The sequence below is a fragment of the Nuphar pumila genome, chromosome 7 (genome assembly GCF_984573655.1).
Source record: "Nuphar pumila chromosome 7, dmNupPumi1.hap1.1, whole genome shotgun sequence".
Classification (NCBI taxonomy): Eukaryota; Viridiplantae; Streptophyta; class Magnoliopsida; order Nymphaeales; family Nymphaeaceae; genus Nuphar; species Nuphar pumila.
The window spans coordinates 36,838,247-36,982,425 of NC_143255.1; the positions used below are offsets into that span (position 1 = coordinate 36,838,247).

The following is a 144,179-nucleotide window of genomic DNA, read 5'->3' on the forward strand; positions in this document are numbered from 1 at the left end:
AACACACAAAAAAACTACACAGAAATATATTTTCAACAACACCTGATTTACTAGAAAACAATGAACGAGTGTTGAGATATAACCTCAATATTGTTCTTAAGAAAAGAGATAAACAAGCATAACTTCACCAATCTCGATTATTCTTTGTTATTTTTCAGCCACCTACGCCAGAAATTTAGAGAAACAATAAAAATGACAAAAATAAATTCGGGTGTTAGTTTTCCAACACCACTAAGATCCCCATGATCTGATAAGCAGTTTGGGGGAAATGTAGGTTGAAAGATAAATTGTTCAATTGTTCTAATCTGCAGAGCATATTTCTATTTTAGTTTTGAATCTCAGAAATATGAATTGTAGAGGGGTTTTCGGTTTTTATTCAAAATAGAAAAGTTACAAGCCTGGGTCTTAGATTTTCAATGATTGTAAAAACACAAGTTTAGGAAAAAAGTTGCATATTTAGGAGAAAAATCACATATTTAAGAGAAAATTCACATATTTAGGAAGAAATTCACATATTCGCATATTTTACAATCGTTGAAAAACTTAGACAAAGACTTGTAACATTTTTTTATTAAGAACTGAAAACCCCTTTAAGGATCCCACTTTTTAGTTTCAAAACCAAAACATATCGTTAAGTATGATTCTATTAATGAATGCTTGATTTTAGTTATCACTTTTCAAACCCTTAAATCTTTTATTTTTGTTAGGGTTTAAGTTTTTTATTTTTGATTTTTCAAATGACATGAATATTTAATTAGGTGGTTTTTGTGTTTCTTGCATAATCAACATTAAACATGGTTCCATAATTTCATGCTTAATTTTAGTTAGAATTTTAGGGTTTTATTTTTTAATTAGTATATCTATGAGTGATGTTTGTTAGGATTTATGAATTTGTTTTACTTTTTTAATGACATAAATGTTGAGCATTATTTTAGGTTTTTTCATGAATAATTAATGCTTGATTTTACTTAAAATATTAAGGGGTTTTTATCAATTAGCATAAATGCATAATTTATGATATTTGTAGGGATTAGGGTTTTGATTTTTTTATATTGTCATGAATGTTTAGTTATGATTTTCAAGTTTTATGTTTTTTTCTTTTTTAATTAGCATTAACCATGAATTCATGAACAATGAATATTTGATTTTGGTTAAAATATTAATATTTTTTGTTTGATTAATTAGCATAAATGATCTCTCTCTCTCTCTCTCTCTCTCTCTCTCTCTCTCTCTCTCTCTCTCTCTCTCTCTCTCTCTGTGTGTGTGTGTGTGTGTGTGTTCTGTCGCAACCCATTTGACGGACAATAGATCCTCTATATTGTGTTTGTGCCTACTCTAATTTAGATTCTTGGCTCTGCCCTTGTTTACGACCATCCTACCTTACGTGGCCCACCGCTGAAAGCTACAGACACACATGCTCTAATGAGGTTTGATTTGGTGCCTTCATCTTAGCACCCTTGCAACCACCCTGCTGGGCATAGCTAAACAATGTTGGTAAGCCATTTATGCTTTTTATTAAGAAAGTCTAGAACCACTTGGAACACTATTCAATCTTTGATAATTGCAAACATGTTTATTTGCCTTGTATTTGTTAATGTCAAAATTAAATAATTTTGCAGGTACTCAAAATTTTTAAGACCTTTTTACCATTCTTATGTGTGAACCTCACAAATTTCGTAACCACATGCGAATTTTCTCAAAAATTTACAGAATAGCCTATGTTTTCAGATCTATATCTTAGTTATCCAACATTAGAAACCTACATTTTTATAGCAGTTGGAAAGCCAAGACAAAGATCTTGAACTTTTTTGTTTTGAGTTAGAACTAAAAACCCCTCTAGGGTTCTCATTTCTGAGATCCAAAACTGAAACAGAAAACTACATTTTTATAGCCGTTGAAAAGCTATGACAAAGATCTCAAACTTTCCTGTTTTGAGTTAGAATTAAAAACCCCTCAAGGGTTCTCATTTCTGATATCTAAAACTGAAACAAAAAACTATTCTACAAACTATTATAACTGAAGAGTCTATGTTTCAGAAGATGTTTCTTTTCAACTATTCATCAGATCGATGTGATCTTGGTGGCATTGGAAAGTTAATGTCTATAATCATAGGGATTTGCACAACACCTGTTTATCTCCTAGTTTAGGAATGTTCTCGAGATTGTATCTCAACGCACATTCATCATTTCTAGTGAATAACATATCATTGGAAAGATATTTTCGTCTAAAATCTCTATTCTTTTTTGTATTTTTTTGGATTTCTTCATTTTCTTAGTAAAACATCAGTGACAAGATGAAGTATCGTCAATGAAATATCGTTCATGTGTGTTTCATAAAAAATGAAACATCACATTTAATGCGACAATAATTTTGCACATTGAAAAGAAATTTAGCATCAGTGCATGCAAAACTTCATGAATTCTGCAATATTTCTTGAATTTTATGAAATTTTGCAACCAACAACGTGAAACTCTTGGCGAACTTCACACGTAGTGTTGCGATTTTTGTACTATAAATACAAAAATTGTAAGGAATTTCAAAACTTTTATGATAAATTCAGAATTTTGCATGGAAGTTGAGAAATTCCAAATTGAATTTCTCATAAATTTCTTATTTGCCTCCACCATTCACATAAAATTCATCAAAAAATAGTTTGAGAGGGCCAAAATTTGAGGTTTGCAAAAATAGGGCATATGAATGCAAAAAGATATTTGAGAAACTAAACGTCATTATTTCACAAAATGAAGTCGCTCATACATTATATTCTTTCTATTCTTTCACACAATGAAGTCTCTCATATATTGCATTCGTTAGTGAATCGTTGTTGATAAACCGCTGTCAATAAAGGATTTTAGCAAAGTCTGCATCGAATAATCGTTAAAATATCATCAAAAGATCATCAAATGGATTGGGGACCACTGGTTGGAGACCAAAAGAACCTTAGGGTCACAAAAATAGAGCATTCAGATGCAAATAAAGGGTTAAAAAATTAGACATCATTTATATAGACAAAAATTTTGCAATACCAATGCGGTACTTCTTGAAAATTTTGTAATATAGGACTTTCACAAGTTTTTAGTAATTTCGCAATACTTCATGCCACATTCTTTGAGAATTTCGCAAGATAAAGGATTTTATTAGAATTTTACAATAATTTTTGGAATATCGTAACCTTAAATGCGATTTGGTTGACGAGTGTTGCAAGTCCATCAACTTTTAACGCCATGAGCTGCAAAAATAAAAAATTCGCAGTTGCAAAAGGTAAAAGCATCAAGAAATTTGTTCATTTTAGTAGATTTTGTAAATTGTGAGGCATTTTAAAAAATACATCAAATTCATCATATAATACGGTCATTTTTCGATTAGGCAAAGACTAAAGAGAAACCTCGTTGGAACATGAGACCCATAGTATAGTTTGAATTTGTTCTGCCTAGCTGTTCGATTGACCTGAAAAGACTTGCATCATTAATAACTTGTAACTAAGATACCTTGTGGGGGTATCCTTCCACGTTTTAGATCACTTATCTATGTCTGGATCTCAGATTATGTCTAATCTGAATATATGCTGAATTTGACATATAAAAATCAAACAGGTGCCATATGGATCAGATCTTATCTACTCAAGAGTACTATTAGGAGATGTTGAGATCTTAATAATGACCTCAGCAAATTTAAATGAAATAAAACCCTTGATTTTAGAATAACATATGAATTTGTAAGAATACTTTGAAAATTGACTATAAAAACACGCAAGTGCATCAGCCAAATTAAATGAAGGTTACTCAAATAAATTTTCCAAAACATGTGCTTGTTGCACAGAAATCGGCGTAAGTTGACTAAGAACATGAATTTAGAAAACAAAAACTGATTTTGGTCACGAACCTGTTTTAGCAGGGCCACAAGCATGGGAAAATATACGTTGGTAGGTGGGTCATGCCAATGCAGTCTGTCATGTTTCATGCCATAAAACTGAGCCCTGTATCATGAAAATGATGGACAAATCACATGATGATTATATGATTCTGCTGAAAAGTTGCGGACTCGTTGATTTTAGGGCTCGTTTTCTGCAAGGAAAGAGAATAGGGATGGAAGTGGACCGGGGCCGGGGCAGGGAACAAGGTCTCCACCCCCTTCCCATCTCAAAATCCTGTCCTCCATCTTCGTCTCCATCCTTGCGGGTTTTGATTTTAACCTCCATTCCCACCTCCATCTCCATTTTATGTCTTCCATCCTTGCTCCAAACGGGGCGAGGCAGGGCCCCTTTCCCCTCGGTCCACTTTCATCCCTAAAGAAGGATCAGGGATGGGGAGGAGCAAGGCGAGGATTGAAGACAGGGACGGGGCGGGGAAAAGCGTAAGTTCATCCCAGCCTCCATCTCCGCACGGGTTTTGATTTTAACCTCCATCACCGGTCCAAACAGGGCGAGGCGGGGCAGGGCGGCCCCGTTTTCCTCCAGTCCAATGACATCCCTAGTTTGTGTTTAGTTGACATGGTTGGGCTATGTTTTTGTGTGTTTTCAAAAGAACTACTATAGATAGTAGGAAGGCAGGCTACCTTGGCCAACTATGGAAGATCCAACGGCTTTTGGAGAAACCCCAATGATTCCGTGGCATACAAACGTGGTACAGCCAAAACAAGAGGGTTCCTTTAAATATTTTCCGTAGGTTCTCTCTCTACATGACATTTTCATAAATTTCTCCCAAACACCATTTTCCAAACTGACATTAGCTGCTAGGAAAATCACAACCTATTACCCCAAGATCATGTACAAGCAACATTACAAGTTCATCACGAGCAACAATGGTTATGTTGGCACATAAAGCTACAAACTTAGTGTTCATTAACTTGGTAACAGTAGATGTGAGGCCCTTAGGGGGCAACCGGTAAGCTCATGGAGTTTTAGGCTATGACAGTGACTGTAAGTATGGCAGGCAGAGCCAGCGCTACTAAGTCTACATTGTCGAGGGCGGTTTCGTGTAAATATAAAAAAAATGTGGGGAGTCCCCAATTAGTTCTAGAAGTCACATTTTTTTGGGTTTTTTTTTTTTTGCAAATTGGTCCCTGCTTTATAGTAATTTTACAAAATAGTCTTTACCTTTTGCCATTTTGCAAATCTGTCCTTACCTCTTTCACTGTTATTGTGAATTGGTCCTTCTGTCAATAGCTGTTAGTTTGTTGTGTTTTCCTATTTGTGGTTTTTCTTTTCTGTTTTCTTAAAATCAAATTAGTTATTTTGTTGATAACAATCTGAGAATAAAGAACCCCTAAATTCAAACTAGAAATTACTAGCTATTTTTATTGCCATTTTTATAATGTTGTCACCAAAGGCGTAGCTAGGATTCATGTCTGGGGATCGAATTTTTTTTTTTGAGATAAAATAAAAAATGGCGACAATTATTAATAAAAATCTATTTCATATGGACAAATCAAACTTACTGTTTTAAGCTCTTGTCAGCATGGATTCGGTTTTATGAAGAACGGGTAGTGGACCCACTTCACCCAACCTAGCTAGGCAAGTACTCTCTTTGGACCTATCTGAGTGCGGATCAAAACAGCATGTGTGTCAGAAATAACCTTGACTGGTGGTCTGCCTAACCCAGCTTGCCTATCAAAAAAAGGTTTGCAAGGTAGAAGTTGTAGCTCAAAACAAGGACGGGAAATAAAGCTTGGTGAAGATTATGAATGATGTATGCTTGAAATTTAAAAATACTTTTTGTCATGCTAAACATAAAATCTGTAATAAAATAACTAAATAAAAACTAGTCTACTTGTAAAATTATAAAGATGCACAATAAAACAAATCACCATGACTAAGAGGAGTTTTCTGTTCATGTATAGGAAAAAAAACTCTCAAAATAACTTATATGGAATTGTAACATCATAGACCAGACTATGGTTGAAATCTCTACACGTTTGAAGTGGACTTAGCTAGGGTAACATTTGATACCCTCGTGGGTGAGGAACCTTCTAGAGAAAAAATGTAATATTTTTATTTTTTCATATTTTTTTTGCACTTCCAACACTTTGATCTACATATTAAATTTAGTAGAAACTAACCTTTGGATCATGTTTTTCTAAGTATGAGTCAGATTTTACTAGAATTGAAAAATCATTGGCCTACAATGTATAAAATTTTCAAACTTCAATCAAACATATTTTTACTTAAAAAAAACTATGATGCAAGTGTCAATTTTCTCTATTTTGACCATGTTGAATGCATCCATGAGGTTAGATTTGCTACAAACAACTTTTTCCTATGAGTTTCAACTAAGGGGTTCCTTACCCACAAGGGCAGCAAATGCTATACGGGCTTAGCTGGGTACGTTTAAAACAGGGGACAAGCCCAAGCCTAAGCCTGGGACACCAAGGTCTCCCGTCAAGGGGTTGTCCCATGTTTGCGATGCTGTGGAACCCTTTTGTCCCAAAAATGTCAAAGTCAAATTGGTATGTCCACAGTCGCCACTTAAGGGGGGTGTTTGATTTGGTAGAACACAGTGTCTGCAGTATGCCCACCACATTGGGCTTGCACCCTCTCATGGGCCCACACAAACATGGGATTCAAGGATGGGTGGGACAGCGTATTCCTGCAGGATGCTTTTTCCTGTCCCATACTTTTCCACCCTCCCCCCTTGAACAGCGTGGATACAACAATATAGCCGTTGATTGAAAAAAAAAAGTTTTCTATCAGTGCATCCTCGGCTGTTAGTGGACATGACACAGGGTCCTTATCCTCCCTTTCCGTGTCCGGCCTACCGAATGAGGCCTTAGGGAGTTAGGTAGCTAGACCCCTACCAGTTATACAACCATACCATTTGGTGATCGAACTTGCAACGCCCCCAACACAAGGTGACGTGCACTAACTGTTCCTGCCAAACAAGCGGAGCACCCCCATTGGTTTAGGGAGAGTTTGATTGTGCGGATAGTAGCGTCAACAGGCTGTTACGCTCGATGCAAACAGTGGATGTGTGGGACACCTAGAACAAGCCATCCTGCATGTTCAGCGGTACACCCTTTAAGTGTCTCGCACTGTTCCGCCCCTTCCCCTAGAGCAATACTATCCAGAACACCTGGGACAATAACTAAAAATTAAAAAAGAAAAAGATCGAAACACCTAAGACAAAAATTCAACTTGTTGAGAATACCCCTGAACCCGACCGAAGCAGGTTATATGTTCCTCCCCCCCCCCCGAACAGGGCTGGTACTCCATCTCATGTTCGGGTGTTCCCAAAGAGTGTCACGTATAAGATGCAGACCGACATGTATCCCCATGTGTGTCCGCATCATATTGCATCGTAATTTGGTGTCATCGCAAAGACTTAAGTACCCTTTATCGCCATTCTCTTCCTCTTTCTCGAACGGACATAAATGCCCTCTATCTAGAAAACTGAATCGGCGGTTCGTGAAAAGGACAAAAATGCCCTCCATCGTTATCGCGCCAAAACGTTCCGCAAAGTTTGCGTATGCAGCAAGCTGTATGTTGTAGGATTTAAATAGTTCAAAACAATCCATTCTCGCCCTAAGCAGAAAACTCTACCGGAGCATACTTTGCTTTCATCTGTGTACAACGGAACATCCTTTCCTTTGTTCTAGAGCATCCGTTTCCGTCTTACGCGCAGTCGCAGCATCGTTGCCACCTTCTGTTGCGTATTAGTTGTTATTGTTGCTTACTCTACAATTGGAATATCCAAAATCCTATCATTTCGGTGAGTTTCGTGTAAGGTTTCGTTATTCAATCTGTAGGTTTCTTCTTATACAATGACTTGTAAGTTTGAGAAATCTTACAAAGATGTGTACTTATGAACCCAAATATTGTGACGATTTGTAATCATGATGATCGTTTAATGTGTTGTGCAGGTTAGCAATGTCTGCGCCTCATCAAAGAAGCGATGCCCCGTCGTTCTATGGTTTGTGTATTAGAGAAATGATCCGCCAGTCTCATCTATCTAAGGTTCTTGAGAGGTACCAAAATATACTTAAGATTGAGAACGACGAAGACAGGGAAAAAACCTTGGAATTGTATTATGCGGATGATTATCCCTCAGATATCGAGGCTGCAGACCAAAGGAAAAATGCTGAAGAACGAAAGATGCAGAAGAAGGATGACGAAGAGAAGGCAAAACAAAGAAATACAGAGGAGAATGAAAAGAGAAGGCGGAGGAAGATGACAGAGCAGAGAGAAAGGCAAAAAAAGAATGAGGAGAATTGGCAAAGGTATTTTAACAAGGTAATGATGGAGTCAAGGGCGCAAATGGATAACTGGATCTTGGAGAATAAAGCAATGCGAAACAAGGCAAAGCTACTGAAGGAGGCGGATGAGAGGCAAAGGCAAACGAATAAGGAGGAAGAAGAACAGAATAAGACTCAGAATGAGGAAGAAAAGGAAAGGCGAAGGAGGGAGAAGGAGTTTAAGGAAGGTAAGGAAATGCAAAGGCAGGAGAAGGAGAATGAGGAAAAGAAGGAAAGGCAACGGAAAGAGAAGGAGGAGGAGGAACAAAAGGAAAGAGAAATGAAGAAACAGAAGGCGGAAGTGCAGGAAAGAAGAAAACAAGATTTGGAAGAGGAAGAAAGACGACAAAAGGAGAAGGAGGAGGAGGAAGAAAAGGAAAGAGAAAGGAAGAAGCAGAAGGAAGAAATGCGGCGGAAGGAGAAGGAGGAGGAAGAAGAAAAGGAAAGAGAAAGGAAGAAGCAGGAGGAAGAAAGGCGGCGGAAGGAGAAGGAGGAGGAGGAAGAAAAGGAAAGAGAAAGGAAGAAGCAGGAGGATGAAGTGCAGGAAAAAAGGAAATAAGACTTGGAAGAGAAAGAAAGGCGGCGGAAGGAGAAGGAGGAGGAGGAAGAAAATGAAATAGAAAGGAAGAAGCAGGAGGAAGAAAAGGAAAGAGAAAAGAAGAAGCAGAAGGAGGAAGTGTTGGAAAGAATAAAACAATATTTGGAAGAGAAAGAAAGGCGGCGGAAGGAGGAGGATGAGAAAAATGAGAGAGAAAGGAAGGAGGAGGCGAAAAAAGAGAGAGAAAGGAAGGAGAAGGAGGACGATGAAAGGAAGGAGAAGGAGGAGGCGAAAAAGGCGAGAGAAAGGAAGAAGAAGGAGGAGGAGAAAAATGAGAGAGAAAGGAAGGAGAAGGAGGAGAAGCGAAAGTAGAGAGAAAGGAAGGAGAAGAAGGACGAGGAAAGTAAGGAGAAGGAGCACGAGAAAAGGAAGGAGAGAATAAAGAAGGAGAAGGAGGATGAGGAAAGGAAGGAGAGAGAAAGGAATGAGAGAATAATGAAGGAGAATGAGGACGAGAAAAAGAAGGAGAGAGAAAGGAAGGCGATGGTGGAGCCGGTAGAGAAGAAAAAGGAAAGGCAGTTGGAGGCAGTGGACCCACCAGAAAGGCCTAGGTTGAAGGAAGAACAGGAGAAAAGAGCGACCAAGGTAAATAAATTTTTCCTATCTTTGAAGATTTAATAATATGTTTAGCGATTTTGGTATAGCAATTGCTGTGTTAGGTATTAATATGTATAACGATTACTGTGATAGTCTGTCTGCAACCAATATTATTTATAGCAGTTAGTAGAATAGTATTTATAAGTACAAATAGAAATAAATGACAATTGGTAGAAATAATATGTTATTTTGTGTTACAGGGAGGTCACAGGAGAAGTAGAGCACCAGGTGAAAAGCTCGGAGGCCGGTGTCAATGGCATGTAGTTCTGTCGTGGTATGGTCAGCTGAGTGCATATCAGAAGGATTGATTACAAAATATGCACTTCGGTGCCCTTTTGGATCAACAATATTTCGAAACTTGCTGGAATACCATGACCCACCTGGTAAATAAGTGGAATGATAAGACTAACACATTTCAGTTTGATTCTTTTGAGATCACCATGACTCTAGAAGATGTGGCGAGGATCACTGGCCTTAAGTGTGATGGCAATGCTGTCCTATTATGGCATTCAAACTATAACGCAAGGGAAGAATGCACGGCCCTTTTAGGAATGTCGATGGACGAATGGAGTCAATGTATTTCTGGTGGAATGAAGTCCACATCAATGAAAGTTTCATTTTTCTGTAATAAATGGGAAGGCCGCTCCGCTACTTGTGCATCTGAAACAGCTGACCAAGAGTTGGGCGGCTTCCTTCTTTATTTTTTTGGTCTTACATTATTTTCCGATTGTTCTGGTTCGAGAATAAGTTCCATGTGGCTGCAGTACCTGGCAGACTTAGACGAAGTCGACAACTATGTATGGGGTGTCGCTATGCTCGCACACTTGTACAGTCAACTCTATCGTGCGAGTAATGGTACGAAAACAGTTGGGGGATTTTGGCCATTTGTTCAGGTATTTGTTGATTGCATAGTTAGTAATTATAGACTAATTTCATTGAAGGTTGTAGTGTTACTAATAATATTATTTTTGTTAGGCTTGGGCGTGTGAACATATTATCCCATTGCATCCACGTGCTGCCGAGTTGAGGTTTTCCAAAGATCAATCGCTGGGCTAGAATAAACGTCACAGTGCATAATGCTAAGTCCATTTTAGATGAGCTGCAACTGAATGAGGTAAATGTTCTAAAATTGTTTACAATCGTGTCAGCATTTATCAATGAGTATTATAAATCATTGTAATGTTTAACATTCTTAAGTAATCATCGTTGCAGGATTGTCTTCCGTAGTACATATCGTTGTCGCCATATCATGCTTAAATAAATTGTAATATATTTATCACTCGTTATTAAAAAGAATTACCAATGTACAGGTTTTGTGGAGACCTTATGGAGATGGGGAGGCCGATGACCAAGACGTTGTTGCAGAGGCTGCTAGATTGTCTGACCGCGATTTGTGGCTGTTTTGCAACTATGAAGCCGAGTTGCAGCATGGTAGTCGAGTTCTCCTACAATTTGGCTTGAGGCAGTCTATGCCAAATATGCCTTTGGAAGTGAGAAGAAATATGAATAGTGGTGAGTGTAGAAACATGAATTGACGCGAACGCTACAGGGACGAATTATTCATTTGGAATTCAGGTGGTGTCTCTGCCGTATCGTATGATTCTAACGGACGACAATTTGATCCCTTCTATTTCGAAAGCTATTGGAAACCAATGCGCCGAAATCTGTCGATTGATAAAATTGGGAACCCATGCATTCCAACTGCCCCCTCTCATGTTGCAACCCAGCCTCTACAACCAAAACGTCGTCGCTCTTTTGTTACAACAACGATTCCCTCAGTAACAAAGCGCGATGAAGAGCGAACACTTGCTACAAAAGAGAACATTGTCTCTGCCGCAAGGTTCGATCTTATGAAGAAGGAGAATAAGAAATTAAGGACAGAAATTAGCAATATCGAGATACAATTGAACTCAGTGGTAGAGATGATGAACAACTTTTTTAGTAAGATGGACGCAACCCAGAGGTCACCCAGGATAGAGGGTCCACCAATAAAAACAGAGAGACAAGTGTATGATATTTCATCTGATTCGTCAAGTGCCTAGTAATAAACCCTGGGCATTCTTTTTTATCACGATAGCTATTTGTTGTAATTGTATAATTAATTGTCGTAACTTGACATTCTTTTATTGTTTAATTCTTTATTATTACATATAACGGACACGTTTCTTCTGTGGATCTCGTAAATAAATAAACTTTAATCGAAAATAGATGTTTGTTGCTCAGAATGCATGACATTGAATAAGGTCGCCATCGTTATGATAGAGCATTTCTGCCCAGCAATCGTTGTATTTGTCTCCCCCTCGAAAATACATCGCAAAAAGGATTTGCGATGTAGGCCGTGAACAATAATTTAACGAGTTCTGACATCGTAAATGATATCAGTGAATAGCGATCAGAGAAGTTTGATGCTCAGAAATCGCTATTGATGATCATAAGTAAATTATAAGTAAATTGCAATCGCGCAATAGGATGCCGACCAGCCAAAATCGGTACGATATTGTTCTTTGTCAGAATTCGCTCATTTGTGGGGAAACCTTCAATGCAAACCACGAAATAGGATTCCAATTCATGAGGTCAACAACGCAAACGAAAATGGCTTGTCCCTTTGTAAACATTGTAAGTCAACAAGGATTTGCGGTGTTAAATGATACTAGTATAAAGCGACAATGAACGTTGTTAAAAAACCGACAAGGGCTAAGATATGTGGCATGAATATATCGATATATCCATGTTTGATAATCAATTGAGTAATCATCAAAGATTATTCATACCTGGAAAACGGGTTTGTTCAGGTCGGGTCAATCTCCCACTCAACCATTGTTATAATATGAAGTCGAAACGATGATTTTTTAATTATTTAAAACCCAATCATTTGAGTTGCGGGTTGTCTTCGATAAAGGGCAGTATTCGAAATGACGGTTTTTTAATTATTTAAAACGAAATCATTTAATTAGCGGGTTGTTTTCGAAAAAGGGCGGCATGGGAAAAACGTATTTTGTATTATTTAAAACGCAATCGTTTAATTTGCGGGCGTTTATCTTGCAAGGGCAGCATTTGAAATGATGTATTATTAATTATTTAAAATGCAATCATTTAATTTGTGGGCGATTTTCGAAAAAGGGCGGCATGTTAAAGGACATTTCCTTTATATTTGACTGACGACGTCGATTCCGTATCTGCATTGCAAAGGTGGTATCGATATCTTCATCCAGGCATGGCACCGAAGAAGAAGACTATGGGAGCAATACGACCAGGCATGACGCCAAAGAAGAGGACGATGGGAGCAGTACGACCAGGCATGACGCCAAAGGAGAGGACGATTGGAGCAATACGACCAATCATGGCGCCAAAGGAGAGCACGATGGGAGCAATACGACCAGCCACGGTGCCGACAAAGAAGACAACCACTCCCACAGTACCAGCTTTAGCGCTTAAGACATATATTTTTGCTTTTTCATGTCGTATTTCGTCTTTTGTTGTTTACTGTAGAAAATAATTTCAATGTCGAATTCTGAATACTACGCTCATGGTGCACTCAGTGCAACATCCACAGATAAGGGTGGGCGGCAACGCCCTAACGAGGTCGTAGATGACATCGAGCACATGCAAGATGAATTTACAGACGGGAACACTATCAGTAATTTTGTACGTACGTAACCACTATCATTTTCTAGGTCTTCGGTTTGTATATTTTGAAGTTTGTAAATTTTTGCAACCAGACAATGTGTGATTTTGTCAATTATATTCAAAGCAACGCAACGAGCAATACAATACGCATCATCACCCCTTATTTCATGGTATGTCTTGTCTGCCATTGTTTTATTTGCTTTTATAACTTACTCACTTTTCTTGGTGGTTAAACCTTACTATTTCGTGCAACAGATGTACGTTCGGCGAAAGCCATACACCAGTGGATTCACAGATGCACTACCTTGTTGGAACATCGGTGAAGAGTTCGTAGACTTTGCGAATTTTGATAAGGTAAGTGAACAAACCTCTTCTCCAAGGTTTAGTCGTTACATCCCCATCAGGATCTGTCTATGAAATTATAAATTATTGTATCGATTCGCAGATTTTACTTCGTACGCTGTGGCAAAATCCAGAACATTGGGTCTTATACGAGATGAATTTTGTGGAAAAACAACTATGGTGCTACAACTCATTGGACTGCCACAATGGTGTAGAACGTGACGCTATGCATTTGGTAAGCTTCTACTCATAGGTGAAGCGTAGCTATTTGAGGTGGACCAGACTGTACTATATTTTTCCTTTATCACAGGCGGAATTTCTGAAGGACTATGTGGGTGTCGACATTGCCGAGTAGATGTTGCTTTGTGCTGACGATGCTCTTGTATAAAGTAATGGGGTCGATTGTGGCATATTCGTAATGAAGCACATTGAAGTAATATACAAAGGAGAAGAACCTTTTTTCGACGTTGTATGAGCTTTGTATCCGCTGTTATTGGGGATTCCTGTTATATATTAGTTTCACATTACATATTTTTGTTGCAGGAAGATATACCTGATTTACGTGAGGAAATATGCGGAAATTTGATTGAGTTCAAAAAGAACGGAAGACAAAATATGTAATGTGAAACCTATCGATTGCTCTCTCTGTACAACCTAACGAGCTCCTTCATCACCGTTCTCGCCCAACTACTGCAGTGCAGTCGCAACATGGTGAGGAGCGGTCGACGGAGGTGGAGTTGGCTGACGTGGAACTGCCGGCGGTGCAGTCGTGGGCATTTAATTTGCGATCGTCAGCGGTGGCGAGGGACGCGGTCGCCACGCCGAGGGTGGCCATCAGGAGCTCCACCGTGTCCTCTTCCTCTCCCTCGCGAGGAGGAGGTTTCAGAGGAGCGATCGTTCCGGTGACGGGGGTTCATCTAACCCGGTATCTGAATCGTCTTGTTTCTGGTATCAAAAAAATCAGCGAGACATACACAAAGAGATAGGGACAGACTGGAGATATGTAGGAGAAAGACTTCCGGTAGGCAAATTTTGTAGGACTACAAATATTGTAAATCTGTCTCCGTTGAAATATAATTTGAACATTACAACACACTCTTGTAAATCGTTGTACTGCTTCATCTACGAAAACTAAATCGTATCGAGACATAGTTTTGTGTTGTATGCGCTTAACCAATGCTGGTAATGCTGCTTTTCGGTAATTGAAAATATTGTACAGCGAAAGATATTTTGTTGTTGTTCTGAAATCGTTGTATAGCTCGCATTACGTGAACGAAAAGTGCGGAAATGGATTACTGCGATTCCTAGTAACAAAGGCACATAATGTTCGCTTTGAACAAAGTTGTGGATTTATATAAGACCAACATTTATTTCTACAATCAAACCCACACGCTATGTGCTACCGTGATTTGAACTACCAGGTCACATCGCATTGATTAGTTTTGAGAATAGCTCTCTGACATGCTATTTTTCAATTTCATTAATGCGGAGGGTATTTTATTTGAGATTTTCTCTTTGTTTATTAAAATTGTCGTATTTATTTGAAAACTGACAGAGGGTGATAGGACGTTTCATTAATATTTGAATGACACATCGCACAGGTTAAGGATGTGTTCCACTTTGCTTCGCGAATAAGGAACCGACAAACCGACAATTCCTGCAAAAGCGACTTGTTCTTGAATCGAGTGTATAGGCGCTTCGACGCAGTTGTTGTATCCGTGTAGACTCTTTTCATATGTATGCAATATCATAATTAAAGGAAAAGTCGTTTAAAATTCATAAAATTTATAAATTCTTACACAAGATTTCATGGTAGTAGTAGTGAAGCTGACGTTAGACCACCATTTCTGAATAGCAAACCCGAAACATCGTTGTGTACTATTTGTAATTACGAAAGCGAAATTAATAGCTCTTGTTTACTGCATTCATCTCGAGTCTCTTCTGCGATTTTCATTCTGTGCGTGTCAGCAATAAGGCGATGTTTAAACATCAAACATTTCATAACGATGTTGACTATTATCATTTCAAACATTAAAAGGCTTCGTTCATTTCATACATCGCAATCTAATTCTGTGACTGTCAATCATGCGTGTTGGGCATCGCTGGTCGTTGCCTTTTACATCCTCGTGGCAGCTCGGTTAGTTTCACCTCCGCAATTAGGAAGGACATCAATATTTGGCAGAGTTCTTCGCGGAATCCAGGTATATCAACCTGCAAAAACAAATTATAATGTGAAACCAATAGACATGCATTTAATCACTAATAACAGAGGACAAGAAATGACATACAGTGTCGAAACAGGGTTCTGCACCATTGTATATCACTTCAATGTACTTTATTACAAATACACCGCAATCAACGCCATTATTTTGTAAAGGAGCATGGTATGCAGTGCGATAGATCCACTCGCTAACGTCGACTCCCAAAATGGCTTTGACGAAACCGATCTGAGAATAAAGCGGCCGAAAGTAAATTCATGACCCCAATACACGACACGATACTCATATAGATGGAATCTTACGAGATGGGAAATGTTAAGCCGTAAACCACTGTCGACTTCCAACAAATTGTAACACCATAGTTGTTTTTCGTGTAAATCCATCACGTATAAGACTCAATGCTTTTCAGCATGCCAGAGTGTAGGAATCAATATCTGCAAATGGATCATAAAAAATGATGTTAGCACTGTTATGTTGTGACCTTTCACTCTAGGGGTGTTTACTTACTTTTTCATTAGACAAAAGGTCTCCACAATGATTATTGTTAACCCAATAAGGTAGGCCGTCTTTAAATCCACTGGAGTATGGCAAACAGCGTAAGATAGTCTGCAAACCGAAACCTTATTAACAGCAATGTTAACATACGAATCAACTGGACTAAATCAATAACCAAAAGCAACATAAAATACAACTGATATACCATGAAATACGGGCTGACGATGCTTATAGTCTTGCTTGGCACGTTGCTTTTAATATAACTGACGAAATCGGATATAGTCTGTTTGCAGCAAATATGTTGTTGTTAACGTACGTACACATGACTTACGTATATAGACAACTCCTACTACTTTCATACGAACAAAATTACTGATCATGTTGCACTGTGCGAATTCATTGTGCATTCTTTTGATGTCATGCAGGAGTGATTGACTAAGTTCTCGCCCAACTTCATCGATGGATGTTCTACTGAAATGAGCAAGCACATTGCAATGAACGATATTGAAATTACATTATAGAGTACACAACACAAAGCGCAAATACGGCATGGAGACGGATTTTGATGAAAATGGAGATGATGTGTAGACAATATCATACTGATTCGCCATTGTTGGTCGTGTAGCTGTCTTCCTTTGCCTCACATGTTCGAGGGAGGAACACCAGGTTTATAAAGGTACCGTCAGTTTGACTATTGCTGGTTCACGAAGTAGAAGATAATCACACCGTCCAGTGCTTGTGTGACTATATATGAGCCAAAAGATCTACTGCTCAACCACCATGATAAATGAATAATGTACGCATAATCAAAAAACTTACGAGACATCCTTTGTTGTCTGTACGCAACGCCTAATGGAAAACAATTATGGTGTTACATTCAAAGCTGTTTGTGACTGGTTTCCCTCCTTATTCAATTCCGCAGCAGAATTCCAAGCGCGCCGCCTGATCGTGTTGAGGTTGTCCTTCCTATTCGCTGGACAATGATTTGTAGTAGTGATCATCAGCTGAATGACGATTTGTAGTAGTGGTCTGTCTGTGTCTATGAACTCAACTCCATTTTCATCCTTTGTTGTCCTCTCCTCTTTAACAACCACAACTATCTTTTGATACTTGTGAATAAGCCGCCGGTAGAAGGATGGCACACCCATCGCTGGATAGTTTGTGCTGTGAGCCGGACAACGATTTGTGGCTTCTGCAGAAAGTCGATTCATAGCATCACTGAATGGCGATTTGTGGTTATCGTTGAATAGCGATTTGCGACATCGCAACATAGTGATTTGCGATTGTCCTTCGAATGTCAATCTAAGCGGGCTGAGAAGGGTTGTTCAAGTAAGCTTTTTTGGGGCATTGATCAAGGTTGCGATTCATTTTATGATTTGAGTAAGCTTTCACCTGCGTTTTTCAGGTAGGTGGTTGCACAATGTTGGACTTGAGTAATAATAATAAAAGAAAATCATTTTATGATCTGAGTTTTTTTGGTTGATTTAAACAAGTTCTTTATTTATTGAATTGCGATTTACATCCAATAAATAGAATGTGTCCCAACATAGCTGCCAATCTACTTCCAACAATGAAATAGAAAATATAAGACACATACTACAAGTTTAACAGGAAATGCAAACCTCCTCCCAACATTGATTATATACCAAAAGACTTCTAAAGCGCAATTTACGATAAATAAAATAATAATCAATTTTACAAGATGTTTATACGCACGAGTACAAAGAAAAAGAAGGGCACTCGTAAGCATGTGGACATGACACTATCTTGGAAGTAGATTGGCAGCTATGTTGGGACACATTGTATTTATTGGATGTAAATCACAATTCAATAAATAAAGGACTTGTTTAAATCAACCACAAAACTCAGATCATAAAATGATTTCGTTTTATTATCATTACACAAGTCCAACATTGTGCAACCACTTATCTGGAAAACGCAGGTGAAAGCTTTCTTATATCATAAAATTAAGCACAACCATGATCAATGCCCCAAAAAAGCTTACTGGAACAACCCTTCTCAACCCGCTTGGATTGACACTTCAACAATACCCGCAAATCACTATGCTGCGATGCCACAAATTGCTATTCAACGATAACCACAAATCGCCATTCAGTGATGTCATGAATGGACTTCCTGCAGAAGCCACAAATCGCTATTTATCGGTTTAAGCAAATACAACCACATACCACAACTCCTCACTGACAAATCACTATAAACTATTAACAAATCCGACAATGTGGAAATCGGGTCATGCAAAGAGGCATGACAGCTAAATTAATAGCCCACACGAGATTCCTGTGTCCCATACCTATCTGTCGAATGCATCAGAGTCTGTCATGAAATAGAAAATATAAGACACTGCATTAAGTTTCACAAGAAATGCAAACTTCCTCCCAACATTGATTACATACCAAAAGAATTGTAAAACTGAAGCTATCGTTGCCGGAAATCTGGTCGGGAGGAATGAAGGTTTCAACGTTTGGTGTTACTTCTATAGGGTATTGCTGCATGTTGGACATTACACGAGTTAGATATTGACAAGCTTCAAGTAATGAAAAACAATATAATGTCTTATATACCTGTTCATTCGAAGGGTTTTGTTGTTTTTTATTACAACTTGGTTGTTTCTTAGTCTTTTTCTTGCCAACCAATTCTAGTGCACCCTTTGCCCTCCGACGATTGCGATCAGAGGCCGATTTTCTTTTCATACCCTTCGCTTCATAAATATGTTCATCATAATCAACAACGTTTACTACTGACTTGTTGAAGATAATGTTTACGCTTCGACGCAACTTCTCAGGAGTGTCAAGCGAAACATGATTTTCACCTACGTTGTTCGATCCCATTATCTTCGACTGGTATTCATTGGCTGCAATAGACTTAAGGTGAATTAACTCCAAGTTTTCAAGTAACTGCATTGAAGCTTTTCTCACGCATAAATAGCCTTCTTCACTTCTCGATGCCAAATCAGCAACATGCACAAATGACCTACACAGTTGTTGGTAACGGGAGGCTATGTGGCACTTCTCATCAACATCGGATTTACTCACATTGTCCATAATAATGGTCTCAATCTTTGCACGTCTCTTCCATCTTTGTATTACGTAGGACTCAGGTATTTCTTGTATCTTCTCTTGATTGAGTGCCTTTAATGCATGACAACATAAAATACCTTTGAATTCATACATTTTGCACGAACATTCAACTCTTTCGTTGTCAACATTGTACGTGACATGTGCTTCTCGCCTTTCGTGATGCTTTTCGCCCTGCCATAAAATATGGTATTTGTGCATATTCTCGGTTTGCACGAGTCCTTCTATTTTGCAATTCATGACATATAACACCTCCTTCTTGATCCATTCAAATACAGTTAGTGTATACAGAGCTGCAGGTTGCATCAATATTTTCATGCCAAAAGTTAAAGGTTGTGTGTTGAAGCATTTCACGTCTTGTTCAAGCTCATTCTGTCTTAGACCGTCTACAAATAATTCATATTGTTCCATGAAACGAAACATTGTCAAACATGAATACAGGGTTTTCTTCAGCGTGACATGCATAGATTCAGCTCTTTGTATGCTTATCATACCAGCACAAAAGTATTGTCTTCCATATGCCAATGCCCACTTCTCCTTTTCTGCATATAAATTTTGTAACCATAGATAATCTTGAAGGTCGTATGTCTGAATCATTTCCTTCCAATCAGACATAAAGGTGATCTCGTCTACGCTCTCAAGCACATACCTAGTAAACTTTTTGTCAAACCCTGTCTTCTGATTAAATATGTGTTCTATGTTCTTTGCTGTATTTTGAAAGATATGCCACAAACATAGGCGATGATGTGCATCTGACCACACGTGAAGCACTGCAGCCGCAATTGCGTGATCACCATCTGTAAGTACAGCTTGAGGTTGCTTCCCATTCATTGCCTGTGTAAATACTCTGAACAACCACTAAAAGCTTTCTTTGGTCTGGTCATACAAAAACACCCCGCCTAATATACAACTCTGTGCGTGATGGTTCACTCCGACAAACTGTGCAAATGGTCACTGTTCAGTATTAATCTTTACTGTAGTATCAAATACAAGCACATCATTGAAGCATTCATAATCTATTCTTGACTTTGAATTTGCCCAAAACATATTCACAACATATCCATCTTGGTCCACTTGCATTGCACTAAAGAAACCATGTTCATTGCTTGATTTATTCTGTAAGTAATCAACCAAAGAACATATTTCTCCTTTTTTTATGTTATCTGTCCTCTTCCTTCTCAAGTGGTTTCTTAGATCCAAAGGTGTGAATGACACATTATCGCGACCACCGTCGATGTAGGCAAACAAATTATATGTCTTCCTTAGTGCAATGCCGGCGCTATCGGCTATTTCAGCCATTGCAGCATGCACTACAGTTACTTTACGATGTGACCTTAGCATAGAAGTCATAAATGATGCAGATAAATCATGATTATGATCACTGATTAAAGTACGAATTACAAATTTCCCATTCGGATGTCTTCTCAAAACCATTCTCGCTTGACATCCACATCTTGATTCTGGCATGCTCCTTGTTAGATTTCCCATTGATTTCTTGCAACCTTGCTTGGAACAAACATACGTCTTTCTAACCAAGACACCCAATGCATTTTTTGACCAAGAAAACCTTCTCACACTGAAGCCAACTTTTAAGGCATAATCATTGTAAAATTTATATGCAGCTTCATCGTTATTAAACTGCATTCCTTCTACAAGAACAGAGTCAAGTGTAGTTCCATTTACATTCCCAGTTCCTACACTTTTATTATGTGTACTGACATCAAAATCTACCTCATTATTGAATTGCATTTCCACTACTGGAACATTCAAGTCTAGTGTGCTTCCATTTAAATTCCTGGTGCCTATTCTTTTATTATGTGTACTGTCATGGTAATCTACCTCATTATTGAATTGCATTTCTTCTACTGGAACATTCAAGTCAAGAGTGGGTCTAATGCCTGCACCTTTTTTTCATGTGGATCATTAGCGCAGATGTTTAATGCTTTAGTTGCGTCATTAGTACAGATGTTCAATTTTCCAGATCTTTCAATTGATTGAGCTACATCATCTTTATTACAACCTGATGATAAGCTCAACAAAGTTTTAAGCAATATATCAATTGGTGTTTGCAACAAAATAGCAAACAAATCGATATTAACTAACAAAAATGTATCTCACAAAAAATGGGAGTATGTTACTAATACAGGGGTTTGAGATACAATGCATATAATGAGTGAATGTAGGATACCTAATGGGGTAGAGGCCCTTCCTAGCATTTGTAAACAAGCATTCTTGTCAACAGGTCCCAACGTCTTACAAATATCGATAAGTTTCCAACCATCGTAAGAACAAGATCTACCTGCAATAACCAAACAATGCCTTAATGGCACACAAGACGACATGCCTTCTTCATCGATAGCATGATGAGATGGAAAGCTACTCACGCCGCCTTAATGGCACTGGTTGGAATGTTTGTGCATCATTGCTTTCTTCCATAATGCCTAACAACAACGAAAAAGAAAAGAAGAAAGTGAAATATTTTGTAAGCAATATACCAATTTGCGTTAGCAAGCGCATATCTTTACTGCGATTTAATCAGGATGCATATAACAACGGATACCCATAAGGTTAAGCAAGTCAAAGCAACGACTTAATGAATGACAGTATCCAAGCAAGTGCGATTTGATATTTGCTTATACTAACCATCGAGTTGTCACTTACCATGCCAATAAAAGATACATGTCGTACATGTGTGTTGACGATAACGCTCTCATTATATCCACGATGCTGTAAAGCGAGTTTAATAAAAATCGCTGACAGAGCAGCGGTATGAATGCGAAAATCGCCCCCACAATCGTGTAACGATGTGTTTCTGCACGCACACGTTTTCAAAGTCTGTGTACAAATATCTTAGAAATACATCTTACAAAACATATAATATCTTACAAAGCGATATGAATATGGAATAATATATTGAAAATCGATACGGCAGTTCAGCATAATAACTTACAACTCGACAATACAAAACCATAATATCTAAAAGGTCGATAAATAACAAATCGATACGAAAGAAATCGAGCAAAATAGCAAACAAATCGATATTAACTAACAAAGATATATCTCACAATAACGGGAGTATGTTACTATTACAGCAGTTTGAGATACAATGCATATAATGAGTGAATCTAGGATACCTGATGGGGTAGAGGCCCTTCCTAGCATTTGTAAACAAACATTCTTGTCAACAGGTCCCAGTGTCTTACAAATATCGATAAGTTTCCAACCATCGTAAGAACAAGATCTACCTGCAATAACCAAACAATGCCTTAATGACACACAAGACGACGTGCCTTCTTCATCGATAGCATGATGAGATGGAAATCTACTCACGCCGCCTTAATGGCACTGGTTGGAATGTTTGTGCATCATTGCTTTCTTCCATAATGCCTAACGACAGCACAAAATGAAGAGAAAACACGAGAATGTTTTGTAACACAAGGTAGGCACGAGAAGGCGACAATGTGTTGTAAAACAGGGTAAAAAACAAGGCGGAAACATCGACTGGCGACGAAGGCAAAGTTTGGGTTGATAATGGGAGCTACTGTTACAGCAGATGGCGCAGGAGTTTCATGAATAGGGAACGTCTCCACTTTAAATAATTAACATCAAACTTTCTGAATGAAGGAGTTTTTTGTCCTTTGCTCGAACTGTATTTTCCCAACTTTTGAATGCGGGATATTTTTGTCATTTCCTCGAACCGTCATTTCTGGGCAAGAAAAGCAAGTAAGGGTGATTAAGTCTTTGCAACAACACCAGAGTCCGATGCAAAGTTATGTCATCATACACGGGAATACGAGCCCCATGTGCCTAAATATGTGGCGCTCATTCGACCCCCCGAACACAGACGTAGGATTCAGTGAATCATCGGGGGCCAACATACACCACCCTCCCGCACCCGACTAGCAGTATTTAAACAAAACCATTTTACACAATTCTGCCAGATATTATTGGAATAGGCAAAACTGTGAAAATATCGTTCTTTGAAATTAAATATCTGCCTTAGAAAATATCATAAGATTGCAGGACAATATCATAAGATTTTAAATAAGGCCGATATTTTGACTACCTAGAGCCCAAAGTGACAGTCGAACATACTTTTCAGTACACGGCCTCCTCGAAATACGGGAATGTCAAGCTCATCCAAATTTATCACCGACACCGTTATATTGCGAGCGGCACGTTATGTTGAAAAAAATCGAGTCAACAAACACGTTAAGTTGCCCATTTATTCTAAACTTTGTTTTTTACCATCCAAATAACCTTGAGCCCGAAAAACAAAAGGGCAAAAAATAGGTCCCCCTTCCGTTATATTTCTGCCGTTAATAACGCCCACATCCCCACCCCAACTCGGCGATCTTTACTCCTTTCCAGAAAACTCGCCGAGCGGAAACCCCGAAAAGAAAAAAGATACCGCTGACGTGTCCACTCGCAACTCGCCTCAGCGTCACCTCCTCATTCGCAATTCACATGGCTCACGTCGACCCCTTCAAAGCCGACGTGGCAGTTTCTTCCAACGTGGCACTATCCGTGCCACATCAGCACTACCTTGGATATAAGATCCACCTTATCGATAGCACGGTAAAATATAAAATAAAAACCATCTTTTTCTCTCTCCCTCTTTTCTCCTTTCCCAATATAAAAAAAATAAAAAAAAAAAAATCTAGAGAGAGGAGAGGAGAGGAGAGGAGAGGAGGGAAGAAACACGAAGGCCGAGCGAACCAGAAGCAAACAAGGCAAGCGAGAGAGAGAGAGAGAGATCCGACTCTTCCGCAGTACTTGTTGCCTTGTTGGAAAAAACCTAGAGAGCGAAACATGAAGAATAAAGAAGATAGAAAATAGATAAACAGAGAGGGAGAAGAAGAGGAAGAAACAGAGAATGGAGGGAAGATCTGCAGAATTATTCTAGTAATTTCTAGAGAGAGAGTCTCCTCGGTTGGGTGATGGCGACGCCATTGGCGGGGCTGCAGCACAGCGACAGAGTGCTCTCGCAGCAGATGGTCCGACCCATCGACAACTCGTCGGTGGTCGACTCTCCCTCGCCGTCGTCGTCCTCCTCCTCCTCCTCCTCGCCGTCGTCTCCGGTGAAGGAGAACCTTCTCAAGTCGTCGCACAGGTCGCCGATCCTCATGTTCCTCTTCTTCCAGAAGGCCATCCGGTCGGAGCTCGACCGGCTCCACCGCACCGCCCTCGACTTCGCCACGGACTCCGGCGGCGACATCAACACCCTCCTCGGCCGGTATCACTTCCTCCGGATGATCTACAAGCACCACGTTATCGCGGAGGATGAGGTATTCCATTCGCCCGCCCTTCCTTCTTTAGGCTCTCGTCCGGAATTGTTCAATTATAGGGACTCGGGACGGTATTAGCAGTCCGTATCGTTTCTGATATGCTCGGAGTGAACAAGATTAGGAATTCATTCTCGATTTGCTTTCTTTCAATCAATGATAATCTCAGCTTTGCGGCGTTTCAATTCGTTTTGAGCGCACAAGGTTGGGAATTCCTTCTCAATTTCTTAGTGTTTTTTAGATTTATTCCGAGTGGGTAAGGTTGAGAATTCATTTTGATAGTTTGGTGGAAGACTTCTCGTTTGTTGGTAGTTTTCTGCCATTATTAATGGTATGCTGATGTTGCGAATTCTCTGTGCAATTCACAATTCGCTCGGTTGCTGCCCGGGGAATTTGCAATGTGCAATGAGTCATATGATGTCGAATTTGCATGTGGGAAAATGTAAAGTTTGTGCTTGGTTCTTTTGCTCCCGATAGAAGAGAAACAAAATTCTTGCTTTTCTGGCTATATGATTGGGATTTTCTTTTTTGCGGAAATCTTATTTCTTGGCGATTAACATATGTAATTGATTATTGGTGTAAATATTAGCAGCAATTTGATTCATGACCATGGTGGTTCAAGTCACCCCGTTAGTCCAAGGGTGGCTGCTTTAACTGCCCAAAGACGGTAATCAATCATGCTGTTAAGCCTTTTTCAAAGGGTTAATTATGACTTATTGCTCATGACTCGTACATCATACAATATCTTTCAGTTTGGTGAATTGAATATTGAAAATAGGATCTCAATTCATATTGGGGATTTTAGTGATGTTTGTTGAGAACTCATTTTTGATAGTTTGGTGGAAGACTGCTCCGGCTGTTTGTTGTTTTCTGCCTTATTAATGGTGTGCTGATGTTACTAATTTGATCCAGAACTCTGTGAAACTCTCGATCCACCTGGTTGTTTCTTGAGGATTTTGCATCATGAAATGAATCATATTATATCGAATTTACGTGTGCGGATATGTAAAGTTTATGCTCACTTCTTTTGCTCCCGAGAGAAGAAAAGCAAAATTCTTGCTTTCGGACTATAAGATTGGGATTTTGTTGCTAAAATCTTATTTCTTGGTGATTAACTTGTGTAATTGATTATTGTTGGAAATATTAGCAGGAATTTAATGCATGTCCATGGTGATATAAGTCACCTTGTTAGTCCGAAAGTGTGGTTGTTTTAGCTATCCCAATGAAGAAAATTCATTACGTGGTTAAGCCATTTCGAAGGTCTAATTGTGACTTATAGCTCATAACTCCTGCATCATGAAATATCTTTCAGTTTGGTGAATTGAAGATGGTGGGAAGTCTAGTGATATTCGTCGATTGATCTGCCACATAAGAAGCCATTTGGTTTTGTGTATGTTAGTCTGTTTATGGTAATTTCTTTTATTTTTTCTAGTTTCCATATAATCATGAGTTACACGTTAATTGAAGAAGCTTTGTCCCTGATGGTGTGCATAGATGTTCCTCTGTATTTCTTTATGAAATTACTTCTAATAAACCATGCCTGGTATTTGTTTGAATATGCCTGGTCTTCTGTTTCAGACTTTCAGTCTTTGGGCATTTCAGAAAGTGTTTGTTTCACGTCGTGGTCCTGATGCGGTTACAATTGGTTAGTTGGTTTGTGGTACATTTGCAGGTTTATAAGAAGCTTAGTCATGATTCATGAGCTCATATACTAGTTAATGTCATGAAACCCAAGAGTTTCTTTGTTACTTTCTATAGTTTCTTCTTATTTGTCTTGTTTCCTTTTAAATTGAATTCCCAGGGATTGGTTTAATTTTGCAAGTGGTCTTAGTGATAAGTCACTGTGGTAGACTGGCAACATTTAATGCTAGTCTTCAGTTTATGTTAAATGTTCTGTTGGACACAGGTGATCTTTCCAGCGCTTGACATACGTGTGAAGAATGTAGCACGAACATACTCATTGGAGCATAAGGGGGAAACTGACCTTTTTGATCACTTGATTGAGTTATTAAACTCCAGCTTGCTAGATGATGACAGTTTCAGGAGAGAATTGGCACGATGCACGAGGGTCATTCAAACATCTCTAACTCAGCATATGTCCAAGGAAGAAGAACAGGTATGGTACGATTCTCGGACTTTAAGGGATTTGAAGGTCTCACATAAATTTTTGCTTGCTTTCATTTTGCAAATATTGTAGATTTGAACCCATTTGTTGTCTTCATCTTGATGTAGACTTTCTTTCTTGAATTAAGAAAATTGCGACACAAGATTTTAATATTCAAGAATGATGTGTAGGCATATCCACATGGGAGAAGATGAAAAAATGTAGATAAACATATTTATTGTATATTATGTATTTATGGAAGCCTAGAAGCACTCTGTGATGTTGATACTTGCATGATTGGCTTTTTGAAATTCCCATGTTACCTAGAGTCAAACAGATGTGGATCCTCTTAAGTTTCATTAATACTTGACATTTCTAATGTCCTATATACCTACAAATTAAAGGAAAATAGACCACTCTCTGATGGTCTGATATGTTGTTCCCATTGTCAAATTATTAAAAAATTTTGCTTAGTTTTTAATAACTACTACACATTATCTCCATGAAAGTTAGGCTATTTTTCTAATTCGTGTAAATGACTGAAATAGCTAGAAGTTGAAAAGATAAAAAACTGCCCAAAATGGCAAACTTACCTCCTTGAGGATTCTTCCATCCTATTTTAAACATGTTATTTTTTTCCTTTTCTTTTTCCCACAAAGGTGATAAATTTTAAGGTAGTCAATCATTTCCAAGATCTAACTATGGAACTTTTCTTTTCTTCTTAGTTTTTCTTTCTGTAATTTTTTACTTTCATTTGATGGGTTAAGTTTAACTAGATTGCTAAAGGATGAATAGATCTTCCACATTATTGAGCTTATGTGTTTGGGAAAAGTGTAAGAATTCTTTTCTTGCTTCTTTCTTTTAAAAGAATAAAAAAGTTGTTTTTTAACCTGATGTGCCAAAGAAAGTATGTTAGATGAAGAGATCTCTCTAAGAAAAGTAAAACACAACTAGAGAAGAAGATTACATCAATAGCCTGTTAATAGTGATGATAGAGTACTCTCAAAGACTATCCCTCCATTCAGTCACACTTATCATCACCATGTTATTGTAGTTACATGGATATGGCTGCAAATATTAAGATACAGCCATTTTTATGAAGTTTTTAATATGACTAGCATCTAAGGGGATACAGAACTGGGGCCAAAGTGGAGTATCTGTGTGACATGGATTTTGCCTGGTGATTAAAATTGATTGGCATTTAAGTACTCCCCCTGCAAATATGGTTGCTTGTGAAGGGTCACCACACCTTTTTTCAAAGGTCAAGGTGCATGGGAGGCTAGCTATTCATTAAGTGGAATATAGTTTTTAGATTATAGAATTACAAACCTTTTTTTTTATCCCCCTAGTGACAGGACAAACCAGTGACTCTTAGGATTATTGGGAGGAAATTGCGTTTACTGCCCCCTTTCTGAACCCTTTGCATAAAACCTCTCGGGGTAAACAACCCCCCACCTCCGACTAGATAGGTCTCCTCTTTGCTTCAGCACTAAGGCCATGGTGCCCACCATAGGGTTTGAATGCGAGATGTCCGAGAAACCTCAAACAATCTTGTCCGCCCCCTGGCCAGGTGAGTGAGCCCATGGGGGCTATAGCCATATTTACCATACTTGCTTGTAGATGCTCTTAATAGTAAGAGGGCTGTCTAAGAAATTTCCTTGGCGGAGGGTTGCTATGCCTAGAATTTTCTTTTCATTTCATTCTTTTTTAAGCTCACCATGAACTCTAATTGAGATAGTATGATTTATTTGAGAAAAATCTTTCTATGCCTCTTTCCATAAGAGTCTTTCATAGGATTTATCTGTCTGCTCCCTTGATCATCCTCATCATAACTAACCATCTTTGGTTTGTAAATTTAACATGATAAAATTGCAATATATTCAAAATACTGTAGATATTTGTGACTATGTTTAAAATGTCAAAATTCTCATTAACACAAATCTATGGTTCTATGTAGTTAAAAGTACTAGGTAGTGCCTAGTTAGACCCTTAAAAAGACTAGTCGAGGACTAGGCATGACTAGTCGGTAGCCCAATTAAGAAATAAAAAATATACAAAATCTACATAAAAATATGTTTAATTCTTTTGGTAATAAGATGTTTTCATCAAACTACACAATTATACATGCTTTCACAAAATATATGTAACCAGAATATAAATATAAATATTCAATTATTCATAACATATTCAGCATTATCAACAAAATATGCTTTCAGCCTTTCATAGAAAAATTGATTGTAACACACACATATATATTTGTTTCATATTATAATCAGAATATATATATATATATATATATATATATATATATATATATATATATATATATATATATATATATCATACTTTCTGCCTTTCACAGAAAAAATCATAGAAGCATAGTAACACATATATAAATAACATACTACATAATCAATAATACTAAACATGCTTTCAGGCTTTTATAGAAAAATTTATAAAAACTCACATGTATATACAAAAAAAAATCACACATATATCTCACTTTCAACCTTTAACAAAAAAATTCATCAAAAATAAATTAACACACATATAAAAAACATACAACAACAACAACTACGCCTTCATCCCAAAACAATTGGGGTCGGCGATATGAACCAACAAAGAAAATCATTCTGGGTCTTCCACATGAATCCTTCTCCTCCATTCATTTCTATCCAATGCCATGTCCTCGGTGAGGTTCAAAGCATTCATATCCTTTCCTATCACCTCCATCCATGTCTTCTTAGGCCTACCCCGACCTCTTTTAACTAATATATTTTCCCATTTCTCCATCCTTCTAACTGGAGCATCATTAGGCCTTCGTCGAATATGTCCAAACCACCGTAAACGATTCTCTCTCATCTTATTTTCAATGGGTGCAACGCCTACCTTCTTACGTATCTCCTCGTTCCGAATCTTATCTTTTATTGTATTTCCACACATCCATCTCAGCATACGCATCTCAGCTACACTCATTTTTTGAATATGATGTCTCTTGGCAGCCCAACATTCCGTACCATATAGTAAAGTGGGCCTAATAGTCGTCCTATAAAACTTTCCCTTCAACCGCAATGGCATTCTACGATCGCACAACACTCCAGTTGCACTCTTTCATTTCATCCACCCAACCTTTATCCTATGATTTACATCTCCATCAATTTCTCCATACTTTTGAATGATAGATCCCAAATATTTGAAAGAATCATCCACCGGTATTTCTTGCTCACCAAGCTTCACTACACTCCCATCTCTATTTCGTTGCTTACTAAATCGACATTCCATGTATTTTGTCTTACTCTTACTCAACTTAAAACCTCTTGCTTCCAATGTCTGTCTCCATAATTCTAACTTAGCATTAACCCCAACTCTAGACTCATCAATCAAAACAATATCATCAGCAAACACCATACACCACGGCACATTTTCTTGAATTGATCTCGTAAGCTCATCCATCACTATAGCAAATAGGAAAGGGCTTAAAGCAGATCCTTGATGTAACCCAACCGTTATAGGAAAATTGGTTGTCACCCCTCCACAAGTGCGGACATTGGTTACTACTCCTTCATACATATCTTTAATTATACTAATGTACTTGAGAGAAACACCTTTCTTCATCATTGTCCACCAGAGAACGTCCCTAGGTACTCTATCGTAAGCCTTCTCCAAATCAATAAAAACCATATGCAAATCTTTGTTCCTCTCTCTATTTCTCTCAATAAGTTGTCTAAGAAGATGTATAGCTTCCATAGTAGATCTTCCAGGCATAAAACCAAATTGATTCTCTGATATCATGACAACCTTCCTTAACCTAGACTCAATCACCCTCTCCCAAAGTTTCATAGTATGACTCATGAGTTTTATACCACGATAGTTTGTGCAATCTTGTATATCACCCTTATTCTTATATAGAGGCACCAAAGTACTCTTCCTCCACTCATTAGGCATCTTATTTGTCTGCCAAATCTTGTTAAAAAGATTTGTCAACCATTCTAAACCTTTCTCTCCCAAGCATTTCCAAGCCTCGATAGGTATACCATCTGGGCCAACTGCCCTTCTTGATTTCATTTTCTTCAAAGCCTCTGCAATTTCTTTCTTTTGAATCTTGCGCATGAAGTCACGATTCATCTCATCAAAAGGAATGGAAAAGTCTCCAAGATCCCGAGCATGACTTTCATTAAATAGCTTATCAAAATAATCTTTCCATCTCTCCTTAATCTCCTCATCTTTGACTAAAACCCTTTGCGTTTCATCTTTGATACATCTAACCATACCCAGATCCCTCGATTTCCTATCTCTCATTTTTGCAATCCTATAAATATCCTTCTCACCCTCTTTGGTATCCAACTTGTCATAAACCTCCTTATATATCTTATCCCTCATGTTCCGAACTACTTTTTTAGCTTCTTTCTTTACTATCATATACTTCTCCAAATTCTCATTATCACGACTTTTACTTAGATTTCTATAACACTCTCTTTTAACCTTAATAGCTAATTTGACATCCTCGTTCCACCACGATGTATCCTTACCTAGCGGTGCACCGCCTTTAGACTCACCCAATACCTCCTTAGCCACCTTTCTCATGCCACCCGCTATCTTATTCCACATAGATTCTGAATCCTCCTCGAGACACCAATCAACTTCCTTAACTACCCGCTCTACAAACATTCCTTGTTTAGCTCCTTTCAGTGCCCACCACTTAATTCTAGGATCTATCCTATGTCTATCCCTTTTGCGGCATTGTCTAATTCTAAGATCTAAAATTAAGACTCTATGTTGTGTAGCTACACTTTCTCCCGGTATAACCTTACAATCGATGCAACAACCCCTATCTCTCTTTCTAAGTAGGAAAAAATCTATTTGACTCGTATTAACCCCACTTTTAAATGTTACTAGGTGAGACTCCCTCTTCCTAAACCAAGTGTTTGCTAAGATCATATCATAGGACAAACCAAAATCTAAAATCCTTTCTCCACTATCGTTTCTTTCTTCTATACCATAGCCTCCATGGATACTCTCAAATCCATCCCTACTAATGCCTACATGCCCATTAAGGTCACATATAAAAAACATAATCATTTAAAATTAACCCCTTCCATTTGTACATTATATATATATATATATATAATGATTAAACTGCCTTTCGCCTAGGCGAGGGCAGCTTAGTCGCTGACTAAGTGCCCTAATCAATGCCTAGTCAGCAAAACTGGTGCCTTTTAAGGCACCCACCTAGAAATTACAAAGCCTAGACATTTTACTTACACATAGGCCGATTAGGCGGACTAATTAGTGCCTAGTCGGCGCTTTTGATTACATAGCTATGGTTCCTGATGGACATTCTTTGTGTTGGTATGTTCATTGTTGCATGTGTTGTGCAGTGCATATAATGTTTGACAAATTGTCAAGGTTGAGAAACAATTACCCACATTTAGTATAAGATAGTGTCCAAATGCATATAGTAAAAAGGTTATGCAACTTAACCATCCCCTAGGTCCTCTCTCTCTCTCTCCTTGGTTCTCTGCTTTATAGCTGGGCGTGGACTTAGTTGCGGATCCAGTGACCAACATAGATCTAAATCTGGATCTAAATCTTTCAGTGTGTTGATCTGGTAAGCTGTGAGTAGACCTTTGTTTGATCTGGATGCACCTATTCATAACCTAAGTCCCTTAAATGCTGCAAGTCTGTCAAAGTTGCTACCCATACCTGAGTTGTATATACCAGAGTTACCGGAAGCGCCTAGGCGTATGGGGAAGCCCGCTTCCTCGATACGCGCTTCGGAAGCGCGAAACGTCGCGCTTTCGAAATGCGTGGGGGAAGCGTCCCCTTTTTTTGGGAAGCACGCTTCCCTTTTATGGGAAGCGCGCTTCCCCCTCACTTCCCCATTTTTTTCATTTTTTTCGCTTCCCCCTCGCTTCCGGTTCGCTTCTTAGGTCGCTTCCGAGACGGTTCATAATTTTCTTCTAAGTGGTCCCACGTTTCCCCGCTTCCTAATTTTTTGAAAGTGCCTCGCTTCCCGTATCGCTTCTCGCTCCCGCTTCCTCGACTGGTAACTCTGGTATATACACCAACTAGAAGAGAGTTGGGTGTTGTCATGAATTAGACTTAAAGGAGCATCAATGTCATTGTGTAAGGGTGCAGTGTAGGAGCCATCATCAAGTCTTTTAGGGATTAGGGTGTAAAGGGTGCCGACTTGGGGGATGGTAGAAGAGCAATAAATTAATGCAAATGAAGATTGATAATAAGCAACCCTGAAGGGCTTACTGCTCTCAAGGCAGAGGTGGGATAAAGACAGATGTTGGGTGGAAGACATGGAGATAAATGAACTTGCATATACCATGATCAAGTAGTTAACTAATCTGTAGAAAGAAAGATCAAGAAGGATTTCCTGAGAAGGGCATAGTTAGCTTGGTCAAGGATAAACATGTTCCTGTAAATGTAACAAATCTCGGTAGTAGGATTTTATGGGCAATGGAAAATCTATTGATGAATTATCTTATGGGAAAATACTATCCTATACATGAATTAAACAATTTAGGAAACTACGTAAAACATAAAGAAGATTGTTTTTAACTATAAAAAGAAAAAAATGCAGTAATATCATGTCAAAAGTTGGTTATTTTGAAAAGATCACTGATATTTGTGGCTATGCTTTCAGAGATAATATTAAAAGCAAAATTATTTGTTTGCATAGCAAGGATATTTACAGCTCAGCTGGCCAAACTTGCCATCACCATTGTCTTTCATTTGTGTGTGTGTGCGCAAGGTGGACATCAGGGTACCCAATGGGTTGCCCATCCTTACTTGCGTGGATGTCGGTATGGCCAATGCGGCATCACATTGGCATTTTCCAAAAGATAGATGTGTAATTCTTTTAATTCTCCATTAACGAAAACATTTTTGACATCCATTTGGTAGATAGCCCATTTCCTAACAGCAACCACAAATATAAGCATTCTAACAGTAGTCATTCTAGCGACATGGGCAAAGGTTTCATCGTAATCTATCTCATATTTTTGTAAGTACTTTTTGGCTACTAGTCTGGCTTTATGTCTTTCCAATGTTCCATCACTTTTAGTTTTAACCTTGAAGACGCATCTACATCTTATTGATTTCTTTCCAGGCGGTAAGTTGATCAATTCTCAGGTTTTAGATTTTTCTAATGCTTTTATTTTTTCACATGACATTCTACCATTTTGGATAGTTTTTAGCTTGATTATATGGGTCCTTTACCCCTCAATACTCGGCTTCTGTGGACGACGAAGACACCTTGGTTGTAAGTGTGAATTTTGTCTTGTAATTCCCATCTATATGCGACATCATTTTGAGTATAGGTTTGCTTGATGGAGAGCCAAACTTCATCGGCTCTTTCAAATTCCAATATGTTGTCACATGTGTCTTCACTCATACTTCCCATAAACAAGAAAAGTACCTTGGCATGTCCAATTTTTCATTCTTTCATAGCTTTCTTATAGTTCAAGAGAGCATTTTTTTTCTCTTCTCCTTTAAGGATTCAAGAGAGCATTTTTTTTCTCTTCTCCTTTAAGGACCTCCTCTTAATAGTTTCATTCTTTTCGCTAGAGGATTTTATAATAATAGGTTGTGGTTCCATTGAGGAACCATCAACATACTCCAACAAGCCTTTTCCGATTAGGATCCTTTTGATTGCAGTAGCCCATAAGTTATAGTTATTTTCATCAAATTTAATAGGAACCACCGTCACAACTTCCTTATCGGCCATTGAAGAGAGAAAAGAGAAAACAAAATATATATAGAACCAAGAAGAGTAGAAGATACTTATTTTGGCAATGCTCCACTTTTTGATATGACAAACTCTTTCAATCTTCAATGAACCAGCCACACGAGCAACAATATTCAAGTGAGGCTAAAAGCATGCTTCTTGAGACTCTGTCTGATCTTCTCGATTTACTATGAGTCTCGTGAACGCTTCAATATCATCAATAGAGCACCAAGGCTCCGGTACCATGTAATGAAATACAAAGAGATTCAAATGTCACTTATGGACATACACAATCACAATGATCACTTAAGAATCAATTACATAAACACATAAACCACACAAATCAACTACTTATAGGCCTACAACAGACATAAAAATATTAAATGTTATTGAGGAAAATCTCTAAGCAAAAGCCTTACAAGGTGTGGGGTTTGAACCCCTATATATACACAAAGCAACCAAGGTGTAGCCATTGCCCCAACAGCTAGAAATGTAGCCGTTGGGGTGATCCCAACGGCTCTATGGTCAAATGATCATTAAGCCCTATCCTAAATCTAGGATTTACAAACATTAAAATAAGAAGAAAATAAAAATAATAAAATGACTACAATATCCTTGTATATACAAAAAGACTAAAATACCCCTATGTATATACATTACATTAACACATATATCTGGTTTTGTATCAATATTTGAATGTGGTTATTTGTTGAAATATGTCATAATTGGCAGCACCTAGAAGAACCCTGCACCTCCACCAAGTGGTATCAGCATTGATACAGGTAGGTGTGGCATTTATACACACAACCATTCTGCATAATCTGTTCATAGGCATGGGTGTCGAGCTGGACCACCTGTGTTCATGTAGGGCACATAAAATCCTGGTGGGCTTAGGGAAGAACTGTCCACCAGCATGGCCTCGCCTGCTAACGTATTTCTCTGGGTCTCTAAAATGGCCTAAACCTGTTTCACAATTGGGTGAACATTCATGGAGGAAAAAGGAGCCAGGCAGAAGCCCAGTCTGCTTATCTGGTGGTTGGGCCTGGTGTAAAACCCGAAATTTTTATTATAAAATATTTTAAATTTTGCAAATTGGGCCTAGATCCAAATTGCAGATCCAGGACCCATAAGGGGGTAATTAGGATTTATTTATTTGAAATCTTGATTTAATGATAATAATAGATAAATAAAAAAAATTTCTATTTTAAAATTTTAATTTAATTCGAGGATCCACAGTGGATCCATTTGGATCCACTTGTGGACCCATTTTGTCTTGGGGCCGGGTTGCGGGTCTCGGGTTCGGACCTGAGCCCCACCCCATATCTCTGCCCTGTTAAATGAAAAGGGCAACCCGATAAGGGTTGCCCGATAAAACCTAACACAAAAAGGAAAGGGGGGGGGGCGTAGGGGGGTTACGCAGAGCGTAACGACCCCGCGCCCATCTCGGCAAAGAAGGGGGGGTCTGGGGCCGATAAAGGAGGGGAGTGGAGAGGGGCTCTTGCCCTCTTCACTCAGCCTCATCCCTCGTCTCCCTCGTCACTCTCTCCCTGTCTGAGTGCGCGCACTGGAGGTGGAAGATCGCCGGCGAGATTCGGCCACCAACAACCACGACAGCAGCCGTGAGTGGAACCTTGGCCACCAGCCACCACCGAAGGCCACGACAGCCTCCGATCGTCGGAAGAATCGTCGGAAAAGCTCCAATCAGGTACGGTGCTCCTTGGAATCGGGTGAGGAATCGAACATGGGTTCGATTCCACGTGGGGATTTGAGGGTAGGACTTGGGGTTTATATTAACCCTAAACCTAAAACCCCAAATCTGTGATTTGGGGGTTGGGGATCTTTCCTAATGAGGGGTGCGGGTTATCCGAAACCCCAAATCAGTGGATTTGGGGGTTTTCAGTTTTTCAATTAATGATTTCAGACTTTTGAGTTCCTGAGTTCTCCAGGATGTGCTTATGGATTTTATGCTTAGAAGTTTTGATCAATGCACTTAATTTCGATGTATTATAAATTCAGGTTGCAGAAATTGATGATCTGTGGATTGGGTTTGTTTTTTTTTTCTTTTAAAATCAGAAAAAAAAATATAATAATATCTCCTCTTTGTGCAAAAGAATACAATTCCAAGTGATTATGATCAGGGGCAACAATATTGAGGACTGTCTAGGCTGGTCCTTTTGTTCTGAAGAAACTTTGGGGGTTATTATGGAAGCCTAAGTATATATAAGGCTGTGAAAAAAAAAATGTGTTGTTTCATGTTGCAGGCCACTAGTGCATTGGTAGGAGGCGACAGGCCCAGCCGACCCAGTCGGCTGGGTGCTGGCCTGTGACTCGTATGAAAAAAAAAAAACTGATTGTTTGCTAATTGGGAATTTAAATGAAAACTCTCTGGCCCGATCCATTCCTTTAGAAAGAAAGAAATTTTCTGTGCAAGTTAATGAGCCACCTTAGTTTTTGCTCATGTTTGAAGTCTGTACATTTGTTTGGCTTCTGCTCTTGCTGTTTCCATTTGTGGCATCAAGCCTCAGAAATCTATTTCAATTTTTGTCTTGCCATATCATACTGTAATGCGCCAAATTGAAGAACAAAATTAGTAGATACACATAGCCGACCTCCACTCTTTTGTACAGTCCCCCATCCATACTCGGCATATCATGTAAACAGTACATATTTGTATCATTAGTTCACTGAATTGTTGTTGTTGCAAGTTCTTATTGAAAGTTCGACGGTTTCAGTAATGTGTTCTAAGTTATCCATTTACACAAGTATTGGTTATTCACACTGATAATTCAGGTTATTCATTAACGAAATCGTGAATGGGTTCATTAGTATTTTTCTGTTAGGCAATCTATTGGCATAAAATGAATAAAATGAAGCATGACTAACTAGTTATACTTGTTAGTAATCATTAATGGGTCAGTTGAATATCCTGGTTTATGTTAAATTTTGGTTTAGTCATGTTATGTTCTATGAATATGATTGAGTTTCATCAGTCTGTGTTCTGAAAGTTTATGTTGAATTGAGTTTTGGTTTGAGAATGTGCAATTTGATGAATTGAAGTAAATTGAGTTGTTCTAGAGTAGCTCATGCTGGTTCTTGAGTGGGGATAAGCTCAAAGTTGGTAAGATGTAGCGTGGTATCATTGCAACATAACCTGAAAATTTTCAGTTGTGTATAATAGTGCTCAGGCTACACTGTTTAGGGAGGATGGATACATGAAATTGAAATTATACATATGGAATGTATCTTGCTTGTAGGTCTCTAGCTGGACATTATATTTCTGTCTAGAGTCCATGTGTTATTTCAAAGCTTGAGTATTGGATTGCATGGAAACACTTGTCGTGGAGATTTATGTTTTCATTTGACTGTTATGATTATGGTACTCATGGGTGTGAGCATGATTCAGTTATTAATAACTCTTCTTGAACCTGTACGCTTGATTATTGTGTGCATTGGTACATGTACACTCACACACTTAAAGAAACCATGAACTTGGTTAAATATGTGATGTAGGTAACACACACATATTGAAAATGCATATGAATGAATTATGACATGCATATGTTTGGGTTTATATTTGCACGAATATATATATATATATATATATATATATATATATATATATATATATATATGCTTTTGGCATTTTGGCCAAGTGTTGTAAATGAGACACTACTTGGTTTTATTATGTGATGCACCGATGACCTATTGGGACCATCACCGGCCTGGAGAGCCGTGGGTTGGGTTTTCTTTTATATATGTTTTTAGATGCATCACTTAAACCACATAAGATGGTTTGCACTTTACTACACTGTTCTAGTGGTTTATACGGGCTGGAGTCCCGAATAGGTCCCCGCAAGGGAGGATGCGGGTTTTCACTTTTCTTTTGCATATGGTGTTGCAAACTAAAAGAATGAACTTTAAATAAAAATAATGAATAAGAACAGTGTAATATACATTCTGGGATATCTCATCTGGAGTATGAGAATCTTAGTTATCCGGTCTTTAGGGAGACTGTGAGGATACAAAAACTCCGTGTGCGTTGTTGCCCCTGAACCCGATATTGAGGTTCTTCTCCTGGCCACGGTTTTAGGGAGAATCCGCCACTTTACCCGGGAGTGGTGTGTTAGTCACAACTGTGAGTTTATGGTACCAAGGAAGTGGCACTTGTGGGCGTGGGGTGTCCCTTGTGTCCCCGACATTAGATGAGGAGGTCTAATGTTCCGATGGATGGTGCTGTTTCTTGATATCGGTCGAGGGCTAAGTTGGAACCCAGTAATAAAATACAAATTGTGTGTTAAGCTACCCTGGGAACCTACTTGACCTCGGGGTTTGTACTCATTTGGTGTATCCGCGGGCCACGGTAATTAAAAAGAGGAACTTAAAGATGTGTGCATTTAATAGGGCATGCATATGGAAAGATGGAACTTAAATGAAAGATAACAGAAGAAATCATTCATTGCACATAATCATGCATTTTTCTGTTATGCATTAGATCATGCGTGTTTGAATCATTCTTGATATCATTTGGTGGTAGCATATGACTTACTTTGTGAAATCATGCTGAAAAGTTTGATTATTTAGTTATTGATCTATGACACTGTTTACTGTTCTTGACTGGTAAGTATATGCATCTGGGGATGGATGAGTTACACTTGGGCTTGTCAGCTTCAGTAGAGGATAGATTGGCTATTTCTTTTGTCATTCAGTTCTTTTAAATTCTGCAATTGTTACTTTACTTTCAGTTGAAGAAAACCTTTTCTTTGAAATTTTCTTATTCATTAATAAAAGAGTTTTAGTTGGTTGACATGGATGATAATTGCAACTTCGTTTGTGGTGGATGGGCTATCCAATGGAAAGTGGAACTGTGAGGATCCCAGATCTCTGGGAAGGTTTCCGCAACTCTTAGAAAAAAAAAATATTCCGCATTTTTTAAAGGGTCTGGATTGGGGTCGTTACACCTGGTCATGCATTTAGTTGGTTTCAAGCTCCAGGCCTGTGTCCAAACTCATCCCCAATATGAGCAGGATTTTGAGAGCACATTGAATCATATGGACCAGATATCCATGTTTGCTTTTCCTCTTATGTCTGAAACATCCTTTTTTTGGATTCCTGTTTGGTAGAGCATGACCAGAACAGATAGGAAAAGTTAGCCTTAGAATTGAGAATACTACATGTTTGATCGCAAAATGATGTTAAATCATGTGAACTTTTGAGTTTGTTTGGTGAAGGTCTTCCATTAATTTTCTTTATCATGACAGATATGAATGTAGGTCTTCCATACTTCTGTTTATGCTCAATGATGTAATATTTAATCTTTTTATGATCTCAAGCTGCGGTTGAAATTGCATAGATATTTGAAAGATTAATCTTATCCACACTTTTTTCTATTGTTGGATTTTGATTGTCTGCAGGTCTTCCCGTTGCTCATTGAGAAGTTCTCATTTAATGAGCAGGCTGCATTAGTCTGGCAGTTTTTGTGCAGTATTCCAGTGAGCATGATGGCTGAATTTCTGCCATGGATCTCATCTTCTCTTTCAACAGAGGAGAAACATGATATGCGGAAGTTTTTATGCAAGATAGTTCCTGAAGAAAAGCTTCTTCAACAAGTAATACTGCTTCTGAGGAATGCTAAGTTGGTTTCTTCCTGATTCTTTTGCACAAAGTACTTATTATCATAGGATATTGCAAGCACAGGTTGTATTCAACTGGATGGATGGAAAAGATTCAACCAAGTTAAGCAAGGAATGTGGAGACTTTCAGGTCAAGATCATAATGGATACATGTGAATCTCCCAAAAGTTGTAAAAGGAAGCAACCTGTTGGCCTGACTCCTGATCCTGGTGGACCATGCCCTATAGATGAAATATTGCACTGGCATAATGCCATAAACAAAGAGCTAAAAGATATTGCGGAGGAGGCAAGAAAAATACAACTTTCAGGAGATTTCTTTGATCTTTCAATGTTCAATGAAAGATTACATTTTATTGCTGAAGTCTGCTTTTTTCACAGGTGGATTATCTTTCTTGATTGGGATTTCCACTGCCTTTACGTTCATTTATTGTGTTATCATTAGATGTTCATTTTCTGTAGCTTATTATGCCTTATTTATTTGTCTTATTCTTTTTTGTAGTATTGCCGAAGATAGGGTCATATTTCCGGCTGTTGATACAAAAGTCAAGAAGGGTGTTTCTTTTGTCATGGAACATGCAGAAGAAGCAAATCAATTCAACGAGATTAGGTGCCTCATTGAAGACATTCAAAATGCAGAAGCCAATTCAACTACAGCTGAATTTTACAGAAAATTATGTGCACAAGTTGATCAAATAATGGATACTGTGCAGCGTCACATTCAAAATGAGGAACTTGAGGTTGAACGATAGCATTTTGTTGTCTTTTTATTATCAGCATTTGGAGGTAGAAATTGATGTGATATTTATATAGGTACTTCCTCTTGTGCACGAGCATTTCAGTTACAAAGAACAACGAAAACTTCTGTATAATAGCCTTTGTGTGATGCCACTGAGATTGGTGGAGCGTGTCTTACCATGGCTAGTTGGCTCGTTAAATGAAGAGGAAGCAAAATCTGTTCTCCAGAATATGCGTTTGGCAGGTTGCATATTCATCCATTTTTGTATTGTTTATGCATTGAAATTACGCTTTTAAACATGCAATTTTTATGTTATACACACCTCTAAAACTTAATGTTTGCTATCATGCAGCTCCTCATTCTGATGTTGCACTTGTTACACTTTTTTCTGGCTGGGCATGCAAAGGTCGTGTTCAGGATCCTTCTCGTGCTGAAGGGTTCATGTGCTTATCTTTAGATCAAGTTGGTGGTTGCCCCCTAAACAAGTTGAATGGAGTTGATGAAGATTTTGGGGGAAAATATTGCACATGTGTTCCTCCACTGGGGTCTAAAGGGCAGCCTTATCTGTTGGCTGATGAATGTACAAGGCCACTGAAACGTGCCAACCTTGAAGAAAAATGTGACGATGTTGATGATAATGACCATTCTGAAGCTGTCAATTCACGGAAGGCAACTACTAGTAAACCATGTTGTGTACCAGCCTTAGGAGTTAGTGGCAACAATCGTGGGAAAAGTTCAATTACTACTGCAAAGTGTTTGCGCTCTTTGTCATATAATTCTTCTGCACCATCCCTTTGTTCCAGCCTTTTTACGTGGCAGTCAGAGATGGGCTCCTCTGACATTGGACAAGCTTCAAGGCCCATTGACAACATTTTCCAATTTCACAAAGCCATCAGAAAAGACTTGGAATATTTGGATGTTGAATCTGGAAAGCTCACCGACTGTGATGAGAAGTTTCTCCGACAATTCAGTGGTCGATTTCGTCTATTGTGGGGCTTGTACAGAGCTCATAGTAATGCAGAAGATGAAATTGTATTTCCTGCTTTGGAATCTAAGGAGTCTCTTCATAATGTTAGCCACTCCTATACCATCGATCATAAACAGGAGGAAAATTTATTTGCAGATATATCAGCTGTTCTTTCTGAGCTATCACAACTGCATGATGACTTTAACGATGTCAAGCAATCCATGGATGATACTGTAAATAGTTTTGGTATGTCCAACTTTCATGATAGCCATTGGATCAGAAAGCACAATGAGCTTGCAACGAAACTTCATGGCATGTGCAAATCACTAAGAGTTGCATTGGACCAGCATGTCTTCAGAGAAGAGCTTGAACTATGGCCATTATTTGATAGACATTTTACTCTTCAGGAGCAGGATAAGATTGTAGGCCGTATTATTGGGACTACAGGAGCAGAGGTGCTTCAATCAATGTTGCCATGGGTGACGGCTGCTCTCACCCAGGAGGAGCAGAATAAAATGATGGACACATGGAAGCATGCAACCAAAAACACCATGTTTAGTGAGTGGCTGAATGAATGGTGGAAAGAAAACCCTGAGAATTCTTCATCGAGAGCTTCAGATGGTAGTGATCCTAAACAAGGTCCTGCTGTTTTTCAGTTAATTGCTTTGCGTTTTGGATTGAGTTTCTTTCACATATTATGATGAATAAAATGAGCAATGAGTTTCTTTGACATGTTATGATGAATAAAATGATCAATGTGTGAATCGGGACAAGTGCATAAAGTTTCTCTATGTAATGCATATCTGGTGGTTAAATACTGCCCTTGGATGCTTTCTGATGGTTGTCATCTTTCTGATAACCAGGTAAAGATATCCAGGAAAATCTGGATCAATGCAACCAGATGTTCAAGCCAGGATGGAGGGATATTTTCAGAATGAATCAAAATGAGCTTGAATCAGAAATAAGGAAGGTTTCTCGAGATTCATCATTAGATCCACGGAGGAAGGCTTATCTTATTCAGAATCTTATGACCAGGTAAGGTTTCCATGAACCTCCACCTTGCTTTTGACTCAGTGACAAAATCTAGCATTCTGCTTGTGTACTTTGGATGGAGATGAACTAGCTTATTTCTGGTTCTGCTAGTCGTTGGATAGCTTCGCAGCAAAAGTTATCTCAATCAACCGAAGAAGAAACTACAAATGGTGATGACATAACTGGGTGCTCTCCCTTGTTTCGAGATGAGGAGAATAAGATATTTGGTTGTGAACACTACAAACGGAACTGTAAACTTGTTGCTGCTTGCTGCAACAAGTTGTTCACGTGTAGGTTTTGTCATGATAAAGTCAGTGATCATTCAATGGACAGGTTTCTTTCCTATCTTCTTGAGACTGAGATGCTGGAGACTGTTCTAACATAAACAGAAGTTATTTGCTAGAACCAAACTATAATAATTCTTTATTCTTGCAGGAGAACGACAGTTGAGATGATGTGTATGCAATGTTTGAAAATTCAGCCTGTTGGGTCAACATGTGTGACACCCTCATGTGATGGATTTTCTATGGCAAAGTACTTTTGCAATATTTGCAAGTTTTTTGATGACGAAAGGTCAGAATGAATTTTAGTTGATGCCTTGCTGCTATTAGAAAATTGCTGTTTGAAGAAAACGAATCTAACTTCAATCTGCGTGAATGCTTAACTGATTTCAAATTTCAAAGCTTGCATTGCTTTTGTTTCTAAAAGGCATGCAAATGCATGTTGTGAGGTTCATGGGTAGTGTTTGCATTGCATGACTTGATTTCATTGAGCAAGACCTTGTTAAATTATGTATCTTATATATATATAGATCATGACACATATCCATATATATATATATTACATATATATGTCTATTTGTCTATCTACATATATATAAATATATTTCTTTTGTAATACCCATTAGGGGTAAAACAGTCTTTTTAATCATTCACGCACCTATGTATTTTTCTCCTTTTTTTACTTTTTCCTTTTCTTCCTTTTTCTTTTTTCTTTTTTTTTCTTTTTTTTTCTTTTTTTCTTTTTCTCTTTCCTATTGGAAGGGCCCACCTTAAGGGACGTTGGAGCATCCAACGGTCATATTTATGACCGTTGGAAGGGCTCCAATGTCCCTTTGGGAGCCCTTCCAAAGGTCTTTTTTTGTCTATAAATAAAAGGGTTTTCCCCCTTTGTAATTCAAGCTTCTTGGAAGCTATTCATGAGTGAATATATTTTTTTCTCACTTTTGTGTGTATACCACTTTTTGTGGTTTGTTGTATTATTGCCCATTAGTGGCTACTTGTTTATGTGTGTGTGCATTTGCTTGGCTCATGGAGATATCACATCACTCTCTTAGCACTTCATTTCATGGTATCAAAGCAAGGTTGTGAAAGCTTCATTGGATTCTCTTGTTGACAAGTAATATCTCTCCTCTCTCTCGCTTTCAACATTTCTACTTTAAGAATGGCCGACAAAGATTCAAAAATTGATCTCTCATTCAAATTGAATGGGACCAACTATCATATGTGGGTGGCCGCCATGAAAAATAACCTCAAAGGTAAAAAACTTTGGGGTTATGTGTGGAACCATTCTGGAACCACAATTGAAACTCACTAAGTTTGAAGGCAACGAGGAGAAAGCCTTAAATGAAGAAGAAAAAGAGAAGGCTATTCTTGATTTCTCCTCAAAAATGGAAGATTGGGAGAGTGAGATGGTTCATGAATAATGTAGAGCTAAAAATTTGTGCCAATCTTGCCAAATTCAAAAAAGCCAATGAAGCTTGGTTTTTTATCAGAGGGATCTACACACAACGTGATCTTGCTAGACACTTTTTCTTGCAAGAAAAAATTAGAGAAACAAAGCAAGGTGATATGAGTATTAGGGACTATTATAGTGCTCTATCCTCTTTATGGGATGAACTCGTCCTTCCTGAACCTCAATGAGAAGGAAGTGCTATTGCCATGAGGCAAGAGCAAATGGAAAAGAAAGATTTTTCTAATTTATTCATGGGCTTCGTCCCGAATTTGAGCAACTAAGAGGATCCCTCCTACATAGGGCTTGAAAGAAAGAATAACCCACAATAAAAGTATTTCTCAACAAATACTCACAAGGAGATTACAAGGACCGAAAGGCTCCTCAAAGAGTGCTCAAACACAAAACCACACAAAATACCCAAAAAAGGGTATACACAAAAAAGGAGAGGAAAAACTTCATTAAAGTGGGAGAAATCCCAACTAAAAGAATAATTACAAAGGGGAATAGGACCCCATATTTATAGAGGAAGTAGAGAAGCCTTTAAGGGAGTCATTGGCCTCCCAATGGCTCTATTTAGAGCCGTTGGGAGTCCAACGACTCTCTTGAGGAGTGCTTTTTGTCAAAAAGCATCTTTTTGACTAGTAAAAAAGGTAGAGGCTATGGATGTCCAAAAATGAAATCTAACCTAATTTCTAGTTAAGTTCTAACTAAGGCTAACTAAAAACTAACTAAGAAAAGAAAAAAGTGCATGCCTATGAGATTACATATATGAGATTACATATTTTAACACTCCCCCTCAAACTTACGGTTGAATAACCGAAAGTTTGTCTAAGAGAAAGTGAAATCTAAGAGCAACGCGAGGTTGGTGAAGAAATCTGCCAACTGATATTCTGATGAGACATAGGAAAAATTGATAATGCTGCGCAAAAATTCCTCTCGTACGTAGTGACAATCCGTCTCTATATGCTTGGTGCGTTCGTGGAATGTTCGATTGCTGACAATATAGATAGAGCTCTTGTTGTCACAACACAAATTTGATGCTCCTGGACTTTCGATTCCCATGTCGGAGAGTAGATGTCGAAGCCAGACTACTTCCATAGTGGTTGTAGCCATTGCCCTGTATTCAGCCTCTTTTGATGAGAAAGAGACTTTTTGTTGCTTCTTACATTGCCATGACACCAAAGATTCTTCCAAGAAGACACAAAAACCAGTAGTTGAGTGACGGTCATTTGAATCACCACCCTAATCTGTATCAGTATAAGCAAAAAGTTCTAGGTTAGAGGAAACATACAAAAATAGACCTCGAGAAATAGAGTTTTTAATATATCTAATAATACGCAAAACTGCTCCCATATGAACAGAAGTTGGGGCATGCTGAAATTGACTAGTTGTATGGACCACATGTGCAATGTCAGGTCTTGTAATGGAAAGATACGATAGTGCCCCGACGAGTTGTCTATAAGGAGTTGGATTCTCAAGTGGGTCTCCATCATTAATCTTCATTTTGACATTTACAACTTCGGGAGTGTCAATGTGTCTTTCATCTGAAATGCCTGACCTTACAACAATATCCAAGGCAAACTTAGATTGAGTTAGCAAATATCCTCTAGATGAGTATGCAACTTCTATACCAAGTATTTCAAAAAACCCAAATCACTCGTTTCAAAATGTGTTTTGATTAACTTTTAAATATTGTAAACTCCCTGTTTATCATTTCTAGTGATGATCATGTCGTCAACATAGAGAAGAAGTATAATAATACCTGCATTAGAATTCTTAACAAACAAAGCTGTATCAGTAAGACAAAATTTAAAACCAAAATCAATCATGACCTTACTAAACTTATCATACCAAGCTTTCGGAGCTTGTTTGAGACCATACAAAGCCTTATTCAGGCGAAGAGTTTTTCCTTTAGGACACTAATTCCTGGTGGAAATGCATTTTTAACATCCATTTGAAAAATATGCTGTAAGAGCTATTAAGATTCTAACAATAGTCATTCTAGCTACTGGGGCAAAGGTTTCTTCATAATATATTCCATATTCTTGGGAATAGTCTTTGGCAACCAACCGAGCCTTGAACCTCTCAAGAGTACCATCACTCTTGGTTTTAACCTTGTACACCCAGCGACAACCAATAGGTTTTTTGTTGGGTGAAATATCTTGAATGGTCCAAGTGTTTGTTTTTTCTAAGGCTTCTAATTCAACTTCCATAGCTTTGACCCATTCAGGTTGATCTTTAGCTATAGTATAACTAGAAGGTTCTTCATAAGAGTGAATTAAGGCAATGAAGGCTTGATATTTTGGTGAAAAAGACTCGTATGACAAACTTTTCAGGGATTTTCGAGATCCTAGTGGATTTCCTAGTAGAAGACACAGGTTCTTGTTCCTTTGTGTATTTTTCAAAGGCACACAATCTTTCTAAGTTTCCTCGTCTAGAGTATTGAATGCAGTCCTAATTGCTATTAACTGGTTCTAAATCGGTCATATCAATTTGATCATCCTGATCAACTTCTCCTTTATTATCCCTTGAAACTAGGTCTAATAAGAAGGAATACTCATCTATTTCGGTAGAGTTTTTGCTTTCAAAAAAACTTTCATTTTCTAAAAAGGATATATTTCTTGAAACATATAATTTGTTGGTTTTAGGATCGAAACATCTGTAACCTTTTTGATGACTTGCATATCCTAAAAAGGCACAGGGAATAACACGTGGAGAGAATTTATCATTCTTATCTGTAAATACAAAGCATTTGCACTCAAATACCCTTAATCTAGAATAATATGGAGTTTGTTTATAAAGCTTTTCAGTGGGAGAAATATTGTTTATCGAGGATGAGGGTATTCTATTAATAAGATATACAACAGTTAAAATAGCTTCGACCCAAAAAACTTTGGGAACTTGATGTATAATGAGTAATGTCCTTGTTGTTTCTACAATGTGCTTGTGTTTTCTTTCAGCTAACCCGTTCTGTTGAGGGGTATAGGGGCAAGATTTTTGATGTGAAATCCTATATGAATTCAAATATTCTTTGAATTCTTTTGATAAGAATTCTTCCCCTGAATCAGTGCGAAATATTGAAATATCATTCTTAAATTGATTTTTGACCATATTGTGAAATAATTGAAAAAACGAAAACACTTCGGACTTATGTTTAAGAAAATAAATCCAAGTATGTCGTGTAAAGTCATCTACAAAGATCACATAATATAAAAAACCACCTTTTGATATAACCGGTGCAGGACCCCAAACATTAGAATGTATCAACTCAAGTGGTCGTGTAGAAACAAAGGTTCTTTTCTGAAAAGGTAGTCTTTTCATTTTTTCAAGAATACATTTTTCACATGTAAAAGTTTCAAAATTACAAAAAAAATTCATGTTTGAAAAAAACTGTAACTTGGACATACAAGGATGACCAAACCTTTGGTGCAAAATATCCAAGCCTAATTTTTGAACATTACAACATAGTGTATTCCTAGGTATTTCCAAAAAATCCATATAGTACAAGCCTCCTTCTCTATGGCCTTCCCCAATCAGCTTTCCTGACTGGTGATCCTGTACTCGACAATCATGAGAAGAGAAGGAAACATTACACCCATGGTCAATTAATTGAGAAACAGATAAAAGATTTAAATTAAGTTTAGGAATATATCTAATTTTTGGAACACAAAAACCTTTTGAGTTTTGAAAAATATTTTTAAAATTTCCTATTCTTTTTATCTCAAGAGACGTTCCATCCGCAATAAAAACACTTGATCCACTTGAGTTATAACATTGTGATAGTAATTTTATATTTGGTGTCATATGAAAGGAAGCACCTGAGTCAAGAAGCCAGAGAGATTTACCGGGATCAGAAATGCCGAAAGAAGAAACAACGGCTCCGGCAGAGAAAGAAGCTCCTTTGAGAAGTGATTGCAGTGCCTCTACCAATTGAGTTAGAGACATGTTTCCAATAGATGTCTCACTTGATTCCTTTGAAGATTCGACTGAAGCTACCTTCTTTTCATAAGGCCTTTTTAGCTTTGGACAATAAGTCTTGACATGTCCCAGTTCACGACAATAATAGCAAATGACTTTTCTTTTCTCGAAGTCGCTTTCTTGTCTTTCATCATTTGTCCTCCCAACATGTGGAGGTCTGTATGAGCAAATATGATTTCCTAGTCTAGATACAGCTAAAACTGTATCGTCTTCACTTTTGGAGACTCTTTTTTTGAGTCCATTATCTTCCATACTTAGTTCTTCAATTGTGTCTTCAATGGAGGGGACTTTTCCCCGATGTAGAAGAGCGGATTTGGTTGATTCAAATTCTGATCTCAACCCATTAATAAATTGAAAGAAATGCTCCACATTTACTTGATTTTGGCGAAGCTCAATGTCTTGTGAACAATGCCACTTTGGTTCATGGAGAACTAATTCTTCCCATAGCTCGGACAAGCTATTGTAGTATTCTCTAATACTTTTATCCCCTTGAACCATATTGCAGACTTTTTCTTGAAGATTACGTATGTAGGCAATATCTTTAAGAGAGTATATTCTCTTGAGATAATCTCACACATCATTGGCGTGTTCAAATTTTGCAAGACTTGAACACTTCTTTATATCAACACTAGATATAAGCCAAGACATGATTTTGGCATGGCCCATTCTCGATTCTTTCCACTTTTTCTCATATGTGGAGATGGCTTTAGCTTTTTCTACTTCCGAAAGAGGTACTTCTCTTCTTCCTTCTTTGGTGAGAATTAGTTTAAGTTCCTCATCGGTTCCATCCACTAATCCCTATAGACCTTTTTCCCAAATAAGGTGCTTCATGATAGAAGCCCATGTTACATATTTGAATCATTGAGTTTTATGAGCTTAATGGATTGTCATCCATTTTTCAAACTTAAGAAGGAAAAATTAAATGAGTAAAAGAGGAGAATACTCTACCACAAAGAGCAAGAATAAGTAGCCCTCCAAGCTTTCAAGGTTACACACGACCACTCCTTCAAAGAGACTTTACTCTCTTGAAGAAACTTGAATGGCATGTTTCCCAATGCACAAAAAGAATTTGTATTGATTGCTTCAACCTCACTCAAAGAATAACCCATAATAAAAGTATTTCTCAACAAATACTCACAAGGAGATTACAAGGATCGAAAGGCTCCTCAAAGAGGGCTCAAACACAAAACCACACAAAATACCCCAAAAATGGTATACACGAAAACAGGAGAGGAAAAACTTCATTAAAGTGGGAGAAATCCCAACTAAAGGAATAATTACAAAGGGGAATAGGACCCCATATTTATAGAGGAAGTAGAGAAGCCTTTAAGGGAGTCATTGGCCTCCCAATGGCTCTATTTAGAGCCGTTGGGAGTCCAACGACTCTCTTGAGGAGTGCTTTTTGATTATAGTCAAAAAGCACCTTTTTGACTAGTCAAAAAGGTAGAGGCTATGGATGTCCAAAAATGAAATCTAACCTAATTTCTAGTTAAGTTTTAACTAAGGCTAACTAAAAACTAACTAAGAAAAGGAAAAAGTACATGCCTATGAGATTACATATGAGATATGCATATGAGATTACATATTTTAACATGACTTCCTCTTCTCTTAGTGATATTTTAGCTGACTTATGTCAAGAGGAGACTCGTTTGGCCTTAACAAGGGATGTTGATGAGGTTCATGGCGTGTATAGACCCGGTAACAATGTAAGACCATATAAACCTCCTCATTTTTTAAAAAATAATGGTGAAGGAGGAAGAAAAATTATTTGTCATCATTATAATGAACTGGGCCATATTCGACCGGATTGCCCCAAGTTCAGAAAGAAAGTGGCTTTCGTTGGAGAGACTTCTCTAATCTCAAATGAAGATTCAAAGAAAGATGGAGCCATTAAAGATTCAATTGCACATCTTACCGAAACTCTCCAACAATTCATAAGGATGAACTCTTCTACATCTTCCTATTAAGTGTCGTGAAATGGGCTGGACTAGTTTGGGTCTGATCCAGACCCAAACTGTGATTTGCGTGATTGATGTGCTTGCTGTGACATTCTTGTAATATTATGTTTGCTGTAGGACAATTATGTCAATAACCAAATTGTTTTGTAACCTATGTATAAATATGAAGAATCAGGTCACGTATGATTAAGAAAACAACGTGAACCTTTTGCAGCCTGAAACACCCTAGCGTCTTCTTCTTCTTCTACCTTCTTTTTCTTCTCTTTTTCTTCTATTGCAGACCGGGTATGGTGAAAACTCAAGATCTAACATGGTATTAGAGCCAAGTTGGATCTAGGGCTCGGTATTGTTTTCAAAAGGTATGAACATAGAGATTAATGTCTGCACTGTTTCTTGGTTTTTCTTCTCTTTCGAAATCTACGTTATCGTATTATCTTCTAAAATATGATTTCTTCTTCTCATCTCCACCTTTTCTTGAAAGTGTTGTCGTGTTCTCATCTGAAACACACCCTTTTTCTTAAAATTCTGTCACGGGTCTCTAAGATCTATTGTATACTCATCTTGAAGCACGAGTTTCTTGAATCACCATTATATTCCAAGAAAACTTGTGATCCTTCATCTTAGAATCACGATTTCTTTAATTCTGTTTTCTTATTTTCTCATCTGAAAACTGATTCTTGATAAGTCTGAAAACACGATTTTATCATGATCTCGGTATAACGATCTTTTCTTAAAAGTCTATTAATGCTAATCGAACGTGGCATATTCAAGTGACCTGGTTCATGAACATTGAAGTGATATCTTGAATATTCATGTGATCTGATCTCTGTTAAAAAAAAAGGACAACAAATTCATTGCAGTTGCAGATCCGAATTCGGTTGTAACAGGTTCACTTTTGGACTAAATCTAAACAACCACATTAAGTCAATGTTTGATTAACCATTCAATTGCTTCTTTCTTCGAGTATTTTCCACTTCAGTCACGTATCTCGTAATCATGGATTCTTCTTCAACTCAGTCTGGTCTGTCATCAAACTTCCTTAGCCAGCTTGTCTATGAGAAATTAAATAATTCAAATTTCCTGACTTGGAAGAGACAGATAGTTCCTTTTATCAGGAGCCAATATCTCTTTGGTCAACTGGATGGATCAATTCCAGCCCCACCAGAGTTCATCGCAAAGGCGAAAACAGACGCACAAGGAGTTGCATCTACTAAACTTGTTCGAAACTTGGATTATGTCTCTTGGATAAAGAAAGATCATGCATTAATAGCATATATCACATCTACCTTGTCTCAAGAAGTGCTAGTTGCTATTCTCGATGACTGCACAATGATGGAATTGTGGAACAGGTTGACGCAGACATATTCTCAGATATCTGAAGCCAGAGTTTTGTTTCTCAAACGTGAATTCGAGCTTCTCAAAAAAGGCAGCCTACCCATCATGGAATATTTGAACAAGGTGAAGACCATTATAGATCAACTTGCCATTATTGGATGTGAAGTGCCTGACAAGGATAAAGTACAACATACATTGAATGGTTTGGGCCTAGATTATCATGTCTTGGTGACATCATTGTTGTGCTTGCCCATGCTTCTCACATTTGAGGACCTCCAGGCAAAACTTCTACAAAATGAAATGTCGTTGAAAGGCATTGCTTAAGATTCTGGTGCTCAATCTGATTCCCAAGATGTTTTAGCTACTAGGTTCTCTTTTGGTCGTGGTTGTAGCCGTGGAGGAAATAGCTTCAGAGGAGGAAGAGGTCGTGGCAGATTTGCTTCCCACACCCAATATGCCATTCAATTCCAATGCGAGGAACCAAAATCAAAGAGCTGTTCCAACATGTTACCTGTAAAATAAAAAGGGACATATTAAAGCAAATTGCTGGTTTTATCCTCAAAATAAAAGAAAGTTGCAAAACACTTAGAGTAAGAAGGAAGATAATGTTACCAAAACCGATGGGGAGGTGAAACAACTTTTGTTGGCAGCATTGTCTGGGCTGCACTTAAAGTAGAATGATAAAGGATTGTGGTATGTTGACTCAGGAGCAACGGCCCATGTTACGGGGGATGTTGGTAAGCTCTCAAGCTCGGTTTCTTACTTTGGTAAAAATAGTATTGTCACTGAAGATGGATCTCACCATCATATTTCTCACATTGGAGATGCAATCATTCTCTTATCAAAATCATCTCTCAATTTGTCAAATGTTATTCATGCTCCTAACATAAAAAAGAACATTATTTCTGTGTCTAAACTTGTTGATGATACACATTCTTATGTTGAATTTACTCTCTCTTCTATGCGTGTCAAGGATCTTCAAACAAGAGAGACATTCACTGAAGGAGAGCGACAAGGAAATCTGTACATCTTCAAGGAAGATCCATTTGCGCATACAAGTTCCGTCTTGAAGCCACCATTGAAGTCTAAGTCTTTTCAGTCTGAGTTATCTGTGTCAGGTCCTGAGTCTGTTTTTAGTCTTTCCAAATGTAATAAGCCAAGTCTTTGGCATGACCGTCTTGGTTATTGCAGTTATTCCTTTCTTGAGAAACTTGTTTCAAGAAAATTAATTCCTAAATCAAGTTTAACTCTTGAGGAAAATAATAAAAAGTTCTCCAGTTGTCAAATGCGTAAGAGTCATGTACTTCCTTTTGATTCTATAAATAAAAGAGCTTCAAGACCTTTTGAAATTGTTTATTCAGATGTTTGGGGTCCTTCACCCGTTTGTTTTCCTTCTGGCAGTAGATATCATCTCATCTTTATTGACAGTTATTCTCGTTATACTTGGATATTCTTTATGAAGTATAAGTCTAAAACTTTTCACATATTTCGCAACTTTCATGCTTTTGTTCAAAACCATTTCTCTACCAATATTCTGCATTTTTATTGTGATGGAGGTGGTGAGTATACATCGAAGGATTTTATTGATTTTCTCCAAAGTAATGGAATAAATCATAGAGTGTCTTGCACACATACGCCACAACAAAATGGGATTACTGAGAGAAAGCATAGGCATATTGTTGAAACAACCATGAGCATGATGCATGACAGCAATCTTTCCATTAGTCTATGGACAGAAGCATTCCATTCAGCAGTCTATATTATAAATCGTTTGCCCATGACAATTTTACAGAATAGTTCACCATATCTTTCTCTTTTCGGCATTCAGCCTGATTATAATGCTCTGCGTGTATTTGGATGCACTTGTTATGTTCATATTGATGATTCTCTCAGAAATAAATTTCAACCAAAGGCTTCCAAGTGTAAGTTCGTAGGATATGTAGATGATTACAAAGGGTATCAGTGCTATGATCCTACGACTAGGCGTGTTAAAATTTCCAGGAATGTTGTGTTTGATGAGAATGATTTTGGAGATATATTGTTTAATACCTATCAAATAACTCCCAGAGAAGAAGTTTATCATCCATGGCTGAATGGAGAATTATTTGCAAGTGTTTATGGTGATTGCTCATCTCAGTGTGCTCAGTCGGCTGACCAGGATGACATCAACTTAGGCCAAGCGTGCTTACCTCAATTCGGTGATCAGGCAAATGGGGCTTCATATGGTGAAGAATGTGTAGACTCACGATCTCATGCTATTGATAAATTTAAAGGGAATGTCTACGTGCGAAGAGAAAAAAGGCGCTCCTCATGTTTTTCACATAGAACCAGATACTTATGTGCATGTTGGAAACGTGAGGAGTTCAAATAGAATCAGACATCCTATTGACAGGTGGGTCAGCTACAATAATTTTTCTATGGATCTTCAACTCTTTTTATCTCAGGTTGATAAGCATGATGAACCCGTGGGGTTTCATCAAGCCGTGAAATCAAACAAATGGATTGAGGCCATGAATGAAGAAGTGAAAGCACTTCATGAATGTCAGACATGGAAAATTATTTCCAGACCTCCTAACAAAAATGTTGTTGATTCCAAGTGGGTTTACAAAATTAAGTACAAACCCAATGGCACCATAGAACAATATAAAACCAGACTTGTTGCGAAGGGGTTTACACAGGAATATGGCCAGGATTATGATGAAACTTTTAGTCCCGTGGTCAAAATGGGAACAATAAGAATTATATTGTCTTTAGTTGTCAAGCATAAATGGACATTGAGTCAGTTGGATGTCAAAAACACATTCCTTCATGGAGACTTGAAGGAAGAAGTTTACATGGAGCAACCTCCTGGATATGCTGAGGGAGATCCAATCACACATGTATGCTGGCTAAAAAGCGCCATCTATGGTTTGAAGCAGGCCTCATGCTCGTGGTTTGAAAGTTTCTCCCTGAAAACAGAAACATGTGTTTTGTTGATCCCTCTTGGATCACTCATTGTTTATCTTCAAGGGCAAAGGTATCACCGCCCTGTTGTTGATATATGTTGATATTATTGTTACAGGGAACTCAATGAGCCACATTGAAGAAATAAAGAGACTCTTAAGTCAAAGATTTAAGATGAAAGACTTAGGAGATTTGCGATATTTTCTTGGAGTCGAGGTAGACAGGAAGAATGATTGCTTGACATTGACACAACATAAATACACATTGGATTTGTTGAAGAAATTTGGCATTCAAGATTGCAAGCCTTTGCCTACACCAAGTGTCTTACATCAAAAGCTCAGCTCACAGGACGGACATTTGTACCCAGATCCTACAAGATGTCGAAGTGTAGTCGGTATGCTTCAATATCTTACTTTTACTCGCCCTGACATTGTTTACTCAGTGAATCAAGTGTCGCAGTTCATTCATGAGCCGTGAACAAGACATATGAATGCAGTCAAGAGAGTGTTGAGGTATTTAAAAGGTACGGTTGGAGATGGGCTGGTATATAAGAAAAGTTGGAAAAGAGAAGACATGCATAATGTCACGATCTACAGTGATGCGGACTGGGCAGAAGATCCTGATGAAAGGAGGTCGGTTTCTGGGAATTGCATCTTTCTAGGAGAAAACTTAGTATCCTGGAGCAGTAGAAAACAAAAGGCAATAGCTAGATCAAGTACTGAAGCTGAATACCGATCAATGGCTGCTGCAACTGTTGAAGCTACTTGGACAAAGCATTTGTTGAATGAATTGGAGGAATGGATCTTGAAATTTATCCTATTGTGTGACAATCAAAGTGCCATCAAAATATCTTTTAATCCTATTTATCACAGTAAGACAAAACATATTGAGATAGATCAACACTTCATTTGACAAAAGGTTGAAGACAAAGAGATTGAGCCTCACTTCATCTCTACGGAAGACCGTGGCAGATTTATTTACAAAGGGATTGACGAAAAATAGATTCTGGTTCTTGAAGAACAAGTTGTCCATGGTACAAGACCACACATAACTTGAGGGAGGCTATTAAGTGTCGTGAAATGGGCTGGACTAGTTTGGGCCTGATCCAGTGTAACGCCCCAAATTTCAAACTTGCGAACCTTTTCAGAAAAACAGGCAAGAGACTAGAAATATCTCTTTCCTTCAGAGTTTATTTATGAAATCAGCGGAAGATTCTTCTTTTGATAAATCATAAGGCAAGCTGACAATTTTGGGCACGTTAGCTAAAAGAACCAAAACTCGCAAGATTCGGATATCCCAAGGAAAATCCGATACAAACCCATAGTGTCCAGGACGCGAGCTAAGAGCAGGAAGAAGAAGTCTTGAAGCCATCTTGCAATCACGCTATCGCCCGTAGAGTACCTAATCATCACCTGTACCCATAGAATGGGTTAGTTTCGCGAAAAACTAGTAGGTGCACAAGAGAGACTACAAGGATCTGAATTAAGTACATTTAATTCAGTAGGTTACGCAGTTTAAAGCAGATATGCAGTTAAACAGGTAAGCAATGCAAGCAGGCGAATAGTGCAAACGGTAAGCAGTTCAAAGCAAGTAAGCAGTTCAAAACAAGTAAGCAGTTCAAAGCAAGTAAGCAGTGCAACTGACCAACGCAGCATACGATCCATTTGATCATAAGCTGTGAACTACTACGCAACAAGCTTGTCCTCGTTCCTAGAACGAGGTCTCTGCATCTAATCACCATAGCTTGTCACTCACTACTTCTAACCAACGCTTTGTCCTGAACGACCTTAATCTATCCTCATCTCTCAAAGTCTTACGCGGCTAACCGTCACTGGTTATGACACACTAAGGCGTCATACCTTCTCAGAAAAGCTCACCCTTCCGTAGAAGGTCCAAAACATGATTACTAACTCAAATCGCTAACGATCTGATTCTCACACCTGAGTCAAGCATGTAATCATGCTAAAATAGAAAGCCGAAACTATAAATTCATAGTTGGCTATCACAAACAATCTCAGAAGATCGTCACAGCTCACCATAACTTTTTGTGGTAAGCAAAAACACAAGATCCACATCGGATCGCTCGGTCCGGGAGATATACGACCTGACAAGGAATTATCGCCCTAGAGGGTATACTCGGTCTTGGACCATACACTTTCTCACAGGGGTTCACCGTCTTTGCGGCTACCCGTTCGTGGACAGTGTACATCCTCACAAAGATTTTACCGCTCTAGCCGGGTCACCTGATCTTGATCATACATACCCCCACAGCGAACCCCTTTGGGAAGCGGGTCCCCAACAAATGCCATATCCAATGAAATTCATTGCGATACACGCATCAACATAAATGACTGCTCTCAGGGTCGATAGTCACTAATACAAACAACAAGATCAACGCCGGATCACCTGGTCTGGGAAATGTATAACCTCACAAGGAATTCTGCCCTAGATGGTATACCTGGTCTTGGACCATACACTTCCTCACAGGAGTTCACCGTCTTCGCGGCTACCCGTTCGTGGACAGTGTACATCCTCACAGAGAATCTACCACTCTAGCCGGGTACCTGGTCTTGATCATACACGCCCTCGCAGATAATCCTTTGGAGATCAGGTGCTCGACAGACACCCCACTTAGTGATACATGCATCAATAATCGAGTGCTCTGAACCATTGACTGCTCTCGATGTCAGTAGCCACAATATGGGCACAAGCATGTATATCAGCAATATGCATCGTATCACTCCACGCAGAATCATATAATCCTACGCATCGTATGATTGCCACAAGGAATATTGCAATCCTCAAATAGGCCCTCAAAGCATGTGTAAACGACACATGAGAACGCGCAGATATAACAATTCAGTTGATTCTATGGGCGAAGGGTAACTAACTCTACCCGTCAGCCAAATAAAACAACTGAATAAGACAAGCACTCATAACAATGCTCGTAAAACATATAATTACCATAAAATGGCTCAGTCCATCGACAAGTAATTAAATTAATTGTAAGGCATAAACCATTACATCATAAGCCATTCATAAGCAATCATACGGCAACAGTTATATCACAATATGTAAGTAGCTTATAAGACAAGCGGCCACATCAATCCTAGTTGCCACCAGTTCGTAGATTACGAGCTGTATGCAATCACATCAATCATAAGAGATGCAAGCCAACAAATGCTACGCTACAATAAACACCAAACAGTTCGACCAAGGGATAAAGCAAGTCACATGCTAATATGTAGCAACTGGTATAATGCTATTATTATAAGCATTTAACTAGTATGAGAAACTCTTTATTACTTCGCAAAGAACTGCGTAAGCAGTTTAACCAACTAGAGTAACACCTTGACAGACGTGCACAGTTCAATGAGTAGCATACTGAACTATCGAGCAAGCAAACGAATTAGTAGTGCAAGCGAAGCAGTAGTGCAGGCGAAGCAGTAGTGCAAGTGAATCAGTAGTGCAAGCGACTCAGTAGTGCAAGTGAATCAGTAGTGCAAACGAATCCGTAGTGCAAGCGAATCTCACGACCCACGACCAGTGTGAACAGACCTTATGTTTCGATAATTACTGGCCTGTGGGTACGCGCAGGCAAAACGTAGAAACAACTGAGACTAGTTCGGGCGTTTGTTATTCTATGTATTTTCAATAACCCGAATAGCTAGTTGAGTCCGCTCCAAAAGGGACGGCATTAGCCGAGAGAGGATTCCCCAGAGGCTGAAAAGCAGTGCCACAGATGCATCCAACTTCTGTAGAAGTGTTGAGCTAACTTGTGTAGCCCCTATCCCCTAACTCCAATGACTGGGGAGGCCGGATCTTTGCCCGTGGGGTGGTTGTTAACAACCTGTCCATTGGAGTTTTTGTACCGATCTGTCCTCTCCTTTGACAGACAACCAGAAGCGAACGGGTGCGTTAGGGGTTGCTTAACTAACGACCCATTCTATGCTGTGGTCTTTAAACCACTCGAGCATCTTGCCTGTGAAGGCGAATGTGAGGCCATTTATGTGATTATAGCATTTTGCATTTAGCGCTGTTCGAGGTCGCACGACCGTCTCATCCGATCATCGCAGTACTAGACGTGTCGTGCACGACTACAAGTACTCTAGGATGAAGGGGGTATAGCTCCTCAATAGAAGCCTTAATAGGAGTGTTTCACAAAGATGTAAAGTTTATCAACTTTACTCTATCTTTTGAAACAACAGTACCTTGTGCCAACATTATACATGTGACTATCTCGAATCACATCCGCTATCGGGGTATCTACATGCCTCGCATGACTCGATACCGGCCTCGATAGACGGGATACGGGTTTCTCAATAGGACACCCGCTAAGAAGTTCGCTCGACCCCCCAATTCGGGATCACCCGAGATATGCCAAAAAGGGCGAGCAGAACCGGCCAATCACATCCTTCCAAATGCTTCGATTTGGAGCAGTCTTTGATGCCTTTGCGCAGCTCCCTAAAATCTCAAGTCGACTCTGCAGGACTACGCACACGAAGAGCCAAGATCCTTACGAGGTATCCCTCTCCTTAAACGGAGGTGTATCTCTAGCTCCCAACTGAACTCTTGTCGCAAGAGTGAGTGATAGATGTCTCTTGCATCCTCCCCGAGGATGCCTTTACGGCATACACAAAGAGCAAGAACCTGCACGTCATCTGCAAAAGCAAGGCAATACCAACACATATGCAAAAGCAAGAGCCTAGGCACAACGACAAAGTAAAGGCGGTAAGCAGAAGTGCAACGCAAACCCTCGCACAACGCGCGACAGCAAGTAAAAACTGTAAGCAGGAGTGCAACGCAGAACCTTTGCACGATGAGCAACGACAAAGTAAAGGAACTGTAAACAGGAGTGCAACACAAAACCTGTGCGCGATGCGCAACGACAAAGTAAAGGACAAGGATCGCGAAACCGCGTCCTTGAGTTAAATGCGTACTCGTATAAATATATATGATATATATATACATATATATTTATTTAATTGTCCTTTTTAGTTAATTGAACTCAATTAAATTGTCCAAGTCTTCTGTGCAATCTTCCCCTACCTTTGAGAGTTGCAAGCTTGCTGTCGTCCGCGGATGTACGCGATTGACGGCTCGGGTCGCGGAGCGCGAGCAGGGTCCGTCGTACAAGCTGCAAAAGTAACGATCTTAGCAAACTAATACCAAAATAGAAAGTCAGGGGCACTATCGCCGTCCTGACGTAAGGGAAGCAGAGGTAGGGGCATCGTGCACATGCGCACCTACTATACACGCAAAGAGCAGGGGCAAGGCCACGAGCCCCTGCTGACATGCTGTCAGCGAACAACGGGGAGGCAGGGTTGTGGCCCTGCCTTATGAAGGCAACGAGGGAGGCCGAGGCGTCGCCCTGCTTGCCAGAAGAGCAAAGAGACAGGGGGCCAAGCCCCCACCCGTTATCACAAAGTAGGAGGCAGGAGGTTTCGCCCCTGCCTGCCGAATACACCAAGAGACAGGGGCTTGGCCCCTGCCGGTCGAGCACGCAAACAAGCAGGGGGCGAAGCCCCTGCCTGACGCCCGAGAAGAGGGAGCAGGGAGGGGCTCAACCCCCTCCCCTGCCGTAACAAGTAGCAGGGAGGGGCTCGCCCCCCTCCCCTACCGTAACAGTAAGCAGAGAGGGGCTCGACCCCTCCTGCATGGTATGAAGGCAGGGAGGGTCGAGCCCTCCCTTGCGAAGATCGAAGGCAGGGAGGGTTCCAGCCCCTCCCTACGATAGACAGAGGCAGGGAGGGTCGAACCCTCCCCTGCGCACCTAATTAGGGGATCCGAAAAAGGGGCAGGGGCCTTCAGCCCCTACTGGAACAATAAAAAGGGCAGGGTGGATGGCCCTTGCTAGGAAAGTTAACAGAGAGAAAGAGAGACGCAGGAGCCCCCCTGCGGCTTTTGGGAGAGGAGGCAGGGGCCAAAGGCCCCTGTCGGCCTGCTTAACGACGAAACAAGACAGGGACCAAAGGCCCCTGTCGTTTCTGAGAGGAAAAGAAGACGGGGAGAGAGGGACAGGGGTTGGAAACCCCTGTTGACCAGGCAAAAACAGGCGGCAGGGGGGTGTCGCCCCCTGCCGGCTCTTCGAAAGGCGAGAGGCACAGGCTTTTGCCCCTGCCAACCAGTCGAACACAGGCGGCAGGGGGCGTCACCCTTGCTGACCCGCCGACTGAAAAGAAGGAGAAGAAAATAAGAGAGGAGCAGCGCATACCTGTAGGGGGTCGCCTGAGGAAAGCTCGTCGGCGTGCGAGCGTCGCCAGCAAGGTCGCAGAGGGGAGACTCGAGCAAGCTGGTGGTCGCCGGCGGCGGCAACGTCGGCATCAGAGGCTGTCGGCTCTCTACAGCACACAGGATGAAGGCGGTGGCCGGCGGCAAGTCACCGACGTCGGTGGCTGCAGGGACGAACGAGGGGGAAAGAGTCGGTCGGGGGAGAGAGACCGAGAGAGGAAGAAGGGAAGAGAGATGGTGAGGGGGAGAGACAGCTAGGGGGGTTCGAGAACCTCCCCTCCTTCGGCCTCGTCTTTCAAAAGGGGAAACAGAGGCGGTGCCTCAGTTGGGTCCGGGTCCGGATCCGACCCGAATCCAAGCTAATTTTTTTTTCATTTATTGCATCCAGACCCAAACTGTGATTTACGTGATTGACGTGCCTGCTGTGACATTCTTGTAATATTATGTTTGTTGTAGGACAGTTATGTCAATAACCAAATTGTTTTGTAACCTATGTATAAATATGAAGAATCAGGTCACGTATGATTAAGAAAACAACGTGAACCTTTTGCAGCCTGAAACAGCCTAGCGTCTTCTTCTTCTTCTACCTTCTTTTTCTTCTCTTTTTCTCCTATTGCAGATCGAGTCTGGTGAAAACTCAAGATCTAACACTTCCACTTCCAGTGCCGCCATCTCCTCTATTCCAGGTATGACTTCTTGGATTCTTGACTCGGGTGTCTCTTTCCATATGACTCCAAAGGCATCACTTTTATCAAAACCAGGTCTTGATTATTTTAAATCCTATGTTTCCACGACCGACAAAACATCTTTAGATGCTTAAGGAATTGGAAACCTTGAAAAAATTTATGGTCAAAATAAAGAATTTTTTGTTCCAAAAATATGAATTATTTCAAAACTTAAATTAAACTTTTTTTTTTGTCTCCCAAATCATCGATTTTGAATGTAGTGTCTGTTTTTCACCAACCCATTGCTATGTGCAGGATCTCTGGTCCGGGAAGCGGATTGGGCAATGCCATAGAAGATTAGACCTATATTATATGAATTTTTTGTCATTGCCATCCAAATCTTTTTGTAATCATGTTCAATCTAAAGATATTGAGACTTGGCACAAGAGGCTTGAACATCCTAGTATCTCCAATTTGTATCTCTTTCTTTTTTTGGAAAAATTTTGTAATACAAATACATTTACTTGCAATGATTATATACTTGGAAAAATTCATTCGCTTTCGTATTCGCATAGTAGTTTTGTCAAAAAGACCTTTCGAACTTATGCATTCCGATGTATGGGGACCGACACCCGTTATGTCTAAAGGAGGCTATTCTTACTATGTTGTCTTTATTGATGACTTTACTAGATACACATGGGTGTATATTATTAAAAATAAATCTAATGTCTTCTCTAATTTTAAAGAATTTCATACCCTTATTCAAAACCAATTTCAAAATAACATAGTTATATTTAGATCCGATTGTGGAGGAGAATACATGTCAAAAGATTTTCAAAATTACCTCAAACTAAATGAAATTTTGCACCAAAGATCTTGTCCAAAAACACCGCAACAAAATGGTCTTGTGGAAAGGAAACATAAGCATTTAATTGAGACTACAAGAACTCTTCTTGTCTCTAAAAAAGTTTCCAATTTTTTTTCGGCCGAAGTTGTTCTTACCGCAACATATCTTATAAACTGTATGCCCTTTTATTCTTTAAAAAATGTTTTCCCTTTTGAAAAATTGTTTAAAATTACTCCAGATTTTAATAGACTAAGGATCTTTGGATGTAAATGTTTTGTTCTTGTTCAAGGACAAGACAAATTATCACCAAAAGCTCTTGAATGTGTCTTCATTGACTATGGTAAAAATAAAAAAGGTTATAGATGCTATGACATTCAAAATAATAAACTTTATGTTTCCCGAAATGTAACATTTCTTGAGGAACAAAATCGTTTTGGCATTCAAACATCTAAAGAAGACATTGATTACTCATTCTTATTTGACTTAGCACCTAGAACTAAGTCTGATGCAACTGCGCTGGAGGAGGAGTGAAAACTAATGGCCCACCGTGAATCGGTGTGGCTGAACTTCTTTATTAAACTCAGAAATGCCTCAATAGGCAATGGGAAAATGCAATAAACAGGGAAGAATGCAAGGGAAACAGTAAACAAATAAAAGAAAAGGAAAACTGCAGGAAAAGAGAAGTCGGCTGGAGCTTTTGAGTCTTCAATCATCCTTCACGCAACCCTAGACAGGCCTTTTAAAGACTGTCTACTGGATCGGGTCGTGGGTCCAGATTTGGATCCGACCCACGATCCGGTTCAGTCCTTCTTTGCAGCTGGTTCTGGGGCGCGTGAGCTCCACCACGCCTGACGTAGGTGCGCAGGGGTACCTCCCTGCGTCGTGGCTCCGTCCCTGCAGGTGAGTCATAGTCACGGGGTCTTTCATCTGCCCTGTATGGTGGATCGAGTGGTACGATGGGCCCAATCGGGTCCTGCCCTGCATCATACTCCCCTGGTTGGGAAGAAGTCGGCTCTGTCGACTTGTTGTTGCCACAGTAAGCATATAGATCAGCCACATTAAAAATAGGGGAAATATGCCAATCATCGGGCAGCTCAAGGAGGTAAGCATTCGAACCTAACCGCTGGAGGATCTTAAAGGGGCCATACTTCTTAGGACTTAATTTGCTATAGGTACCGACGGGAAAACGCTCTGGGCGCAGGTACACTCAGACAAGTTGACCGACCTCGAAATGGACATCACGACGACCCTGATCCACGAAAGCTTTGTAGGTCTCGTAGCTTTCAACAAGTTTGGTCCGGACTTGTCTGTGAATGTCACGCATGTATTCAACGGCATCAAAAGCATCCGGAGCTGGAGCTGAGAGATCTGACACAGGGGCGAGGTCAACGACATGGGTGGGAGACCGACCATACACTACTTGGAACGGAGATTTACCAGTGGACCGGTTAATGGAGTTGTTATAGGCGAACTCGGCTTGAGGCAGAACGAGATCCCAAGTTTTGACATTTTCGCCCACTAAGCTCCGTAACAAATTTCCTAAGGTGCGGTTCACAACTTCGGTTTGACCATCAGTCTGGGGGTGATACGCGCTACTGAACTGGAGCTAGTTTTTAACAGGGTCCATAACGATTTCCAAAAGTGGCTCATAAAACGCGTGTCGCGATCGGAAGTGATTGTGTGAGGTAGACCGTGGAAACGGGCAACATCTTTGAAATAATATGAAGCGACTAAAGAGGCATCGGTGGTGCGTTTGCACGGAATAAAGATAGCCATTTTGGAGAACCGGTCAACAACTACTAAAATTGAATCAAAACGACGTGGTGTTCGGGGAAGGACCACGATAAAATCCATGGACACATGCTCCCACGGTCGTTCAGGAATGGGCAACGGGGTGTACAGACCACTATTCTGACGATGACCCTTGGACACTTGACACACATGACAACCTTGGATAAACTTGACAACATCTTTGCGCATTTTGGGCCAAAAGTATCGTTCATCTAAGAGAGCGAACGTCTTATCATGCCCGAAATGCCCTGCTAACCCACCTTCATGTAATTCAGAAATCAACTGAAGCCTGAGGGAGAAATTGAGTACACATAATTGGTTGCCACGGAAGAGGTAACCATTATGAATACAAAAACGGGGGTCAAGGTTACGAGCAGAGGAGGTGCATCCTTCCCAGACTTTGTGAAAATCAGGGTCCGTAGGGTATAACTCTTTGCATTGTTCAAAACCTATGACCTGCACCGACATAGTCATCAACAGGCTGTTCTTCCTACTAAGAGCGTCAGCCACCTTGTTCAGGGTACCCGATTGACGCCGAAGCGAAAAGGTGTACTCTTGCAAGAAGCTGACCCACTTGGCATGACGAACACTCAACTTTTTCTGACTATTCAGGTACTTCAATGCCTCATTATCCGTGTACAAGACAAATTCCTTGTAAATGAGATAATGCCTCCAATAACGAAGGGCTTGTACAACGACATAAAACTCAACATCGTAAGTGGAGTATTGGCACCTGGCCTGAGTCAGCTTCTCGCTAAAGAAGGCGACAGGCCTACGATTCTGACTCAAGACGGCGCCAATCCCCACTTTAGAGGCATCACATTCAACCTCAAAGACTGCACTAAAATCGGGGAGGGCTAAGACAGGGGCACTGGTCATTTTGTCCTTGATGATCGTAAAGGCTTTGCTAGCCGTTGGCGTCCAATGAAAGCTAGTACCTTTTAGGCACTCCGTGATGGGGGCCATAAGGGTACTAAAATTTCTCACGAAACGTCGATAAAAGGTGGCTAACCCGTGGAAACTACGGATCTCTCCTATAGTCTTTGGGATAGGCCAATCGACAATTGCTCGGACTTTAGCAGGGTCGGCCTTGACGCCATCAGAAGACACAATAAACCCTAAGAACACGACACTGGATGTCATAAACTCACACTTCTTGGCATTGGCATACAATTTTTCCTTTCTCAAAATATCTAAGACTTGACGCAGGTGACTCAAATGATCAGACAGTGAAGAACTATAGACCAAGATGTCGTCAAAGTAGACAACAACAAACTTCCCAAGACACGGACGCAAAACTTGGGTCATCATGTTCATGAAGGTACTGGGGGCATTAGACAACCCAAACGGCATGACTAACCACTCGTACAATCCATCACGTGTCTTAAATGCTGTTTTCCACTCGTCTCCCTCGCGTATACGAATCTGATGATATCCGCTTTTTAAATCAATTTTAGAGAAAATGGAGGCACCGGATAACATATCAAACATATCATCTAGACGAGGAATGGGAAAACGGTATTTGACGGTGATGCGATTGATCGCACGGCTATCGACACACATGCGCATGGACCCATCTTTCTTGGGAGTGAGTAAGGCAGGCACCACACAAGGACTAACACTCTCACGAATGAAACCCTTTTGCAGTAATTCCTGAACCTGTCTTAACAACTCCGTGTGTTCAGAGGGGTTCATGCGATAAGCGGGAAGGTTGGGTAGACTCGACCCGGGTACAAAATCAATGGCATGCTGAACCACCCTTGTCGAAGGTAATCCATCAGGAAGGTCATCCGGCATAACGTCGCGGAATTCCTCGAGAAGAGGGGCAACATCCGCGGGAATGGACACAGGTGAACTCGTCACTGGCTTAGCCACCAGGGCATAACAATAGCCATCTTCATGGCAGTGGTCCAGGAAAAGCCGGTACGAGAGGCCTGCGAGTCGGGGGACTCGCTCGGGTTTGTCAACTGTGGGGAAACCCGTCTCCCGGATTGGTAGAAGGACGATCTTATGGCCATTAAAGATAAAAGAGTAAGTGTTCTTGCGGCCATCGTGAGTGGTCTGGCGATCAAACTGCCAGGGACGTCCCAAAAGAATGTGACACGCATGCATAGGGGCCACATCACACCACACCTCATCGTGGTAGTGTTCCCCCATGGAAAACCGGACTAGGCAACGCTGAGTGATGGGAACCTCATTCCCTTTCTTGAACCAGGCCATCTTATAGGGTTGGGACAACTTTTCGGTGTTGAGTTTCAAGGTAGACACCACACTCTCAGATACCATGTTCTCACATGCTCCGGTGTCAATGATGACATCACAAGCGTGACCTTCACAGTTGCATCGGGTCCTAAAAATGTTATTCCTTAGCCATTTCGATGGGGTCAATTCTCGGGGTGTGGTCAACACATGACGGATGGACAACAAACTTTCGATGTTGCCGTCGAACTCTATAACTCCCCTCTCATCCTCACCCTCAACTAATGAATTGTCATCACTATCACTCTCGCTTGCAGACTCGACAATCCCTTCAACCAGATGGGTGTTCTTGCTCACGGTCAGACACTTGGATGCGACATGTCCTAACTCTTGACACCTAAAGCAACGAAGGGTCGACTCAGTAGGTTTGGTTTTGGACCGGGTGTGGAAAGCTGGACCTGACTGATCAGATTTGCTAAGGTCGGTCCTAGGTTTTGAGTCACTAGGGGAGCTTGCTCCCCTGGTTGGGAAACTCGGCTTGGGTCGGTTGGAGGGCTCACTACTGGTCGTCCGATATTCCTGCCTCCGCTTCAGCTTGTCCTCGATGTTCATGGCATAACTGCTGGCTTGATCTAATGTTTCGACTGTGACACAACTAAAATCATCAGAGATAGCAGGGCAGAGACCCGAAATGTACCTCGTGACCTGCTGACGAGCTGTTTCCTCTATCTGCACACGCAGGGAAAGACGATGGAACTCCGCGGTGTACTCTGCTACAGTTCGGGAACCTTGGCGCAGGGTCAGGTATTCCTTGTAGGCTCGCTCGGCGTGATCCGAAGGCACGAACTTTGACTGCACCAGTCTTTGCATTTCCTCCCACGACTGTACGCGCTCTAATCCCTGCCGCTCCCTTGATCGTTGTAGCTCCACCCACCATGTCTGTGCTAGGCCTCTCAGTCGTGTAGAAGCTAACGAGACACGACGATGTTCAGCAACTGTGTGATAATCGAAGAAGAACTGCACTGCATAAGACCAGTCGAAAAACTGCTCCGCGTCGAATCGCCCCGCAAACTCCGGAAGATCCAATTTCACGCCATAGGTGGAAGAGTGGTCTGGGGGTCTCTGTTGTCGCGGCTCCACCATTCCTGCAGGATGCTCGTTCCAGAAAATGTCGTCGTCCCAAGCTGCTTCATTACCCATATGGTGGTATTGTTCGCCGGGATGCTGGTGCTGTCGAACTCTCCGGATGGGGGGTCGGCGGTCGGGGCGCACCGGTTCCTGCTGACATTGCTTCGGTTGGGTTTGCCCGTGGGCGGGCACCATCTGCGACCGGTATTGTGGTACTGGAATGACGGGAAGTCCAAGGTTCGGGGGAGGGTTCGGTTGAGGTTCTGGTTCCGGACGGGTAGAATTGGTATAATATGGTTGTGGGTTAGGAATAGGGTGTTGGGCCGGATATTGGGTTGGGTTTTGGGTCAGGTTTGGGTAAACGGGTTGGTTTGGGTTTGGGTATGGGTATGGGCCTTGGTGGGTATATGGATGGGTTGACTCGCCCGATGGGATGTGAATCGGGCCCACTCCTATACTACTCGTCGGACCCAGATATGAATGGGAGGGATCGAGGTTCGAGTTTTGGGGATCATAGGCTTGGTCTGAACTCGATCCCCGATCCAAGAGAGTATGGGTCTGGTTCTGACCCGGCTCAAATCCAAACTGGAGCTCCGTTCGGGTCCGATATGGGTCTGGGTCGGTATTAGATTCGTTTTGGGGTTCGAAATTAATGGGTTGGGTTTGGTTCGGGATGAACTGCGAACCAAACCCAATTGGGTTGGCTGGGTAAGGGGTTTCGGATCCCGGACCTGGTCCCAGGGACCCAACGGATGGTCCCCGAAATCCAGGCCTGGGTCCTGCTGAAAACTGTTCCGGCCCGGACCCTCTCGGGTTCGGACCCATCCACAAGGGTCCGCCAGGTTCCACTCGCTGGTTGGTCATCGCAATGCTTCTGCGCGCGGGACCAGGAGGGAGAAAAAACTCTTTCCGGGGTCGGGTCGCCGCGCTGGGGCTCGCAGCGGGGTCCTGCGTGCTGCTGGGTTCTTGCGGACCCAACCCGACCTGCGGCAGACCCACAGGAAACCGAGCCCTGGTCTGGGGTGCACTCGGACCAAAATTTGTGACAGGACCCGGCGTGACGCTGGGTTCCTGTAGGCCCAGCCCTGCCGGCGGCATAGCCCCCATGACTCGAGGCCATGGCAATACCGCACCCACGACGTGGGTTTGCACTGCCCTATCTTCTTGGTTCAGGTGGGGGGTACCTACTGCGTGTGACGCCATTGCTGTCGAACCTGGGAATGGAGGGGGAAATGCTGGTTGTGGGGCAGCAACACAGTCGGGTTGACAAGACGTCGGCTGGACTGCTGCCGCGTCTGCTACGATCTTCAGTGCACCCTCCAGTCTTTGCCTTGAGGTCGCAGAGGGATCCACCGGCGACTCAAGGGCAGTGACTCGGCCTTCGACCACATCAAGTCGCCGTGATATGGTTGCCACGTCCCGACTGATACGCAACACATTTTCTTGTATTTTCGTCAACACCTCCATGACACGCAGCATTGGGTCTTCGCTGCTCGCCTCCTCACGCGCTTCGCCTTGTACCGGATCGGTTCCCTCCTCAAGAGCCATACCGCTGATGAGTTGGAACGCCCGCTGCTCTGATACCACTTTGATGCAACTGCGCTGGAGGAGGAGTGAAAACTAATGGCCCACCGTAAATCGATATGGCTGAACTTCGTTATTAAACTCAGAAATGCCTCAATAGGCAATGGGAAAATGCAATAAACAGGGAAGAATGCAAGGGAAACAGTAAACAAATAAAAGAAAAGGAAAACTGCAGGAAAAGAGAAGTCGGCTGGAGCTTTTGAGTCTTCAATCATCCTTCACGCAACCCTAGACAGGCCTTTTAAAGACTGTCTACTGGATCGGGTCGTGGGTCCAGATTTGGATCCGACCCACGATCCGGTTCAGTCCTTCTTTGCAGCTGGTTCTGGGGCGCGTGAGCTCCACCACGCCTGACGTAGGTGCGCAGGGGTACCTCCCTGCGTCGTGGCTCCGTCCCTGCAGGTGAGTCATAGTCACGGGGTCTTTCATCTGCCCTGTGTGGTGGATCGAGTGGTACGATGGGCCCAATCGGGTCCTGCCCTGCATCAAAGTCCCAAAGTGAAACTATTTGTGATAATTCTTGTGATGTTTCTTTACATCACAATGACAATGTGCCAAACATATTGATGATTCTCAAAATGAGAATCCTAATGATATTAATGTGTATACCCGGCATTTACGAAATGAACATCAAACTGCGTTTAAAAGATATTCCCAAGACTTCTCTCTAGAAGAACATGAAGATAACGATTGAAGCTATGAAAGTTGAGCTAGAAGCACTTAATAAAGCCAAAACGTAAAGCATTATAAGTCAACCATTTGGAAAAAAAAGGCTATTGGGTGTAGATGGGTATATAAAGTTAAAACCAATTGTGATGGAACTCTCGAAAGATATAAGGCTCGGTTGGTTGCTAAAGGCTACACCCAAGAATATGGGATTGATTATGAAGAAACTTTTGCTCCAGTAGCTTGGATGACTAGCGTACGAACTTTGATTGCCTTAGCATCTATTAAACAATGACCTATCTTTCAACTTGATGTTAAAAATGCCTTCTTAAACGAAAATCTATGTGAAGAGGTTTTTATGGATCCTCCGCCAGGTCTTGAAATTGGAAAAGGAAATTTTCTTAAATTAAACAAAGCTCTTTATGGTCTTAAACAAGCACCAAAAGCTTGATATGATTTATTTAGCAAAGTAGTTCTCGATAATGGTTTTTCTTCTTGTTATACTGATACTGTTTTGTTTGTTAAGACTTTAGGAGAACATATAACAATCTTGTTACTATATGTGGTTGATTGTGAAAGTATTTCCTACAAGATACTATGAACAATATTGCAATATTCTTGGAAATAAATGCGTATACAAACGCCCAATAAGAACACTTGAAACACTTGTGCACACAATGCACAACATAAACTCACAAATGCACAAATACGAACCCAAAATTCATAAGTTCCACTAACACAAGCTTGGGCTAAAATCCCAAAGCCTTGAGAAAAATACAAGGGGGAACACCCCTTTATATACAATGAGGAGCCTTAGAGGGGCTCCCAATATGATTGTTAGGACCCCTCCAACAATTATAATTATAACCGTTAGAGGGTCCAACGATCATGTGGGGTGGATCCCTCCATGTGCTAAAAAGCAAAAAATAAAATAAAAAATAAATAAAAATTAAAAATAAAAACAAAAATAAATATTATAAACATATTAAAAAAAGAATATGTGTAAAAAGACAAAAATACCCTTACGGCTGAAAATATATATTTTATATATATAATAGATAGATACATATACATATATTAAATGCATGTATATGTATTATCTTTATATATATAAAATATATATTAGATTACATAATTTAACACCCCTCCTCAAACCTAGGGCAGGATGACCGAGAGTTTGCTAAGAAGGAAGTTGAAGCGTAGAGCACACAAAGCTTTGGTGAAGAAATCTGCCAACTGATATTCTGACGTGACATATGGAAGGTCAATGACTCCTTTGAGATACACCTCACGAACATAATGACAATCCATCTCTATGTGTTTGATCCGCTCATGAAAAGTGTGATTCTCAGCAATGTAAATTGCACTTTTGTTGTCACAGCATAGCTTTGTAGGCCCTTCGATTGTGATCCCCATATCTTCCAGCAACTGATGAATCCATACCATTTTCATGGTAGTAGTTGTCATGGCACGATATTCGGCTTCAGTTGATGATAGAAACACCTTTTGTTGTTTCTTACATCTCCATGAAATTAGTGTCTCCTAAAAACACACAAAAACCAGTGGTGGAGTGACGGTTATTTGGGTCACCTCCCCAATCAGAGTCAGTATAAGCAATTAATTTTAAATCAGAAGAGGAGGACCGAAAAACTCTTTTATTTAGAGTACCCTTAATGTATCTTACGACTCGCAAGATAGCACTCATATATGGACTGATGTTGGTGCATGCTGAAACTGGCTTGCAGTATGTACTGCATGAGAGATATCTGGTCTGGTAATACTCAGATACATCAAAGATCCTACAAGCTGTCTGTAGGGGGTAAGATCAGAAAGAGGAACACCATCATCAATTTTCATTTTAACTCCTACTATAGCAGGAGTTTCACAAACCTTTTCATCTGTAATGCCTCACCTGTCAATGATCTCAGAAGCAAACTTAGTTTGAGATAAAAAATACCCTCTATGAGAGTATGCTACTTCAATGCCCCAAAAATAAGTTAGAAAACCCAAATCAGACATTTCAAATTTATCTTTTAAAATTGATTTTATACTCTTAATCCTATTAGAATCACTTCTGGTAATGAGCATATCATCCACATACAACAGCAATATTACAATCCCTTCATTGGATTTTCTAACAAACAAAGCAGTGTCAGTAAAGCAAGAAGAAAACCAAATTTCCAACATCACAGAGTTAAACCTATCATACCAAGCCTTAGGGGCTTGCTTTAGGCCATAGAGTGCTTTTCTAAGACGAAGAACTTTCCCTTTGGGAGTCTCCATTCCAGGTGGTACATCCATATAAACTTTCTTATTCAAATCACCATTTAGGAAGACATTCTTAACATCCATTTGATAGATGTTCCAATTGTTAATGGATGCAACAGTGATGAGACATCGAACAGTGACCATTCGGGTCACAAGCGCAAAAGTTTCTTAATAGTCAATCTCATACTCTTGACTATAACCCTTGGCAACTAATCGAGCCTTATATCTCTCAAGAGATCCATCGCTCTTAGTTTTAACCTTAAAAACCCATCTACACCCTATTGTTTTCTTACCCTTAGGAAGTTCTTGAAATTCTCATGTCTTAGATCTTTTCAGAGCTCCGAGTTCATTTTCCATCGCAACTATCCATTCATGACTTTTACTAGCTTCCACAAAGTTTCTAGGTTTTACATAAGAATGAATGACACTAAGACAGGCTCTATATCTGGGTGAAAAAGAGTCATACAATATGAACCTAGAGGGAGCTTTTCTGTGTCTTTCGATTCTATGAAGGTTTTCCTCACCTTGAGGAATAGTCTGACTATCATCATATCTTTCAAGAGCACTTCTAAAGGTGCTTCTATCTCTATGAATATAGGTGATGGGATCTCTAGATGGTCCTTCATTGATAGGTTGGTGTGAGGAGGAAAGTGAAGGAATGATTTCCTCAATATCACTTGAGTCATTCTGATTTCTCTCATCATCACTAGAATCATCATCTTTGGATAACAGTTCAAATAAAAAAGAATAGTCAACATTTTCATTATGTGACTCTGAACTTTCAAAACCACTAAGATTTTCCAAAAAACTCACATTTCTGGAAACATATAGTTTGTCATTTTTAATGTCATAACACTGAAAACCCTTATGGGTTTTAGAATACCCAAGAAAGGCAATAACAGTACCTTGTGCCAACATTATGCATGCGATTTTCTAGAATCTCATCCGCTATCGGGGTATCTACATGCCTCGCATGACTCGATACCGACCTCGATAGACGAGATGTGGGTTTCTCATCAGAACACCCGCTGAGAAGTTCGCTCGAACACCCAATTCGGGATCACCTGAAATATGCCGAAAAGGCGAACAGAACCATCCAATCACATCCTTCCAAATGCTTCGATTTGGGGCAGTCTTTGATGCTTTTGCGCAGCTTCCTAAATCTCAAGTCTACTATGCAAGAACTGCGTACTCGAAGAGCCATGATCCTTGCGAGGTATCCCTCTCCTTAGATGAGGATGTATCGCTCGCTCCCGACTGAACTCTTGTCGCAAGAGGGAGAGTGGTAGATGTCTCTTGCATCCTCCACGAGGATACCTCAAACGCGTATGCAATGAGCGAAAACCTGAGCGTCACCTGCAATAGCAAGGCAATAACACATATGCAAAAGCAAGAGCCTGGGCGCAAAGCGCGACGGGAAAGTAAAGACTGTAGGCAGGAGTGCAACGCAGAACCTTTGCGCGATGCGCGACGGCAAAGTAAATGACTGTAGGCAGGAGTGCAACGCAGAACCTTTGCGCGATGCACGACGACAAAGTAAAGGACTGTAGGCAGGAGTGCAACGTAGAACCTTTGCGCGATGCGCGACGGCAAAGGGATTGTAAGCAAGAGTGCAACACAAAACCTTTACGCGATTTGCGACGGCAAAGTAAAGGATAAGGATCGCGAAACCGCGTCCTTGAGTTAGGTGCGTACTCATATAAATATATATGATATATATATATATATATATATATGTATATATATTTATTTAATTGTCCTTTTTAGTTAATTGAACTCAATTCAATTGTCCAAGTCTTCTGTGCAATCTTCCCGTACCTTGAGGGGTGACGATCCTTGTATGCCAGCGACGTAGGTAAGCACGAGCTCAAGTCATGAAGGGCGAGCAGGATCCACCGTTCAACCTGTGACGCTAAAAAGGTTAGCATGCCAAAATACAAATAAGAAGTGGGTCCGGTAAGACCTGCAACAGTACCGGACCCCGATACGAGGGTAGGCAGGGAGCTCAACTCCCTGCAGAATGCAGAAGAGCAACAGAAGCAGCAAGATCAAGGCAGAGGAGCAAAACCCCCTACCGGAAAACAAACAAGGTGCAGGGGGCAACGGTCCCCGCCAACCTTGAAGAAATGCGAGGCAAGGTCCAATGACCCTTAATGCCGAAGAACAGATGCAGGCGACAGGGGGCGTCGCCCCTGTTGACAAAGGACAGGCAGGGCTCCAGCCCCTGTCGACCTACCAGAAACGATAGGCAGGGGCTTTAGCCCCTGCCGATCCAAAAGTTTCAGGCGACAGGGGCGATGCCCCTGTCGTCCTGTCAAAAGACGATAGGTAGGGGCCACAGCCCCTACCGGCCAAAGGTAACAGAGAGAGAGTGAGGGGCAAGGGCTGGAAACCCCTGCCAGTCGATCAACAACAGGCGACAGGGGGGCATCACCCCCTGCCAACCAGTCGGACACAGGCGACAGGGGGTGTCGCCCTTGCCAGCCTGCCGATTGAAAAGGAGGAGAGAAGAAGAAGACGATGGTGCAGGGAGGGGGCTCGACCCCTCCCCTGACCAAAAGAGGCAGCAGGGAGGGCTCGACCCTCCCTTGCCATCAAAGGTAGCAGGGAGGGCTCGACCCGCCCCTGCCGTAATGAGACGCAGGGAGGAGGGGCTCGACCCCTCCCCTGCCGTAACAGGGAGCAGGGAGGAGGGGCTTGACCCCTCCCCTGCCGTAATAGGAAGCAGGGAGGGGTCGTGCCCCTCCCCTGTCGTAACATAAGCAGGGAAGGGCTCAGCCCCTCCCCTGTGGTCAAAAGGGCACCAGGAGGGGAATCGGCCCCTCCCTTACCCTGCAGGACACAGGGAGGGGCTCTGCCCCTTCCCTCACTAAAAGAGGGTCGCAGGGAGGAGGCTTTGCCCCTCCCCTGCAACCTAGGGTAGCAGGGAGGTGGTTTGGCCCTCCCCTCCCCGCATAACGGAGAAACGAGGGGGAGAGAGAGAGAGAGAGAGAGAGAGAGAGAGAGAGAGAGAGAGAGAGAGAGAGAGAGAGAGAGAGGCATACCTGGGGAGGTTACCGGAAGGTGCTCGTTGGAAGGGAGCTTGCCGGAAGGAGGGGGGCGTCGGTGGCAATGCTCGGCAACGCAGAGAGAGGGAGTCGGTCGAGGGAGAGAGACCGAGAGACGAGAGGGGGAAGGAGGTTTCGAGAGCCTCCCCCCTTCGTCGCTGCGTGCTTTTAAAAGCACGCAGCCGACTTATCACCGGGGTTGGATCCAAACGATTTTTTTTTACTCAGGTTATTACAGGAAGCGCGTTTCTCATCATGCTTCTTCTTCGCTTTCCCCATTTGTTCAATTTTTTGTATTTTTTTTTGCTTCCCCCTCGCTTCCTAGGTCGCTTCCGGTTCGCTTTCGAGACGATTCCCGATTCGCTCCTAAGTGGTCCCACACTTCCTGCTTCCTAAAATTTTGAAAGTACCTCGCTTCCTGCTCCCGCTTCCCCTATCGCTTCCCGCTCCCGCTTCCTCAACTGGCAACCATGGTATGTCCTATCTCAGATGAAGCTTGCATCATACGTCATTGACAGATGACAAGAAAGTGGAGACTCCAGAAATGATCAATGCTAAGATGAGAGCCAATGATGACACACCTTTAACAGATCCCACTCCTTATCGTCAGTTAATTGGGTCTCTAACATACTTATCTATCAACAGGCTCAATATTTCTCATGTTGTTCATAGTGCAAGCCAATTCCAGACTGCCCCTACTACCATCCACATGGCCGCAATCATGAGGATTATCCGATACTTAAAAAGCACCATAACAAAAGGATTATTCTTACCCTCCTCATCTCTTAATTTACTTGCTTATACTGACTCTGATTGGGGGGTAACCCCGATGATCGTATTTCCACAAAAGGTTATTGTGTTTTTTTGGAGAGTCACTTATCTCTTGGAGGTGTAAGAAGCAACAAAAAGTATCTCTTTCTTCTACAGAGCCTGAATATCGAGCAATGACTACAACCACTACTGAAATTATCTGGTTAAGAAGCTTGCTTAAAGATATGGGCGTTTCATTCGCCACTCCGTCGAAACTGTGTTGCGATAACAAGAGTGCTATCTACATTGCCAGCAATCACACCTTCCACGAACGAACAAAGCATATAGAGATGGACTGCCATTATGTTCGTAATGAGTTCCTACGGGGTACCATTCAACTTTCATATGTTCCTACCGAGTACCAGCTAGCGGACTTCTTCACCAAAGCTCTGCCATCGTCTCAATTTTACTTTTTTCTTAGCAAACTCTCGGTGATCTCACCATGTGTTTGAGGGGGGGGGGGTGTTAAATTATGTATCTTATATATATATAGATCATGACACATATCTATATATATATATTATATATATGTCTATGTGTCTATCTACATATATATAAATATATATATTTCTGTTGTAATACCCACTAGGGGTAAAATAGTCTTTTTACTCATTCACGTACCTATGTAATTTTCTCATTTTTTTTTACTTTTTCCTTTTCTTTTTTTTCTTTTTTTTTTTTCTTTTCTTATTTTCTTTTTCTCTTTCCTATTGGAAGGGCCCACCTTAAGGGACGTTGGGGCATCCAAGAAGAATACATGGGGCCAAGCCCCATATTTATACACACTAAGGGACCCAAGGAGGGGCTCCCATAGAATCGTTGGAGCCCCTCCAACGGACATATTTATGACCGTTAGAGGGGTCCAACGACTCTATGTGGACCCCTCTCAACCAATAAAAAAGAAAAAAAGAAAAGAGAAAAGGGAGCATATCTTTTAGGATATGCATGTACAATGTGAAAAGACTAATTTGCCCCTATTGGGTATTACAAAAGAAATATATATTTATATATGTAAATAGACACACACACACACACACACACACACACACATATATATATATATATATATATATATATATATATGAAACATATTTTAACACCCCCCCTCAAACACATGGTGAGATCACCAAGAGTTTGCTAAGGAGAAAGTAGAAACGAGGCGATGGCAAAGCTTTGGTGAAGAAGTCCGCCAACTGGTACTCGGTAGGAACATATGGCAGTTGAATGGTGCCTCATAAAAATTTATCACGAACATAATGACAGTCAATCTCGATGTGCTTTGTTCGTTCATGAAAGGTGTGATTGTTGACAATGTAGATAGAACTCTTGTTGTTGCAGCACAACTTCGAAGAAGTTGAGAATGAGACACCCATATCTTTAAGCAAACTTCTTAACCATACAATCTCAGTGGTGGTAGTGGCCATCGCACAATACTCTGCTTCTGTAGAAGAGAGAAACTTTCTGTTGCTTCTTACACCTCCATGAAATAAGTGACTCTCCAAGAAACACACAATAACCTGCAGTGGAAATACGATCATCGGAGTTACCCCCCCCCCAATCAGAGTCAACATAGGCAAGTAAAGTGGGAGGTGAAGAAGATGGTAAGAATAATCCTTTAGTTATGGTGCTTTTCAAATATCTGATAATCCTCATGACTGCGGCCATGTGAATGGTAGAAGGAGCAATCTGAAATTGGCTTTCACTATGGACTGCATTAGAAATATCGGGCCTGGTGATAGATAAATATGTTAGTGACCCAATCAACTGACGAGAAGGCATGGGATCTGCTAAAGGAGTGTCATCACTGGCTCTCATCTTGGCGTTGTTCACTTCTGGAGTCTCCACCTTCTTGTCATCAGTCAACCCAGATCAGGCAATAATATCGGAGGCAAGCTTCATCTGAGAGAGAACATACCCCTTGGGGGAGTATGCAACTTCAATTCCTAAAAAGTACCTTAGAAAACAAAGGTCAGACATATCAAATTTTTCTTTGAGAACATTTTTAATAAGGTCAATACCCTTTTTGTCATTACCTGTGATAATCATGTCATCAATATATAGCAACAAAATTGTTATGTATTAATTAGAAGTTTTAACAAACAAAGCAGTATTAGTGTAACATGAGGAAAAACCATTATCGAGAACTACTTTGTTAAAAAGATCATACTAAGCTTTTGGTGCTTGTTTAAGACCATAGAGAGCTTTATTTAATTTTAGAATATTTTCTTTACAAATTTCAAGACCTGGTGGAGGATCCATAAGAACTTCTTCACATAGAGTTCCATTTAAAAAAGCATTTTTAACATCAAGTTGATATATCGGCCATTGCTTAAAAGATAAGACAATCAATGTTCGCACACTAGTCATTCTAGTTACTGGAGCAAAAATTTCTTCATAATCAATCCCATATTCTTAGGCGTAGCCTTTTGCAACCAAACGAGCTTTGTATCATTCTAGAGATCCATCACATTTGGTTTTGACTTTATATACCTATCTAACACCCAATTGGCTTTTTTTCTTAAAGGTTGATGAATAATGCTCCAAGTTTGGGTTTTATTAAGAGCTTCTAATTCGATTTTCATGGCTTCAATCCAATGAGGATGATCTTTGGCTTCTTTAAAGGAAGTAACTCATGATACAAATGTATCGACATGAGGCAAGTCCTATAATTAGGTGAAAAAGATTCATAAGACAATTTTTTGTGGAGGCCTACTATTACGAGAAGATCTCCTGGGTGGATCAATAGGTTCTTCTAAAGAGAAGTCTTGAGAATATCTCTCAAGAGCAGGTTGATGTTCATTTCCTAATCGCCGGGTATATACATTTATATCATTAAGGTTCTCATTTTGAGAAATATTACCATGTTGTGGTATATCATTATGATGTAAATTGCCATCATAAGTATCATTGCAAATAATTGCATCAGGATGCTCAATTCTAGGAGCTAAGTCAAATAGGAAGGAATAGTCAATGTCTTCTCTAGATGTGTGGATATCAAATTCATTTTGTTCTTCAAGAAAGTTTACATTTCTTGATACATAGAGTTTATTGTTTCGAATATCATAGCATCTATAACCTTTTTTATTTTCACCGTAGATGAACACACATTCAAGAGCTTTGGGTGACAATTTATCTTGTCCTTGAACAAGCAGAAAGCATTTACATCCAAATATTCTTGGTCTATTAAAATCTGAAGTAATTTTAAATAATTTTTCAAAAGGTGATACACTTTTTAAAGAAGAAGAGAACATACGATTGATAAGATATGTTGCGGTAAGAAGAGCTTCGGCCCAAAAGTTTTTAGGAACATTTTTAGAGACAAGAAGTGTTCTTGTAGTTTCAATTAAATGTCTATGTTTCCTTTCCGCAAGACTATTGTCAATGTCTTCTCTAGATGTGTGGATATCAAATTCATTTTGTTCTTCAAGAAAGTTTACATTTCTTGATACATAGAGTTTATTGTTTCGAATATCATAGCATCTATAACCTTTTTTATTTTCACCGTAGATGAACACACATTCAAGAGCTTTGGGTGACAATTTATCTTGTCCTTGAACAAGCAGAAAGCATTTACATCCAAATATTCTTGGTCTATTAAAATCTGAAGTAATTTTAAATAATTTTTCAAAAGGTGATACACTTTTTAAAGAAGAAGAGAACATACGATTGATAAGATATGTTGCGGTAAGAAGAGCTTCGGCCCAAAAGTTTTTAGGAACATTTTTAGAGACAAGAAGTGTTCTTGTAGTTTCAATTAAATGTCTATGTTTCCTTTCCGCAAGACTATTTTGTTGCGGAGTTTTAGAACAAGATCGTTGATGCAAAATTCCATTTATTTTGAAAATCTTTAGACAGGTATTCACCTCCAGAATCGGATCTAAATATATCTATATTGTTTTGAAATTGATTTTGAATAAGAACATGGAATTCTTTAAAATTAGTGAAGATATCATATTTGTTTTTAATAATGTATACCCATGTATATCTAGTAAAGTCATCAATAAAAATAACATAGTAGGAATATCCCTTTTTGGACATAACGGGTGCCGGTCCACATACATCGGAATGCACAAGTTCAAAAGGTCTTTTTGACACAAAATTACTATGCGAATACGAAAGTGAATAAATCTTTTCAAGAATACAATCATTGCATGTAAATGCATTTGTATTACAAATTTTTTCCAAAAAAGGAAAAAGATACAACTTGAAAATACTAGGATGTCCAAGCCTCTTATGCCAAGTCTCAATATCTTTGGATTGAACATGATTACAAAATGATTTGGATGGCAATGACAAAATCCATATAATAAAGATCTTCTCTTCTATGGCCTTGCCCAATCCGCTTCCCAGACCGAAGATCCTGCACATAGCAATGGGTAGGTAAAAAGGTGACATTACATTCAAAATCAGTAATTTGAGAAACGGAAAAAAGATTTAAGTTAAGTTTTAGAATAATTTGGATTTTGAGAACAAAAAATCTTTGTTTTGGTCATAAGTTTTCTAAAGGTTTCCAATGCCTTCTACATCCAAGGATGTTCTATCGGCGGTGGAAACATATGATTTGAATTTATTGAGACTTGGTTTTGACAAAAGTGATGCATTTGGAGTCATATGAAAGGAGGCACCCGAGTCAAGAATCCAAGAGGTCATACCTGAAAAAGATGAGATGGTGGCACCGGAAGTGGAAGGTGAGGAGGATGATGTAGAGGAATTCATCTTTATAAAATGTTGAAGAGTTTCGGTAAGATGAGCGATGGACTCCTTTATGTCTCCATCTTTCTTTGAATCTTCATTTGTGTTTGGAGGAATTTCACCAACGGAAGCCACCTTCTTCTTGAATTTGGGGCAATCCGGACGAATATGACCCGGTTCATTACAATTGTGACAAATAATTTTTCTTCCTCCACCACCATTATTCTTCCAAAAATGGGGTGGTTTATATGATCTTACATTGTTGCTGGGTCTAGACACGACATGAACTTCATCATATTTTTTCAAGGCCAAATAAGTTTCTTCTTGACATAAGTCAGCCAAAATGTCACTTAGAGGAGTAGAAGCCCTATGAAGAATGAATCCTCTAAGTTGCTCAAATTTGAGACGAAGCCCATGAATAAATTGGAAAAACCTCTCTTTTTTCATTTGCTCTTGCCTCATGGCAATAGCACTACCTTCCGATTGAGGTTCGAGAAAAACAAGTTCATCCCATAAAGAAGATAAGGCACTATAATGTCCTTAATACTCATATCACCTTGCTTGTTAGCTCTTACCTTTTCTTGTAGAAAGAAATGCCTAGCAAGGTCTCTTTGAGTGTACATGCCTTTCGTAAAGAACCAAGCTTCATTAGCCTTCTTGAATTTAGCAAGATTTGCACAAATCTTTAATTTGGCATTATTCATGAACCATGCTAGAATTTTAGCATGCTCACTTTCCCAATCTTTCATTTTTGAAGAGAAGTCAAGAATAACCTTCTCTTTTTTCTCTTCGTTTAAAGCTCTTTCCTCATTTCCTTCAAACTTAGTTAACTTCAATTGTGGTTCCGGAATGGTTTCACACACATAACCCAAAGTTTTTTACCTTTGAGGTTATTTTTCATAGCGGCCGCCTACATTCGGTAATTGGTCCCATCCAATTTGAATGAGAGGTCGATTTTTGCATCCTTATTGGCCATTTATAGAAAAGGAGTTTGAAAGCAAGAAAGAGGAGTAATATTACTTGTCAAGAGAGGATCCGATGAAGCTTTCACAACCAAGGCTCTGATACCATGTAATGAAGTGCCAAATGAGAGATGCGATATCTCCAAGAGCAAGCATGAGAGCACGCACATACACAAGAAGCCACTAAAGGGCAAGATTGCAACAAACCACAAAAAGTGGTAAAACACACAAAATAAAGTGAAAAAAATATATTTCACTCACATAAGGCTTCACAAGAAGCTTGAAGAATACATGGGGCCAAGCCCCTTATTTATACAGACTAAGGGACCCAAGGAGGGGCTCCCATAGAGTCATTGGAGCTCCTCCAACGGTCATATTTATGACCGTTGGAGTGGTCCAACGACTCTATGTGGACCCCTCTCAACCAATAAAAAAAGAAGAGAAAAAAGGAAAAAAGAAAAGAAAGGAGAAGAGAAAAGGGAGCGTATCTTTTAGGATATGTGTGTACAATGTGAAAAGACTAATTTGCCCCTATTGGGTATTACAAAAGAAATATATATTTATATATGTAGATAGACACATAGACATATATATATATATATATATATGTGTGTGTCATAATCTATCTATCTCTCTCTCTCTATATATATATATATATATGTGAAACATATTTTAACAGGAAGGACTCCAACGTCCCTTTGGTAGCCCTTCCAAAGGCCTCTTTTTGTCTATAAATAAAGGGGGTTTTCCTCTTTGTAATTCAAGCTTCTTGGAAGCTATTCATGAGTGAATATATTTTTTCTCACTTTTGTGTGTATACCACTTTTTGTGGTTTGTTGTATTATTGCCCATTAGTGGCTACTTGTTTATGTGTGTGTGCATTTGCTTGGCTCGTGGAGATATCACATCCCTCTCTTAGCACTTCATTTCAGACCTGCCTATGGTTTATGAGATAAATATTTTATGTTAGATCATACTTGAACATCTTTATTTCATTGAGTTCAAGGGATATCTGTTACATAATGCTTGATTTGGGTTTCCTGTTCTTTGTGAAACCCCCTGAATGACTGGTTCCCCTGTCCCGTCCCCCCCCCCCCCCCCCCCCCCCCCCCTTGAATGGAACTTCTAAATGTTAAGTTGATGGAGCATGTTCCTACCCATGAAATGATTATTATTATGTTGGTTTCAATACTTCAGTAGTTGGGCCTTTAATTATTGCTAATGTTGTTGTTGTTATTATTATTATTATTATTATAGAATACATCTGTCATCGTAGTCCTCAACTGTGCATCCTGAATGCAAGTTTTGACCTCTCCTGAGTAGGCTTCTTTAGGTTTCGTGTAACAAGATATAGATGTTGAAACATTTGTAGTCTTTGGATGGTCTAAAACAGATTTTTATTTGCTGCAGGACAGTGTATCATTGCCCGTTTTGTAATCTATGTCGTGTCGGTAAGGGGCTTGGTATTGACTTCTTCCATTGCATGACTTGCAATTGTTGCCTGGGAATGCAATTGGTAGAGCACAAATGCCAGGAAAAAGGTCTGGAGGCAAATTGTCCAATTTGCTGCGATTTCCTCTTCACCTCAAGTGCATCAGTGAAGTCTCTTCCTTGTAGTCATTTCATGCATTCAGCATGCTTTCAGGTATTAGACTAGTGGGTTCATTTCTATTCTGGAATAACTACCAAGCACTAATATGCTAACTTTTGCCACTCATGACCCTTTTATTTCGTTAATTTGATTGATAAACAAGAACATCTTTGTTTTCTTCTGTTTAGGCCTACACTTGCTCTCATTATACGTGTCCGATTTGCTGCAAATCTTTGGGAGATATGGCTGTAAGTGAACTTTATGGTTTCCTAGCAAATTTGAAAGAAATTTTACATAGGATGATGGATAGTGGAAGCATAAATGTTTTCTTTTTTTCATTAGATGTATACAACAACTACGCCTTCATCCCAAAACAATTGGGGTCGGCGATATGAACCAACAAAGAAAATCATTCTGGGTCTTCCACATGAATCCTTCTCCTCCATTCATTTCTATCCAATGCCATGTCCTCGGTGAGGTTCAAAGCATTCATATCCTTTCCTATCACCTCCATCCATGTCTTCCTAGGCCTACCCCGACCTCTTTTAACTAATATATTTTCCCATTTCTCCATCCTTCTAACTGGAGCATCATTAGGCCTTCGTCGAATATGTCCAAACCACCGTAAACGATTCTCTCTCATCTTATTTTCAATGGGTGCAACGCCTACCTTCTTACGTATCTCCTCGTTCCGAATCTTATCTTTTATTGTATTTTCACACATCCATCTCAGCATACGCATCTCAGCTACACTCATTTTTTGAATATGATGTCTCTTAGCAGCCCAACATTCCGTACCATATAGTAAAGCGGGCCTAATAGTCGTCCTATAAAACTTTCCCTTCAACTGCAATGGCATTCTACGATCGCACAACACTCCAATTGCACTCTTCTATTTCATCCACCCAACCTTTATCCTATGATTTACATCTCCATCAATTTCTCCATACTTTTGAATGATAGATCCCAAATATTTGAAAGAATCATCCACCGGTATTTCTTGCTCACCAAGCTTCACTACACTCCCATCTCTATTTCGTTGCTTACTAAATCGACATTCCATGTATTCTGTCTTACTCTTACTCAACTTAAAACCTCTTGCTTCCAATGTCTGTCTCCATAATTCTAACTTAGCATTAACCCCAACTCTAGACTCATCAATCAAAACAATATCATCAGCAAACAACATACACCACGGCACATTTTCTTGAATTGATCTCGTAAGCTCATCCATCACTATAGCAAATAGGAAAGGGCTTAAAGCAGATCCTTGATGTAACCCAACCGTTATAGGAAAATTGGTTGTCACCCCTCCACAAGTGCGGACATTGGTTACTACTCCTTCATACATATCTTTAATTATACTAATGTACTTGAGAGAAACACCTTTCTTCATCATTGTCCACTAGAGAACGTCCCTAGGTACTCTATCGTAAGCCTTCTCCAAATCAATAAAAACCATATGCAAATCTTTGTTCCTCTCTCTATTTCTCTCAATAAGTTGTCTAAGAAGATGTATAGCTTCCATAGTAGATCTTCCAGGCATAAAACCAAATTGATTCTCCGATATCATGACAACCTTCCTCAACCTAGACTCAATCACCCTCTCCCAAAGTTTCATAGTATGACTCATGAGTTTTATACCACGATAGTTTGTGCAATCTTGTATATCACCCTTATTCTTATATAGAGGCACCAAAGTACTCTTTCTCCACTCATTAGGCATCTTATTTGTCCGCCAAATCTGGTTAAAAAGATTTGTCAACCATTCTAAACCTTTCTCTCCTAAGCATTTCCAAGCCTCAATAGGTATACCATCTGGGCCAACTGCCCTTCTTGATTTCATTTTCTTCAAAGCCTCTGCAATTTCTTTCTTTTGAATCTTGCGCATGAAGTCACGATTCATCTCATGAAAAGGAATGGAAAAGTCTCCAAGATCCTGAGCATGACTTTCATTAAATAGCTTATCAAAATAATCTTTCCATCTCTCCTTAATCTCCTCATCTTTGACTAAAACCCTTTGCGTTTCATCTTTGATACATCTAACCATACCCAGATCCCTCGATTTCCTATCTCTCATTTTTGCAATCCTATAAATATCCTTCTCACTCTCTTTGGTATCCAACTTGTCATAAACCTCCTTATATACCTTATCCCTCGCGTTCCGAACTACTTTTTTAGCTTCCTTCTTTGCTATCATATACTTCTCCAAATTCTCATTACCACGACTTTTTTCATTAGATGTATGACAAAATTAAAATATAAGGACAAGTAACAAATACACAGGTTTCTATTGGATAATTTTTGCTGGAAACTTGTACTTTTGGAAGATCTCTCTCTGGTATCTTGCATACTTTATATGCTTTAGGCATTCCGTATGAAGTTCTACTTTGGGTACCTTTAAAATACTTTTGTAGTTAATTGCTTGCTCTGAACACATCAGGATGCTGAACTATGAATGTCTAAAAGAAAGTTGTGGATATTTTGGGATGCATTCTAGATCAAGAAGGTTGAGAACTTGATCTGTGTTATTTTGAACAGCATCGAGCTGGTAAAAAAGCTGAATTGTTGTTATTTTGGTTTTGATCAATATGGTAGCAGTTAGCATGGATAAAAATGGGCTGCTGCTGTCTGTCATTTTTGTGAACATATAGAATTTGTTACCCAGCATAGTTTGTGCTTATCATATATGGCGTACTTCCATCTACAACTGTTCTATGTGTATCTCTTCTAGTGGAGGTTCATTTTAGTGATTTTTCACTGATAGCATTGGATGTTGAAATGGTGTCCAGAGTATTTACTCAACCTCCTTGCAAGATATTTAAAACTTCAGTTTCTCAACCAAAGACCAAAAATATTATAGCTTAGCAAGTTGTGCCTACTGCTCTTTGAGATTTCATATTGGAATTTGAAGTTATGGTGCAAAATTTTTTAATAAACAGTTAATTTCTGATTCTCAACTAGTTGAGAAATATTTTGAAGTGTCAATTTGGTCTATGTGAAACAGAGGGATCCAGGATGTTAATGTGTGTGTTTGTTGAAAAGTGGTTGAAAGAACACCCACCCGGGTCGTCTGAGTGGCAGTGGTCCTGGGGAGAAGGTGCTGACCCCTTCATCCCAGGTTCAATTTTCACCGTGCCTTTAACTGCTGGGCTCCGTAAGGGCTTGGGCGTCGGTGACCCTACCTGAGGTTTACCTTGTAGGGGGGCAGGCCCATTAAATGACCCGGTTCTCGGCGAGGGTTCCTTGTCATAAAAAAAGGGTGGGGTGGGGGGATTGAAAGAAGTGCATTTTCTGGATTCCTCTGTTTTAAGAGTAGGCATTTGCATATCTCCACTTTTTTTTATTCTCAGAAAAAAGGCATTTGCCATGCTATTTGGAAATGAATGGGTTTATGCCTATGTCACATAGGTGCGGGTGCGGGTGCGGATGCAGCGATGCGGCACTTTAAAAAAACTTGGGTGCGGGGGTGCAGAGAGGATATATATATATATATATATATATATATATATATATATATATATATATATATATATAATTTTTAACTGTTTTAAGTTAAGACTACGTGTATTTTGATGCATTTATGTATTTATATATATAATATAGATAAAAATGGACTTATTAAGGTTAACTGACCTATTTTTGGATAGAAATGGACCTTAGTGTCTGACTTCACCAACACAAAGGAAGCTGTGTCCAAGTGTCGCACCCGCCTGGGTGTGGGTGTGACGCGGGTGCGGTGCTCTGTTAGAAGAGTCCGTGTGACATAGGTTTATATTTAGATTCAAGGTGTTACTGGTTCTTTTGCAACAAGGTTAGCAAAGCTTGTTTAATCCTTGTTTCTTTTTGTCCAATCCAGCCTAGGTGGCAGAGCAAGTTGAAGTGCTGTTTTTGATTGCCTTCTGTGCATTTACTTGATGAATTAAAAAAGGAATTAAGGCATAGTCTGGTTTTTCTGGAATCATTTTTCATTGTTGATTATCTCCTCATCATGCCACTTATCATTCAGGTCTACTTCGGCATGCTTGATGCCTTGTTAGCTGCAGAAGAGCTTCCTGATGAATATAAACATCGGTATCAGGTAAAACAATACCCTTTCTTTGAAAAGTACCTTCATGGCTAAATATGTGTGTGTATGTTTTCTACAACTGTGGTTCATGTTTTTGGTAAATATTTAATTCTTTTCCAGCATCATCAGTTACTTTTTGGTTTTTTCTAGGCATCCGTTTAGGATGGGTGCTAGTTTCAGGTTAAGAGTGTCCCAGTTGGGGGGCATGGGGATGGGGGGGTGGAGTGGAGTAGGAAGGTGAGGGGTTCGGATCTTAAACCAAGTAAAAATTGCATTAGGGCAGGCATGGAAGAAGGCACTGATTAAGTGGTTTTTGTCCATGAAAGGGTCCATACTGGTTGAGGTCATCCTACAAGGGCAATGCTCGACACACTGATTTAGGCTTGCAATGAAGATAGGTGAAGCGTTATGTGGATGGTAACAGACTAAAAGGATACTGCTTTTGTTTGAAATCATATAAAAATTTATAATGTGGAACTGGTTAAATTATCATTGTTATAGACAGAATTGAAACTAATGTCAAACTCTTATAGAAACTGTGCAATCTTGGTGTCCTATTTATTTAGATATAGCTGTTTCATATAAAAATTATTCATCATTTTTTTCAGGAAATTCTCTGCAATGACTGTGAGAAGAAGGCATTGTCTCGCTTCCATTGGCTGTACCATAAATGTGGCTTTTGCGGTTCATATAATACTAGAGTAATATAAGCAAGAACTTTGAGTTCTATCTTTTGGAAGAGGATGATGTACACATTCCATGCAAGCCTGCAGTTGAGGGCAAGTTGGAAGAAAGGAAAGTTTCTCCATGGTTTGATGGTGGCCAGCTGTTCCTGTTTAGCTCTCATGTCTGTACGTACATAGATACACCGAACCTGTCACCTACTCTGATGATATAATCAATTCCTCTCTCTCTCTCTCTCTCTGTGACACCAGCTATTTGCAGTTGCTCGATGCAGTGTGAATTGCTGCACCTGAAAAACCGGAAGATGCAAGTATTGTTGAAAGGACAGTCGTATTGGATTTCATGAAGCTTGCTTTGAAGCAATGGTGCTGGCAATTAGAAAGGTGAAGTTGGGATACTGCAACAAGTTGTTAGCATAGAGTTAGAGATTAGACAGATTACATGCAGTTGATCAGGAGCGGTGTGTAGCAGCCATTAATTTGAAAGACCAGAATCTCTCACCTGTACAGCGGCTGCTTAACCTGTTACGGTAGCTGGAAATGATTATCCCAGCAATGCTGGATCTGATCCAAAGTTTTTAAGAATTTTCAATGTTGAGATCAAATATATAAATTTGAAAAAATCTAAACAAAATCAGCGCAGCACGATGAAATATGAATGTTAGTTTCCCATGCTGTGGGAATTTTTTATGATACTTCCTGTGATATATTCTTATGAAATGTTATTATTGAATTTTCCTGTGCTTATGCTCGCCTTTAGATTGATCCAATTACTACATTTGTTAATATAGTGTCAGTTAATATCCTCTAGGGTTCAAATTTGATAGCTGGATCGGTAGTTCATGGGTTCAAACCGGGTGGTGGTTATTCCTCATGTTGCCTGGAGAAAAGAATTAATAAAACCTTATGGTGACTTCATTCATATATTTGTGCAGTCAAGTGTATCGATAATTTTGAACAAAGAGATGAGCATAGTTCAAGTAACTAGGGTAATATTAAAACAAAACTCGTAATCTTTTCATTGTGCAAACTCGTAATCTTTTCATGTCCATTAACATTCTCCTTGAGCAGAAAGCACTAACAAACATGTGCGACCTGATACACAACATGATGGTGGAGATTGATGCAAGATTTCAAAGTTCAAAGGCATCGATAATGGGGCATTTGATTGCGTGGACAAAAGTGTATAGAACAGGCCTGTTTGGATACCGCTGGCAAAGCACAAAGGTGTCTGGACAAGTGAAGCTTTTGTCCCAGGTATTTGGATTCTTTTTTTGTTTTTGTTTCAAGTATCCCGGACACCACTGACTGCCCCAAGGGGAGGGGTGGAACACCGTGGGACACATTTGGTTTCCCACATGTCCGCTGTTTGCGTTGGATGCATGGGGCCGGACATGTGGGACACGGACAGCAGAGACCCATGCTGGTACTGCTATCCACGCAATCAAACGCCCCCAAGTTTACTTAAGGACAAAACTAATCTGTCAAAGAATCAGAAAGATTGTAATTTTGAATACATCAGTCAATAAACTGGTCGGAGAGGAGATTGTGATGATTACTTGTCAATCAGAGAGACTGCAATCTTCAATTGATGAAGGCAAGACTTTAGGCCATGAAATGTTCTCTTATACCATCTTACATAATTAAAAATTTATTTCATTTGAAAAACCAAAATAAAGAACTTAAGTGTTAATTGAGAAAGAAAGGACAAAAAGCTCTAAAACTTATTAAATATTCATGCTATTTAAAAAAAGAAAATCAAATACCTAAACCCCAAGTCTTAACGGACATCATTCATAATTTGATATATATATATATATATGCTAATTGAACAAAAAAACTAAAATTACAAGTTTTTAACTAAAATTATGCATCTGAATGTGGAATCATGTTTAATCATTAATGTTATTAAAAAAAACACAGAAATAAGCATCGCGTACTTTTCCCAATACTCTATAAAGAGAATTTTTCAGGTCAGGATGGGGCCTATCGTGGCTCCGCCACTTACTGTAAGAAAACCAGTAAACTAAGATTTATATGCTACAAAAAGTCAGCACGATATGGATGTATGACAAGAAAAAAATAATCTGGATGAACCATTCAAGCATTTAAGTCAGGTACATAAAAATGTCAACGGTATGTTGTATTTTCCTTTTGTATAAAGATGGAAGTTCTAGCAGGTATTAAAGGAGGACGGTTTCTTTGCAACCAACCGTACCAGTCGACCTCGAAAAAGCATTAGACGAGAAGAGATGAGTTTGTCCACTCTGCTGCTTTGCTTTATCTTACCCTTCTCTATGGCTCAAAGCCCAGGGAAAACGACAGCAGATATACCTAACAGTGTAGTCTATTGCCTCATGTTCTTTTTCATCTTTATTGCCGCTGTTCTGCTGTGCCTACGATTCCTTCGGGCTACGCGCAACGGTGGCAGCGCCGATATTCAAGCGATCTCTTCCGGGATACCCCCACCATCTTCTGGAGTTGACGAGGACCTCATCAATTCTCTACCTGTTTTTGAATTCATGTCACTCAGTGGCTCTGGTATAGGCTCGGAATGTGCGGTTTGCCTTGCTAAATTTAAAAAGACAGATTTGGTTCATCTGCTGCCCAAATGCAGGCATGCCTTTCACATACGTTGCATAGACAGATGGCTTGAGAATCATAAGAGCTGCCCCATATGCAGGCAAACTGTGGATGCCCAGGACTTCTCTTCCTTGACAAGCTGGTTCGCCAAATGGACTTCAGGCAGCATCGCCGAATCATCTCAAGGAGCAAGTGGGGATCCTGTTCATCAAGGGGATGACGCTGGACAAGGCTCACTGAAGATAAGTAGCAGTGGCTCGAGTGCAAGCGCAGGCTGGGTATGTGGAGTTTGCCTTGCTAAATTTGAAGACACGGATTGGCTTCTTCTGCTGCCCAAATGCAAGCACGCTTTTCATACACATTGCACAGACAAATGGCTTCAGAGTCATTCAAGATGCCCCATCTGCCACCAAAATGTAGATGCCCAAGATCTCTCGTCCAGCACATTTACCATGTATGGACCATTGCGCAGCATGTCAGAACCAATTCAAAAAGCAAATGAAAATTTCCTTCACCAAAAGGATCATGACAGCACCTCTTGTAATGCTGGAAATGTAAAGGATGATGATTCGGTTCTTCAGTTTGAACAGAGTATAGTCGTTTCTGATACAGACTGTGAAAATCCCCACTAAACGGAACAGCATTGAATGCTTGGATCCCATGTTTTTTAACTCTAACAAATGTCTTCCTGTAGTTCAAGAAACAAACATTAACCACGGGAAAAATGATTAGGAATTGAAGGATTCAAGCCATTAAGAAAGTGGTGGCAAACAGACCGGCTAAGAGAAGTCAACGGTTAAGGCTTATGATGGTTGGTCACACGGAGTGATTTTATATGTTTTCAGGCTTCTGATGTGTGGAGACAAGGCTGACCTCAAAAGAAATGTTTAATGGCCAGAGCAAGGCGCAGTCAACAACAAAAAAATCCGATGTATTTTAAAGCGAACTTTATGATGACATTTTTTTATTGTTTTTTAATGATTTTGTTGTGAAGCAACCATTTTCCTTCAAGGTCTCTTTCTCTCTCTCTCTATGCACAATCACCCTTAAAACGCCAACCATGATTTTTCTTGATTGAAGAAAAGGCTACCCAACACAACCTGATTTGTTAAAATAAAATTTGCCTTCTAAAAAAACAAATAGTAGTCTACGATATCATACTGCCACCTGAAGAGAATGAAGAGAAAAAGTGAAGAACGATGATGGAGAATGACCTCTAGTACTTTTTACTCAAAAAAGGCTCTTCACACCTCAGATTTTTACAATGACTCTTAGAGTAGGCTTTTATAGCACTAGTAAGATCTTTCTATATGTATTGAGACTCCAAAAGACTCTTAGAAACTTGTACATACTCAATAACTCTAGAAGACTCTTAGAAACTTATACATACTTAATAATTCTAGAAGACTCTTGTACATACTCAATAATTCTAGAAACATTGTTCAAGTTTAATTTATTTCCAACAATGCCTCTTCTAAATTAAACTTGCTCCTTACGCCCAATCTTTCTGCATTTCTCTTGAAGTTTTGTCCACTAAGTGGCTTTGTGAAAATATCTGTCATCTGATCTTCCATTCTGCAGTACTCCACATGAACATCACCTTCATTCACAAGTTCCCTCAGAAAATGATACCGAATCCGAATGTGTTTTATCCTTCCATGAAGAATTGGATCTTTCGCAACTGAGATAGTTGAATTGTTGTCAAAAAGTTGTTGGCTTATTTTGCTTCTGCTTCAAACTCTCCAAAATTTCACGCAACCAGATTAACTGACAAACTGCAAAAGATGCAGCAATATATTATGCTTCCGTAGTAGAAAGTGCAACAATTGGTTGTTTCTTTGAGCTCCACGAAATTGCTCCACTTCCAAGATTAAATACATAACCTGAAGTACTTCTGCTATCATCAACACTCTCTGCTAAGTCACTATCAGCATAACCAATAAGGTTGACTGCATCATTAGTTTCATAAAAAATTTCATAATCGATAGTTCCTTTCACATATCTTAGAATTCTTTTTGCAGCTTCCCAATGATTTGAATATGGCTTCTCCATGAATCTATTCACCAAACTGACAACATACATAATGTCAGGCCTTGTGGATGTGAGATACATTAGATTTCCAACCAAACTTCTGAACATAATGAAATTGACAAGTTTTCCTCCACCTTCTTTAGATAGCTTCAAACCTGAAATGCATGGAGTCGAAACTGGATTAGCATTCTCCATCTTGAACTTCTTTAAGATCTCTTTTGCATAGCTCTCCTGCGAAATAAAAATTCCTTTCTTAGTTTGATAAACTTCAATACCAAGAAAATGATGCAATTCACCTAAATCTGTCATCTCAAACTCTGCCATCATTGAGTTCTTGAACTCATTCAACATCTGCACATCATTCCCTGTGAAAATTAGATCATCAACATAAAGACTTACAACAATGAATCTTCCTTTCAAATTGACTTTGATGTAGAGAGTATGCTCATATGGACATTTCTGAAATCCACATTTTTCAAAATATGAATTGATGCGGCTATACCATGCTTTGGGTGATTGCTTTAACCCGTATAAAGTTTTCTTCAACTTGTACACTTCCTTCTCTTCTCCTTCCTTGACAAACTCAGGTGGTTGGTCAATATAGACTTCTTCATTAAGAATATCATTCAAGAATGCAGATTTTACATCCATTTGAAAAAGCTTCCAATTATTCTGAGCAGCAATAGAAATAATTAAACGAACAGTCTCAAGTCTTGAAACATGAGCAAATACTTCTATAAAATCTTCTCATTCTTTTTGCTTGTACCCTTTTGCTACCAGCCTTGCCTTGTGCTTGTTGATAGAGTCATCTGGATTCATCTTTGTCTTGTACACCCACTTTACTCCAATAGAACTTTTGTGTGGCGGTAAATCTACAAGCTCCCATGTATCATTGTTTTCAATTGAACCAATTTCTTCTTTCATGGCTCTCCTCCAATTTTCTTCTTGACATGCATCATCAAAAGAAATTGGATCTTCACCTGCAAAGAAGGCAAAAAATATGGCATCATTCTGACTAACTTCTTCTGTGATGTCATATAATTCTTGGATGCTTCTCATTTTTCTTATAGGGCTGCTCGATAAAGAACTTGAAGAAGCAGAAGAATTTTCTACTTAGGCACCATTTTCATTATTTTCAAATGCTGGATCATTCTCTTCTTCAAACTCAAAAGGAAAGATAGGCAAATTTTCTTTTTCAACCTCCAAGTTTTCAAATATGGAATTTTCATCAAATCGAACATCTCGATTGATCACAATCTTCTTTGTCACCGAGCTGTACAGCTTGTAAGCCTTGCTTCTTTCGCTGTAGCCTATAAAAATACACTTATCTGATTTATCATCCAACTTGTTTCTCATAGCATCTAGAACATGAGCATAAGCCATGCTCCCGAATACCTTAAGATGGTGAACACTAGGCTTTGAACCATACCATGCTTAATGTGGTGTACAATTTTTCAAGCTTCTTGTTGGTAATCTGTTAATTAGATAAACTGTACAAGAAATAACTTTTGCCCAAAATCTTGTTGACAACTTCTTCTTAAGAATGCATCTGGCCATCTCCATAATTGTCTGATTCTTTCTTTCACACACACCATTTTGCTGTGGTGTATGTCGGGCCGTCATTTCATGCCGAATACCATTGTCCTTGCAATATTTTTCAAACTCATTTGAAAAATATTCACCTCCGCAGTAGTCCGCAAAGTATTGATTTTCAGTCTAATAAATGTTTCAACTTCTGCCTTGAAGTCTTTAAATTTCTGAAAAGCTTCAGATTTTTCTTTGACACAATACACTCAAACTTTTTGTGAGTAATCATCAATGAAAGAGATAAAATAACGATTACCTCACAGAAATGTCACCGTCATCAGACCACAAAGATATGAATGAATAAGCTCCAAAGGTCTGAATGAATAAGCTCCAAAGGTCTTGTTGCACACCATGATGATTGAGGAGGAAATGGATTTCTGTGTTGCTTTCCGAGTTGGCATGCTTCACAAACTTCATCAAGATGATCAAATTGAGGCAAGCCTTTGACCATCATCTTCTTTGAGAGAAGCTTCAAATTTCTATAATTCAAGTGTCCATATCTGTCATGCCATAGCTTAGAAATTTCATTATCAATACTAGTAAAACAAGACATATTTTTATTTTGAAGAGTGAGTGAAAAAAAATTATTTGAAGCAACTCCAACCTTTGCAATAACTTGCCTTTTCTTTGACAAGTAGCAAGCCATGTCATGAAAATGAATGTCATATCCCTTCTTCAAAAGATGCTCCACACTGAGCAAATTATTTTTCAAACCAGGAACAAAATAAACTTCATACATTTTCTCCATTTTTCATGATTTTGTTTTGAACTCCATTTCACCAACACCACTAACTTTGTAAGCCTTTCCATCTCCTACTTTAACTTCACCATAATTAGATTCAAACAACTTAGAAAATAAATTTTTGTCACCTGTCATATGCTTGCTAGCACCACTGTCTATGTACCAGACATCATCAAGATCTCCACCATGAGACACGAGCAACAAAGTGTCATGATTTTGCTCTTGGTTTTTGTTTTCATACACCAAACGAGCATCATGCCTTTCCTTCTTCTTGTACCAGCATTCACTTGCTAGATGATCAGGTTTGTGGCAATTATAGCATTCAAAATAGCTACGGCCTCTCCCTCTTTGATTTTCACGACCTCTTCCTCTTTGCGAGCCTTTGAAATTTTGATTTTGATTCAAGCCATTCTCCTTACTTGAATAATCGCCTCTTCCACGAGCATATGAGCCTCTTCCTCTAAAGCATTCACTTCTTCCACGACCATATTCTCGTCCTCTTTGATTTTTGAAATTCTCCTTCTCATTTAGAGACAATTTCGACTGGAGTGCTTGATCCAAAATTACTTCTTTCTTCTTTTTGATTAGCCTTTCTTCATGAGCTTGCAACGAGCCCGTAAGTTCATCAATGGTCATGGTATTCAAGTCCTTTGATTCTTCAATGGCTACCACAATGTAGTCAATTTTTGAATCTAAAGAACGAAGAATTTTCTCAATGACACGAACACCATCCATAGTTTTACCATTTCTTTTTAATTGGTTAACTATAGACAATACTCGTGAACAATAATCAGAAACTGATTCCGACTACGTTTTATGCAAACCTTCAAACTCTACTCGAAAAGTTTGCAAATGAACCCTTTTTACCTTTTCACCTCCTTTAAATGAACTTTCCAAAATCTTTTATGCTTGCTTTGAGGAAGTAGCACACACAATCTTCTTAAAAATGACTTCATTTGAGGTTACTCCTTGGTAGATTACTACAAGAGCTCTCTTATCTTTCTTTCTTGACGCTTTTAGACTCTCTCTTTGAGCCTGTGACATTTTTTCTTCATTTTCAACTTCAACATAGCCTTTTTCGATTCTCTCACAATTCTTGAGATCCAAGAATAGCTTTCATTTGGATACTCTAATTATCGTAATTTTCTTTGGCTAATTGAGGGACGAAAGGAAGAGGAATAAAGTTGTTCATTTTAATCGAACAAAACTTTGATACCAATTTGAAGAGAATAAAATATAAAATAAAGAGAAAAAGTGAAGAACGATGATGGAGAATGACTTCTAATACTTTTTACTCAAAAAAGACTCTTCACACCTCGAATTTTTATAATGACTCTTAGACTAGGCTTTTATAGCACTAGTAAGACCTTTCTAGATGTATTGAGACTCCAAAAGACTCTTAGAAACTTTTACATACTCAATAATTTTAGAAGACTCTTAGAAACTTGTACATACTCAATAATTCTAGAAGACTCTTGTATATACTCAATAATTCTAGAAACATTGTTCAAGTTTAATTTATTCACAACACCACCTTTACAAAAAATAAGCAGGAAGTTGGATTCTAACTCAAATTGGCCAAAGGATTTTCATCAGAGGCAAAGCTGGGGGGTTATCCATTTTTTTACCCCAGTTCAGTCCTAGCCCAACCCTGACTACAGCAAATAGTTTGATTTGTCCATATGAAATAGATTTTTATTAATAATTGTAGTCATTTTTTATTTTATCTAAAAAAAAAATTTTGGGGGCGCTATCCCCCAAACCCTCGACTATCACACCAATTCCTCCCCCCCCCATCCTCACATGCATCCTAGCTACGCCACGAATTTTCATCATTGTTGTTTTCAAAACGTAGGGGCATTGCTTTCATGAACCCTCAGGTTGGCCATTGAATTTGCACTAAAAGTTCCTTGTAAAGGCTTTTGGAATTTATAATAACACAGTTGCTATTATTGTTGCAATTCCTCTTGTTACTGCCATAATAATAATAATAATAATAATAATAATAATAATAATAATAATAATAATAATAATGTCAGCAAGAACACAAGGTTGTAGTCTTTCAGATGTACTGGCTGGTGGCTTCTCACCCAAGCAGTGTGCACCAAGATCCGATGCACAAACGCCTGCGTTTAATCTGGCATCAAGTTCAAGAATGGGGAAGACTTGAGAAATTGGTCCATGCTCTCATCTTCACAGGGATTGACAATCAATCGAGCGTTGGGCCAAAATTTGGACTGGAGCCCAGCATAAGCCAATGGATAAGTGGAGCAAATACTAATTAAAGAAACTATACAAATATGATTAATCAAAACAATACATAAATTGTTTTTTGCAATATCTGTAAGATGACTATACACAATGTCTCTCTCAAGTGAAAAAACAAAGACGGTACTCAATGGCAGAATTATTCATGGTATACATGACAGTATTTTCCAATATTCTGTATGAAACATCCCATGCTAGCTTGAAACGCTCATAGTTTGAATGACAGAAGTCCCCACAGCCGCGGAGCCAGGAACTGGGGTGGGCACAAATGCACAGTAAAAAAGAAAAACGATTACTAATTAATAAACTATAATGATATGTTTAAAAAATCAAATAGTTATGAAATCGTTAATATATGAAATATCAACCCAACGTCTAAGTTGCAAAAATATTTGAATGGTCAAACTACCTCCATATATAATCAAAATATTAAGACAAATCAGAAAAAACACAAAAACCTAAAAATCATAACATAAAAAGAAATAAAACTATGATTATTGCTATTTGAAAAACACAAAGAAACCCCCAATCTTAATAGAAATTAAACATAGAATCATGATTATTAATTAATGAAACACTAATTGAAAAGAAACAAAAGAACACATGAAAAGCCCCTAAAGCCCTAATTAGACATTCATGTGGTTTAAAATAATGCAAATAAGAAACCTAAATCTTAATAAAAACCACAGATCTCTCATCTATGATAATTGATAAAAAAACAAACAAAATTCTTAATATTCTAAATTCAACCAAAACCAAGTATTCATTTTTTCATTGTTTCATGTTTAATGCTAATTAAAGAAGAAAAACACAAAACCCTAAAATCATAATTCAACATTCATGTTGATGCTGATTTCAGAACACCATCACCTGCAGCACTTTGTGAGCAACAATCCTTTATTCAATTCACCTTCCATGTAGCTACGCAGGATCGAGACTATAAGATCATATGAAAGCTTTCTTCTGATGGGAGAATTTCCGTGAAATCTTGTTACAGAGCACTATGTCCAGTTGCAGTTTGTTAGGGGCTCTTTGGGGGCAAGGGCCTCCCACCAACAGGGTCAACATTTGCATAGTTAATCTTGATAGAATGTGTCGACTCTGGTGAGAAAAAGACAAATAATTTATTTAATGATTGTCATTTCACGTGGAGTCGGGTCAACTGGTAACAATCAATCATTCCTTTAGAGGGATTCTTTTGGCGTGGAACTTTCATAAAAATGGATCCAAATGGGTCCTATGTTGTTAGCTCTTGATAGCATGACAATCTAGTTGGAGAGGAAGTATGGAGGGATTCGGCCAACAGGGTGCTGCACCCGCATCGATGTGATTTGCTAAATGAAAAGTCCTAACAAACATCATTCATAATTTCATATATATGCTAAATGAACAAAAAAAGACGTACAATTGTTAGTTTTTAACTAAAATTAGATGTGAAATCAGGTTTAATCATTAATGTAATTAAAAAAACACAGAAATAAGCATGGCCCACCTAGACCCAAGGGAATTTTTCAGGCCAGGGTAACGTGTCTCCGACACTGCCTCCACCATCCAACTCCCCATGGAATTAAAGCAAGACTGTATCCCATGATTGTTAACTTTACAAAGTTTTACATACTTCTTTATAAGGTATTGTCTATTCATGGGAATCAGCACGCAGTAATAGTTAACCAAAATAAATTTTACTGTGTCAAAGTTGTACTTGAAGAAATTGAATCAGATAAACCACCCTATGTGTCATTCATTTTTCCCGCACCATTCATCAATCTTATTCACAGCATGCTAGGATCCTGCTTGCTGCAGCTTTCCATGGCAGAAAATTGCTGCTTTGAGATGTCATTAAGCATTTGGGAATTCAAGAACATTAGATCTAAGCCACCACATCACCCATCCTTACAGACTAGTGATCAACATCCGAAATTGTGATCTTGGAAGCAGGTAAAGGATATCGGTCTCTTGGAATTTCGGAAGGCAGACTACACAGACAAGGCCTACCCTTGAGCTTCTCAAAGTTGAGAATCGACACAAAGGGAAAAATGCTATGAGTTTCTTGTTAAACCCGGAGGTTCTTGGCAGCATTGGTGCTGCAGGGTCTCCTGGTCGATGGCATCAGAATTGCTGTTTCTGCAATTGAATTTACGACATATGATGTAGATGGCAGATAAGATGAAAGGAGAAGGAAAAGATGTAGGAGGCAACCAGTGCTAATAAGGTGGGCTCATAGTTTGCCATGGTATTGGTAGGTGAAGTCTCCTTCTTGGGTTTGCTCTAAGGCAAAGCATAACCAAAGAAAAAAAGAAGATACAATCGTAATATGATTACCCAAGCCTGAACAAGTCAGACATCACCCTTCCCACTCTGCTTACAATTTCTAAGCCCTTTCTCTTGCTGGGGAAAGCCCTCCATGGTATTCCAACTTGAGAATCCAAGGTTAAGATGATGCCACTCTAACCAGTCCGGCTATGTATTTTCTTAGGCAGCATTGACTTCAGCAGTCCTCATTGAGATTTTAGCTGATGGCATATTCTGTTGGCTTTTTGCTTTTCCAATTGTTTAATGTCGCAAGTCTATCTTGAAACACACAAGGTCTATGCACACCTTGTTAGGTGGAGAGGGTGGTGTATGTTCCCCCCTCGATGATTCACTGAATCTCACGTCTGTGTTCGGGGCTTTGAATGAGCACCACGTATACAAGCACATGGGGCTCGTATTCCCGTGTATGTTGACATAACTTTGCATCAGACTCTGGTGTTGTTGCAAAGACTTAAGTACCCTTTCTTGCTATTCTTCTCATAAAGTGATGGTTTAAGAAAATAACAAAAATGCCCTTTATTCAAAAAAGAAAAAACAAACAGTTCAAAAAAGGACAAACATGTCCTCCATCCAAAAAGTCGAGGATGATGTTGACTCTTCAAAGTCTTCTTCTTTTTTCTCCGTTCAAAAAAAGGACAAACATGTCCTCCATCCAGAAAGTCGATGATGATGTTGACTCTTCAAAGTCTTCTTCTTTCTCCGTAAAACACTGTAAAACCCTCTCTCTCTAGAGAAGAAATCAAGGGAGGTAAGGAGTTCTCCCTGTAGAAGACCATGAACATCAACCCTCTCACTCTCTCTCCCTTCTCTCTCTACTTCTGTGCACATCCAACAGACGATCCTACATTGCTCCATCAAACACCGAGTGACCTGCACACTGACTGTAGCATCGTTCAACTTGAAGAGTTGATATGTATAAAAGAATACAAAGATATTTTTCGGATTCATTGGAACCTGTTATTTCTTTTTCAATGTGCAGTTGGCTCTTATCATTTTCAATTGTTTTTTAGATTGTACTTTCAATTCTGGTGTATTTTAAATCTATTGATTTATATGTAATCGAAGCTCATTTCGATCTGAATTTTTTACTGCAACTTCATTCATATGTCTTCATGCTCTCCACAAAAAATCAGATCATTCTGAGTTTGTTTGACCCACTTTAAAAATCGAGGTTCAGAACCTGTTATTTTGCACCGTCAGGATTTTAGCAGAATCAGGACCAACTTGCGGGAGTGATTTCTCCTTAACCATAGATGATCTTTCTGATCCGTAAAAAGGGTTATTTTTTAAATTGAATCTAGTTTGTCCATACCAAATTTCAGCGATTTCTATGGTGTTTTCATACCAGTTTTGGGTAAAAAACCACAACCCTGTCACCCTGTGTCATTTTAATAGCTCAAATTTTGATCCATTTTGTCAGAATTTTATTTCCCTAATGAGAGATCATTTTTCAATTTCGTAAAACGGGTTCTCTTTGTTTATGTGTCTAGTTCATCTCTGTAAATTTTCAGAATTTTTCATGATCAATTGCTATTTTATTTTTATTTAATACTAGAACCCTGTATTCAGATTTTGTAAATGTTCTGATTTTGACCCTCATATCATGACTGTTGTAGCCCTCCTTCAACAAATCGTTATTTGATTGACAATATTATTCAGCAAATCGTTGTTATGATTTTTTGGGTCTCTAATGTGTCCTTACTACGATCTGTAGTGTTTTCGGGTCTCCAACAACCCCTACAATGATTTATAGTGTTGTCCGGTCTTTTAACAACGATTTGTAGTATTTTCGGGTCTCCAACGACCCCTATAATAATTTATAGTATTGTCCGGTCTTTTAACTACGATTTGTAGTATTTTTGGGTTTCCAAAGACCCCTACAATAATTTATAATGTTGTCTGGTCTTTTAACTATGATTTATAGTATTTTCGGGTCTCCAACGACCCCTACAACGCTTTATAGTGTTGTCCGGTCTTTTAACTACGATTTATAGTGTTTTCGGGTCTCTAACGAGACCCACAATGATTTATAGTATTGTTGGACCTCGCTATAGCGATTTGTAGTGTTTTCCGCTAAACACTACAGCGATTTGCGATACAAATCGCTGTATATCGCTACCAAAATTAGGACCAACTTGTCAGGGCCATATCTCCCTAACCAGAGATCGGATTTCAAATCTGTAAAAAGTAGTGTCTTTGTTATGAAGTATAATTTATTCCTGTAAATTTTCAGTGATTTATATGGTCATTTAATACTCTATTTGGATAAAAAACTAGACCCCTATCAGTTTGCCTTATTTGAAAGACATAGTTTTTAGTTCATTTTCTAAGAGTCATATCTCCATAACGGAAGATCATTTTCCAAATCCGTAAAAAGAGTTTTCTTTCTCTATGTGTCTAGTTTATATCTGAAAAATTTCATAACTTTCTATGCTCATTTGATATTTCAAACTTGTTAAAAACCGAGACTGATTACAGAATTTTAAATTTTGTAACAGGTTCATTTCCTATTTGGAAACAGTGACTTCTCGAAGTTGTCATTTTCAAACCAAAATTGATTTTTCAATTTTGTAAATTGGGTTGGTTTCTTGATTGAGTTAAGCAACTTCTCCCTCAAATTTGGGAGAAATCAAATCTGTTTAGCCTCTGCAACATCCAGTTTACTGAAACCTGTCTGTTAAAATCCAATTTTCTGTTTCTGAAATTAATGCTCTGATGTTTTGATTATAACTCTAGTTTCAGAAATGATTTTGATATTTTTTAAAAAGGAAGTGCTTCCTTACTGAGCTGTAAGTCCATGAATTCATTTTAAGCTAAACTTCGGTTGTTTAAGACTCCCATCTATCTAAAAATGATCTTTCAAATGCTTTCACAAAATCATGCATCATATATGTTTATTTTGTTTAATTTTCTTTATCTCTGAGGCATGAAAGGCTAATTTTGGATGTATTCTTCAATTTTTCAATAATTGAGGAAAAATCCATAAAGGCCTACACTTATTTCGAACAAATTTGCTCATTTTGCAGGATTTTCTATTTTTGTTATTTCTTTTTCAATTGTTGTATCAATTCAAATGTTGTAATAAATCAATTAATGAGAAGTTTACTTTATGCTTAGATTAGAATGAATGAGCATGTAGTTTAATTTTTCATTTTTCATAATCAATATGTTGCATTTTTATTTTTATTTTCAATAACACTATAGTGAAACACGAATGACACAAGCATCATTCTAATAAAAGGTGATTAAATCCTAAGTTGACGATACCAAATTTTGGGTCAAAAACCACAACTCTGTCACCACAACAAGGTGACAAGTTGGTCTTCCGCAAATCGCTATAGCGATTTATAGTGTTTTTGAATCTCACTATAGCGATTTGTAGTGTCTTCCGCAAATCGCTATAGCGATTTACAGTGTTATTCAGTAAGCAAATCGGTGTAAATCGCTACCCGAATTAGGACCAACTTGTTAAAATTTATAACTGTTTATACATATTTGATATTTTAAATTTCTTAAAATTCAGGACTGGTTACAGATTAATCTTATTTAACCATGATTAAACAAAATAGTTCTGGTTTTTTATATATTTGAAATATCAAATAAATATATAAAGTTATAAAAATTTTCAGATATAAACTAGACAAATAAAGCAAAAAAATGCTTTTTACAGATTTGAAAAATGATCTCCCATTGGAGAGATATGACTCTTGCAAAATGAACTAAAAACATGAGTAACTCAAACGATATAGAGTGTGATAGGGTCTTGGTTTTCGACCAAAAATAGGTATGAAATAACCATAAAAATTGCTGAAAATTGACAGGAATAAATTAGACTCAATAAGAAAGACACCGCTTTTTACGGATTTGAAATCCGATCTCCGGTTAGGGAGATACGCCCCCGACAAGTTGGTCTTGATTCAAATAGCGATTTACGTGTGACGGCTATAGCGTTTTGTAGTGTTAATCGCTATAGCCATCATGCGTAAATCGCTATTTGAATTAAGACCAACTTGTCGGGGGCGTATCTCCCTAACCGGAGATCGAATTTCAAATCCGTAAAAAGTGGTGTCTTTCTTATTGAGTCTAGTTTATTTCTGTCAATTTTCAGTAATTTTTATGGTCATTTCATACCTATTTTTGGTAAAAAACCAAGACCCTATTATACTCTATATCGTTTGAGTTACTCATGTTTTTAGTTCATTTTGCAAGAGTCATATCTCTCCAACGGGAGATCATTTTTCAAATCTGTAAAAAAGGTTTTTTTGCTTTATTTGTCTAGTTTATATCTAGAAATTTTTATAACTTTATATATTTATTTGATATTTCAAATATATAAAAAACCGAAACTATTTTGTTTAATCATGGTTAAATAAGATTAATTTGTAACTAGTCCTCAATTTTAACAAATTTAAAATATCAAATATGTGTAAACAGTTATAAAAATTTTCAGATATAAACTAGACACATAAAAAAAGAAAACCCTTTTTACAGATTTGGAAAATGATATTTCATTAGGGAGATATGACTCTCGCAAAATGAACTAAAAATATGTGCAACTTAAATAATGCAGAATAATAGGGGTCTGGTTTTTAATCAAAATGGAAAAACAAATGACCATAAAAATTGCTGAAAATTGACAGGAATAAACTAGACTCAATAAGAAAGACACCGCTTTTTACGGATTTGAAATCTGATCTCCGGTTAGGGAGATACGACCCCGACAAGTTGGTCTTGATTCAAATAGCGATTTATGCGTGACGGCTATAGCGATTTGTAGAGTTATTCAGTAAGCCGTCACGCGTAAATCACTATTTGAATCAAAACCAACTTGTCGGGAGCGTATCTCCCTAACCGGAGATCGGATTTCAAATCCGTAAAAAGCGGTGTCTTTCTTATTGAGTCTAGTTTATTTCTATCAATTTTCAACAATTTTTATGGTAATTTTATACCTAATTTTGGTCGAAAACCAAGACCCTGTCACACTCTATATCGTTTGAGTTGCTCATATTTTTAGTTCATTTTGCAAGAGTCATATCTCCCCAACAGAAGATCATTTTTTAAATCTGTAAAAAGGTTTTTTCGCTTTATTTATCTAGTTTATATATGGAAATTTTTATAACTTTATATATTTATTTGATATTTCAAATATATAAAAAACTGAAACTATTTTGTTTAATCATGGTTAAATAAGATTAATCTGTATTCAGTCCTAAATTTTAACAAATTTAAAATATCAAATATGTATAAACAGTTAAAAAAAACTTCAGATATAAACTAGACACATAAAAAAAGAAAACCCTTTTTACAGATTTGAAAAATGATATTTCATTGGGGAGATATGACTCTCGCAAAATGAACTAAAAATATGTGCAACTTAAATAATACAGAATAATAGGGGTCTACTTTTTAATCAAAATGGAAAAATAAATGACCATAAAAATTGCTAAAAATTTACAAAAACAAATTAGATTCAATGAAAAAGACACCGCTTTTTACGGATTTAAAATTCAATCTCCGGTTAAGGAGATATGCCCCCGACAAGTTGGTCCTAATTCAGGTAGCGATTTACGCCGTACATCGCACAACGATTTAGTGAAAATACTATAAGTCACAATAGCGATTTCCACATAATGATTTACTGAACAACACCACAAATTACTTTAGTGACTCATGAAATACACTACAAATCACTATATGTAGTGTTATTCAGTAAGCTGTCACGCGTAAATCGCTATTTGAATCAAGACCAACTTGTCGGGGGCGTATCTCTCTAACCAGAAATCGGATTTTCGATCCGTAAAAAGCGGCATCTTTGTTATTGAGTCTAGTTTATTTCTGCCATTTTCACAAATTTTTATGGTCATTTCATACCTTGTTTTGGTCAATAACCAAGACCCTATCACACTCTATATCGTTTGAGTTACTTAGGTTTTTTGTTTATTTTGCAAGAGTCATATCTCCCAAACGGGAGATCATTTTTCAAATCTGTAAAAAGGATTTTCGTTCTTTACTTGGCTAGTTTATATTTGGAAATTTTTATAACTTTATAAACTCATTTGATATTTCAAATCTGTTAAAAACCGGAACTGGTTACAGAATTTCAGGTTTTGTAAGAGGTTCATTTCCTGAAATTGAACGGTAACTTTCAGAAGTCACCATCTTCAAACCAGAAAAAAAAATAGAAAAATCGTGAGAAAGGGTGTTACAAAAACCTTTAGCAAGAAACAACCGAAGGAAACATGAGCACCATGATTAAACAAAACACTTTATTGCGCCGGGGGAAGCCCCCAACCCCCCCTCATGTAAGGGCAAAATCTCTGAATCAGGCTCCACAACTCATCAAGTTGAACCATGCTACAGTCAGTGTGCAGGTCAGTCGATGCTTGATGGAGCAATGTAGGATTGTCTGCTAGATGTGTACAAAAGTAGAAAGAGAAGGGAGAGAGAGAGGGTTGATGTTCATGGCCTTCTCCAGGGGGGATTCCTTTCTCGGATAATCTTGCAGTGCATCAACTTGAATGATGCTACCCATGCTGGGAAGAGCCCCCATACCCCCCTCCTGTAAGGGCAAAAACTATGCTACTCACACTGGGAGGAGCTAGCCCCCAAACCCCCCTTCTGTAAGGGAAAAAACTCTGAATCAGACTCCAGATCTCATCAAATTGAATGATGCTACCCATGCTGGGAAGAGCCCCCAAACCCCCATCCTGTAAGGGCAAAAACTATGCTACCCACGCTAGGAGGAACCCCCAAACCCCCCTCCTGTAAGGGAAAATACTCTGAATCAGATTCCACAACTCATCAAGTTGAATGATGCTACCCACGCTGGGAGGAGCCCTCAGACCCCCTTTCTGTAAGGGTAAAAACTCTAAATCAGGCTCCACAACTCTTCAAGTTGAATGATGCTACGCACACTGGGAGGAGCCCCCTGACCTCTCTTCTGTAAGGATAAAAACTCTGAATCAGGATCCACAACTCATTTAGTTGAATGATGCTACCCACGCTGGGAGGAGCCCCCAAACCCTCCTCCTGTAAGGGTAAAAACTCTGAATCAGGCTCCACAATAGTCAATGTGCAGGTCAGTCGGTGCTTGATGGAGCAATGTAGGATCTTCTGTTGGATGTGCACAAAAGAAAAAAGTGAAGGGAAAGAGAGAGTGAGAGGGTTGATGTTCATGGCCTCCTCCAAAGGAGATTTCTTTCTCGGATAATCTTACAGTGCAGAGACTGGGTCTTAAATAATTATCTTCGAGGCACTTAAGTCTTTACAACCACTCCTTTTCTAGAATCACCATTTTTTTTTGCACCAATGGAGGAGAGGGTACTTAAGTCTTTGCAATCGCATCAAACTCCAACGCTAATTAATGCTGACAAACATGGGGATACGAGACGCACATGCTTACATACGTGGTGCTCTTTGGGGCCCCCGAACATGAGATGTAGCTAACTGCCCTGTTCGGGGGGGGGGGGGGACATATAACCTGCTTCGTGTTAGGTGGGTCACCTCAAGATGTTTAAGCTGAAGTACATCATGAGTTGGATACGTGGGTGTGTGTGCCGCTGCACTCGATCGCCCTCCATCATTTCTTAGGCCCCACAACTGACAGGCCGTATTTCCAAAATGGAGAGTGATCAGGAACAACATACTAAAAGTGTGCAATCATATTGCACCTGATCCTTTTTCGCACCCCTTGCCGCAAGTCACGAGGAGTCATTGCTGGTTGGGAGTTTATTCATAGTAAAGGCTTATATTATAGCACTTACGAAAGGGAAATTATTTCCAGTTCATAGTAACGGCTTATACTAAGGAGCAAATATATATAGAGTCAAAGAGTCCAGACCTGATCGGGTTTGCAGAGGTGAAAAACTATATATATATATATATATATATATATATATATATATATATATATATATATATATATATATAGAGAGAGAGAGAGAGAGACAGAGAGAGAGAGAGAGAGACAAATATCTCCAAGCCTGCCCGACCCCTAAGAAGCGGCAAAGAGTTCAAACCCACCAGATGACGCTTATTCTGAAGATTGCGCCTTGACCAAAGAAAATTCGCCAGTAAACGAGAGAGCTTTTTATGCACTCCAATGGGCATCACGAACATGAACATAAGGAATTTTGGGATAGACGTTAGAACATGCCTGATGAAAGTTAAGCTCCCAACGATGGAAAGGTAGGAAGTCTGCCAGGAAGAGATTTTAGATTAGACTTTTTAGAAAATGGCATTCCAAGCGGCAGAGGAGATACACGATAGCTGAAGAGGGAGACCCAGGTAGGAAATAGGAAGCTCCGAGGAGGCACAACCAAAAATTTGCCGCCCAATAGCAAGCAAAGAAGGAGGGACATTAAACATGGATAGGCAACATTTACCGTTGTTCAGAGATAACCATGATAGCGAAAGGAAAAATTGGAGGATTAGCTTGAATTGCAACATTTGTTGAATGATGGTGCGACTGAAAAGGATCATGTCGTCGGCGTAAGTAAGAATATGGTAAGGAAAATCCTCGATTTTGAGGGAATCAATAAGTCGATGTTCCACGGCCCTCATCAGTAAGACCACAAGATCTTCAACGACAATGTTAAAAAGTAGAGGAGAAAGAGGACAACCTTGCGGATATCGCGCCCGAGCTTGAACTACGGGCCTCTGGCCCCATTGATCTTAATTTGAGAATGAGCATTAGTAACCAGTTCGCGCACCCAACTAGAGAAGCGACGACCAAAACCAAGGTTGTCAAGCATGTGAAAAAGAAAAGGCCAATGAACCGAGTCAAAAGCTTTATGGAAGTCTAGCTTAAGAGAGAAAAATGACTGGCCACTGATATTCAGATAATGCAAAACTTTAGAGGCTAAAATGAAAGAATGATTAATCCGCCTTTGAGGGATGAAGGCAAACTGGAAGTCCGAGAAAATCTGAGGGGTGATGGTACGGAGCCGATTAGCCAAAACCTTAGCGATAATATGGTAGATCCCTCCCAACACCGAGATAGGGCAGAATCTTGAGATATCCAAAGATGTCGCATTCTTAGGCATGAGAGAGACAATTGCTAGATGAGTGTGGACTGGCAATCGACAGTTGCAATGAAATTTAACGAATACATGAAGAATGTCATTCTTAACGCATGACCAAAAGATACGAAAGAAGTCGATCGGAAAACCGTCAAAGCCAGGAGCATTCTACCCAGACAGATCCCGAACGACATAGAAGATTTCAACATCTACGAATGTAACCTGAATAGAGTTAGAAAGAGCGGTACTCTTTTAGTGAACCAAGGACCGACCAATACCCACACCGGCGATTGACGATCGTCGGTGACCTCTTGTCAACGACTTCCCTTGTCACTGCCTCGTCCTCTCTAGCTCCTCCCATTTTCCTCTCGCTGTTGACTCTCTGCTATCGCCTCCGGCTACCTGACGATAGTAGCCGCCGGCAATAGCATCACTACTGCTCTCCTCCCTGCCTCGGCACTCTCTGTCGGTGTGAGGGTCTGTCACTCCCTCTCTGTTGTATTTCCCTGCAATCGCCGCCATCTGACAACCCTCGACTCCCCCTGTTCCCGGCGCCTCTTTTCTCTCTCTGCTCGCGTTTCGGCATTGCTCACCGGCGACATTCCTCGTCGCCGCGGTCTTCTCAGGTAAAAACCCTCCCCTCTTCCTCTTCTCCTTTGTGAGGGGTTGACTGACAGAGGGGCTGAGCCTCTCATCGGCAGGGGGTTACTCCCCCTGCCTTTCTTTTGGGGTCGACCGACGGGGGGTGGGCCCCCTATCGTCGCCTATCGTCGGCAGGGGGCTCCACCCCCCGTCGCTTTATTTTTTTTTTTGGAAGGGGGTTCTACCCCCGTGCGTCATGTGGTCCTTCGGCAGGGAGCTCCACCCCCTTGCCCCCATCCTGTTTTCGGTAGGGGGCTTCGCCCATTGCCTTGTGTTTTTTGGCAGGGGACGAGTTCCCCCTGCCTATGTTTTGCCTTCGGTAGGGGGGCTTCGCCCCCCTGCCTTCTTATGATTGCCTGCAGGGGCAAAGCTCTCCCTGCATTTGTGTCCCGACAGGGGGCGAGCCCCCTGCTTTCTTGTTGTTTCCCGGTAGGGGGAGAAGCTCCCCCTACCCTTTGTTGTTCTTCAGCAGGTGCCGAAGACCCCTGCTCTCCTGTTGCTTCCTAGCAAGGGGTCACGCCTCCCCTGCCTTCAGTTGTTGTCCCGGCAGGGGGAGGAGCCCCCCTACTCTCTTGTTGCTTCTCGACAGGGGGTTCGACCCCCTTGCCTCCTGTATTTTGTCGGCAGGGGGCGAGGCTACCCCTGCCTCCTTTTGTGTTTCCTAGCAAGGGGCGAAGCCCCCCTACCTTCCTATTTTCGAGCAGGGGGCAAAGCCCCCTGCACCTTGTTTGTTCTCTGGCAAGGGGATTTTCCCCCTGCCTGTCTCGTTTCCAGTAGGGGGTTGCGCCCCCTGTCCTGTTTTCTGTTGAGGCAGGTTCAGCAGGGAGCCTCTGCTCCCTCCCCTGCCTTTCTTTGTTCTGTCAGGCAGGAAGCTCCTGCTCCCTGCCTTTGTTGTTTGTTGCCAAGCAGGGTTGAGGCCCCTAGTCCTGGCACCCTTGTCGGCAGGATGCAGAGTTCCTGCCTCTGCCTCCTGCAGGCAGGAGACCTTGCTGCCTCTGTTGCCTTTCTGCAGGGAGCTCAACTCCCTGCCTACCCTCGTGTTTGGGGTCCGGTACCACTGCAACGGTGGATCCAGCTCGCCTTAGCTCGAGCTTGTGCTTACTTACGCTGCAGACATATAAGGACCGACAACCTCTCAAGGTAGGGGATTCTTGCGTAAAAGGATAATGAACGAATAAATGCTAAATAAAGAAAGGTAACTAAAAGAGGATGATAATATATGTATACATATAAAATATATATGTATGTCTTTACATTCAAGGACACGGTTTCACGATCCTTGTCATCTTTACTTTCTTGCACTTACCTTTTTTGTTGCCGTCACGCTATATCTGCCGAGACTTTTAATTCATGTCTTTACCGTTCATGTCATTTTAATTCAAGGATGCAGTTTTGTGATCCTTGTCCTCTTTACTTTTTTGTACTTTACTTTCCTGCTGTACCACGCATTGCGCTATGACATTTACTTGTATATGTATGCCTTTTTCTCCAGGATGCAATCATGGTCCTCCTTTACGTTCTCGCACTTTACTTTCTACATTTACTTGTTGCCCCGCACTTTATGCGCCATGGCCTCACTACTTACTTTTGCCCTTCGTACCTTACTTTCTTGTTGTTGTCGTGCTTGCTTTTGCACTTACTTTTTGTATATGTTGTTTATCCTTTCTTTGTTGCTGCATTTCGTGCATGTATTATTATCTCTGTCGTATGCTCCTTTACTTGCTTACGCTTATCGTTTTATCAAGGTACAACTTCATGCCTCGCGAGTCATTTGTTTCCCTTGCTTAGTCAAGATAGGATTTCATACCCAGTGAGTTGCCTACGTAGTTGTCTGCTTGTGTTTCGATGGTCGAGGTATGATTTCATACCTCGTATGTGGCTTGTGCATTTTATGCTTGAGGTGCAGCTTCGCACATCGAGTCTTGCTCCTCGATTTGCCATGACACTATAATGTGCACGGGTTTGCCCCTTGTCAGCTTGCACTCCCTTAGTGCAGCTTCGAGTGTATAGTGTATACCGTTTCCCTTATTTGTCTGAAAAGCCATGACACACACTTGTGCACTTTGGTTCTCCAAAAATGATGGTCTTAGGTGCAAACCTATTTTCAAAGATGTATAGCTTTGTAAAGCAGATTTTCGAAAGCCTTTTGCGAGTTAGCGACTGGATCTCCCAAATCGATGTATTTGGGAGAGGTGTGTTACAACTTCAGTTCGCCTATCCGATACGACTCAGATAACCCTGTTTATGAGCTTGTGCATAAGTAGGACGAGAATCCTATTGAGGTACTTGCGCCATCGCTAGATTGATGTTACATCACCTCTGATGAGAGACCTAGTTTCTAGGCTTTCTAGTCAAACCAAGATAGTTGGCGCACTTCCTTCTTTTACGAGATTATTGTTGGATTTCTCATGAGGAAGAGAAATCCATGCTCCTCCTCCGGTAGTTGTACTCTTAGTCATGTACGATATGTTTAAACTACGAAGAGCAGGACAAGAGGTTTATAGTAACCTCTAAACGTGTATTGACACTTTAAATTAAATCTTGTTATATTGATATTCGCATAATAGGCAGAATGCTTGTGATTGTCTAAAGGACCCAAGCACGATAAGTTGGAACTTGAAAGAGTTCACTGTGGACTTCTGTAAAGCAGATGTGTTGGGGGATCTCCTGCGAGAGATCCTTACCCCTCTCATCGTGGTTGTACTTTTGAATAGGTACATTGCGTACTGCGGTGAGTAGGATGAGAGGTGTGTGGTTGCCTCGAACGTGCAATGGCGCGTGTAATTCACATAATGGTAATTATGCGCCTTCACAGGCAAGATGGTCGATTGGGTCGAAAGACCAGAACATGTAGAATGAGACGGCGATTAAGAAACCCCCTGTCGTGCCCGTTCGGGACGGTTCATCAAGAGAAAGGATGGATGGTACAAAACTCTGATGGACAGGCCATTAATGGCTATTACGGACAAAGGTCTGTCTTCCCCAGTCATCAGAGGTTAGAGAAAATGGGGCTACCATAATTATCCTAGGTGGTAGTCGCCTGACACTTCTGCAGAAGATGAATGCATCCATAGACTCAGTATTGCCTTTGGAGACTTACTCTCTTGGCCACTGGTCGTCCCCTTAGGAGCGGACTCAGTCAGTCATTCGGGGTATAATAAAATACATCGCATAATTGACCTCTGAATCGATCTCGGTTGTTTCTATGTTTTGCCTTGTGCGTACCCACAATGGTCTGCTCATAATGAGAACAAGATATAACTTATGCTGTAACGACCCCAACTCATACCTTTGAAAAATCAGGATTTTTTTTTCTTTAAAACAGTGCAAAAAACTTCCTAGAGATCCGGGGTCCTCACAGTTCTAACTCCAACTGGATAGCCAAACACCACAAACAAAATTGCAATTATCATTCATAAAAACCAAACCAATTTCTTTATTCAAGAGTTAAGAATTAATCTCAAGGACAATGTTTTACTCAACAGAAAGTAACGTAACCACTGACGGAAATAAGTAAATGAAAAGAACACTAGACTGAAAGACAAAAAAGAAAGAGCCACTTTGTCTACAAATGAAGCTGTCAAAACTCATTGTGACTATCGCGCCCTTTCAGTAGCTGTTGACTTCACTGATCACCTGTTTCTGCGAAACACCAATAAAGTAGGGTGTCAGAATCGAAATCCTGAGCACAACTACTTCTTAATGAAACAAGTGAGATAAAGGGTTAAGATAAGATATCATGCAACAATTGAGGGAAATACATACAAGACAGTTTATAGCATTTAGGAATTTATTCATGCAACAATCATAAATGCTAAACATGCAAAGACAGTAAAGTAGTAGCAAGTAATAAAACTTCAGCATGCAACAAGAAATAATCATTTCACACTCACTATCATGTATTGATTGAGGGGACCATTAAAGTATACATGATCTAATGCATAAAAAAAAATGCATGATTTTTTTTTGTGCAATGCATGAATCCCTTTATTATCTTTTATTTAAATATTTTGTTTTCATATGCATGCCCTATTAAATGCATACAACTATAAGTTTCTCTTTTTAATTATCGTTGCCCGCGGATACACCAAACAGGTACAATCCCCGAGGTCAAGTAGGTTCCCAGGGTAGCTTAACACACAATTTGTATTTTATTACTGGGTTCCAACTTAGCCCTCGACCGAATCACCTTCGGAACATTAGACCTCCACATCTAATGTCGGGGACACAAGAGACACCCCACGCCCACAAGTGTCACTTCCTTGGTACCAAAACAACAGCTGTGTCAAAACACACCACCCCAGGTAAAGTGACAGATTCTCCCTAAAACCATGACCAGGAGAAGGAACCTCAATATCGGGTTCAGAGGACCAAATTAAGCACACAGAGTTTTGTATCCTCACAGTCTCCCCAAGACCGGATCTCTAAGATCCCCATTCTCCAGATGGGTGATCCCAGAAGGTATATTACACAATGTTTTATTATTATCTTTTATTAAAAATCAATTCCTTAAGTTTTGCAATACCATATGCAAAAATAAAGATAAGAGCTCGCGTCTATCTCGCGAGAGCCATCACAGGACTCCGGCCCGTGGAAACATGTAGAACAGTGCAATAAAACAAAATATTAGAAAAATATGATCTTTGCAATGCATTGAAATGTATATGGAAAAGCAATCCCGTAGCTCGGGCTTATCAAGCCCTCGACAAATTTTTGATCACCGAAGCATCATATGCATAAACCATAACATGTTATATGTAAAGTAAATCACATACTTTCAATTTGCACATTTTTCAAATCAGTTACAAACTCATAACCCATAAGCATAACCACAGAAATTTCCAGAATTTCTCTATATGCAAACTCAAGTTTATGCATGTTTTCTTTTAAGTGGGTTTCCTTACGTGCATACATATTTTCCAAACTGTGTGTCTACTCATGTTGGTTGCAACACCTCAACAAGCGTCGCAATTGCACGTCACTATATGTTCTTGTCATGTGCATGCCCCCTTGTAAATGCATGTGTTTCGTTAAAAGAAACATCAATATATATGTATTTTCACATGGGTGTAGCTAGCAATAAAATGGGCTTGTTTGCAATAAACATAGGCACATCAATACAACTACTACAATACTACGTGACAGTCAAATGCAAAAGTTTAAATAAGTGCATGCTTGTTGTTCTAGGATTTGATTCAATCAATGCATGTTTGTACACGCCCATCATTAACGCTGATGTGCATGCTATAAAGAAATATTTTTGTTTGTCAGTACTTCAACACCGATCGCATGTCCAACCAACACCCGGTTGGTTATGGCAGCATGCACACAGTCCCCAGTCCGGGCCTGTGTAGCCTATCGAGGCTGGACAACATAACAACAACATAGGAACTTAACAGAAATATTTAAACTCTATACATATCTCTACTTATATATATATATATATATATATATATATATATATATATATATATATATATATATATGTATGTATTTCCTTTTTCTTTGTTAAACAATCCACAAACCCATAGTTAAATATTTTATTTTATATTATAAATATATATATATACATGTAATTTTTTCTTCTTATCTAAAACACTCAGCCCAACCGAGCCTATCGGTTGGGTCTGACAACATATACACAGGCCTAGTTTGGGCCTGTGTATGCTGTCAGGAAACCACAACATACTCAGACAGAAATAAAATCATATTGATATTTTATTTAATTTTTTTTTCAATGGCAGAAAATCACAGGCCAGCACCCAGCTGACTGGGTCAGCTGGGCCTGTCGTGGCCCGACCCACAAGAGCACAACACATCGAAACAGAATATTAACATATATATATATATATATATATATATATATATATATATATATATATATATTATTTTTTTTGTAATGCATCAACACATGCCAGCCAACCAACAGGTTCAGCTGGGCCTGCCTCGACCCTGTCGTAGGCTCGCCTAGCACCCAGCCAACTGGGTGTTGGGCCTGGCGCACCCTGCCAGCATGCTGGCAGTCAGCCGAGTGCTACTCGACTGGGTGCCAGCCAGCCAACAGTAACATAGAAGGAAAACAAAAAAACTGTTTTTTTTTTAAAGCCGATCCTGTCGGCTGGGTCCAACAACATATACACAGGCCCAGTTTGGGCCTGTGTATGCTGTAAAAAACAACAACACCAGTGTCAACGCAGACACTTGGTGAATACATTATATATATATATATATATATATATATATATATATATATATTATTGGAAAACAATGAAAGTACATAATATGTAAATGGGTATCAGTGAAAAATCATGGATCCACTGCTCCTCCATGGATTTCCATCAAAAGATGCATGGAAATCCAATCTCCACCCGATTTCTCATTCGTTTCAAGAAGGGGTACCCGTACCTTTATAGGAGAACACGAGTAGAGGCTGCAAAAGGTGCTAGGGCTGAGCTACGTTGCCTCCACTCTTCTTCTACCTCCTTCACTCTCCGTTTCTTTCTCCCCTTTTTTCTCTTCTCTCTTTTCCTGTTTCTCTTTTTTGTTTTATTCTAAAGCCAAATGAGGGAGAAGGGTTGCCGCCCCCCCTCCCTTCTCTTTTTAATAACTGGAAACTCTGTAGAGAGAGTTTCCAAAATTAGGTCTCTCTCTAGGGAGTTTCCAGATTTTTGGACTCCTTTCCTTTTTTTGACTTTTGACCCCCTTTTAATTAGAGAAGAGGGTTAACCCTAAACCCTCTTAACCCAATCCCAAAATTGATAAAAGTTAATAAACTAATAAATTTATTTTTTTGAATTTACTTATTCTTAAATATTCAAAAGCTTCCAAAATTGGTCATGTTGACCATGGAGACTTTTTATATGATGTTAACCTCAATTTAAAGCTCTCAGCTGAATTTAAAGTCATACAAAATGTTGAGCTTGGATTTGGATCCAGATTCTGATCCAAGATCCAAACCCATACTCATACAAAAATTTGGATTAAGACTTGTATCAACTCCAGATTTTATAGGACCTAACTTGGACCCAAATCCATAGAAATTTGGATCCTACGCCTTGGATGCAATCCGATCCAATTTCGGATCCGTTTCAATAAACTGCTAAAATTTTAGAAAAACGCGATTTTCGGGCCAACCGAAACTCAAATTTAGAAAAGTAAAATACCATTGCGCTCAGAATTTCGAGGCGCATCCAATGATATATTACATGAATATCAAATTCCGAATTTCGCCCGAAAATAACCCAAATGTCGCTTGAATTTCACTTGAATTTAAAAGTCGTGATTAAGACTCTTTACCACGTTCCGATTGGCTCGCCTCGACCTTGTCGATGAAACTTGGATCAAACCCAAACTCTAAGACATCGGTCTAAGAATCGGGCCTCAAACGATTTTCTTACCAGACTTGGCCAAATTTTGGAATTTTCATGAATTGACTAAGATCCGAAAACACGTGATCTTACATCCCTACCCCCTTAAAAGAATTTTGTCCTCGAAATTAGAACGTATCAAATAAAAGAGGGTAGTGTTGACGCATATCTTCCTCAGGCTCCCAAGTGCATTCATCTAACCCATGATGCTGCCAACACACCTTCATGAACGGAATCGTCCTACTGTGTAGCACCCTCTCCTGGCGTTCCACAATCTCTATTGGCTTCTCGTTCATAGTTAAGTCAGGTTGTACCTCGATCGCCTCATAGTGAATCACGTGTGAGGGGTCAGGTACATACTTTCTCAACATCGATACATGAAAAACATCATGAATCTGCGAAAACTGAGGGAGAAGTGCCACCCGATATGCAATCTTTCCGACACGCCCAAGGGCTTCGAAGGGTCCAACATACCTAGGACTCAACTTTCCTTTCTTTCCAAACCGGAAGATACTTTTCGTAGGTGAGATTCGAACAAACACATGATCGCCTACCTCAAAACGGAGCTCTCTACGCCGCTGATTGGCATAACTCTTTTGCCTATTTTGAGCTGCAATCAACCTTTGCCGGATCAAACGCACTTGGTCCGCATAGTGCTGGATGATTTCTGGAGACTCTATTGCTCTCACTCCAACCTCATCCCAACAAACCGGAGATCTACACGGTCGGCCATACAATGCTTCATACGGGGCCATACCAATACTAGCATGAAAGCTATTGTTATAAGAAAACTCTGCAAGCTTCACATGTTTGTCCCAATCACCTACCCAATCCAAAACACACGCTCTCAACATATCCTCGAGAGTTTGAATCGTTCGTTCTGACTGCCCATCTGTCTGTGGATGGAAAGCAGTACTAAACTTCAAGGTAGTGCCAAGGGCTTTCTGAAGCTGGCACCAAAATCGAGATGTGAACCTCGGATCCCGATCTGACACTATCGAACGAGGCACTCCGTGAAGCCTAACAATCTCCTCTACGTAGAGATCGGCCAAGCTTTACAAGTTTGACTAATCCTGATCAGAAGAAAATGAGCACTCTTCGTCAAACGATCCACAATCACCCATATGGCATCTCATTGTCGTCGGGTCCTAGGCAGCCCTACGATGAAGTCCATTGAGATATCATCCCACTTTCATTCTGGAATCTCAAGAGGCTGCAAAAGTCCACCTGGTCTCTAGTGTTCAATCTTCACTTGCTGGCAGGTAAGACATCGAGACACGAACTCCACGATGTCCCGCTTCATCCCATTCCACCAATAAGTCCTCTGGAGATCTTTGAACATCTTGGTGGAACCAGGGTGAACGAAATACTTTGGCCTGTGAGCTTCACTCATCAACTCTTCCCGTAACGCTTTTGGAACCCACCATCGGTCTCCGAACATGATGGTTCCGTCCTCCTCTCAGCGAAACTGCGCCTCTGGCTTCTGAGCACTTTCGCACAACTTTTCAAAGTCCGGATCTTCTGATTGGAGTTCCTCAATTCAATCTATGATCTCTGGTCGTGCCTGCATCCCAGCACAAAGGATGTGTTCGGAGTCATCAGAAAAAGGTTGCCATCGTATGAACTCGACCAGATTCCAACTGCGTCCAATCAAGCTAGCTGCTGTGACTGACGCCTTTCTACTAAGTGCATCGGCCACCACATTCGCCTTACCCGGATGGTAAGCGATGGAGAAGTCATAATCCTTCAGGAACTCCAACCACCTACGTTGCTTCAAATTCAAGTCCCTCTGGGTGAAGATATATTTGAGGCTCTTGTGGTCGGACATGACCTCAAACGTTTCCCCATAAAGGTAGTGGCGCCAAATCCTCAGTGCGTAAACTACTGCCGCTAACTCCAAGTCATGAGTGGGATAATTCTTCTCATGCACCTTTAGCTGTCGGGAAGCGTATGCTATGACCTTTCCATGCTGCATAAGAACACAACTCAGTCCAGTCCCCAACGCATCACTGTATACCACAAAACCACCCGTACCGGAAGGCAATGTCAAAACCGGCGTCGTGGTCAACCTCTTCTTTAACTCTTGAAAATTGTCTTCGCAGCGAGAGGACCACTCGAACTTCATCTCTTTCTGCAACAACCGAGTCATCGGAGCAGCTATACGCGAGAAATCTTGAATGAATCGACGGTAGTAACCTGACAATCCCAAGAAACTTCTAATGTCTGTCACCATCTTCGGTTGTTCCCATGACAAAACGGCTTCCACCTTGGCTGGATCAACCTCTACACCTCTCTCGGATATTACGTGACCGAGAAACATCACCCTATCGATCCAAAACTCACACTTTGAGAATTTAGCGTAAAGCAGATGTTCTCTCAGTGTCTGTAGCACAAGTCGTAAGTGCTCTCGGTGATCTTCCACACTCTCCGAGTATATCATGATGTCATCTATGAACACGATGACAAAAGAATCCAGCCACAACTTGAAAACCCGATTCATCAGATCCATAAATGTTGCAGGGGCATTTGTAAGTCCAAAGGACATCACTAGAAATTCATAATGCCCATATCTGGACCTGAACGTTGTCTTAGGAATATCTTTGATTTTAATCCTCAGCTGATGATATCCTGAACGAAGATCGATTTTCGAGAACACCTTTGCCTTTCTCAACTGATCGAACAAATCATCGATCCTAGGCAAAGGGTACTTATTTTTCACCGTCACTTGATTCAACATGCAGTAGTCAATACAAAGCCACATTGAACCATCCTTCTTCTTAACAAAGAGGACCGGGGCACCCCAAGGGGACACACTCGGTCTAATAAATCCTTTGTCAAGAAGCTCCTGCAACAGCTTCTTCAGTTCCCCTAACTCAGCAGGTTCCATGCGATACAGAGCGTGAGAGACTGGTGCCGTATCAGGCACTAGATCGATCGAGAACTCAATTTCTCGATGCGGAGGCAAACCCGGCAAATCCTGAGGAAAAACATCTGGAAATTCGCGGACAACATCTAACTGATCCAAGGGTGTCGCCTGATTGTCTTGAGTAGAAACACTGGCTAAGAATACCATGCAACCCTTCTTGTGGTATCTGGAGACCTTCAACGCTGACACGATCCTCACCCCATCGGTCGGTCTCGTCGAATGACACAACAATGCAGACAAATTTGGGTGCTCCAAGATTACCTTCTTGCCCCGACACTGGAGGGTCGCATTATGCTTGGACAACCAGTCCATACCCAAGATGACATCATAAAATGTCATATCCAAGATGACCAAATCGACGGACAACTCATGGCCTTCTATCACCACGCATACCGCTGGGAAATACTTCCCACAGGAAGATGATGCACCCATAGGTGACATCACATTAAGAGCCCGCTCGAGGTTAGATGGAACCAAATCAAGTAACTTTGCAAACGAAGAAGAAATAAAGCTGTGTGTTGCACCTGAATCAAACATCACACGTGCAAAGTGTTTGACAACTAGGAATATACCTTCGCTCAGATCAGCCTGATCATCCTGGGAGGCTGCTGTCGCTGCGTAGACCCGCTCATTGGTCTTGCGCTGACCCTGTTGCTGTTGAGGCCTCTGCTGCTGCTGTCCACCCGGAACCGCAGGCTTGTTTGGACAGAAGGGGGCAATGTGCCCTGGCTGCTGGCACTGATAGCAGACCCCCTTAAACGATGGGCAAAAACCTAACGGATGATTCTTGCTGCATCTGCGACATGCCGGCTGGGCCTTCCCCTGTTGTTTCCGCGGCTGAGGTCGGCCCTGTTGCATGCCCTGCTGTCGCCCATCACGGGTCCGCTGCTTCTTCCCGATTTGCACCCCCCTTCTGCTGGTGGGTTCTTCCTGGTCCCGACTGAAGAACCCCCTCTGTTGCTGCCTCCCTTTTGAGAGCCACCTTTTGATAGTTCCCAGTCCTCAGTCAGTACTGTGGCTGACTCTATCGCCTCTGCCAGGGTAGAAGGACGACCCCCGAGCACATGAGTCCACAACCCATCCTTCAGTCCTCGCACGAATTTGGCCGCCCTTGCCTTCTCATTCTTGAAGAGGTTTGGGTTGTACTTCTCAAGACTCCAGAACCTGGTAGTGTAGTCCACCAGACTCATAGTCCCCTGAGTCAAATCGAGAAACTTCTGTTGCATCTGCTCCTCGTCGTAAGAGAGAAAGTATGCGTCTAAAAACTCCTCTCTGAACGTCTCCCAAGGAATCTCATCCCAATCGGCGAACTTCACCCTTCGTAGGGTGTCCCACCACTTCTTGGCATCGCCCTTCAAACAGTATGTGCCAAAAGGTGTCTTTCTCTCCTCAGGGACAGGTAAGACGTCGAACGCCCGCTCAATCTCCTCGACTCAGCTCTCGGCAGCCTCTGGGTCTGCCTTTCCCGAAAAGGAAGGCGGGTCCAACTTCAGAAACCTTTCGAAGGAAACGCCACCCGCGTTTGGAACAATATCGATAGGGGGGTCACGAGCCGCTGCTTGTGCGATGGCCTGCACAGCTGCCTGTGCAGTCTGTGCCGCTTGCGCAGCCTGTGCCGCCTGTATAACCTGAGCTGCTTGCACAGCCTGTGTTGTTTGTGCCGCCTGAGCCGTCATGGTCTCGGTCAGGGTATGAATGACTTCCATCATAAAATCCCTTTGCTCCTGCCAGTTTGCGGGAGCAGCAGTAGAGGACGAAGCACCTCTGCGAGTATACGACATCTACATCGCACATGCATTTCACAAAATTAGACCCTCTCCGATCCTACCGCCATAGGGTTGATCACGAGCAATAATCGTTTATGTAATCGCACCAAAGAATATTGAACTATACTTGCAATCAATTACACAGAATTTACATAATTTAAGTAAAAGTATTAAATGACCTTACCAGTGAAGAGGACTGCTTTGGAGGACGAGTCACACTTGTCGATGCTTCAGGACAAGGCTCATATACTAAAAATAAAATTTAGTACTCAAAAGATGACAGAATTGCAAGTCTTTATGGTACGCTCTGATACCAAACCTTTAACGACCCCAACTCATACCTTTGAAAAATCAGAATTTTTTTTTTCTTTAAAACAGTGCAGAAAACTTCCCAGAGATTCGGGGTCCTCACAGTTCCAACTCCAACTGGATAGCCAAACACCATAAACGAAATTGCAATTATCATCCATAAAAACCAAACCAATTTCTTTATTCAAGAGTTAAGAATTAATCTCAAGGACAATGTTCTACTCAACAGAAAGTAACATAACCACTGACGGAAATAAGTAAATGAAAAGAACACTAGACTGAAAGACCAAAAAGAAATAGTCACTCTGTCTACAAATGAGGCTGTCAAAACTCAGTGTGACTCTCGTGCCCTTCCAGTAGTTGTCGACTTCACTGATCACCTGTTTCTGCAAAAAACCAATAAAGTAGGGTGTCAGAATCGAAATCCTGAGCACAACTACTTCTTAATGAAACAAGTGAGATAAAAGGTTAAGATAAGATATCATGCAACAATTAAGGGAAATACATACAAGACAGTTTATAGCATTTAGGAATTTATTCATGCAACAATCATAAATGTTAAGCATGCGAAGACAGTAAAGCAGTAGCAAGTAATAAAACTTTAGCATGCAACAAGAAATAATCATTTCACACTCACTATCATGTATTGATTGAGGAAACCATTAAAGTATACATGATCTAATGCATAACAGGAAAATGCATGATTTTTTTTTGTGCAATGCATGAATCCCTTTATTATCTTTTATTTAAATATTTTGTTTCCATATGCATGCCCTATTAAATGTATACAACTTTAAGTTTCTCTTTTTAATTACTGTTGCCCGCGGATACACCAAACGGGTACAATCCCCGAGGTCAAGTAGGTTCCCAGGGTAGCTAAACACAATTTGTATTTTATTACTGGGTACCAACTTAGTCATCGACCGAATCACCTTCGGAACATTAGACCTCCACATCTAATATTGAGGACACAAGGGACACCCCACGCCCACAAGTGTCACTTCCTTGGTACCAAAACAACAGCTGTGTCAAAACACACCACCCCCAGGTAAAGTGGTGGACTCTCCCTAAAACCGTGGCCAGGAGAAAGAACCTCAATATCGAGTTCAGGGGGGAAAATTAAGCACACAGAGTTTTGTATCCTCACAGTCTCCCTAAGACCGGATCTCTAAGATCCCCATTCCCTATATGGGTGATCCCAGAAGGTATATTACACTGTGCTTTATTATTATCTTTTATTAAAAATAATTCCTTAAGTTTTGCAACACCATATGCAAAAATAAAGATAAGAGCTTGCGTCTATCTCGCGAGAGCCATCACAGGACTCCGGCCCGTGGAAACATGTAGAACAGTGCAATAAAACAAAATATTAGAAAAACATGATCTTTGCAATGCATTGAAATGTATATGAAAAAGCAATCCCGTAGCTCGGGCTTATCAAGCCCTCGACGAATTTTCGATCACCGAAGCGCCATATGCATAAACCATAACATGTTATATGTAAAGTAAATCACATACTTTCAATTTGCACATTTTTCAAATCAGTTACAAACTCATAACCCATAAGCATAACCACAGAAATTTCCAAAATTTCTCTATATGCAAACTCAAGTTTATGCATGTTTTCTTTTAAGTGGGTTTCCTTACGTGCATACATATTTTCCAAACTGTGTGTCTACTCATGTTGGTTGCAACACCTCAACAAGCGTCGCATATGCACGTCACTATATGTTCTTGTCATGTGCATGCCCCCTTGTAAATGCATGTGTTTTGTTAAAAGAAACATCAATATATATGTATTTTCACATGGGTGTAGCTAGCAATAAAATGGGTTTGTTTGCAATAAACATAGGCACATCAATACAACTACTACAATACTACGTGACAGTCAAGTGCAAAAGTTTAAATAAGTGCATGCTTGTTGTTCCAGGATTTGATTCAATCAATGCATGTCTGTACGCGCCCATCATTAACGCTGATGTGCATGCTTTAAAGAAATATTTGTTTGTCAGTACTTCAACACCCATCCCATGTCCAGCCAACACCCGGTTGGTTATCGCAGCGTGCACACAGTCCCCAGTCCGGACCTGTGTAGCCTGTCGAGGCTGGACAACATAACAGCAACATAGGAACTTAACAGAAATATTTAAACTCTATACATATCTCACCTTATATATATATATACATATATTTCCTTTTTCTTTGTTAAACAGCCACAAACCCATAGTTAAATATTTTATTTTATATTATAAATATATATATATATACATATAATTTTTTCTTCTTATCTAAAACACCCAGCCCAGCCGACCCTGTCGGCTGGGTCTAACAGCATATACACAGGCCCAGTTTGGGCCTGTGTATGTTGTCAGGAAACCACAGCATACTCAGACAGAAATAAAATCATATTGATATTTTATTTAATTTTTTTTTTCAATGGCAGAAAATCACAGGCCAACACCCAGCAGACTGGGTCAGCTGAGCCTGCCGTGGCCTGGCCCACAAGAGCACAACACATCGAAACAGAATATTAACATATATTTTTTTATTTTATTTTTTTTATTGTAATGCATCAACACATGCCAGCCAGCCAACAGGTTTAGCTGGGCCTGCCTCGACCCTGTCGTAGGCTCGCCTAGCACCCAGCCAACTGGGTGTTGGGCCTGGCGCACCCTGCCAGCATGTTGGCAGTCAGCCGAGTGCTACTCGACTGGGTGCCAGCCAACCAACAGTAACATAGAAGGAAAACAAAAAAACTGTTTTTTTTTAAAGAGTAAGTCCAGCCCAGCCGACCCTGTCGGCGGGGTCCAACAACACATACACAGGCCCAGTTTGGGCCTGTGTATGCTGTCAAAAACAATAACACCAGTGTCAACGCAGACACTTGGTGAATATATATATATATATATATATATATATATATATATATATATATATATATATATATATATATATATATATTGTTGGAAAACAATGAAAATACAGAATATGTAAATGGGTATCAGTGAAAAATCTTGGATCCACTGCTCTTCCATGGATTTCCATCAAAAGATGCATGGAAATCCAATCTCCACCCGATTTCTCATTCGTTTCAAGAAGGGGTACCCGTACCTTTATAGGAGAACACGAGTAGAGGCTGCAGAATGTGCTAGGGCTGAGCTACGTTGCCTCCACTCTTCTTCTACCTCCTTCACTCTCCCTTTCTTTCTCCCCTTTTTTTCTTCTCTCCTTTCCTGTTTCTCTTTTCTGTTTTATTCTAAAGCCAAATGAGGGAGAAGGGCTGCCCCCCCCCCCCCCCCTTCCCTTCTCTTATTAATAGCTGGAAACTCTCTAGCGAGAGTTTCCAGAATTAGGTCTCTCTCTAGGGAGTTTTCAGATTTTTGGACTCCTTTTTTTTTTTTGACTTTTGACCCCCTTTTAATTAGAGAAGAGGGTTAACCCTAAACCCTCTTAACCCAATCCCGAAATTGATAAAAATTAATAAACTAATAAATTTATTTTTTTGAATTTACTTATTCTTAAATATTCAAAAGCTTCCAAAATTGGCCATGTTGACCATGGAGACTTTTTATATGATGTTAACCTCAATTTAAAGCTCCCAGCTGAATTTAAAGTCATACATAATGTTGAGCTTGGATTTGGATCCGGATTCGGATCCAAGATCCAAACCCATACTCATACAAAAATTTGGATTAAGACTTGTATCAACTCCAGATTTTATAGGACCTAACTAGGACCCACATCCATAGAAATTTGGATCCTATGCCTTGGATGCAATCCGATCCAATTTCGGATCCGTTTCAACAAACTGCTAAAATTTTAGAAAAACGCGATTTTCGGGCCAACCGAAACTCAAATTTAGAAAAGTAAAATACCATTGCGCTCAGAATTTCGAGGCGCATTCAATGATATATTACATGAATATCAAATTCCAAATTTCGCCCGAAAATAACCTGAATTTCGCTTGAATTTAAAAGTCGAGATTAAGACTCTTTACCACGTTCCGATTGGCTCGCCTCGACCTTGTCGATGAAACTTGGGTCAAACCCAAACTCTAAGACATTGGTCTAAGAATCGGGCCTCAAACGATTTTCTTACCAGACTAAGATCCAAAAACACGTGATCTTACATATGCACACGATTATGAAATATGCGTGTTGTGATGTGGCTTGATTGCTTGTTTGCTCGGTAGTTCAGTATGCTACTCATTGAGCTATGCACGTCTATCGAGACATTACTCTAGTTGGTTAAAATGCTTACGCGGTTCTTTGCTTAGTAATAACTAGCTTCTCATACTAGTTAAATGGTTATTCATTGGCATGCATCTCTTATGATTGATGTGATTGCATACAGCTCGTAATCTACGAACTGGTGGCAACTAAGACTGATGTAGTCGTTTCTCTTATAAGCTACTTATATATTATGATATAACTGCTATCGTATGATTGCATATCATGTGTAGCTTATGAATTGCTTGTGATACAATAACTTGTGCCTTACGATTAATGTAGTTACTTGCCAATGGGTTGAACCATCTAATGGTAATTGTATGTATTGCGAGCATTGTTATGAACGCTTATCTTATACAATTGCTTTGTTATGACTATTGGATAGAGTTAGTCACTCTTCACCTATAGTATCAGTTGGATCGTTATTGTTGTTTGTTTAGCACTATGGTCCTTACTGCTATTATATTTAGCTGTTTGCATTACTAGAGTTTTGCTTACTCCACAACACGTTTGGTTGGTTTTGCTAGTCTTGCTTTTTCCTGCTTGATCTTACGAATATCTTGCTTATTGTAGTATTTGTACATTCTTGTCTTTTACACCCCTACTAATCTGTTGTGAGACTGACCCATTTCATGTGCAGGTGGCGAACAAGTTGAGACAACTTGCGATGACACGATGATGTGATGCGTTCAAGGCGAGCCTCTTTTCCTGACGTTGCGCTCTTGAAGACACTGTTGGTAAATGTGGTATAAAGTTTCTTTGAAAGCATCTCTTCTGATTAAAACTTTTGATTACTAAAACTGTATTACCAAAACTTTGTTCTTCTTTTCATTTCAATGAAATATATGTTTAAGTTGTAAATCGGTTTGTAAATGGGAATTTGCGTTGTAATGCGCCCAAGGTCCAGGGGCTTTTTATTTCAAACATAATTCCCCGCTAAGCTTCTGTTTCAAACTCTTATAAATGATTGATTTCAAAGTTTTCAACATTTTCATAAAAGGTTTAAGTCCACGATTTTGGGGCGTAACACAACCTGTATCAAAATTGTGAACCACAACATTGTGAAACATTATACAAGCAAGCAGGCAGTAGAGACGTTCATCTTTGAGCGGATACACATTCTATCTATAGAAAAAAAATCTCTATGGACATCCATGTCCAACACCTAAAGCTACCGGGTGGCAGAAACTACAAAATTCTGGAAAGGAGTAATCTGCATTGTGTAGACCAAATAAACCATTTATACTAATAAATTTACAATATATCCCTCATGATATCAAGTATACTTATCAAGTACAAACCCTTATCCGAGAGGCATTTAGATGCAAGTCAAATACACAAGCAAACCCAAATATTAACACCCGATCATGACCTCTGGCTACAATAATTTAATTTAAGAAAATGTAATTATTGAAGTTTGAATGAATTTGAGAATTTGCAATTAAAACAGAAATAAATGCATCAAAGGATCTGACAAAACTACCAGTTTAGAATAGATAAAAAGAATCTCTTACTAGTTTGATGGTTGAATCTGTGCCCAAGCATCTTGCTCATTTCAATTTAGTTTCACTCTCCACCTACCATATACTAATTGGTCAATTGTTCTCAAAAACCCAAAAACCAAGCAAACCTCAAGAGTACACATCAATTATACAAAAAGCTCAAAATGCAATAACTTAAGAAATCACATTTGTGTGAGCTCCAACCCCATTTTTCTATGCAACTGTGATTGCTTGCTGTCCCGACTGTCCTAGCTTCTTCACAGTATTGTTATCTTTGTTCATGAAATCCTCCTGGTTGTAGATAACTGTTATGTATAGCGAACAACTGAGACATCGAGCAATCGCTTCCCCCATTTCTAGTTCTGCTTTTGTGATTTGAAACAAATCACCACAAGGACAAGGATACGTGAAAGCATTAAGCCCTTCATTCCACTCCATATCCTCGATCTCAACATCATCATACGACATTATGCTCCCAACTGTAGAAAAAAAACAGAGAAAGAATACCAAGGATAAACACAAAGAATGAGACCCTTAGTGTCAAACCCAAGCGAAAACCCTCAACTATGATCCCTATGAAACAAGAAGACCATAATCTAAGTAAAAAATTGGCACCCATCAAACTCAAAATTCATTCAGAAAAATAAAAATAAAAATAAAACCGCAAAAAACGCAAAAAACACAATATCTAACACTATCAATTAAAAGACAAGGACCAACATGAAGATGACCATAGAAATAAATTAGTGCATTTGGATATGGGAGCCAATGGTGCATGCTAGACTTATAACCTAAAGACAACCTTATCCACCTTCATAGAAGAATGTGGATATGGTTTAACCCCAAACCAACTCATATTCAACCCAATTTCACCTCGGGATGAGGTTAGACCGAGAATGTTAGATGGTTCAAAACCCGATTTAATTAGATATATTACCACGTCCAAATTCAGCAGGCATTTTGCCCGTGTTGGATCCAATTTTTCATGAAATTACATTCAGGTTCTTATTCTATTTGGATTTTGAAAACCCACACCAAACCCAACTGTATATATTAAACGTTCTAGAAGGGGCTCGTTAGATCTAAATAGATTATACTGGACTAGGCCTAAGAACTGTTAGGCTTTACACTCATAAAGCAAAACATAGGAACATCTCTTATGAAACATTCATTTTAAGGAGTAAAGAAGACTAAAAACAACCATCATTTAGCACTACTAAGCCAATGTTATCTAATTTGATCCTGTAAGATTTGCAAGTATGCTAAATTTGGATGTAAAATATGAGAAGCTTAGGATTTGGTTTGATCATATCATACCCTATAATAAACGATTTATTTCCACATGTTTGAGATTGACCACATTTGGATCATGAATGTACAAAAGCATGCAAGAAACACAATTGAATAAAATGGAAAAGAAAGAGAATACATGAGATTGTCATTATTGATGTAGGCCTACCATATCCATTATTTTCTTTTGTGGATCCTTCTCATCTCCTTTAGTTTATTTAATTTATCCTCTTAAGGGAAATTTGGTTGTAAATACCAATATTTAACATTTTGTCTTAATTTTTTTTTGGATATATAACACTATGCCATTTTTACTCTAGAAAACTTAAACATTTGGTTATGCCCTAAAATATGGAAAATCCACATCTTAGGTTTGCATATTCTTGGTTCCTTACCTAAAACCAGAAGTGTTTAACTGAAAATCTAAAGAAGAATCCAGATAAGTTCTGTGAATATTTGGGTGATACAATCTCCCCTTCTCTCTCTCTCTCATACAAAAACTAAGACTAGCAATGGTGAACACTCTGATGCCACAATCATGACCGTTATCCTAAGTCACATGGGTGCGGGTGCAGGTGCGGGAACCTTGGCTGCGGGGGTGCGGCAAAAACAAATTATATATATATATATATATATATATATATATATATATATATATATATATATATATGATATTATTTATATAAAAAAAAACTCGAGCATTAACAGTTGGAGAGTTAGAGAAATTTATTCAGTAAGAATCTTTTGGAAGCAAATGAGACAGATGAGGACATGACACACCGTGAGCCCCACGGACCTGGTCGGCCAAGGGTCCTCCTGGCAGCTTTTGTCCCATGGCCCCCTCATCGGCAAGAACCTGCGAGAATGCGTACTGCTGGGAATGTGGCAGTCTCTGTCGCGCCTTACACTCCCACGCCCATTAAATGCTGAGGTCCATCCGTGGGCCCCAATGACGACCCAGTTCCACTCCCACACCACCCTACTCCCTACTCCACAACCGTCCCTCGACGTGGCCATCTGACGTGGACGTCAAGGAGCTTTGTTGTAGATTTGGACCAACGAGGAAAGATGAATTACAGTGGGCTCCACATCATTCCTCCCCTCTCCCTCTGTATACATATGCGATATCACCCTCCGTTAGAAGGGAATGATTCTCTTTCGGTGGGGAATATTTTCGATTGAATCATATTCAACGAGTTTTAGCCCGGAAAACTGTCGTGCGCCAGACCCTAATTAATGGTTAAATGATGAAAATGAAGAATAGGAGGTCTTGAAAGGGCGCATTAAATGCATTATTTATAGTTTCATGCAGAAAAATTAACTGGAGATATCAACTTTAAACAAAATGTGTGATTCAAATTATTTACTCATTTATATTGACGTGACGTGAACTACAAACTATGAAGTTGGAATTAACTTTTACCTTCTAACCAGATGGCAGATGCTCGTTTTTTAGCTTCTACCAACTAGCAATCTACATGTCTTTTGGAAGTTATTAGCATCCGAATGAGAGGGTTAAAACCCTCGCATATTTCAAACCCCCGCAGCCTCCCCTTCTTCTGAGAAAGGAAACCCCTTTGGGGTTTCCTAAATCGGGCGTCCCCCGAGCCTTCAAATAATCGCAGAGGGGGGGGGGGGACCCTCACCGCCTGCGCCTCCCTCCTCTGCCTCATCTCCCCTCCCGATCGCCCTCCTCGTCTCTCTCTCAATCGCTCTCCCTTTGCCTCGTCTCCCTCGACTCGCTGGAGAACCGGTATACTCCTGAACACCACCAGCCCCTGCGTGCGTCTGCGAGCTCAGCGTCATCCCCTCTCCTTCCTCCCGACCGTCGTCGCCGTGACCTCGCAGGTAAAAAGCCTCTCCTTACGATTTTCCCTTTCGGTTGGGTCGTCGGAGAACCGACAGAGGGTCGACAACCTCTGTCGTGCCCTCCCTCTCTCCTCTGTTTCCGATCAGGGTGTCGGCAGGAGGTCGGTGGCTCATGCCGCCCCTGGCCCTCTCTCTCTGTGTCGACGGAGGGTCAGCAGTCCCCTATCGTTCCCTCCCTCTCTCCCGTGGTGCGCCGGAAGGCCGGCAAGGAGCCGATGGCCCCCTGTCGTGATCTTCCCTCCTCCTCTGCTCCTTGCCGGAAGGTTAACGCACCCAGGGTCGGGTTGACCGCACCTGGTGCCGCACCCGCACCCGCGTTGAATCGCGTCGACGCGGGTGCGACACCCTGCTAGCCGAATCCCTATGACATAGCCGTTATCACATAAATAAATAAAAATTAGTAAAGGTCTATGATTGTGGAGTACGAGCACTAAGAACACCAAGAAAGATGATTGCTCTAGTGCTACAACATGCAAAGCAAGACAACAACACAACTCTCATAAGAGAGTTTGTTATCACATAAATATGAAAAACCAACAAAGGTCTTTGAATACTCCTATATTTAGTATATGCAGAACATTTTGAATATGTAGACCAGTGTTGTGAGAGGCATATGCCTCAGTACCTAAAGCGTACGCCTCAGAGGCGAAGAGTAAGCAAAAAGTATCAAGGCGTTGTAGTGAGGCGTTTGAGTCTCGAAGCGTACGCTTCACAAGGGTGAAGCGTACGCCTCGCATCGAAGCACGCTTCGCATCTAAGGCGTATGCATCATGTTACTCTTCCCTCTTCGATGCGTGGTGGAGTACCTGGAGATGACGGAGGAGCACAGCCACGGCAATCTCGTCGTCAAGACGGAGGCGTTCCTGAGCTAGACGTTGTCAAGACCCTGAGCTTGTGCGAGCGGCTCCTGCCGGAGGCCGAGGAGCTCGGCATCACCAGGCGGTGCATCGAAGCCATAGCGATTAAGGCCGCCACCGACCTGTCCCTCTTCGGATGGCCGGCGGCGGAGGGGACATCCGGCAATCTGGCGAGCCCTAGTGACAATGTCCCCTGGAATGGGATTGAATCCGACCTCCAGCAACGAGGACCGGTGAGGTCTGCTTGGTGGTTACCTCATTCTTATGCAATACAAACCTGCTCAGTTGAAACCGGTCGCTGGTGCAGGAAAATTTTCCAATGAGGCAAGGGTTCTGGAAACGACGATCTCAGAAGTTCCAGAGAAGGTATTACTTGATAAGGTATCCTTCTGCTTCTTGATTTTCTTAGGAGATGAAGGCTCTTAAACTGTTATCAATTCCCCTCTGTTGGCCTGCAGTTCACAGACTCCACAAGCACTGGGGGCGTTAGACTGTGGTGGGACCTATGTTTAAATATCCATCGCTGAAGCAACTACAATAGAGCCATCTCCCTCTGTAGATTTGGAATCTTGAGGAGTTTTATCGTTCTTCTCAAAATCATTTAGGACCGAAAAATAGTTGGTTCGATTCTCTCTGGGAACCTTTGCTTGAACAATTTTGGGTTTTTGATGCATCTTCACCTGGGTCCACTCATCTTGGGAGGCAGATTGAGGAGTCTCATAGGAATCAGATTTCTGAGCAGGACAGGTCATCGCCGAGTGGTTCATCGACCCACATTGAGAACAGAACTGTATCTTCTGTGCGTACACTATTTCTTGCTGAAAGAAGCGTCCATTGAGAATAGCTATCTCAAACTGTGGCTTAGCAACAAAGATCAGTGGAACTGCCACGCAAATTATGGCAAAGGCACATCTATCCATGGTGCGAGTGTAGGCATCGATGTCCCCTGGAATGGGATCGAATCCGACCTCCGGCACTGAGGGTCGGTGAGGTCCGCTTGGTGGTACGATGAGCTCATCGTTCTGGTTTGTATTACATAAGAATGGTTGTGTCCCGAGAGCATCGAGGGGTCGTTGGTGTGCTATGCCAAGAAGTTAATCCCGGGCCTCTCGCAGAGAAACCGGGCACCATCCTCTCACTTTGTTTCCATCGCAACAGAGGACGAGCAGAGGGAGCTCTTGGAGACGGTGGTGAGACACATGGCGGCGAGGAAGAGCAGCAACCCGACGACAACGACGAGTTAATTATAGGAAAATACTATTTATTTTATATTGTCGTTTATTATTAGTTTTTATTTAAAATTTTTATTATTTTATTAATATTATATATATTTCTTATTTTGATCATGAAGCTTACACTTCGACGCCTCGCTTCATAACAAGCTCAACGCCTCACTTTGCCTCAACGCATTTAACAACCTTGATGTAGACACATCAATTTTGATGAGGTCATTTCAAAATTCTGCTAGCTTAAACTTTTGGACTCTAAAAAGGCATCTTCCAGATTTTTGTCCAAAATATCAATTAAACTAGATGATCTTAGCTTTCCAATAAGCTAAAAATCAGGTCAGTACAATATCAAAGTAGAAAATTATGATGAAAACAATGTAACTTGTTTAATGAAAATCTTATTTTCAGGTAAGTTCCACTTAGAGTGCATTTTTAACATTAACACGATTGAATTTGGTTTTGCACTTAAAAGATGAATTAAAGTTGAAGAATGTTAGCTTTTCAACGCACCAAACGGTGTCTTAATCTAACATATGGATAGGAAGTTATGACAAAAACAAGTTACTCTACCATAATGGATCTTAAGTACGACCCAATTTAAGTGTAAAGATCTAAAATTCCATTATCCAATCCGTAAAAGACCTCTATAAACCCCATCCACACGTACCATTTGGATATAAACCACCCAAAATCCTATCCTTGTCTCCATACAACCCAAAAAAATAGAATACTTTTAAATCCTATCCTACCCAAAGTCCTATCTCAAGCATAACTCTTCTTGGATGAGTTTTTTCTTCAATATGGATAAGAAAGGATTTATTTGGGTTGAATTCAAGCCAAAAAAAAATTAGATTCATATCCCATGGAGAATTCTATAAATAGAGGCTCACCCCTATAGTTTGGTACATGCCTGAGTGCTCATCTTGTAGAAGAAGCCTACTCAAGCTCTGCCTGCACTCTTTTTTGAAGCTATTGAAGAACCCTCGTACCTATGCGAAAGTGTTGTCGAACCAAAAAGGAGCCTGAAAGAACTAAACAGACCCTCAAGTCCGAAAAAGGTACTTTCCAGATCCTTGGCTCATTTATCTTGATTTTATTTAATCTGCCAATCCATACTTATACACGTTTAATCTTTATTTGCATACCTGAATCCTCGGTTGTGTGATTCGAGCTACAAAAATCGAGAAACTTTCTAAGCTTTAGCTTTTCTTTGGGCAAAGGACGGTCAAGACTTGCAAACAGCGTCTCTACATCTTTCAAAAGGGATTTTTAGCGAAATCTAGGTAAGTCAATCCTTCCCCTCCACAAAAATTTTATCAACATAATCCTAAAAAAAAATAAAATCAATTTATTCATAGTGAACAAGGAAAGATGTGACCTCCTCCCCGCTTCAAGCTTGATAAAGTTCTGCTAACACAGTTGATACAACAATCTCATTATGATCCACTCCTGCATCCAATCATCTATTCCGAGTGCATAGGAAAAAAACACTATGGTCCAAGAAACAAAGTCCTCCACAAAATCACAACAATGGTAATAAGCAAGGACAGAAAAAGCTAAGCTAGAATAGAAAGTAATCATGGTCTTCCTTGACATGGTCCTCTTTCCTTACATCAAAGAGCTGTTCTGCTTTTGCTGGCTTACAACCAATAGCCCCAGCAACTACATCTCCGACAGGTATTGTATTGAACATATGTTTTCGCTACCAATATATTCAAAAGTATGTACTAATCAATCAAAGTAGTTTAGAACATGACCAAAATAAAATCACCCTTCCTGACGCATCCATGGGTCTCTCCTCCCAATCTGAAGCACATCATAAACGTGATCCAAGCTGCCCATATCCCTTGATCATGGCATTTAACACACGAAAACATTGTTCTTTCTTATGTGAAATCAGAACCAAAACTTCATAATTCACCCTCCTAAAGTGCACCAAGGAGTTGGTTTATTACAAGGACACATGCTGAATACCGTTTGTGACAATCACGGCACAGATTACTGACAATTATATAATCTTTGAGCATCTTTCAACAAAAGAATATTGGGTTTATGCAGCAATGACCTAATCTAAAAAACAAGAAAAGGTTATAACAGAAGAAGGAGCTTCAATTTAGCGCAGAAAACCTAAGAAATCAAGCGCACACCAAATAACAAATCATACAACACGGTGACCACATTAATTTCACAATCATTCAACTAAAAATAAACAAATAAAAAAGAAAGCAATATTGAAATTAACATCTAAGTCTACAGAATTCATAAAAATACAAGACTTTTCGTCAAATTAAGGAAGTTTACATCCTTCTTTATGATAAAAATTTGACAAAATGCCAAAAAACAATACCTTCATCCAAAAATTAGATAAGGAACACAGGAGCCGGGCATCTAAAAAAGTAACAGAAAATCAACAATCAAGACCATGGTGATGAAATGAGAGAGAGAGAGGTACCGTGCTGTGATTAAACTTGTATAGAGGGTACAGAAACGCTAGAGAGAGAGAGAGAGAGAGAGAGAGAGAGAGAAGCGTCGGCTTTCCAAGAGGAGACACGATGTCCCGAGAACAAATTCCAGGTAAGGATGCTAATGGGTCGGATATGTCGCTTCATCATTGATCTATTTGGAAAAGTGGGTTCGGTTTTGGGTCGGGACCCGAATAGGATATCAGGTGCAATCCCAGGTTCGGTTTTAATATGAGTCCTGGTGGTATTGGATCACATGAGTTTATTTTCTAGCCAAATCCGAATCGATACTATGTTGATTCCAAATCCAACCTAGATCCAGGTATATCTTATCTGGAACTTACAAAGTTACGATGTGGCATGATATGGTTTGGACCAGGTCAGAACTTGAACCTGTTTATATTCCTGTTCCCAGTTTTGGTTTTGGTTCTCTCCAACTTCCTAAATTGTAAGAACAAAAAATTTCAAGGTTTCTAAATTATCTTAGTTTGTGCATTGGTTTTAAGCCTCGAACGCTTGCATCTGGGTCTCGATTCTGACCTAAATTGACAGGATCCGATCCATATAACCAGATGGCTGGCTGTGGCACATAATTAATTTAGAACATATATAATTTGGCCATGACACATAGTCTTGCCATGTTACATCTTATGACATGTACAGACAACATTTTATTATTTTTAATAAATTTTAAACAGTTTAAACAATATTTCAATAAAAACTTTTATATATTAATCATAAAAAATGGTTTTTAAACAATTGAAAAAATCCGTGCCCATGTATCGTATTTTTAAAAAATGTGCAAACTTGGGTTTCTTAATTCTTACGTGTCTAGCCAAACACCCACAAAACGCAAGGGCAGAAATGGGTCCAATCTAATCTGATTTGGGTCGAGTTAGATTAACCCAATAGTGCTTCATTTCATGTTTATTGGAAATTAATAAAGTCTAAAGATCCTAGGCTGGTAAAACCTACTAGGGTTTGAGCTAACTCAAGTTCGGACTTGGGTTAATTTCTATTGGGCTAACTCATTATGGTTTGGGTTGAGACACGTTATATTAGGGGTGATCGGTTCCAGGATGGATGGTTCCTATCCTAGAACCCAAAACCATCCGATAGGGGCCGGTTTCGCAAATTGCGAACCGTGAACCACCCGCTCATTTCATGAATCCAACCAAGAACCGAACCACCGGTCCGGTTTGATTCCAATTGGATCCCGGTTACGGTCTTAATGCTTACCCAGTTTTCGGCAAAGAAGTTAGGTTTTACCTTTTTTGTAAATGGGACTATAACCATAACATCTAGAAACATCTTGAAATAGAACATTTTTTGTAAATAGAACCTCCTAAAATCATAACATATAAACCATAATATCTTGAAACTTCACAAAGATCAGGCCACAGGTACACAAAGGGCCTTGAGCGGGGGGGGGGGGGGGGGGGGCATCCTGAAATCTATTACCTTATCCTCAAAGTCACAAACAAACAAAAAATTCCACAGCAAAAAAGAAGAAGAGAAAAATCCACTGGAAATCTATGTGAGGCGAGTAAGAGAAGCACTAAGCTCAGTGACATGAAGCCATGGTATCTTGACGCCTCTGTTCAGTCTCTATTTGAAACTTCTTCCACCGCAATTTTGGCTTCTCAACGCCTCTGTTCAGCCTCCTCTTCATTCCCCTCTCTTCAGCAAGCAAGCAAGCAAATGACATAAATCAACTTGAAAGAAAAGACCGCTCCAAGATGTAAACCCCTGAAAACAAAACCACATTTAGTATAGATGATTACTCAACAGTAAACATCAATTTTGTATTAGAATTACTAGAAATGGGACTAAAATAATAAAATAAAAAATCTCACCACATATATTCCTTCCACTTCAACTTGCAAACTCTTACGTATTGTTAATCTCTGCATTAACATCATCCATATCTAATGCAAAGAAGCTATTAGATAAAACATTCACTTATTAAACATATGAAAAATACAAGATAATAAAAGATATGGACTTACCCAATTCAAACTTTTCCGCATTCTCAATGCACTCTTCAATAATGCACTCTTCAATAATACTCGGCTCAAGAACCATTCTCAACCAATCTTGAGTGCAAATCAAAGCTTCCACGACTCGAGGAGTTAAAGAACTTCGAAAGCTATCCAACACATGACCAGATGTACTAAAAGTTGACTCTGAAGCAACGGTAGTTACGGGAATAGACAAAATATCCGGAGCCATCAAAGATAGGATTTTGAACTTTTGGCCAACTGTTTTCCACCACATCAAAATGTCAAGGTCACGAGCTTCTTCATGTTCAGCTTTAAAATATCGATCGAGCTCAGTTAAGTCACCCTCAGACTCTTTTTTCTCCTCGTCAATAAAGATATCATACGACCTTTTCACACGGAAATTGAAATCTTTCTCTCAGTTACCCATATTGCAATTAGGATCGCCACTATTACCAATCACCGGTTCACCACCCAAAGTTTTGTCACAATAACTAAGAGAAGATTTCTCATAGAATTTAAACAAAAGCTCAAGGGTCAACTTCGTCTCATTAAACATCTCATCGACTTTAGCACTATCTTGATAAATGAGTCCATAACAATGCCTCACATACTTCAACTTTTTTCTAGGATCCAACACCACCGCAATCAACACCATCTTATTCATTTTTTCAAAACCCCCATAATATTTGTCAAACTTATCTTTCATTTTTGCACCCATAGCTTTCACTGTAGGATCCATAGCCTTCGGCACTGCTTTCAAATAATTATACAAAGAAGCTATCTCATCAAAATACTCAATAGAAGTGATATACAAACTCCCAGACATCCTCTTGGTGGCATCATCAAATGTTTCCAAGAAATTGGAAAGGATAATGGCATTTTCCCAATCAACACAAGTCGGAGTCTCAGAATTAAGCTCAGCAGAGAAAGAAATATCATCTTCATCCATCTTTTCAAAAGCTTTTCTTAGCTTTAATGTGGTGTCTAACATCAAGTAAGTGGAGTTCCACCTAGTGCTAACATCAAGACAAACTGAACCCTTATAAGTGGTCCTTGTACTCTCAATGTAACCTTGAAATGTTTTAGCACTTGTAGGGGAACTCCTCACATACCTAACCACATTTCGAATACGTGCAATAGAATCACGTACCTCAGCCAAGCCATCCTTCACAACCAAGTTTAATATATGAGCTATGCACCTCACGTGTAAGACTTCACCATCTAGGATCAATAGACTCTCTTTAGAAAATTGCCTTTTCAAATGATCAAGGGCAGTATCATTCGCACTAGCATTATCCATAGTAATTGTGGACACCTTTTTCTCGATACCCCACTCGTAGATGCATTTCTCAATCACTTTCCCAATATCCCTGCCCTTGTGACTAGAAATCACTACAAAATTTATGATCCTTTTGTGCAATTTCCAATGTTCATCAATATAATGTGCAGTTAGACACATGTAGTTCATATTCAATGGAACTCCATGTATCGGTTGTAAGTGCGATCCTAGACTTGAGCTTACGAAAGGAAGACTTCAATACTTTTTTTTCACAAAAATACAACTTCATGCAATCTCTAGCCATAGTAAATCGCGACAAATGCGTGAAGAGAGGTTGTAACTTATTGATGAAATTTCGAAATCCCATACGTTCAACCAGTGAAAAAGGTTGTTCATCGATTATAATCATCTGAACAAGCATTTTTCTACAACTCTCTTGATCAAACTTCCATGTGGTTAAGACACATCAAACTTCCTTGTGGTTAAGACACTAGAAGCACTGGTATTTCCCTTTGTCGCTTGAGTCCCACCTACTCTATGTGATGTAAACAATTTCTGCTTCTTGTCTACATTGGCGGGATTCTTTCTGCACTTTTTCACATGCTTCAACATATTTGAAGTACCATGATCAACATGGTATGAATATTGGATCCCACAATAATTGCATATCATCATAACTTTTCGGTTTGTCTTTTTTTCGCCTTCATGAAAATGAAGCCAAGCTAACGATTTTTGCTTACTAGGACAAGATTCAGATTCAGTTACCTTGTTCGTGTCGGCTGACTCAGCAAATCCTTCTCCATCTCCTGATTCCATTATTGGAGTCATCGCACTATTGCTATTCTCCATTTCTATTGACATGGTAACAGATCCTGAATGAAAAAATAAGAGCTTGGTATGGTCAGTAATAGAGGTGACCAATCTACATTTAAGATGCTACCCTCTTATCATTCTACTTTGCAGCCTTCTTTTTGTGGCTTTTGATATTGGATGTGATTAGTTGAGGTTTAGGCATTTTCCTCATATTCGTGGCTCTTTCAAATGTGTTGAAATGTGTTCTGCAGAAGCAAGGAAACAAGTCATGGATGCAACAGAGAGATTAGGCAACAGAGAGATTAGGTGGCAAGTATAGCCTCAATTTACATCCTCAATGTACCCATTTAATCGTCCAGATATCCTTTTATTTAACTCATTTCAGCTTTTAATTAGATTTTTTTTCATTCGATGACTAGATCAGTATTTATTAGGATACTTGATGGTGATGCATAGCTGTAGTGAACTTTCATGTACCCTTTGCTTTTTGTGGAGTTCATGACAGTTATCTTCATTGTTAGTCTTAATCTTGATGGTGGCTACAATTTTGGCATATGGAAGTTTGAGCATGCGTTGAAGCATGGACCCAAAAATGGTCTCTTCATCCCAAGCCCAAAGCAAGTCATCCGATCAAATACACAACAAAGCCAAAATCGAATGACAAAACAACCCAACGAACACAAAGTGACCTAGAAATCAAGAGCTAGCACGAAACAACCCATGAAACAACCCGACAAAAACCTTGATTCAAGTGAGGACTAACTACTAAAGCAAGCAGTGACGACTTACAGGAGAGAGAAGCGGCGTTGATGACTACAGGAGGGAGAGAGCCAAGGAGAGACCGAAAGCAAATCGAGACTAGAGGAGCGCCAAAGAGAGACTGCGATCAAGACCAAAGGAACGTTGCGGAGAGATCGGTCTCGAGATTGCGCCAATGCCGAGAAGAGGAGAAACTGAGATCATGACCACGCCGAGTAGAGACTGACATTGAGAATGCGCCGAAGAGAAAACAGATCATACGCCAAGGAGAATTAGCTGAGACTCAAGACTAGAGGAGGACTGAGAGAAGGAGGCTGCAACGAAGGTTGAGGAGTTGAGGGTAGGGTTTTTTCTTTTGGACTGAAGAGATGGGCCTTCGGGCAAATGAATTCATTTTCAAAAATATAAGTTCATATTATATATAGGACCGGTTCGGTTGAGTGGTTCTCACCCGAAACCGAAAACCAAACCGGTACCCGCTGGTTTTGAAAAATTAGAACAAAGAACCGAACCATACCCGCCGGTTACGATCCAAAATTAGCCGGTTAGGTACGGTCCGGTCCGGGTTGGTTGGATCGTGATTTTTTTGCTCACCCTATGTTATATACTTAGTCTTGATGTAGATTACTTAGTATCTTATCATCAATGAAACATACCATATAATCTGATGTAATTTTAGTATTTTATCCCCACACCACTTAGGTGGGGACATCTTAAACTGTGACATAACCCAAAATTTCAGTATATCAGTATCATCAAACCTACACCCAGCCCTATACCAACTTCATGAGTCAGGCAGATCGAGTAAACCCATTGGTCATTTGCTAAACCTGTGAAGGCAGGGACTATTTTGCAAATCTCTAATAAGGTGGGGAAAATTTTGGAAAAAAACCCTAATATAAAATACGAAAAAAGCAACATGCGACATGACACGTGTTGACACGACACGTGTCTTTGTCGGGTAATTTAACAAGAAAACTGTTTCTTTGCATTTTTTAAGTCTTTCTTCTCCCCTCTAAGAGGAAAACTGTTATTTGCATTTATTATGTGGCCCCCACCATATATTTCTCATGGAAATGTTTGTTAAAGAGGCCCCTCTCTCATATGAAACAAATGCTCCTAAAATGACATGGTAAAAAGGCACATGCAACATGAGAAATCCAAAAAGGATCCCATCCTTTAACATAGGTTGGGTTTCATCCTATGTCAATCCTAGCCGCCCAGCTGAAGCATTTGGACAGTTAGGATCAGTCTACATCCAGGTGAAAAATGTGGACCAATCGTAGCCATTGATGGGATGGTTAAAATTCAATGTAGGAGAACCCATCCTGTATCAAATGAGAAATCCAATGGTCCAAGCAGCCCCTTTTTATTCTTTCTTTGAACATGATAGACTATATGGGCACGTTTGGAAAGGAGAAAGATGGGAAAAATGATGTAAAATATAAAACTTTGTACAATTTTTTTTACCTTTCCAAACGAGAGACTTTTCTGATGAGAGAGTTTTTCTAAAAATTACACTTTTTGATAAGAAACATTATTCCATGGGGGTGGAGAAATATTTTTTACCAAGAGAAAATAAGAGAAAAAACTTTTTTTTGAAAAAGTTCTCATATAAAAAAACTCTCATGGCAAAAGTTTCTTTTCCTATTAGAATTTTTCTCTCTTCCAAAGTGCCCCATATGCAAAAAGGAGAAACCTGTCAACCCATATTTATACGATTTTGTTAGACCAACATTGGAAGTGCATTACACTATGTTTCAACTTTTGATTTTTTTTTTTTTTTAGGAGCAGCTAGTGCACGTCACCTTGTGTTAGACATTGCAGGTTCGAACCCCAATGGTATAGTTGTATAGCTGATAGAGGTCTGCCTAACCTCAACTTTCCTTTAAAAAAAATCAAATAAACTGCAACAACCGTACGTACGCCAGGCATAGCCAATCTTGGGAGTGGTTTCTCCATGTAAATATCAAAGAAAAAACTGCAACTTCACTTTTGCTTCAAGCCATGCAACTGTATCTCTTCCTTCCAAGATTGGCTGAGAAATTGGTCGGTAAGATGTTAAGAACTTTTTCTTTTTAAAGTGAAATGATGATGCCATCATTTTTTTCCCTAAAAAAAAGTTACCTCTTTTATTTATAAGCTTGAAAATGTGGAGTTTAACGAACATTCTATCGTAAGAAACATCAGAAACTTTCACTTTCACAACAAACCTATCTCCACCTTGCATAAGCAATCACAAATTTATTATAAAAAGAATCCAAGCCCTCGAGAGTTTTATGCTGCCAGGATACTATAGAGCTAGTGCGACTAGGTCTATGATCCTGGGTCGGTTTTTCCAAGTAAAAGTAAAAAAACAGTGCAGCTTGCTAGCTAGGATTGACTAAGCTCGTGCCAAACTTTTACACAGGCTTTTGATTTCTTTGTTTTCTGAAACATGTAAAGTAAAGAACGTGGGACAAAAACCTGAATCCTCACCAACGAGGGCCTCTGCTTGTCTGGTAGGAGCAGCTAGTGCATGTCACCTTGTGTTGGGATGTTGCAAGTTTGAATCCCAATGGCATAGTTGTATAACTGGTAGGTGTCAGACTAACCCCAACTTGGCTTTCAATAATAAAAAAAAAAAAACTTGAATCCTCTTCCACAAACAGATAAAAAAAAAATCACCACCTAACGTGTACTTTTTTTGCCTTCTATTTTCCTTTACAATGACAAAGCTAAAATAAATAAATAAATAAATTTTATATATATATATATATATATATATATATATATATATATATATCAAAGAATTGACATTCTCATTCAAGCTTGTACTTATATTCTTGCTACTCTCTCTCTCTAACACCCCGATCACCTTGAATTCATGGGTATTACTTTTCAAAAAAAAAATGTCTACCAAAAAATAACATAATTTTTTTTAAAAATAAACAATCATAATCTCATAACCAAAGTCGTATCAACTAAATCATCCAACTCAAAAGCATATATTTATATAAGGTTTCATAAAAAAAGATAGTAAAGTAAAAGTCTTTGTGCGACTCTCTTGCCATCTGCGAACACCTGACTCAGGTAGATCTTTTAGAACCTACAATTATAATTATTAAGAAGATAAGTGTATAACTCAGTAAGAAATAATTATAAATAATTTAAGACTCTTACTTACAACTATAATGGGCTCTAAGACCCTAGTCTTAGTTTAGTTTTTATCACATAACATACAAGTTTTTTTTTTTTAAATTCCTCCATTAACTTTCTCAAACTTACAAGTTAACATTCACTATACAAAAAATAGCTTACTATGACATAACAACTCATATAGAATACTCAAATTCTATGATGTTAACCAAACTATGAAGCACTCTGAGCTATCCTGACAGAAATCACTAGGTACTATAGTAAAAAAAGACCCACTGCTAAGAGAGTTAGACTGAGGAGATATATCTGCTCCTAAGGTTTATGGTTCATGCTACATCCTGACCTGCCTAGAGTCTCACTCACTGTATGCAAATAAATTTTATGCAACTCTTGCTTTCTGACGTAAACTACCTCAAGTTTATTTTCTTTTTATCTCAAGTAAGTTACTCATAATATACCTGGGGTTATGATATTCACAAATATTTAAGCACGAAGAAGATGTGTTTGTGCATCGATATAGTATCTTTACATCAATAAATCACCGGTGGTCCATGCTTATAGCGACTTTCATTCTCAGGTAGTCATTTTCATTTATCTCCTTTTTCGAGATTTATAGAGTTAATTCTAGCATGTTAAGATAACTCAAATCTTACAATAAATATAAATGAAAGAAGAGAATTAAGAAAAATACTCAAATACTCAGTTCTCATGCATATAGTTATATGTTCTCAAACTTAGTATATGTATTTTTGTTTAAAATACCACATTTCTTCAATCATTTCTAAAAATATATCACATGAAAAGTAAATATTATATTATCAAGTATGTATAATTTCATGCAACTATCTCATACATGCAAATAAAAACCTTGTTTAGTATTAACTAGACATGCTTATATCATCATTTACCTTGAATGCAAGCGCCGAATTCTAACATGTAGTGGAGTCTCTCACTGTAGTTGAGTTTGTACATAACACAAACACTCGTTTAATTACTAAATCACATTTCTTATATTTTATATAATTATCAAACTACCACTCTTAAGTGTGTTTTATCCAGCCTCGATTTTCATGTGTGTTCTGGTCATGAGACCAGAACAAGTAGATTCATCTCTATGTCCCGATTCCAATGAACTGAACCAAACTTTACCCGATTATGAGTTTGGGGTGAGAAGTTATGCATATTTTACTAATCTATATTTGGTCTTTTTATTGACTTATGGGTTTGACCTAACTCAGTTTAAGTGTGGACTGAGCCCAGTATAATTTTAGTCTAAACTAAACCTGAAGGGTTAAGTCCTAATCTTTCTTTCTTTAGTTAGGT

At 39.7% G+C, this 144,179-nt stretch overlaps 2 protein-coding genes and 1 long non-coding RNA gene across 6 annotated transcripts; 1 reads left to right on the forward strand and 2 right to left on the reverse strand.

Moving 5' to 3' along the window:
• Positions 1 to 23,918: 23,918 nt before the first annotated feature.
• LOC149831939 (zinc finger protein BRUTUS-like) lies at positions 23,919 to 88,568 on the forward strand. Of its 4 annotated transcripts, XR_016433066.1 has the most exons (15): positions 23,919 to 24,487; positions 26,391 to 26,600; positions 39,738 to 39,932; positions 40,021 to 40,334; positions 40,456 to 40,693; positions 40,767 to 40,935; positions 41,045 to 42,298; positions 42,523 to 42,694; positions 42,803 to 43,024; positions 43,127 to 43,264; positions 82,940 to 83,174; positions 83,309 to 83,368; positions 87,130 to 87,201; positions 87,798 to 88,040; positions 88,135 to 88,568. XR_016433066.1 is itself a non-coding variant. In XM_090012299.1 (14 exons), exons 1-14 carry the CDS (start codon positions 24,140 to 24,142, stop codon positions 87,897 to 87,899), a joined length of 3,729 nt encoding a protein of 1,242 aa, XP_089868425.1. In that variant the 5' UTR covers positions 23,919 to 24,139; the 3' UTR covers positions 87,900 to 88,568. The 4 variants fall into 4 exon arrangements, 3 of the variants coding, with proteins under 3 accessions (XP_089868425.1, XP_089868426.1, XP_089868427.1); XM_090012299.1 differs by having other exon boundaries at positions 87,798 to 88,568; XM_090012300.1 differs by lacking the exon at positions 42,803 to 43,024 and having other exon boundaries at positions 87,798 to 88,568.
• Positions 88,569 to 127,141: 38,573 nt separating this feature from the next.
• Positions 127,142 to 134,961, reverse strand: LOC149831940 (uncharacterized). Its single transcript, XR_016433067.1, has 2 exons — positions 134,855 to 134,961; positions 127,142 to 127,636 (listed from the first exon to the last, which is right to left on the reverse strand). It is a non-coding gene; the product is annotated as an uncharacterized LOC149831940 (long non-coding RNA).
• A 2,321-nt stretch (positions 134,962 to 137,282) lies between these two features.
• Positions 137,283 to 138,326, reverse strand: LOC149831941 (zinc finger BED domain-containing protein RICESLEEPER 1-like). The gene has a single exon (XM_090013117.1). It carries the CDS (start codon positions 138,324 to 138,326, stop codon positions 137,283 to 137,285), a length of 1,044 nt encoding a protein of 347 aa, XP_089869243.1.
• Between the last annotated feature and the right edge of the window lie 5,853 nt (positions 138,327 to 144,179).

Excerpts from the sequence above, each read along its gene's own strand:
- LOC149831939 (XM_090012299.1), top strand. The coding sequence starts at position 24,140 with ATGGCGACGCCATTGGCGGGGCTGCAGCACAGCGACAGAGTGCTCTCG. Across the intron at positions 39,933-40,020 it reads AAGAAAAGCTTCTTCAACAA|GTTGTATTCAACTGGATGGA; the intron begins GTAATACTGCTT and ends TTGCAAGCACAG. Across the intron at positions 83,369-87,129 it reads AATCTTTGGGAGATATGGCT|GTCTACTTCGGCATGCTTGA; the intron begins GTAAGTGAACTT and ends CTTATCATTCAG.
- LOC149831941 (XM_090013117.1), bottom strand. The coding sequence starts at position 138,326 with ATGTGTCTAACTGCACATTATATTGATGAACATTGGAAATTGCACAAA.